The following is a 131,297-nucleotide window of genomic DNA, read 5'->3' on the forward strand; positions in this document are numbered from 1 at the left end:
TAAAGTTGCAATTTTTATGAGTCTTTTTCAATTAGCGAATTCTTCTGCTTTATGGTTTAAAGCTTAAAAGTCTATTTTGTACGTATTTATTGTACTCCGTTATTATATTTTTCCAAATTCCTCGTAAGAACCGTTAAAATTTTCAATTATGATTATATATATATATATATATATATAATCATAATTGAATATAGTAATCAATCACTTTTACGAATATCTAACTTTTATCTTAATTAAAGATGGAAGAAGGAGATAATTACAATAAATTTAAATAAAACTATGTGGTTCTAACTCCCCTATACCCATGGAATCCAATACTCACCCCTCCCCCTCCTCCTAAGATTCACATCCATTCTATTAATGAAGGATGTAATGAATTTTTATTATCATCACATAAATATAAAAAATATTTATTTTAAAAAATACAAATAAAACGTACCCCGCTCAAATATTTTAAATTTAATACATTGATGTTGGATTATATAACAACCAACATTTGCGGTGGATACTCCTTTTGTGTGCACATATGTAAACCCTAGTTTCGATAGCCACATTTGGACCCCTTCTTCTATTTTTGTTACCTTGATATTCTATTAGGAGATTTGCCATCAGTGAAGAGTTATTTCTTTTTTTTAAAAAAAATAAATAAATTGTACTGTGTCTTTTTTTCCTTTATAGGGAAAATTGTACGTCTTTGTTAATTCTCTATGATTTATCTTTTTAATTTTTGTTTTTTTAATTTTAAAAGCTACTTTATCCATTTTTTTTTTTCTTATAGCTGTTATACTATACTTTATAACATTTTTTTTATATATATAATTGATTGAATTATTATAAATTTATATAGTAGAGAAGAGAAATATTAAATAATGGAGTAATAATTTGGCCATCTCTTCATTTTTTTTTCCTGAATTATAATTATTTTTATTAAATTCAAATTATCTATTATTTTTTTAAAATTGAAATTATTTTTACTGATTAAAATTTATTTGTACTAATTTTGTATTATATTTATTATTATTCAAAGCTAAACGAGGAACGTTTAAAGGGACATATAACAAGTATGTAAGAGAGGGATTTATGAAAGGATGTTTTTATTAATAATGCATAAGAGATTTTTTTTTTTTTTTGACGGAAATGCTTAAGAGAGTTTACAATTGCTTGGATGATGCAAAAATAAGAGTAAGGGCCTGTTCATATTTACTGAACTGAACTGAACTGAATTGAGCTGAAATGAATATTTTATGTGAGAGGGAAATTAAGAGCTGAACTGAACTGAACTGATTGGAACTGAACTGAACTGAACTGAACTGATTGGAGCTGAACTGAACTGAACTGAACTGAAATTAAGGGCCTGTTCATATTTACTGAATTGAGCTGAACTGAACTGAATTGAACTGATTGGAGCTGAACTGAACTGAACTGATTGGAACTGAACTGAACTGAACTGAATTGAGCTGAAATGAATATTTTATGTGAGAGGGAAATTAAGAGCTGAACTGAACTGAACTGAACTGATTGGAACTGAACTGAACTGACTGATTGGAGCTGAACTGAACTGAAATTAAGTAAATGTGAACAGGCCCTAAGTAAATGTGAACAGACCCTAAGACTCCTTATTTTTAGAACTCCTTACAACCTTGAACATTCTTCTGTAGAATGTTCTAACTTTTTTCTAATGGAAGATTCTACATACACAAGTCCTGAAAGGTACTACACTCTTGTAAGTATATTCCTCTTATATACAAGTATAAGATTTTGTAAAGTTCTATATAATTCTCAATGACATTTTTAGGCCCATATTCAAAACGTGATTTCACTATGATGTTCATTAACCTAAAAAATAATAGATCCTCAAATTTGGGTCTATTTGGACCCAAAATTCCAAATGACCCATTACATTGAATAAATAATTGTATTGCAATTTAATCGCACATTGAATTACTGTGAGTATGTGATGGTGAAATCAATTGGAGAATTCTGGTATGATTTTTTTTTTTTTTTTTTTTACTCTTTGTTGTTTGTTTGTGCGTGTGTATGAGAATTAAAGTTGCAATCTTTATTAAGATGTTTTTTTTTCAATTAGCAATTCTTCTAATTTATGATTTAAAGCTTAAACATCTATTTTGTGTTGATTTGACCCCATAATTAGTTTTCTCCAAAATCCTCAAAAATGTGAAGATGAATAAGGTTGTATTGATTAATAGAATTACAAAGCTTAATATAGTACATGGGAAGGCTAAGAATGAATATACCTATGGTAGCTAATAAAGAATAATAATATTCCTAGAAGATAATATCAAGTGATACTCTTAATATTATCTTCTACAAAAAGCACCTTTAACTGTATGATCCGTATATGTTTTTTTTTAAGGAGAAACTTTAATCTATTATTCACAATTTTCTTTATCATAGTTGAATATACGACTCACTAGTCGCTTCTACGACTATCTAATTGGAAGAAGTAGATAAATAATACGGAGTAACTTTTTAAAAACTATTTTTTTTAAAAAGAAATTATTGAAATGGAGAGTTAATTTATCTTTTTAATACTACCTCCGTTTCTTATTATGTGCAACAAAGGAATATTTTATGTCTCACAAATAATACCCCTTTGTTGCACATATTAAGAAACGGAGGTAGTATAAGATTTAGAATTAGGGTTTATCCAATCGAGCTCAAACTGTGGATAGATAATTAAAACACAGGATAATTGTTTGCTATTCTGAATAATAAAATTAGTGAAAGGGAGGATTAATTCATCTAGCACTTTTGGTGCGGCAGGGTGCCCCATCAGTCACCCCTAAAAAGTAACCCCACTTAAGTAACCCCTCTAATAGCTCCACTTAAGTAACCTCCCAAGTAACCCCTCAAGTAACCCCATAACCCCTCATGTAACTCATCTAGTAACCCCTTAAGTACCCCCCGACTTAGTAACCCTTGATCGGATCTAGTAACACCTGACCCACCACCAAACTACCACCCACCCAGAACCACCACCAACCTAAACCTAATAACCCCTAACCGGACCTAGTAACCCCAGACCTAACCACCAATTCCATCGCTAAAGTAGCCACCAAACACCACACCACCAGCCACCAACGAAAGAACCACGAAACCACCATTACCCACCGACGAAACCACCACGAAACCCCTGTTCGACCTAGTAACCACCAAACCACCACTACCAGCTCACGAAATTACCACTACCCACCCACGAAACCACCACTCCCCACCGAAGCACTTCTATCCAGAAACAAAACCACCACCAAACCCACCCACGAACCTAGAGCTAGAACCCAAAACCACCACTACCAACCCACAAAACCACCAAAAATCACCACCAACGAACCACTGATATGATGTTTAGAGAGAAGACGAGGAACACAACGACGACGAAAACGAGGAGATCTGGGTTGGAGCTTCGAGGAGATCTGACGAAGACGACGTCGGCGTAAGTCGGTGCTGCCATTGATGGTTAGAGAGAAAGTTAGAAAGAGAAAATGGAGGAGAGGAGAGAGAGAAAATTTTTTAAAAAAATAAAAAATTAGGGCTGGCCGTACGGTGCGACCAGCCGCATATAAAACTTATCATACCCGAATTTGTCAAAAAAAAAAAAAAAAAAACCACAGGATTGAAGAAGTAGTTAATTGTTTGCTATTCTGAATGATTAGTGAAAGGTAGGATTAATTTATCTTATATTAAGTACTATATGATAAAACATGTTTTGTTTTAATAAACCTTTCCCAGTAATTACCTACACTAATAATCATAATTATCCTCAATAATGGTAACTACAAACAGTCTGTAAAAATAAAAACACTATGAATGTTATCTATTTTTTTTATTTTTTGCATATGAAAAATGTATCTTTAATGCTAAGTACATTAGCAATAATAGAATATTAATAATTATGATAAACCACTTTCATACGGATTTTAAAAATAGTAATTGAATTTAAATAAAATTGGAATTTTAAGAAAACATAAAACTATAAAACTCTATTGTAATTTAATATATATGCATGCATAACAAACTTTTCGTGGATAATTGCTACAAAAAACTAATTCAATTACCAAATTTCGAGATTTTCGCTTACACCAATTGATTTAGTCAAGCTGTTAAAGCCCAAAAAACTGTAAACTAATTCTTGACCTTGTTCAATCCAACAATTTTTGTTGTGATTCCTAATCTTAAAACCCCTAATTTATATACTGTAAATATGTTAAGCATAATATTATTTGTATATATGATGTTCCCAAGTTCAAAAAATGATAAGGGACACTCAAGTTCAGAAAATCAAGCGGATGAAGAGCAACAACGCAGCTATACCACAGACATTCCAATCGGTTTCAAGTTTAAGCCTACCGATGTCGAAATTATTTGTGAATACCTTGAGAAGAAAGCAACATTGAAGCCGGTTCCACCAAGTGAAATTCATGATATCAGTGCATCTGATTTTTACAATACTCATCCTAAAGATCTTGGTAAGGCCTTTTTTTTTTTTTTAAAAAAAAAAAAAAAATTTAATTTTAGTTAATCTTTTTCTTTTTAGTTGCATCACTTAAAAAATTGCATGATTCAACACTTATGGGAGACGAGAGATCTGAAAAAAAAGTATAATAGAAGAGATCGAGAGAGTTTATTATATAAAAAAGAAGTAATCATCAAAATTAAATTTTCCTTTTTTTTTTCAATAAAAAAATAAAAACTTTCCTATTTAATAAACGGAATATATATATATATATATATATATATATATTTTTTGTCAAATTATTTTAGAAGTAATCAGATTAAATCATATCAGTTTTTGTTTTTATATTAATTGTAAAATATCTTTATATTTGCATTTTAAAACTTTATGAATATTTCATTATATTTAAAAATTGCATATTAATACGAATATTATGACATTACTTTTTTAATTTGTTGATTAATGTATAAATAAGGTCATAATTTGATCAAAACAGATCATATGGACTGAATTTCTTTCATAAATGGATGTTGCAGTTTTAAGGTTACCTGATGATAGGAGTGAGTGGTACTTTTTCATTCTACAAAATTCAAACGAATTCAAAGAAAAGATCCAACAAGGGGTGGAAGGTGTAGGGTATTGGCAATTTAAATACAATGTTTTGATATATGATCGAGAGAGCAAACCAATTGGCAACAAGTTTGAATACAAGTTTTTGAGAACCAAACCTCAAGACAAACCAAAGGGAACAATTTGGAAGATTGATTTATATGAACTACTCCAACAAGTAAGTAATTCATATGTACTCGTAATATAACTTTATTGGTATGTAAAATTTCATATGTTAACTATTTTTTTTTTTTTTTTTTTATATTACAGAGTGTCGAGTGGATATTGGTGAAACTGATAAAAGGAACAAACTATGATGGGGTTTGAGATTGCTAGCTATTGAGCAATGCTAGCTATTTAAGTTTGTTTTTTCTGTTACTAAAATAATACGGAGTATCTCATAATTTTTAGTTGTAACAAAGGAATATTATTTGTGAGATATAAAATATTCCTTTGTTTCAACTGAAAATTAACAGAGGCAATATAAGTTATGTTTGATTAGATTATTTAATTTCATGGTTAAAAACCCTTATTATATTCAGAGTTGATTGATTGACTAACTCAATTTTTGAGTTAAATCTACCCATATATATTGGGTTTAATATAATGTCTCTCCTTGTGAGAGTTTAAATCTATATTTTACAATTCCATATGAATAATGTGAAAGATGTCAAGCGAAAACATTGGAGGATTGACTTATATAAACTACTTTAACAAGTAAATCTTATACTAGCTCCGTTAAATGTTATGTGCAACTTTGGGTATTATTTGTGAGATATAAAATATTTAAAGTTGCAAATAACATTTAACGGAGGTAGTAACTTTATTTTAACATAAAATATAATAATATAGGCAAGATTTGATGTATTTCTTTTTTTGTGGAGATTACAGAATGCTTGTGGATATCAGAGAGCAGTGAGAAGTTATAATATAGGATCTCACTGCACCAAAAAAAATAATATAGGATCTCAACTCTCAAGGGATATTGAACAATAGTAGAGGCTTCATCTTGTTCAATTTTAGCAAGAAAATATGTCGTCTAATGTTTGGTTTGACGCAAAAGCTAAGCTTGTAAAAAATAAAGTGAATATTTTGTGATCGAAGGGTCCTTCCGCTTCCCTTCAAATCCTATCAATTCCCATTCAAACTCGATCTTATTAACCCTTAATAAAAATTCTATTTTTTTTTTTTAAGTAATTATAAAATTTCTATTTTTTTTTTTTTTTTTTTGAAGAAATAAAATTTCTATTTCATTCAAAATTACTGTTATTTTGTTCCAAAAAAAAAAAAAAAAAAGCCTTGGTTTACGATTTATATTATTCACTTTTTACCTATATTGGTTAAGTCTACCACTATACTCCTAGTTTACGGGGGTTTATTTTGACTAATAAATTCTCTAATCCTCTATGATTCCTACTAATTTTCTAACAAGTTGAGTCTTTAAAATTAACGTGCATCAATTATTACTTATTAGGATATAATCGTTATGAAATAACATAAAAAGATTTTTGTAAATAAAATCTTTTTAGTCTTTATTTTAGTGAGTTTTTGATTTGATGCAAGTGTTTTCATGGAAAATAATTTTCCCATATTTCATTAACAGATATGGAGTACATTCAATTTAATTGTTTGCTTATTTGTTGTGGATTTATATTTTACAAATTCAATTTTACATAATTCACGATTCAATATTTTTTTAAAAATTATTATAAAAGTAATAACATGCTGCATCGCCTGCATGCAATGAGTAATCTGTATAAAACTAATCTTTAATGTTTTTTTAGGCGAAGATAAAAGCAAGCTATTAAGTACTATTAAAAATGATTAGATTTTTCTTTTGTTAATTATGATAGATATTATACAAAGATAATATTTTATCGTAGATTTAGGATATATTTTGTAGATATTTTGTATCCTTAACATGTTAGGTTTCTTAACAGGATTATGACTAGTCCTGTAAACATGATTACATATTGATCAATTGTACACACTTCACATTGAGAAATAAACTAGAGGTAATACTCGTATACGTTATTTGTTGTTGAGTAATCATATAATAATTAATATATAAAGTTAAACTTTTAGCCAGGTCACAAGACAACGACACTTGGTGTTGTAACTTTTCGCCAAGTCTCACGCCACGTAGGCAATAATTAGTTTGACACGTAGGATTTATTTTCATGAATTAAAAAATTAGTATTTTTTTTATTAGGATAAAAAAAAATAGGATAAATTTGGATAAAAAAAAAGAAGTTAGTTTAGAGTTTTATTTTCAATAAATTTTGGATAGATTTATAGGATAAATTTGTTGATTTAAAGTTTTATTTCGGATAAAATACCAATATTTCACAAGTAAAATAAGTTTAACCAAATCACGAGATAATGACGCTTAGCGTTTCAACTTTTCACCAAAGTCGTGCCACATAAACAATAATTAAATACTTTATAATATAAATTTATTTTTATATCATAATTTTTTTTGGGGCGAAGGAAGTAGTTCAAAACGTACAACATCTATTTATAGTATACTCTAATCGATTTAAATAAAATACTTCACAATCTAATATGATTTTATATTTTTATTATTGTATGTAAACTTGTCAATCGGGTCGAGACATGGGTTATTTTGGGTCAAGTCACTTCAGGGTACGGATCAAAAATTGTTATAAAACCATATCAATTCCTTGGTACATAGAAAAAAAGAAATTATGTTAAAATTCAAAAAACAATCCGAGCATCGCACGGGGCACTAAACTAGTATATTATAAAATTGAATTTGTAACAAGCTTAATTTGATCTTACAAAACAGGATTACAGGAAGATATATAGATGAAACTTAAAACCTAGCTCGTTTTCAAGAGATCTTGGCCACATAAACACTTTACCTTCTGAGCTAAGCGTAAATTCTAAAAGCATTACAAAATTTTTAGATGGTAACTTAGTAACCTGTAAACCGTCAAATGATGAGTGTTAATTGGAATAAGAGAAATATCCACAATAAGGTTGTTTAGGGACATTATTGGTCCTAGTAGTCCAAGAGCACCCCATAGGCAATGATGCCCACATGCCCAAAGAGGCAAAGACCCATTTGACGCCCGTTTGTGGTGTGGGAGACCATCCGTGACATCTAAATTGGTTTTCGTTGCCATATAGTGTAGATAACATACCATAATGTTAAGTCATTAACTCGTTATAATGATCATATTGAATTTTCAACATGTTTGTATTAGATCCGTCTTAATGTATACTTTTGAAATATCATTTTTTTTTTTTTTTGAAAACTTTTTACATGTTTAAAAATCAAGTGATTAATGGTTGAAGTCATATAATTTAATGTACTCCGTAGTATATAAAGAGTATAAGAAAATACTTTTATATAATATTGTGAGATCTTGCTTTTATTTGTCTTAGCTTGATGTATAATTATTTTATTATCAAATACCTGATAATAACGTATAATATCTTGAGAGGTTGTTATATACACTTGGGTGTACTGCACACCTATGAGTATTTGTTCTCATTTTGATGATTGTTTTTCATTTTATCATCAAATGAAAAGTAAAAACTAACCTTATGTTAGTTGGGTGTACAGTACACCTGGTTGTATATAACAAATTCTATAATATCTCCCCATTTTGTTTTTGTTCTGCACATGCATTTTGCTTGATCTTCATTCTTCAACACATCAATTTGTTTGATCAATTATAATTTTATTTAAGTAATATTGTACGTAAGTTATGAAATTAAATTGCATACTTTTTCAATACCAACATTGAAACGATTTTAACATGATCATATGTGATGATTAAGGGTCTGTTCACATTTATTGAGCTGAACTGAACTGAACTGATTGGAGCTGAACTAAACTGAGCTAAAATTAATATTTTATGAGAGAAGGAAATTAGGAGCTGAATTGAACTGAACTGATTGGAGCTGAATTAAACTGAACTGAACTAAACTGAATTGAAATTAAGCTGAAGTGAATAGGCCCTAAGTGGCACATTTGACTTTTGCACGTTCACATACACCACTTTAATCAATATTTATATTTTATAAGTAAATTAAACATATATATATATATATATATATATATATATATATATATATATATATATATATATATATATATATATATATATATATATATATAAGGAACAAATGTGCATTTTTTTTTTATATTGAATGTGCATAATTGTGTTTCAAACTGATAAAATTTTAAAATTTTCTGGAAAAACGAAAATTATGCACATTTGTTCAAAAATTATGGTCATCAAATTTGAGTTAAAGTTTTTTTTTTTGCACATTTAGTTCAAAAAATATGCACATTTAGTACAAAAATTAAGCACAAAAATATCCTTCTCATTCTTCTCATTTTAAGGAACTTCACATTTGACCCTAAATCTATATATATATATATATATATATATATATATATATATATATATATATATATATATATATATATATATATATATATATATATATATATATATATATATATATATATATAGATATAGAAATAGCGATATCATTAGTCAAGTCTCGTCTTGACAATTGTGCCGATCAAATAAGGCAGTAAGGCACTTAAAAAGAACGACAAAGGGAGCATATAGGTAATTTTAGACAATCAATTTTTATTTAGTTTGACCACATGAATAGTAAGTAATATAAAATGGAGAAAACTTGTATGGACCTAGTTCACAAAAATATTATTGAGGTTCATACGCGAGCAACACGATGACTTTTATTTTGCATAATAACATCTACTTTAAAATAGTGATCTCTTTGTTTATGAATACCAACAACCGTAGTATCTCTAATATTAGTGTTTCACAATAAATTAATGTGAAATAAGTTTATGTAAGAGTTTGTATATAAAATGAAATAAAATGAAATGAGAAAAACAAAGAAAAAAAAATATAATAAAACCCATCTTTACCAATAGTAAGGGTCTATTCACTTCAGCTTAATTTCAGTTCAGTTCAACTCCAATCAGTTCAGTTCAGTCCAGTTTAGTTCAGCTTCTAATTTCCTTCTCTCATAAACTATTCATTTCAGCTCTATTCAGTTTAGGCAGTTCAGCTCCAATCAATTCAGTTCAGTTCAGCTCAGTTCAATAAATATGAACAATATTCAGTTGAAATTGATTAATTGTGTACACATGCAAAAAGGCAAGGGACAAAAAAGAAAGAAAAATAAAATCCATCTTTACCAATGGAAATCAAGCAATATAGAATAACATCATATATTTATGGCAACAAATCCATGCATATCCCTTGTATCCAATTAATTTTCTACGGAGTATTACATTTCACACATTCTATTTTCTACCATAAATATATGCTCTATGAGTTTGACCATGATTTAATTTAATGCCAATTTAAAATTTTTGCACAATCAAATACTTATTTTAATATTATTGTGTTGCTATAAATATCACTCACTTCCTCATGTATAAAATACAAATTGATATTACAATCTCATTCAAAAGAAAATTGATATCAAAGAAAATGTCTTTTTCTCAAAATGCTTTCGGATTTCTTGCTATCATGGCCTTAGTTACCATGGTACATTGTCAAGATTGGACCGATGCTCATGCAACGTTCTATGGTGATGCTAAGGGTGGTGATACCGAGAGTGAGTTTTCTATAAATTAAAATATTACTTTGTACTACGTATATATTTGTTGTAAAATACATTTTATATATTTTCACCCTTTAATTTCTTACAAAAAATTTTATGCATATAAAATTGACCTAGTTTGACATACAAATCATTGAATCGAAAGCTAGCATGCATTTGATGTCACTTTGTAATAATGCTAATGAGGTTTCATTGAGATATTGTTTTAGTAATCTTGATTTTTCATTGGAAGAACAAGACAAGGGTGGAACCCCTAAATTATATTAGGGGACTAAAATTTTCATTTAAACTAAACAACCGGAACTATAATTTTTGTTTAACCTGGCTATTTTCAAAAAAATTAACATATACGAAATATAATTTAATTTTTTTGTAATAATTGGGGAATGTGAGGCTCCCATCCACATATACAAGGGAAGTTTTCCTTGATTTAAATATCCATCTGAGGTAATTATTAATTAGTAGTTCGGTTAAATTATGTCATAATCTTGTTTATGGTCGATAATTCGATATGACATAATTTGACAGATTTTTTTTTAAATTTGTACGTGCATAATCTCTTTTCCTAACATAATTTTTGGTTGTTGGTGCCATGCAGAGGGTGCTTGTGGTTATAGCACATTAACTCAAGGATATGGACTACAAACAACAGCTCTTAGCACATCACTTTATCTAGACGGTGCAACTTGCGGAGCATGTTATGAAATCAAATGTACCAACTCAAAATGGTGCAAAGACGGTGCTGGCACGATCAAGGTCACGGCCACCAACTTATGTCCGCCTTCTAGTGGTCCCGAGGCATGGTGCAATCCTCCGTTGCAACACTTTGACTTGACACAACCCATGTTTGTTACAATTGCTGAGTACAAAGCCGGTATTGTACCCGTACAATACAGGAGAGTACCTTGTACTAAGCAAGGAGGAGTCAAGTTTCTTATTAATGGAAACCCTAATTTTCTTTTGTACTAGTCTTTAATGTTGGAGGTGCCGGGGATGTTAAAGAATTAAGATCAAGGGTTCGAGTGATTGGGTTCAAATGTCGCGAAATTGGGGCATGAATTGGCAAATTGGTGGTTCGGGTTGGACCAACCAAGAGTTATCATTCCAAGTGACTACTATTGATGGAAAAACCCTAGAGTTTGAAGGTGTTGTGCCATCAAATTGGCAATTTAGTCAGACATTTGAGGGAAAGTCTAATTTTTAAGAGCTTTGTCATTGTAGTTGATGAATTTATTTTACAAGAGGTTATGTCCATTTAATTATAATTATCGTTTTCCTTGTGAAATGATACCTCAAAATTAAAAAAAATGAGTTCAATAACAATGTTCATTTGCCTGCTGCTTTTTTTCTTAATCACCATTAATTATTTTAGATGTTTAATTATTAATCGACGAGGTGGTTGTTACATTATAACCTAACTGAAGTTGATTTTTGGTAGATTAAACAATGTTGAAATTTAATCCAATGTCTAGAGTATCAACATCCCTTAAACTATTTTAACTATAAATCAGGTAATAATTGTGGTGTTATGGGTCGGTTTCACAGAAATGGGATTGATTTAATTAAGCTTGATCTCTTAGCTTTGGGGTATCGGTATTTTTTTTTTTTTTGAGGGATTGGGGTATCGGTATTTATGTACTCATATATTAATGCGTGTTATTATTTGTAACTTTATTTTATAAGATAAGAAAGAAAAGAAGATATTAGGAAATCTTTTTATCAAGAATAGAGAGAATAGTGTGTGTTGTTTTCGTATTAGCATATGCACAAGTATATATACAACTTAAGAAGATTAGGGCTCGTAACATAACAACGGCCCATAAGCTATACATTATATGGCCTAACACTTTCTCACGAGGGGAAAGTTAATTATTTGTGTTTTTCTCTAGTTTTCTATTTGTGTATCAAATGGAAAAAACGATATTAAAAGAAATTCCTTTTTTTTTTGACGAACAATACTAAAAGAATTTCCTTAAAAACAAAATAATGAGTAATCCATAATTAGAATTTTTCCTTCAAACATAACACTCTGATCCGTAGTCAATAGTAGCAGAAAATATGGATCGATCACAAATCAAGCACTATTATTGTAAAAAATCAAAGTCCATTAATTTCTTACTTTCCTTATTATTTTGATCCAGCTATCTTAATATTAGCAGAAAAAATGGGATCACAAACAATCAACACTTTATATATTACCTTTTTTACTTGTGATTTTATTTACTCTACTTAATAACTTTTTTGTCCTTTATCAAAAAAAAAAAAAAGAAAAAAAAAAGAAAAAGGAAAAAGAAAAAAGAGCTTGATAAGTGTTTTAAACTAATTACTTATTTTCCTAAAAAAAAAAATTACTTTTCATTTTTTTGAAATTTAATTCAAACCACAAGACAATTTTTTTAACATTTGATTATATGTGATATTACAATTCCACTAATAAATTTCTTTGCATTAACCTTTTGTTTTAAATTTAATTTTTAATTGTTGGTTAAAAAAAAAATGTCATATTTTTCTCAAAATGTATTTGGATTTCTTGCTATCATGGCCTTTGTTACAAAGGTAGATTGTCAAGGTTGGATTGATGCCCATGCAACGTTTTATGGCGATATGATGGGCGTGAAACTGACAGTGAGTTTTCTTGAAATTATTACTCCGTAAATTTTTGTTAAACAGTACTTTCTCCGATTCTTTATGTTCTAGCTAGTCAATTACTATTTACTATTGATTGATAAATAATTCAAACATACACCATATATTAGTATTGAATAATGTGAATATATGGATTGATGTAAAATAAAGTAATAAGAGAAATGATGTAAAAAGGTAGATGATTAGTGTAAGAAAAAGGTTGCTTAAGTAAGAGATTGAGTTTGTAGAAATGTCTAATTATTTTGGGGTTAGAGACTTAAAGGAGAAGATGGTAAAAGGCTAGGGTAAACTAAAGATGGAATAGATAAAGTGAGTAGAACAAAATAGAACAGATTTAAATAAAAAATGAGTACGTAGGATAAAAAAGAACAAATAAAGTATATTTTTCACTAGCAGTAATTATGACTTATGAGCACGTGCAAAGTAAGCGATTGCATAGAGCCCCTATATGAAGCCCACAATTTGATATGATATTTCGGTATATGAAGGTTTTTTTTTTTTTTTTTTTTTTTCACTACATATAAAGATATAATTTGTTGATGAATAATTTAATCTTCAATTTTATCATAAAATTAAGAATTTAGTAAAGTTAGACCAAAGCAACAAATTATAGAGGCTTTTGGCTATTTAGTCAGGAGCCTTTGATGAGAATCGATCCCAAAGTAACCACCTGAGCTATCTCTTATCACTATCTATACTGAGCATATATATGAATACATGTTTATACTTTATACGCGAATACGCGCATTTCTAATCTATATAACTTTTTTGTTGCATGGTGTCATGCAGAGGGTGCTTGTGGTTATAGTACGTTAACGCAAGGATATGGATTACAAACAACAGCTCTTAGCACAGCACTTTTTTCAAAGGGTGCAACTTGTGGATCATGTTATGAAATTAAATGTATAAACTCAAAATGGTGCAAACCTGGCCTAATCAAGGTCACGGCCACCAACTTGTGTCCACCTTCTTATGGTCCCGTGGCATGGTGTAATCCTCCATTGCACCACTTTGACTTAACGGAATCCATGTTTGTCACAATTGCCGAGTACAAAGCTGGTATAGTGCCCGTGCAATACAAGAGGATACCTTGTTCTAAGCAAGGGGGTGTCAAATTTCTTATTAATGGGAACCCTAATTTTCTTTTGGTATTAGTCTTCAATGTTGGAGGTGCCGGAGATGTTATAGAAATGAAGATCAAGGGTTCGGGCAATTGGGTGCAAATGGCGCGAAGTTGGGGTATGAATTGGCAAGTTGGTGGTTCGGGTTGGATCAACCAATCCTTGTCCTTCCAAGTGACTACTAGTGATGGAGAATCATTAGCGTTTGAAGGTGTTGTACCACCAAATTGGCAATTCGGCCAGTCATTTGAAGGAGAAGATAACTTTTAAGAGGCTAGAATTGGGGAGATTATTTTACAAAAGGATTTGATATATGTACTTTTATAATTATAAATATAATTTTCCATGCAAGATAATAGCTCAAGATTATATTCGCTTTGTCTCTAAAAGTTTGTCATGTCCGAATAGTGATTGTCTTGCAAATATATGAAAAATGAAATTTAAGAGAAGGAGGGAACGAGATATGAATAATATATTATTCAATAATGTTCATTAGCACCCCCTATTGTACCCTTCTTCATCCAATAATGTTCATTAGCACCCCCTATTGTACCCTTCTTCATCATTAGTTTTTCAGAGATACAATTTTTAAGGGTTATTAAAAAATTACTCTAAAAATTATCTATGTTTTGATCGAGTAGATAAGTCGCACGATAACCTTATGTAGCTAGGTAATGTGAAAAAACTTCACGGAGATTAAAATCTAGGAAATTCACGACGTAGCTTAGTGTCCAACTAGATTTTGCTTTTCTTATAGTTTAATAATTTTAAATAAATTTAGATAAGATAAAATAAGAGCTAATATGTTTAAATAACATAAGAGTTGATGAGTTCAAATAAAATAAGATAAAAACTAATTTTATTCTACCTCTTATTATCTATGATTTGATATTTTTTTTTAAAAAAAGAAAGGTAAATAATTATTAATAATATTAATCTAATCAAAATAAATTATGGAAATTGGATGAGAACCAAGACCTATTAGTAGTACGGAGAATGCGATTATATTAATTTGGGCAAAAGATTAGCGCTAGGCATAGTAACGATCTTCTTACACTGATACTGAAAATATAAATAACCCCGGAGGATATCAGGTTGATGTCTAACATGTGGATCGGTTGACGAAAACAATCAAACATTTGCAATTGGGAATAATTCAATACCTTTATATTGTTGTCCATTTTGATTCACTTCATTAATGTGACTAATGTACTATGATAGTGTATTAGTTATTATATCAAGTAAAAATAAGGATTTTAGTTTGGAGGAGAGTTGAATTGGGAACACATTTTTTTATTTAACAAATAAGTTTATCATTGAGTTTGTTCATGATTTGTTTATAAACATATCAGCTATGTTTTCACTTAATTATAAAAAGCAAAATAATTAATTTACCAAAGTGGCACATATATAATATGTTAAGACATGTATTAAAATGTAAATTTTCAATACTTTAGTAATGACCAATAAATAAAAATATCTGATCATGTTTGGGTTGGTGAGGGCACAGTGTAAGTAAATTAAAGGACACACAATATTTAACGTGGAAAAAATCCTCTTAAAAAACCCACAAACGACGAGCAGACTTGTTTATAAGTATGACTTTTTGTATATGTATATTGATTGAATGCCTATAACCTATATTTATAGTTGAAGATGGAGTTTGGAAAAAATAACTAGAAGATTTCAGAAATTCTTTCATCTTTCTTATAGCCATAATGTTCTAGAATTTTCACAAACCATACTTCTAGTTGCTTTCAATGTCAAAAATTCTCTAAAACGTTTAAGTAGATAATTTTAGAATAAATATGAGCAAGAAGTCAAGAACTAACATTGTTTGATTTTTCCAGAAGCTATAAGAATATGCACAAATTCTCCGCCTCCACCAAAACAATGGGCTTATATATATATAATTTGGACCACACTCAACAGTTCATAAACTAAAAAAATGTGACATATGTCAATTTCTTCTTATAAATATACATCCTGTGCTTTAGAATATGTTAATTAATGAAATATAGCGTTCTTTAGCACTTCTAAAAAAAAAAAAAAAAAAATTTCACACGAAATTGATGAAAGAAATAGATTTAATTATGTAGTATAAAAATAAATATAAAATCGTGCATTTGTATATATTTCATCTTAGTATTAAAAATTTGGCATCATTGAAACCATACTAACTAATGTGTATGAGAATATAACCAATGCAAGAATATAATTTGGATGGAGCATTCGAAAATTAAAGTAGAATGAAATTTTGTGTTATTTTAATTCTAATCCTATTATTAATGGTCAAAACTCAATATTAGCAGAAAAGATGGGATCACAATCAAACATGATTAATTTCTTTTAATATAAAAAATCCCAATAATTTAACTTTCGTTATATATGATACAATTATCTCAAATTCTCAATACTAGCAGAAAATAAGGGATCTTAAATATCAAACCTGATATTGTTCCTTTTTTTACCTTGTGATTTTATTTAATCTTAATTAATGTTTAAAAATTGAAGTCAAACCATATGACTATTTCTCTACTTTAAAATGCAAGATGATCATAAATATAGGCATTTTATAATTTAGTATTCTAACAGCAAAATAAGAGCACTTGTTAATTAGGTTTTTTCTTCACAACTATTGTAATAGCATAATTATTTTTACAATGGCTAATTCTCAATTATTAGCGGGTTATATTTATGTAGTAATATTAGGGCTAATTTTTGTTACAACTCAGGGATCAAATGATATCAATCATGGTGGACATGGCTGGGATTTCGCTCATGCAACGTTTTATGGTGATATTAATGGCGGCGATACCATGTGTAAGTTTTCTTGTTTGTGTACTACAATCCGACATTCATAAACACACGTGTTGGTTATGCAATTTGAATTAGTAACATATCAATTAATAAATTTGGATGGAAGGAGTATCGACTAATATTACAACTGTAAATCTCATTAGTTCATGAGGTTTGTTATAGATTTATGCTTGTTTAAAGTAATGAGTCTTTTAGAATCGGATTTGTGCAATGTAATTTTTATATATTGTCGAAATCAAATAATATGTATTTGTAAAAATGAATTCGGAAAAAAATAAATTGTAGTGACACTAAACGATGGGGGTGTATTTTCAATTTATAATTGATAATGTCTTAGTTGTTTTGTTATAAAAATTAATTAGAGGTTCTTGATTTTGAAATGTGCATCTTTTTAGTTGTGAATCGTGTGATGCGGAGTAATTTTTGAGAGGTACATTTCTACAATTTCTCCTATTTTTTTTCGCATGTCGTTCATATTTTTGTGCGAAATTCATTTGTTAAATTTCATCAGCAACATGTATACGTGGTATGATGTAAAATTTACACACAAAACAAATGGGTATTTTTTATTTTTTTTGGTGTTCTACCCGATTTACCCTTTAGTCTAATTCAGATTCGGACTCAATTTTAGGTGGTTAGGTTTCAGTACCCTCCCAATTGTTGTTGTGGGGGATTGAACACACAGTTCTCTCTAACAAGTGCAGCCTCAATCACCACTGCATCAACATCCAGCTTTTATTAATTGTGAATAATACACTAGCTAAACGTTACATTAGTCCTTTACATAAATGTTATAGCAAATGATAATGTGGTAACAATTAACCATATAATTAACTTTTCATGCATGAATTTATTATACACAGATGGTGCATGTGGGTACGGTGACCTATTCAAGCAAGGTTATGGTCTAGAAACAACAGCACTAAGTACAACACTCTTCAACGATGGAGCTGCTTGCGGAGCGTGTTTCGAAATAGCTTGCATAGACTCAAAATGGTGTAAGCAAGGGGTTCGTCCAATTCGAGTAACGGCCACTAACTTTTGCCCTCCATGCTACGAAGAAACACCGCAAGCGTGGTGCAATCCACCACGAAAACATTTCGATTTGTCGATGCCTATGTTCCTAAAGATTGCGGAGTACAAAGGCGGTATTGTTCCGGTTGTTTATAGAAGAGTGAAATGCCAAAAGAAAGGAGGTGTTAAGTTTGAGTTTAAAGGAAATTCATATTGGTTGATGGTTTTGGTTTACAATGCTGGTGGTGTAGGGGATGTTACTGGGGTGAATATCAAAGGATCAAAAACAAGTTGGACACAAATGAGTCGTAATTGGGGTCAAAATTGGCAAACTTGGACGAGGTTGGAGGGTCAAAGTCTCTCATTTCAAGTGTCTACTAGTAATGGTACGACGTTTCAATTCAACAACGTGGCACCGACTGATTGGCAAATAGGTCGTACATATGAGAGTAGAAAAAATATGCATTAGTTAACGGTTGTGTTTAGTTGGAGGATTAATGGCTAATAGATTGAAGCTTTTAGTTTAAATTTTAGTCATAGTTGTTTGTTATTGGAAGATTGATGGTTAATGGATTGAAACTTTTAGTTTAAAATTTTCAAGCAATGACATGTAATGTGTTTACAATTTTACTATTATAAAAGCTTTAACTAAATATTTTTGTTCATCAAAAAGCTATTCACCAAACATGTCCTTTCTAGCAAAAGAAAATTTATTTGCTACGTTTATAATAGTATTAACATTTAGGAAACGTTTCATGAACGCCAATTATATCGTTAATTGCTACGACGACCACCGCCTTACCATTAAACACTATCTATAAAACCTATACATTTGATAATTTCATTCTTCTACAATTACCTGAACATCATTAGTTGTGAATTGCATGTCCTATCTTTAAAATTAAGGGCATTAAAGGGTAAATCCCTATGTTGGTACTCTTTCCTTTATTTTTATCCTTTTCAACTATGTGGAACAACTTAAGGAGATAAAAATCTAACAAATTTGTTAAGCATAAGGCCAATTTAAGAGAAAGTAGGAAGATTACAATACCCTTAGACTAAAAGTAAGCAGATAAAAGAATGAATCGATTAAATCAATTCCAATTCCTCAAAAGTCAATCGGAGTTTGCCCCTAACATCAAAATAGACCACCAAAACACATTAGAGATGATACAAATTCTCAATAAAAACCAAATCAATTTGTAGACCAGATATTCTCAGTCAGATTATTGATTATGAATACAATCCGCCAGAAATTTTAAACCATTTTTTTCTCAACCACATTATCAAAATTTGAAATTACGATCGACGGTTCAAACACAGTTCAGTATACAATGTAGTATTTTGCTATTTTTCATAGATCATAGTCATATTTAGATTATTCACGATCAAGCTAACACAACCGATCAATTTGTAACATATTCACATAAAAAAAGCAAAAATTATTTACATACTAATAATAAGACTATTTAATAAAAATTAATCAATTAATTAATAAATAAAGGGAAATCAACAACATCTAAAAATTAGCAGGAAACAACAGGTTTGTTCATCCTGTTCCAACAATCAAATCTCGCTGAACTGCAGCTGAGTTCCAAGAAAAACCAATTACTTAGGGCTTGTTTGGCATCATTTTTGGTTTTCAGTTTCCTGTTTTTTTGAAAACTAAAAACCAAAAACAGGAAACAAGAAAAAGATGTTTCCACTTTTTTGTTGTCAGTTTTCAAAATTATCATGATTTTAATAAGTCTAAATATTTTTTGATCCATTATGTGACATATATAATGTACTTTTAAAAAACAAAAAACCAAAAAACAGAAAACCACAGCGATGCCAAACGGACCCTTAGCTGCAGCATCTTTCTGATAAATACAAAGAATAACTCATTTCCTTTCATTGTGAAGAAAATTGTTCACAGGCAGCAATTTCACTGACATTTCGCAAGAAATTGCTCTTGAAAAAACAAAATCAAGGAAAAGTGTGTTGCTGCCATCACTATAAGCTAATGCTTTTTACAAGTCTGGTCAGTGGAAGAAATGAACTCAATTACCTAAAGAATTAGTAAGGTCCTAACTACTGAGTTACCATATACAGTGATTGAGGTATATATCAGGATGGGTTATCTACATCAGCTTTGCAGAACTTCCATGAACCATCATCTTGCCGTCGCAGAAGATAGCTGATTTTATAGGTGCTGCAGCCATATCAAAACAAAAATGTCAATACATTTCAGCCACCTAGAATGAAAATAAATAAATAAATAATGTTCAATTCAAAAAGAAAATTGACATGCCCTTGCCTATTAATAAATTTTAGATTATTAACCATAGGGTATGTAGCTATGGATTATAAAATAGTTCAAAATTTAAGAGTATTTTAAGTTGGAGATTATTAGCTAGAGCGTGTATCTCAAATCTGGTTATATTCAATTCGGGTTGCATCCAAGCGCAAACTTCTTTTGGGAAGGATTTTATAAGCTGCTGCACCCCTTCCCAGAGTTTATTCTCCTCACCCAAAGCCAAATCGGGGAAGAGGGTCATCTTATATGCTTTATTTCCTCTCCTCTGAACTTCTACACTCTATTAATTTTCCCAGTCTCTACCATTTTCAGACACATAATATCAAATTTAAAGTGTCCTTTCTTCTTCAATTTTCAAACACTTAACAATGAATTTATGAAAGTGAGGATACAGTGTATGGAGTTTGAGAGTGAAGAGAAATTAACTGAAAGAACTAAATAAAAACCCTTGCAAAAAAGAAATTCAGCTAGAAAGCAATAATAGCAAATTAAAAGAGAGAAGTTTGACTTCAAAATGTCCTTAGATGACTAGCATTGTTTAAAAGCACCATATCAAAACTGAATTACTTTATATATAACTTATTGTTATAAAGTCATATATCAACTGGCAAAAAGAAGCTATGTTAGGAATCTTAGGATAACCCATCAGTTTCATGTGGCCTTTATCTGTAATATCATGTATAGAGATATTTGCGCAAACCATCTGAACATTCAAAATAAGCTTTAAAAAAAAAGGACCTAATCCTGAATGTCATCTCATTTCAAAATATACTTGCATAATACAAATTAGTCCTCACAAAAACAAGCACATAAAATATAGATATTCCAGAAATTTCCTACCACCAGCTCAATCCAACACCCTCTCTTATAGCTGTTTGTTTAGTTAACTATTCGATCTACTTTATCATAATAAGAACCATGCATGTATTACGAAATCAATTTTAAGTTACACCTCAAAGAGAATAATAGTTAATAAGAGCTGAGAAATAACACTAGTATATAATAAAATCATTGAACTCAAATCTAAAAGTAACTTTATCAACATATTGACATAATTGTAAGTTACACCTCAACAAGATTGAGAAGGGGAAGCCTAACAAATGGAAGCAGTGGCCGTTTAGTGTCCTTTTAAAAATGTCTACAATTTTTTTTATTGTTCAGTGCTTTCAGTTTTATGTGCATCTCCTCCATGTTGCCTTATTCGTTAAAGGAAAAGAGAAGTGGGAGGTAAGATAAGTAGCTTCAATGAATTTGCATCTGTGAAAGTTGTATCAAATGCCATAACAAGCCAAAACATGGAAGTAATACAAACTGATCAAGAAAGCGTGGCTAAAGCAAAGGATTTGACTCTCTGAGAAACAAACTTGGGAAAATGATGATTTAAATGCTGTCTTACCTATAATAATTTGGATTCCTTTGTTGATCTTCTTCAATAAGCTCTGCAGCTTCCTCCAACAGAACATCAATTTCTGCTGTTTCAGTGCCGGTGGCATCTGAGAATGTATCAGCTCGAAGGACTGATAATTGCAGCAAAACAAATCTCCAAAAACATGATTTGTCTTTGGCTGCATCTGCCAAAGCTTGCCACTGGGAAAAAAGCACACACAATTATCAAGCACATTACATATTACCAGAGGAGTTATAAGAGTCTCCATTATGAGACCCGTCATAACAATACAATTATATAACAACACTGAAAAGGAGCGGGAAAAGGCATTAGTATAAAAATAGCCTATATACTTCAAATTATAGTGGGTAGATAAACATGAGCAAATGCCAGGCAATAACACAATGAACACCATTCTGTAAATAATAATAAAGTTATAATCAATTTTGAATTGTGAATGTCAGGAGGAAAGAACAGAGCAAGACTGAATAAAAGAAATGTCTTCAAAATCTAGAATGGTTGATATAAAATATTCTGTTATAAGCACTGCACTACCATCAATTTTAAAAAAATACGGACCACAAGTTATACGAATAGCACGATCTAGGTACAACAAAAGCCCTTTGATTTCCATCTTCCTTTGGACTTGTTGAGGGTTGTAAACCAACTCAATGCCAACAGTTACTTTGCAAATGCATAAATACCAGCAGGTAGCTGGGATGACAATAAAGTCTGAAGCTCAAATTAAGCTAGTAAAAAAGGAGAATTATAGCTGAGTCCTACCTCAAGCAGCATAGAGTCATCAAGAACGTCAAAGAGCAAATGAACTTGATGATCAGGACCGAGGGCTTCAGCTTTGATTACTTGCCATTGTCTTACAAGAGCTTCAGCTTCTTTAAGAGTCATTACCCTGTCATATGAAGCAGGCACAGGAGATGATAAGCCAGCCAAGACAGACGATTTTTGCCTTTTTCCTGTGTCAGATTGATTTCTGACTCCCAGCTTCAAAGTTGATAAAAACTGCTGCATTGCTGCAGCAAAGTTGTTACGCATGCCATTATGCCTAGAGTGATCACCAACAGATGAGCATAAAGTTTTTCTATTTGCCAGTCTGGAGCCATACACACGCCCACTTTGCCTGCTTAACATCTTTGAAGTGGCAAAGACAACACAACCTAGAACTGCGACAAATGTTATACGCCCGAAAATTTTTCCTTGAGCCATCCAGCTAGTAGCAGCTTTATGATTGTAGCTACCAAGATCTCGCTTTAACTGTGGGGGTGGTGGTGGAGTGGCTGTTCCGGTCTGGGTGCTAGGTTTAGCTTCTTGTAATGGACTTCGCAGATTAGTAGGAGTCAACTGCTTTACAGCAGGCCCAAGATGTTGGGAGGAGACCAATGAAGCAAGACGCTCATCAGACACCATTCGATCAGACAAAACAGCAGGAGATATTGTCCTGTGGTTTACATTTGGCATAGAAGGTGACAAACCTCTACTTTGCTTGTTGCCAAAAGATTTCTTCTCCTGACCAAAATACCCAGCCTGTAGGAAAACTAAAAATGATATAGTCCATTATTTCATGAATTATAAACCATCAGAAATGTAATCATCGTACCAATGAAGGGGAACACTCTCGGGTATCTGAAAACAAGCACAGCACAACATCTTTCAGCCATTTTTCCTGGTCAATATAATACAACAGATGAGTAAAAAGTGTCAAAAGGAATACAATTACTGCCTGACTCAAAAATACAAGATATAGTGGCATAAGAAGGAAGAAAAAAGAATGATCAAAATCAACAAGTAATTTCAGTTTCACTAGGGAGCAGAAGGAAAGAAAAGACAACAAAATTAGTTAAACAGCATGACTACTGTTCCTGCCGATTAAATGCTAGAAGCTATATGCACCCTATGATCATAATTTCTCATGTTTGACAGGACTAATACAAACTTTATTACCCAATGGTTGTGTCCTCAAGGTGTACAAAGCAAAATCATGTCTTCAATCAGTCATCAAATTAAGGCTATCCACAACAGATAAGAAAATTCCAAAAACAATTGCTTACAGGAGACTAAAAACAAAACTATATCATTGTCATATGATGCAGCTTAGAAAAGTACCCAAAGGTTTTTCATAATGCATCATGCCAAACTGAACTCACCAACAGACAGGTCTAAATCATCATCAAAAAGGAACCATTAATGTCAAAGGTCTGTTTAATTTTACAGGTACTGCTGAAGGTCCCCAACAGCCTATATACATGACATAATGACAAAAGGTGAAAACATATACCATCACAACTCACAAAGGATCACTAATCCTAATGATTCCTGAGTCCTGCCAACCAACAAAAAATAGCAAAAGAGTACAGCAATTAATCTGTAGCAAGTCTAACAATCAACAGAAAACATATCAAAAAATAAAACATATAGATTTATATATAAGAGCTGACATACTACTGAATAGTCCGAGGCAGGAGCATCTTTGCCTTCCTTTCCCAAGAGTGAGTTTCTAGATCCTGAATTTCTACTGGATTCAACCTGTCGAAGCCTTTCAAGAGTGTCTGCCTCACTACCCTGCAAGAAACAATCTTGAGCATCTGACAATTGCTAAGGACACATTAATGAAGTAATAAGGAAAGGTTAAACCTGTCCAAGAAGGAACAGGCAAAATGCTTCTTCAAGTTTCAGGTCAACACCATCGGATGCCATCAGACACTCGCATATTGATCTTGCTTTGCTAATCTATGCAACGTGATGAGTCACAATAATTAGTGCCCAACTCATTCCAGAAAAGATAACAATTCCATTAAGTTCCTAAGAATAGATAGGTATTATAAAAACAACGGATCTCAGTAACATTGCTGAAAAGCAAAAGTCAGTTATTTTTTAAGAGTTTTTTTAATTCCAATAAATTAATTAATAAAAGGTATCCAAATATCATAACTTTTATCTAACTCAATTTTCTTAGTCCATAAATCAAACTATTTCTACCATCAAGGTTGTGAGAAAATTACGCAGTCTCTTTGTCTGCTAGAGAACCCAAAAGCTATATGAGCCATCAGTGCAGTGTAGAAACAGTCAAAATCAATCACCACCCTCTGATTTTGAGACCCAAGAGATTTCTTGTTCTTACGAGTCAATGCTAAATTGTCCCAGGGGATCAGATCAACAACTTCTGAAGCCGTGAGTTTACCAAGTGCATTACTCAAGAAGCAGGGCCAATCACTGACCCGGCATGAAGCTTCTACATCAAGACCTTGCCTTAGCAATTCCCGCAAAGCTGCCATTGCTCCACGCCTGCGTTCAGCATTGTCTGTAGTCTGAGGCATTGCCAACAATTCCAATGTGCAAGCAGGTGCAAGCCCTTCTAAAGAATCTTCTATCTATAGGCAAGGCCAACAAAGAAAATACAATTATAATATATAAATGAACTTCATTCAGCATGCCATTGAAATACATGTGGAGCATGCAACCTCTAAATTGAAGGCAATGGAATAGAAAACAAAATGACACTAAGAATGATAAAACGTCACACGGCACACAACATCTCATTATGGATTTATGTTTCATTCATGGTATTGTACTTATAAGCAGGAGAACAATTGTCAGCATGTACATATAATAGTTCTGATCTAATCTATGCCATACAGTAAAAGCAATAAACATGTTATTTCAGTGATAAGACATCTCAATTTTGTATGCATGTATACCTTCTCCTTGGCTGCTCAAAAACAATAATACCATCTAAATCATTAAAAGATAAAAAGCAGCAAACCAATATCAAAAATGAGAATAAACTGCAGATATTGTGAATCTTCACACATAATGAGCTTCACAGACTCTAACAGCATATAGAATGATATATTTGAAAATTAGAATATCATAAAAGAAAATACTACCTCCAAAAGAAGCTTCATTTTTCCCAAGGATGTCTTACTCCTCAAAAGACATTGGGCACGAGCAAGAGCTTCAAATCCTTGCGACACTTTATTCTTCTCCAAATGGATCTTGGCGATTGCACACTTCAAGAAAGCACCTATGATAAGAAAAGGACACATAACAAGGCTGCTAGAATATACTGCAGCGACTCCAGATATCTTTCCCACTTATCTTACCTCTGCAAGAGCCATAGAAAGAAGTACATCATGAGCATGTGGCTTGGCATCAGGGTACAGGAGAGCTGCTCGACCAATGTCTAAAACTAGCTTCTCTTCTCCAACCTAAGAAATAAAATAACAAAACATCAATGATAATTCAGGACAAATCTCTAGTAGATTAAGGTTCCAACAGCAGTCGTACAATGCACCCCGGCTAAGTTCAGAACAAAAAGATGCACATGCAAAAGGGTAGCTCAAAGCTTCTAGAAAGAGCAATTGACAAGGTATTTTTCCCTTCATATCTACTGAAAACAGAAATATAAACTAGCCTTTCTTGGGCGTTAAATGTAGCCTAGACAAAGCAGGTCAAAACAGCTGTGAGAATCCCACATCTGTCATCTTACATATGTCGCTCGAAAATAATGATTAAACATAACAATAACAAAATCCAGCACAGTCTAACATGAAGTCATAAACGATAATACCTCTTGAAGAAGGCAAAGAGCACCAGGTAACCAAGCCCACGGAATGCGCAGAGTAGATTTTGGTGGAATTTTCTCTTTAGTATCACCAGCATACTCCGGTTCAAAAAGGAGTTTATCTCTAACATCCATCAACAAATCCTGCAAACATAAACACCACAGCATTGATTTTGAAATGAAAAGACATTCTAACTAGCATTCATCCTAAGTAAGCCATTCAACAAGTTACATCTACCTGACGGGATACAACAGCCTCCATTGAATACCCTTCTTCGACCTCAGCATTTTTTAGGTCCATCACAGACTTCACAATCTGATCCTTCTCTGCCTTATCAGGAACACCAATAATCTGCATAATTTAATTGCAATGTAAGCTTGCTATCCCAGGTTTCAAGTGTAGGAGAGTTAACAAACTTTGAAAAAGAAACAAAGAGGTTGAACAGCCTCCTTTGGCTTCAAGCCTTCAAACATTTCTAAAGATAGCTACATTTAGAAAGGATATCCTCTAGGATACACACATAAAGCCACTACATAAAGTATCAGCTTGAGCAAGACAAAGATTTTGGATGAGAAACCCTCCTCCCAAATAAGCAGTATCCAAAAGTAGGTGCTATAAGGCACTCCATATATAGTAGATGACATTCTGCAGCTATATAATTTTTTAAAATACAACTGCACTGTGGTCAGAGCATAAACCAAAAAACTGCACTGTTTGTTAGTAAGACTTGAGACTTTAAGTGCAAATTCTACATCAAGACACAAAGAATTAGCTCAAATATGCCCATTTCACCTATTGCATTTTTTGGCCACTCAAAAATGTCAATCAAACTAAGACCGACTTGCATAAGAAAATGCATCTAAAAATCTAGATTGTCTTTCATCAGGTCTGTCAGATGTCTGCACCACTTTGAATATAACTCCCTCAGTCCCTCTGAATCAAAATATAGCTATTCTACACTAGCTAGTAAAATAAAACCCGTCACAATATAATATTATACGTCAACTGAGCGGTCTGAGCCTAATCTATTCAATATTAAATGGTATTTTACAACTCCAATGCAATTTTAACTTGTAGAACTCAGCTTCCTAATATATGTACAAGTTATATCAACCATTTCAGATCAAGGAAAGTAGTACACTCCACTAGTTCACTACATAGTTACAACCCATTTCAAAAAATCAGCAGCTCCACTATTTCCCAAACAGCTATAATCCAAGAATACACTCATTAACAAACATTCACCTCACCTGCCTCACCAAATCCTCCTACAATCCTGTGAACCTAGCGTCATTTTCCAGTAAAACAACCCACATTTTCACTCCCCATTCCCCACTGTTAATCTATGCACAAGCAAACATCAATCAGCAGCTCCACCATTAACCAAACAACTATAATCCGAGAATACACTCATTAACAAATATTCACCTTGCCTGCCTCACCAAAACATCTACAGTTCCGTGAACCTAGCGTAATTTTACAGTAAACCAACCCACATTGTCACTCCCCATTCCCCACTGTTACTCTCCGCACACGCAAACATCAATCAGCAGCTCCACCATTTCTCAAACAACTATAATCCAAGAATACACTCATTAACAGATTTTCACCTTGCCCACATCACCAAAATATCCTATAATTCTTCGTACCTTTCCAGTAAACCAACCCACATTGTCACTCCCCATTCCCCACTGTTACTCTATGCACAAGCAAACATCAATCAGCAGCTCCACTATTTCCCAAACAACTATAATCCGAGAATACACTCATTAACAAACTTTCACCTCACCTACTTCAGGAACCTAGCGTAAAATTCGATAAAACCACCCACATTGTCACTCCCACTGTTACTCCACGCTTAAGCAAACATCAATCGAAGAGTTAACAACCTACATTATCACCGGAAAAATCGCAATCATACAACACAAATCTACACGAAAGCTACAGCAATTCCTCAACAATCAACGACAATTAACCCACATTGCACTACACCAAATCAAAAAATTGCAGCAAAAATCCAAAAAACATATAAATTATTACTATAACCAAAAAACAAAAAAAAAAAAACAGCAATAAATGACTAATTTTTCAGTGAAATGAGGAGAGAAAACCTGGTAACAAGAAACGGGAATTTCAACACCGACATGATTAGAAGTATTATGGCCATTAACATGAGCATCCAAAACACGAAATGCAGTAGCACTAGCATTCACATTTACACTCCATCTTCTTCGTTCAACAGATCTATGATGATGATGACGACGATAAATTACAGCAGCACAACAAATCAAGGAAGAAAACGACGAGAATCTTCTAGAACAATGCGAAGCTTCTGGAAGAGAGAGAAAACCACCGCCGGCGACGGTGGTGGGGGTGCCGGAGCTCCGGCGACGGGAGCAAAGAGGGGAATTGAAGGAGCAACAGTGTGATGATGAAGCGATTTCTGGCAATAAAACGGGAATTGGTGCCATTGAATTTGTCGCATTTCAAACCCTAATTTTGATTTTTAGTGGAGTTTTAGGGAAGAAGTTGTTGCGTCATTTTGGGGATTTTTGAGGAGTGGAGTGATTAAGGGATTTTTGTGAGAGAAATTTGGGGGTTTTATTTTTATTTTTATTAACTTTAAACATGTGTAAATCGTGTATTTTTCACTCTTTAGCTAAAACTAATTTCTACTTTTTTAAAATTTTGTTTTTAAGCTTGAATTAGTGAATAGTCAGGGTTTTACCTCAGGTCACTATTGTTATAGATGTGCAATCGATAATTATTTTTAAAAAGGATTTTCAAAATTGAAATTGTTTATTGTCAACCGACATTGAGTTATTCTTTAACTTCTTTTTATTTATTTTTTTAATTGAACCTTGTTTGCACTTATATATTTCTTTTTACATGTTAAGAACATATTTGATCATTTGTTTAGATGCTTAGTCATCTTTGTTATAAGAGGTTGAATTCCTTATGCTTTTATACAGAGCAATATTGGTTGCTTGGGTAATGTGTCGTATTATACGAACATACGATTGGTTGTGGTGTCACGAAGTGTTGGGAAGGTGACGGGGCGCAATACAAAAGAAACTACGTGGCATATCGACATTTTAAGGAACGTCTTAGTATAGATATGAAAAAGGGTTTTATGAGACTATGATTAGATGAAGTTATCAACGAAATTTATCACTTGAAAACAAAAATGCATGGTTTCTTAGCAAAAGAAAGATGAAGGATTAATAAATTTGTAGACTTTTAATATGATTAGAAAAAGTTCAAAAAGTCCAAAATTTTTATGTTGGATTTTCATTGGGATTGCTTGTACTAAGCAGTAGCTAGTTATTAGCGTAGGAAAATTAGTCAATTTTTTTGTAAATGATGAGCAACTTCAAACAAAACAGAAAGAGAAAAAAAGAGATAAATGTTGAGTTATAGACATAGGTAGTCATTACAATGAAAACTTAGGGGTGTAGCGGCTCGGAGTAGGGCTGTCTTATGCAAATAAGGGGCTTTGTGCTATTTTTATTACAATGTTTAAGAGTTTAAGTTTACAATATTGCTAATAATGAAAAAAAAAAAATGATACAAATATTCAAGTTTTTTAATAGTGAATTTATGCATTAATGATATACCATGATATACTCTGTAAGTGATATACATGGAAGACGTAGATAATGTTATATTATTGTAATGAGAAAAATCATTTAGTTAATTAAAATAATTATAAAAAAAACAGATAAATTGTGTGCAAATAGCAAAAGATACATACATGATAATATTTTTTACATTTGTTTTTGAAAAAAAAAAGTGAGTATTACATTACACAAAACCAAAGTTAAAATAAAAAGAAAAGAAAACAAAAAATGTGAAGTGTTAACGTTAGCAAAAAAGTCGAAAATATATATTCCTGAAGGTTCGAACCTCACACCAAATCAAACATTGCCTATTAGTTCTACCACCAAGCCATCAAAGTAGTGTATGAAATAATGTGTACAATTCTAATTTTATACTGTGCATTCATTTGGGGCCCTTTAAATTTTATTGTATGGATGAGTTTACTGCAAGTCTTGAGCAAAGTTTCAATATGAGTTTTGTTCAAGATTCTTGTTATAAATTCATCAAAGACTCATGTGATGACTCTAATGAGTCTTGGATTGAGTTTGGAAATCATAACTCATGTTGAGACTTCACATGGAGAACAAATAGGGCCCGTTAGTTGGTTGGTTGTCAATCAAAACTTGCCATCTCACCAACCAAAAGCTTATAATAATTTTTTAAAAATAAATTAAAGATTTCTTACAAATAAAATAAATATATTTTGAAGAGAATAAGTAAATCAGGAGTGAATCTTGGAATAATGTGTGAATTTCGAAAAAGTGTTGTATGAATCTGAATAATAATAAAAAAGAAAGTATTTAAAACTTAATGAAAAGCTGATATGACATAGTCCAGAATCTGCGTCCGAGTCTAAGGATAAACTCACCCTAACTCTTAATGCACCTAAAATTCTGTTTCTAATATATAACCTAAAATTCTGTTTCTAATATATAGTTTGTGGTTGTGAGCTAAAAAAAAACGATCACAGTTTTGTTGATAATTTGGAGTAATGTATTAACGAATTAATTTTTTATTTTTTTTTAAAAAAATATGTAGTATTAGATTTAAATGAACAATTTCCCACGATATCAATATTATTATTTTAAAACAAGAAAACTTAAAGGAAATATAAGCTGTCCACAAGTCCCCCCTTAAAATCAGTTTTTTTTTTTTTTTTTTTTTTTTTTTTTTTTTTTTTTTATCCCTATCCTTTATTCAGTTTCAACCATATGACGCTTGACGTTAAAAAAAACCATATGACGCTTTATTCCCTTCCAATTTGTCTGTTCATTTACATCAATTCCTCCATTCAAGATGTTTTTTTTATCCTTTCCCAACGATACTCATCAGTGTTAATTTCGATCTTCAGTGTTGTTTTTTTCTTTTTCAATTTAACTTAATTTCTACATTCTATCTCTCTTCCATTCTTTCTACCCCAATTCTAATTTTTAGGTCTGCAATGTTTGTCTCTTCCGCAATTTTTGAATTTTAAAAGTAAATATTTGATATTTTGATATTTTTCTCCTTCAAAAATATTACAATATAATTACATGAGGATTTTATATTTCGGATAATTTCTAGTACTGCAATGATAGGAAATTCCAGTTGCATTGTTGCAAGTTAATTTGTGATGATTCTTTGAATAAACAGTATATCAAAGTAAGATTTCTTTTTTGGCTTGTCATTTGATTCTTATTTTTAATATATTTTACAAATTTGGTTGTTACGGTTCATCGTAGTATTGTTTTTTTTGGCAGATTCATCATACTATCTTGGAATGTATAAAAATTTAATTTTAAACTAGAGAATTACGTGCAAATATATTTTTTTACTCCGAGAATTCCTTTCTAATTCCAATTCACTATGCATTCACATTTAAAGTTTCGCTTAAGTATGATCAAAATTTGTTTTCCACGTTTAAAAGAATTACTGCGGACCAAATGACTAATAGTGAGGAAAGTTCAAAATCTTCAAATTGGGCTACAAATTCTCTTTTAATAAACATGTTTCTTTTATTTTATGTATATTGTAGAACAATGAATTAAAAAAAATAAAATAAAATTGTAGCCTCTATATGTATATATATTGTATTGCGTAGTACAAGATTTCTATATAAATTGTCGAACACCATTTATAAATTGTAACTATTATAGATGATAAATTGTTTAAATTTCACAGACTTTTAAGTGTATTGTACATTAAAAATGCTAACATAAAACTATTGTTATCATATTGACTATTATTATAAGATTCGATAGTAATGTTTATATATTAAAAAAAATATATATTAAACCATTATGCATAATATAATGTTGAGATCCTATATTAGTATTTTGTTGATGTTTATGTTTTAAAAATAAAAAAATGTGAGTGTTAGGCAAAATAGTAGTTAGGGTAGCTTTTAGTGGTGGAGGCAGCTTTTATGAAAAGTTACAAACATTAGCTTTCTGAAATTTGTGGTAGCTGTTGAAAATGTAATCTATAGTTTTAAAAATAAAATATTGATTTTTATATGTAACAACTAGTTAACCGCTACTTTACTGAACACTTATACCTAAATTATCTATTTTCACAGCTAACAGCTACCTATACAGCTAACAATAACCTATACACCTAACAGCTACCTTCACAGCTATATTTTGCCGAACACGCCCTAAATCATACATTTCCTCTCTCCTCACTATCCCACCTCCCTTAGTTTTTGTTTTCTTATACTATTAAAAATACAAAAGTGAATCCTTTATATAATAAACAAATGTTTTAAAGTTTTCTAAAATTACATGTCCACCCTAACGTTCCAAGTATTATGGGATGGAGGGAGTTTTTTTTTTTTCCTAGTGAATATTCGAGCGTTACTCGGACAAGGAACTAGTCTCTTTATAAATCATGTACTCGCATTAATGAATCATTTTTATTTTTACTTTTATTTTTTTTGGAAAAAAAAACACATATTTAACACATGCTCTAATTAGGGATCACCATTAACCCTCACCACTTAGGCCCCTTTCACTTCACTTTATTTTTGCCGAACTGAAATTATTTTTAATGAAACAAAATTATATTTGCTGAATTTAAATTAATTTAACTGAACTTAAATTATTTTTGCTCAACTGAAATTATTTTTACTGATTTTCTATTATAATTCTTTTTTAAGATAACTGGATTTTATTGAACTGAACTTATTTTTACTGATTTTCTATTACAATTCTTTTTTAAGATAACTGAATTTTACTGAATTGAAATTATTTAAACTAAAATTAATTTTACTGAAATGAACTTATTTTTACTGAACTGAACTTATTTATACTTAATATTATAAAAAGTGGAGTGAACCGGCACTCACAATTTTACACAACTTACCAAAACGCCTCGAAGATACAAAGAGTTCTTATACAGAACAACCAGTACAATATTCGCCGCCACCCTCCTGTCTCCCGCCGTTTCACTCATTGGAACAGCCGAACAGGTAATCCTTCTGATTTCTGATTAATTTTGGGTGAATTATGTTGTTACAATCAATTTTATTTTCTGGGTAAATCATGATTTTAGAGCATACTGAAACTTTTCTTGTGATGAATTTGAATTAGATTGACAATAAAAAGTTCATTATTTGAGAGTCGCTTTGCTCAAATAAGAGGTACTGTAATTATCAGTGTTCTTGTGTAATGGCGTAGAAAATTTGTAACCAATTTGATTACAACAGTAAAACGTCAATTGGCTATGAGTGTGCGGAATTTTTTGTTTATTTGATTGATTAATAGCTTTTTGTGGGTATTAATGTTTATTGGGTCGAATTTCTAGCCGAATTCAGTTGATGGGTGGGTTTTATTAGTGATTATGAACTATGTTTCTCCGGATTGGTACCCATGTCCAACACGAGTACGTGTCAAGTGGGTGTCTTGCCCATGTTAAACGGTCAAGGATTAGTGACACGGGTACTTGAGGTGAAATGAAGAGTCTGAGTAACGTATAATATGAGGATGTGGGAAGTTCTTTTTGTGGCTTTCTGTCATTATATAAGTCAGTATTATGGAGGTATGTTACTCTATATTAATCAGGTTTCTTCAAATTGGTAGCTAATATTGAGGATGGATAACATACTTTGTGTTTGACCCGATCACTTGACGCATCATCAAGTAAGTACCCACTTTGGCTTGGCTGTGGAAGAACATGACCCTGATCCAACTTGTTACTTATTAAAATGGTCTTTTTTTACTTGCCCTGACATTAACCCACCTCGACCTGCCTTATGACCAGCCTTAAGAAGAATCATGTTGTTCCGGGACTTGGGTTTAGCTCTTCTGCAATTCATTGTTTTGAGAACCCAAGGGGCTCTTCATCATACTTGAAGGACTCCAATCTTGTTCTTTTATGACTCTCAAAGGTGCCATTTAGCATTTGTAGCCCCTTACGTGGCTACATGCTTTAACTCCACTATAATTAAGCTGCAACTTTTAGAGTTCAGAAATTAACCTTCATACTTTTTCCTGAGGGAGAGTTTTTGTGAGATCTTCAAACTGTGTTCTTTGAAAAGCATTTTCCCAAAGTTTCTTCTCATAATTAGTGTAAAATTGCCGTGTCAGGCACTTAGACTTTAGTACCTCATTGGCTTGTCAGAATTACTTTATGTCGTCTGAAAGTGATTGTCTTCTTAGGGTTGGCAACTTGGCACAAATCTCTTAAACTGTCTCTAGGCAACAAATCGATCAATATTGAATACACATCTTCTATTTGTCTTATTAGTTTGGTTAGTTTGGATAAGAGTACAAGATAGTCATCATGGGACTGCAAAGCAAAACACCCTACTTAAAAAATACTACTCTTATCCATGAAGACGAATTGCCAATGTTGACAAACCATGGATGACTGTGTTTGACAGTTGTTTTCTAATTTGTGGTTAAGTCTTTGTAATTGTTATTCAGTGTTTTATTATTTCTTCTCTGCTTTTATGTGTGCTATCTTTTTGGTTTTAGAAAATGAAGCAAGAAGAAGTGACTTGTTGCCAGATTCAAGAATGGTATCCAAAATTTAAACCAGTCTCTATAAAGACCTTTATCCATGAACTCCCTGAATCCTTTATTCAGTATCTGGTTGGAGATTCTGGTCCTTTTCTGCTTCCCACGTCTGTGTCAAATGAAGACGCCTTGCCCAATAGGATTCATAAACCTGAAGATGAGGAGGACTACCAACTGTCGGAAGTATCTGAAGATGAGTCAGAGCCATCATCACCACCCCCTTCGTTCCCAGAGCTTGAATTGAAGATCAAAGATTCAATCGAATCCCTTGGTGGTGCTGTCTTTCCCAAATTAAATTGGAGTTCACCAAAAGATGCTGCTTGGATCAGCACCACTGGAACCCTCAAATGCACTTCATTTAGTGACATAGCTCTCTTACTCAAAGCATCTGATTCTGTAGTCCACGATTTGTGCCATCCATATGATTCATGCAGTGACAAGACTTTGTCAAGACCCCCTCAATTCTACCTTGCCTTACGCAAATGGTACCCCTCTTTGAGACCAGAGATGGAGTTCCGTTGCTTTGTCTGTGCTCAGCAACTTGTTGGAATTTCTCAACGTGAAGTCACTGCTTATTATCCTGCTGTACTGGAAAAGAAAGACGAGCTCAGAGATCTGATCCATGATTTCTTCCTTGACAATGTTGAAGGGAAATTCAAATCTGAAAATTACACTTTTGATGTTTATGTTACGAAAGACAGGAGGGTGAAGCTGATTGATTTTAATCCTTGGGGTGCATTTACCCTGCCGTTACTGTTTACTTGGGAGGAGTTAGAGCAAGGTGGAAGGGTAGAGGAAGAGGTTGATTTTAGAATAGTGGAAAGCCAGCATACAGTGCGCCCAGGTTTGAAGACTGCAGTCCCTTATGATTATATAGATATGAGCGCGGGAAGTGGTTGGGATCAATTTTTAAGGAATGCCGATGAGGAGTTGCGGTCTCCAGAAGCAGGTGCATAAACATTTGCCATCTGGTTAGCTGGAGCTTACTGATTATGATGTAATATCCTATTATACTTTATTGTATGCTTAGCTAACTAAGCCAAGTTCTTTCTTATTACAGTATTACTTTTGACTTAAAGTCAAGAGTATTGATGTTGTATGAGTTTTCATTTTATTTTTTTAGTGTTAGTTTTAGGGGTTATGTTGTAGTAACATACTCTTAATACAATCTTCTCACATTATCTTAATAATAATTAATTTAATTTCATTGATAATCATTTATTATCTAAACTCTAATGTTATATCATCCCAACGTTATTTTGCATTGATTTCTTGTATATATTATCTTAGGTGACCTTAAATAATATCATATATAGATCTAGTTGTGAATTACGGATTAGTTATCAATACAAATCTTATGATATAAAAATTAATATCCATTGCTCGTCATAAAAAATATCTTAATAACAAGCGCTTTGGGGCGTTAGAATAACTAATTAATGCGTGTGATATGTGCTTACATATGAGCCTCAGATAAGCAATTTTACACAAATTAACAAAGTTAACTTAAATGTGTGCGTGTATTTGCACATTAGGGCAGGTGAAACAACCTTAATTTAAAACAAGATATTCCATTAATGCCGCATCCTCACACCTGTTATGGACTGTGTCATCGAGTCTAAAATAATCAAGCTTACAAATAGGCCTCATATAAGCATTACAGTCTATGTTACTCGGACACGGGTACGGGTATCCGATATTGGTACGGATCCGAGTGTCCGATACGTCATTTTTAAAAATTTAGGACACGGGGACACCGGCTAAACTTTGGACTCGGGTACGGATACGGCAATAAAATTTTTTAAGGAAAAAAACCGGATAATTAGTGCAACAAAATTAAAATATTCATGAAAATTGATTACATAAACTGATAAACACATAACAAAAGAAGTCTTAGAATAAAAACTTAATATCCCAAACAATACGGACTACATAACAAAAGAGTGAAAGACCAAATGTACTGAACAATATATCAAAAGATGTTCTTCAATTCTTCACTTCATAGTTTTAAACTTCCAAAATTCCTTCAGCAGCTCAAGGATGACTAAAAAAAACACTTCTTCTCAAAGGTCATTAAATGATATAGCTTCAAATTCTGGTTCATTAAGGGAAAGGTCAGCAACTTCTAACAAGCTATCTCCATCAATATTATCTCCCCCTTTAAAACCATGCAAACAACAAAAGTTAAAATAAATAAAATGAGACGTTATTTACAAGTTGAACATGAAAATAATAAATAAATAAATGTTACCAACTTACCAATATCCCAATATTTGCTTGGTCCCTCTGTGTAATCCTTTTGCTTTCTAGAGAGCAATCGTAAGTTGTTGTGAATATAGACAAGAATTTCCAAGCGTAGAGTATTAAGCTTGTTTCTTTTGATACTTTGGATGCCCCCATATGTGCTCCAATTCCTCTCACAACAAGAAGAAGAAGCGGGTTGTGATAGCAGCTTGAACGCAAGGCTTTGCAACATTGGAGCACCTGAGCCATAATTGGACCACCATGACATGGGATCTTCATATGCCCTTGCTTCCATGACATGAGGTTCATTAAAGAACCCTAAACCCCCAGAAAAAGCTCCATATTCAAGAAAGACTTTCCGAGCATCATCGGCATTTGGGAAAAGCCTTTGTAAACACGCGTTTCTGTTTCTTGAAACCTCTTCATCTTCATTAGGAGGTACTCTTGGAGTGCTGCCTCCCCCTTGAATCCATTCTTGAGTGTAGTATTTAGGAACTAAAGAATGTGCCAAGCAATGTAAAGGGGTATTGCTTTTGTTCCACCTACTCTCAATGACTTTTTGAATAGCATCATAAAATGGAGACTGCCCTGTGAGAAAATCAGCATCTTCATGATCGAAAATAACTTTTTTCACTTGTTCGATCATCGTATCCCACATGTCATACACCAAATGTAAGACACATGAGTCTGTATCAGCAGCCCTCAAGAAGTTCATCATGGGTAGTGTAAATTCAAGAAAATAATCAAGTCTATCCCACCATCCATCACTCACCAACAAATCCTTAACCTCCCTCGCCTTAAGTTCAACATAACCCTTCCCATTGACCTTAAATTTCTTCTAGTCAGCATCCATCACAGTTTTTTCAAGAGCATCCTTTACCTTTCTTAGCCTAGTTGCCATCACTATCTTAGACCCAAACCTAGTTTCAGCAACCTTTAAGAGTCTTAAATCAGAATAACGTTCAAAAATTGTTTTGGACAAACTATGATTTTGAATAAAATAATTAATTTCATCAACTTGCTTCACTAAATCTGAAATCCATTGACACTCTTTGTAATGGTCAGCTTTCTCACTAGGCTCACATATAGATTTCAAAACCAAGTTTAAGCAATGAACAACACAAGGTGTCCAAAAAATTTTAGGATATTTTTTTTCAATCGCACGACCAGCGGCTTTATAATTGGCAGCATTATCAGTTACAATCTGAACAACATTAGATTCTCCTACATCTTCAATAATTTCAGAGAACAAACCTGCCAGATATTCAGCGTCTTTTGTAAGGATTTCGCTTGCATCAAAAGCTTTCAAAAACATAGGGCCAGCAGCTGAGGCAGCCATTATGTTTATCAAAGGCTTTGATGTTAGATCTTGCCAACCGTCTGAGCAAATTGAAACTCCTTTCTTCACCCAACTGTCTCGAATTGGTTGGAGTAATTTGTCAACATGAGCTTTCAATTGAAATAGTAAAGTTGTTCGGAGTCTTTCATAAGTAGGAGGAACAAACCCATGCAAGTTTCCATTGGCTAGCCTTTGACAAAATTTTCTGAAGTAAGGATTTCTTGCTAAGTTGAAAGAGAGCATACCCGTATAAAACATCATAGCACATTCTTTGTCAGCTTCTTCCCTTTCTAACACATTGAAGGATAACTCCAATGTACCTTTTCTTTTCTTTGAATGAGCTAAATCCGAACCTTCGGGAAGAGAGATGTAATCCTGCTTTTGTTTGGCGCTTAAATTACGAGACCTTTTCTTCTGTTCAGCTTCATCATTTTCCCTCTTAATCTCTCGATATATGTCGTCTGCGATTGTGCAAGGTGAAACACCCAGGTTGGGAATTTTAAGCAAATGCCCTTTCACTTTAGAATAAGAACCACTGACTTCTTTGTTGCAATACTTGCATCTCCACTTCCTGTTACCACCTCCACCAGCAGACAATTGCAAAACTTCGACATGACTCCACAACGGTGTATCGTCAAACCCTTGATTCTTAGTTGGTCGAGGCATGAATGCTGGATACAATTATAAATTATAAGACAAAATTAAATTAATTAAATAATACAAATAAATAAGAAAGTATAAAAATTGATAATATATTTAGAAGATAATCATATATGTAATTAAAGATTATCAAAAGAAAATTAATCAGGGGAATTTGATTCCTATGTACCTTATTATAATTGTAGATCTGATAATTTTTCTGGTAATTTCTCAATTTTGTGGAATGTTTCAGCATATCAAATTTGTGAAACATTTTATTTTGATGGGGTGTTTTATATAGAAGACTATGGAGTAAACTGTAAACCAGTAGGCAGTAGTTAATGAGGGAAGGGGAAGAGTCAAGGAGGAATAAGCATGAGTAGTCAGGGAAGAAGAAGGATTAGAAAGAATTTAAGACCAAAACCTTTTATTGTGCATTTGTGCATCACACGTGGGCTTTTCCCAAGGTTTTGGTCTTATCAAGATTTTTATTTTATTTTTAATTTTCAAAGTAAGGAAAAAAAAAACGTATCATCTATTTATCTATTAATCAAATTAATGTATTACCGATTAATCAAATTGATAATCAATAAATAATTTGATAATCAATCAATAAATTGATAAGTTATTGATCTTGTAACTTAGTAGTTAATCAATCGATAAATTGATAATACATTGATCTTGTAACTTCGTTCGACTTGATTCTAAATAGGTTAGCCAATAACTTAATATGAACAATTCCTTAGTTATTGATCAATCTAATCAATCAGTCGTAATACGATCGATCGATCAATAACTAAGGAATTATTCAATACTTAGTTATTGATCAATAAGTTAACCAATAACTCAAAATAAATAATATCTTTATTGTTGATTGTTGTTCTTATAGTCTTATAGATATTATTCACTACTTAGTTATTGATCAATCGATATATCGTGTTACATTGATTCGATTACTTCGTATTACATTGATTCTCAATAGGTTAGCTAATAACTCAATATAAACAATTTCTTTGTTGTTGATTGTTCTTATAGATATTATTCAATACTTAGTTTGATCAATCGATATATCATATTACATTGATTTGGTTATTTCGTTCGACTTGATTCTCAATAGGTTAGCTAATAACTCAATATAAACAATTTCTTTGTTGTTGATTGTTCTTATAGATTTTATTCAATACTTAGTTATTGATCAATCGATATTCGTATTGCATTGATTCGGTTATTTCGTTCGACTTGATTCTCAATAGGTTAGCTAATAACTCAATATACTACCTCCGTTTCGTATTAGTTGCAACTTTGGGGTATTATTTGTGAGATATATAATATTCCAAAGTTGCAACTAATACGAAACGGAGGTAGTAAACAATTTCTTTGTTGTTGATTGTTCTTCCAGATATTATTCAATACTTAGTTATTGATCAGTCGATATATCGTGTTACATTGATTCGGTTATTTCGTATTACATTGATCTTAATAGGTTAGCCAATAACTTAGTATGAACAATACCTTTTTTGTTTATTGTTGTTTTTATAGAGTTGTTTCAATACTTAGTTATTGATCAATTGATAAATCGAGAATTTGTTGATTCGGTAATTTTGTTTTATTTGATTCTAAATATATTAGCCAATACTTTAATATGAATAATTCCTTTGTTGTGTATTGTTGTTCACTTGTTGTTATAGAGTTATTTGATTTATTTCAATACTTAGTTATTAGTCCATCGATAATACATTTCCTTATAACTTAGCTCGCTATATTAATCTTTAATAGGTTAATTGATTTGGAAAATTAATTGATCAACTATAAATTTTCTTCTTGACTCTACTAAATATTACAATTACTTAATTGATCTAAAGAATAAAAACAAATATTTACAATTGATTTATAACTAATAAAATAAAATCATATAAAAAATAGCGAAGATAACCTTTCTTTTTATGTCAATTGAAGTATAATTTTATAAAATTTTTTATTTAAATAATGTATAAGAGAACTGTGATTTTGATTAATAAATTAGATGTGATTTTACCACCAGTAAAGTGTCTCTATGTCATTTGAGCTTTTTTTTTAGACTAATAAATTACAATTGATTTGTACAATGGAATGTTTTTAAATTTATACATTAAAGCGTGCAAAATATAAACAATATCCTTTTTTTTTGTTTTTTTTTTTTTTTTTTACAATAGACTACTACAGTAGTAATTGAAATTCTAATTAATATATGTTCAAAAATTGTTTAAAAATACCTGGTAAAAAACATTCAAGAATTTTGAAGGTTGTTTTTTTTAAAGATAAACTTTCTTACTTTTTGTTCGCTATTTTATACGTCATTTTTTTAAATCTGTACTCCATCTATTTTTTATATAGTGTACCATATATTTTTTTTGAGTAATATTTAATTATTTATTCAAGTTGTTATACTTCATTTGGATTTTTTTTAAACAAAATGTATACTCCAGACTCCAGTTATATATACTCCGTATTGAAGTTTTTTCACCATAATATATCAAATATTTTCTTGATAATCAGAAATCTTTTTTTTTTATTTTTTTTATTTGGCAAAGATAAAAAAATTTATTGAGTCTATTTTTAACTAATTAAGATAAATAATATAATATTTAATTTACACAATACGAAGTATAAAACCTTGAGATAACTTTCTTAAAAAAAAATACTTGGGATAGCTTGTTTGGGAAGCCAAACCATTATTATTAAAAAAACGAGTATCAGTGTACCACAAAACCTTTCTGTACCAATGTATTGGAAACCACAAAACCTTTTAAATGTACAGTACACTTCAATAAAAAATAAAAATAAATGTACATTTGTACAGTACAAAATTTTCTCCGCATCTCTTTCTTGGAAACCAGAAAATAAAACCCTAGATCTTCTTTAATGGCCGCATCTCTTCTCTGAGTTATCTTCTCCGCCTCTCTCCTCTTTCTCCGCCCTCTCTCTCCTCTTCTCAGTCTCACTCTATCTCCTTTCGTCTTCATCTCTTCTTTCTTCCGCCCTTTCTCAACTTTCACTCTCATCTCCTCTTTTCCCCACCAGCCCGCATCACCATCAACTAAGGTTTCGAGGTTTTTCGAACTCCATAAGGGCATCAACTAAGATTTTTCATTTCGAACACCATCAACTAAAGGGGTTTCATGTCAAATTCGGCCATGAAAACTCTAGATCTAGAGTTTTCATGGTCGAATTTGACCATTAAAACCCAAAACCGACGTTTTTTTGGTGTAATGTGAGGACGTGAGGTATGTTCTCTTTTTATTTCGTTTAATTTGGTTTAAGTTTTGTTTTTCAACTTTACTTTAATGGTGGTTTGTGATTGAAATTGTGGTGGTGGTAGGTAGTTATGGCCTTTTGGGTCGATCTGGGGATGAAGGGTGGTGAAATAAGGTGGGTTGTGGTAGGTGCGGAACTGCATATCTAGGTTAGAGGTGTGGTTTTGTTTGTTTGGTTTTTGATTGGTGTGGTTTGGTTCGGTATTTTTTGCTTCTTCATCTTCTTTTCTGCTCTAGCCGTACCCGAGAGCCAATCGGAGTATCCGGAACGGATTTCATACCCGAGTCCGTGTCGGGTCGTACCGACCCGGGTATGAGGCCAAAAATGGCGTGTCCGAGTAACATAGATTACAGTTGCAGGCTTGGTCCTATACACTACACCTTTCCAGAATCCAGATCATAAACCCAAAGAGGACTTCATGCAATCACGCTCCAAGAAGATGATAGATAGACTATGTAAGGATGCTGGGAAACAATGTTTCAACGAACAGCAGACACAGTTCTAACAAATGCCAATCTGAACCTAATACCAGCCCCAAATTGTGATTCCGTACACGATCGCTACCTGCAGATTTGATAAAAACCAATTTAGAATTTTAGACTAACAAGAACAACGTAGCTACAAAGGGTACACAAATGTTCACTTCCAACTATAATTCTCATTATCAAAAAGTATTCAGCAAATGATCATGCAACATTGAAACATAATAGAAATTTTTTTTTTTTTTTTTTTTTTTTTTGAAAGATATACAATTTCATATAGATATTCTATACATTTGTATAAGATGAAGTGATGAACATTGATCAACCAAGGGTGAAGTAAAATATGATTAAATCCACAGCCCAAATCAATCCGAACCCAATTAGGAGGTGTTTGGTTCGCAAAGTGATATGAGTTTGAAATAAGGAATAGGGTTAAGGTACAATTGGGTTGGAACTTGATGCTTAATACCATGTGTTTGGTTCAATTCTGGAATGAAATACCTCATATTCCCTCTTTTAATTTGATACCTAAGAGAATGGAATGAGCCAAGCCCACCTTCCCCCAAGGTTTCTAAACCCCATACCTCATGGGTTTGAGGTATAGATTTAAAATTCATACTTTTGACAACCAAACATATGGTATGGGTTTTAGTCATTTTAAACCCATACCTCATACCTATATTCTGTGAACCAAACGCCCCCTTAGTTATTTGGTTTGAATTATCTATTAAATCGAGTTTTTGGATCAGATCGAAGGTAACAAGTTTTTTCAAAAAACAAACAAACAAACAAAAAAAAAAAAAAAAAAAAAAAAAAAAAAAAAAAAAAAAAAGAACAAACCAATATTATATGAAATGTTGATGTTATATTTTTTGACTCCTATGTTAGTTATGTTACTTGTGAAGACTGATTTATCTCTTGCAGATCATTGTTTAAGTGTGAAGTAATACATTACTATATCAACATATTATTCATATGATTCTAGCATAACAGACTATCCAACTCCCATTTTTCAGGCTCGAAAGGATTTTAAGCAAACTTTCACTTGAACATGTTTCATTTTCATAAGAGACCATTGTTATCAGTTTTTGATTCACAAAGATAAGAGGGTTGAAGTTGGCTTACCTTAACTAGAAGACTTTTGAAGAATATTGATTACAGGGCAACCCTCAGTCTCTCCTCAAAAACTTCCCTGCAGTATTTGTAGTTGCTTGAAAGCTTCCAGATATCATATCCAGTTTTGACTTACTGCATCCATATAGGAGGAACTTTGACTTACATAAAGTCCTTGAATTACTCAATCCTCAAGTTCATTCATCATTCTTGATCAAGACAGCATGCTCAGAAGAAAGTGTGTAGATATCTGTGCATCAATATCAAGTACAAATCAGATGCGAACAGATGGTTATATGAAAGCAATTTGTAGCAGGTTCTGTGGTCCAGCACAGAAGAATATAGAAAAGCTCCTTTCATATCTTAGGAGATCAATAAACAGTATATCATCAATAGACTAGATGATTCTACTAACGAAATATGGTAAACATACTTTCAACTAAACTGAGACAAACTCATTCAATCAAGCAACTTAGAATGGTAAAAAAATAATTTAAAAATGGCCCTTCCCTTGTAAAAGAGAAACCATAAACAAGATACAGTCACTCAACCAGTATTATGATTGAACAAACAGCTAACAAAGAATCTGGTTTCTAAATTGTCACCGAAAAATATCATAAACTTTATTCAAACGATTTCAAGCATTAGGCATCAATCCACCATTCCAAAAAATTGGCAAAATTTCCAAATGAAAAATATCTGGGTAAAGGAAGTTATTTGTTCCAGCAACAAATACCAAAAAAGAAAAAGGATGAAAACATGGGCTACATGGCCACAAGGCTTGCCTGTATGATACACAATGGCATTTGGGGTTGAGTAATTGTAATTGAGAATCTGAGAGCTAAGGGCATCTATGGATTGTATTGTTTTCTGAAATACAATTTTGTCTTTCTGCCAGAGATCAGAAAATCTCAAGTATAGATCAACAAAACAAGCTCATATCTTTGATCAACGTGAGTTAGTTATTTTTTAAGGCCAACTTACTTGGGGAAGTCGGAAGAAAAGGTTCCATATATATTAATATTACTGAGCTACTGACTGATGTATACAAAAGGATAACTTTTCTCCAAGACAAAGAACTAGTTGCAAATCAATAATTGTATGTAGCAAAGCCATTTCTTAGCTGATTTCAGTTTCTCAATGACTGCAGTCAGTCTCATCTGCTTTACAGGTCATTCCTTCAAATCTATTGAATTCGTTGATACTGCTTCTAATTTTTCAGAGAATACCAACAAGCATATGCATATACTTTGAAGTAATCAATCCATCAGCTAGGTTTCAGCATAAGATGTGTTAATATAGACTAGTTGTTCCTAGATGCCATTATATGCTTATTTTTACACTGGTATAGAGGGAAGGTGAGCGAAGGGAAGGGAGGCAAGGATTAGGCTGAAAGCTTTCCTTCCAACTTTCCAACATTCGCAGGGTTTGCTTAGGGGGAAGGAAATTGTCTCCTTTGATTTCCCTTTACTATATACTACATAAAACTAACAGAAGATGGTTCCCCCATGCTTCCTACTGCTCCCAAACATGTAACCAAGAGTTTAGTAGTTTTGTTTGTTTTCCTTGTTATCAAAATGCAGAACATCAGGCCACACATACAATAGATGCTAAATAAATGGTCATGGAGAAAGAATTCATTGAGATGATATTCTTCTTGAGACTTGGGACTGCCACACATATAATAGATGCCAAAAAAATGGTCATGGAGAAAGAATTCATTGAGATGATGCATGGTGCTAGAAACTATGTACAACAATACAATGCACTTGGTACCTGGCAAATGTGGCATTCATACTCCTTCAGTGTGGAGTTTTTTAACCCTTGGTGGAACGTTCTCTGATTCTCTGAAGCATCTTCTCTAGAGTGGTTCAACCAAATCATCATAACATGCGCAAATGCTTTCACCAGTAGTCTCCACAAGAACAAACTCCATCTTTGAAATGATGAAATCGATTAGCATCTCGAATAATTATTTCCCGATTGGTGAATTTTGATATAAGCTTAATAGCAGAGTGACAGTTGACACATGCCCTGAGATTTTTTGTTATCCGAAGTGTGCTTCCTGATGGTGTTGAGATGAGACCATAAGCAACTGCTAACCTCTCACTATGATTACAAAGACTCTCCTGCATGTCCTCAGAACTTAAATCATGTAAATTAGATTCTGAATTAGGGGAAAATCCAGCCTCTTTCAACCTCCTCTCCAAATCAGCAAGCTTTTTCCAAATTTCCTCATATCTTGGATGTGAATTGTCTCCTACACGAAAAACTTGGAGCTTTCCATTGATTTCAATTAGACTAAATCCAAAATCCTTGCTCAACCCTCTCTCTTTCATAAGCTTGCGAATTTCATTAACCTGATCCCACATACGAGCTGCAGCATAAAGATTTGATAGCTGGACGTAGTGTCCAGCATCATATGGATCTATCGCAAAAACTTTAGCAGCTGCGCATTCTCCCATTTGTACATGGCGATAGATTTTGCATGCGCTCAGAAGGGCACCCCATACCGTTATCCCTGGTTTCATGGGCATTCTAACAATAAATTTGTAGGCTTCTGCCAAGTAGCCAGCACGACCAAGCAGATCAACAACACAAGCATAATGTTGGTGAAGAGGCTCTATGCCATAATCTTTCATGCTATGAAAAAAAGTCCATCCCTCTCTGACCAGCCCTGAGTTTTTACATGCCAGAAGAAGCCCAAGAAAAGTGACATCGTTAGGCATCACTTCAGCTTGCACCATTGCATCATAAAGATCAATAGCTTCTCGGCCCCGACCATGCAATCCATATCCCACTATCATGGCACTCCAAACAACAACGTCCTTATCACGAATCTTATTGAAAATTTGCCTAGCTACTTCCACACTTCCACATTTAGCAAACATATCAACAAGTGCTGTTTTGACATATACATTATTTAGGTAATCACTTCTACTGACATAATCATTCATCCATCTTGCCAGATCAATTGAACCAACTTGAGCACAGGCTAGAATAGCAGCCCTCAGAGTGATAGAATCTGGCTTCATATCCTTCTTCTTGGCCAATAGTTTGAATAGCTCTACAGCTTCCTCAGCATAACCATTTTTAGCATATCCAGAAATCATAGCATTCCACAATATCACATTTTGTTTATTTATCTGATCAAATAAATATCTTGCCACCGTTACTTCCCCACATTTTGCATACATAGCCGTTAGTGAAATTTGCAAATCTTCCTCTGATTCGAGACCCATTTTAAGGACACAACCATGTAGAGATTTTCCTTGTTCCAAATAATCAAGATCAGCACAAGCTCTCAGAACACTCACTAGAGTAATCCAATCAGGCTTCATTTTCATCATCTTCATATCACTGAAAAGTCTCAAAGCCTCCATGGAATTACCACTTTGTGCACATTTTGATATAATGGCGGTCCAAGAAACAACAATTGATCTACTACTACACAACAAGCCATCATAAGAAACAAGCTTCTTGGCATAATCAATTCTACCACACTCAGCATAAAGTGAAACCAGTCCACTTTGCACAAACATGTTAGAATCATGCCCAAGTCTACATATATGCCCATGGATAGCCCCACCCATCTGAAGAAGCTTTAATAAGCTGCATGCCTTGAGCACTTGTTCAAGAATATAGTAATCAGGACTCACCCCAGCCCGCTTCATCCCAGCATAAGTTTCAATTGACTCACGCAACATATTACTTTTACTATATCCACCAACAATTGCATTCCACAAAGATACATTTGGTTGAGGAAAGGCATCAAAAACCTGACGAGCATAACGAATTTCACCGATTCTTAAGCATGCATTCATAAATTCAGAGACCAAGAAGCTTTCTTTAGTCTGAAGTCCATAAATTATAAATTGGGCATGAACCTGCTTCAATTCAATCATATGAGTTGAGCTACTCAAAAGAGATTTAAAGAAGTTAGAAGCATCAGGGATATGAATTTGATGCTTAAGAAGGACAGCTTGGTCATTACAGTTTTCATCAACATAATCATTTACACTATACGAAGATGCAAAACAAGGCCTCACATTAAAAAATCTCAATTTTGAAGAAACGGAAATCAAAGAAAATAAAGCAGGAAAGTTCATGGACATAGCAGCTAATTTCTAAGGAAAACTGAAAGCCAAATATGAAGTATTATGAATTTATGATAGTCCTGAATCCTGATTCTGTGGGTTGTGCTTATTGTCCTGTAGATTCGCCGATTTTTGATGTAATAAGCCTTTCCTTGTAGCGAATGACCCAAGTGACAAATCCTCAATCAACCATTATCATAATGGAGTCTTCCCAAAAATCTGAATAAGTGACCAAACACCAAAAAATTGAACAAAAATAAGGTTAGAAATATTCTTGTAACGTAAGATCATAAACCAACTTCAGTTTTCATCATACTTCATCTAATCAAATACATAGAAATATTTTAAATGGAATACATTGATTTAGAGCATTATGAAAGGAAAATAATGGCAACAAATAACATACAGAAACTCAAAACAAAAATTATACTACGTATATCCTCAATTAGTCAAATTGGTATTCAATTCAAATGTTAAAAAACAAAATTCAAAAACGCTTATCAAATTTTCCAATGAGTTCACATAAAATCATTCAAATTATTCAAGAAGTATAAGTTTTGCAATAACTTTAATTTAGCAAGAAATCAAAATTAAAACCAATTAAGCAAATGGGATTATTATAATACATTAAAAAATAAAAAATTGAAGAAAACCAAAATGCAGTACATATATATAATCTTAATTTAACAAGTACCCATAATCAAAAACTGAGCAAACGCAAAGTTGAGCAAAAAAATGAAGAAGAAGAAACTGACATTGAGTGTTGCGAGCTGAGTGTATCTGTGCTGGTGCTGCAGTACTGCGCGCCTCCTCGGCTTGACAGGAGTTGCTAGTGTGTATTTGCAGCACCGGCGGGCATTGCGGTTGCTTCTGGTCGACGACTAAAAGAACTTATTTTGAAAAAACTTGGTTTATTTTTATCATTTGGGTTTCAGATCTAAGTTAAATTGGAGGAAGCTCCGGTTTATTTCCTCCGTAAACAAATGACATACTCCCTCTGTTTCTAATTATTTCTACTTTTCTTTTTAAGGTGTCTCAAAAGATAGCCCCATACTAATTTTGGCATGTTTTTCCACTTGCACTCTCTTTATCTCTCTCCTCATTGATATTTGTGTCAACCCATGTGCATCATTTTTTACCCAAAATCTTAATAAAGTGAATTTATGGTTTGGGGCAAACAATTGGGGACAGAGGGAGTATAAAGTAAGTGTCTGTTCACTTCAGCTTAATTTTAGTTCAATTTAACTTTAATCAGTTCAATGCAGTTCAGCTCTTAATTTCCTTCTCTTAGTTTAGTTCAGTTCACTTCAGCTCCAATCAGTTCAGTTCAGTTCAGTAAATGTGAACATGCCCTAACTGTAAATAAATCAACAATTTTATCCGTTAACTTGACATTTCGTTACCGTTCAAATAAAAAAAAAATTGACATTTTGTTAATAAATCAATAAGTGTGGGCTCATATATACTGCAAACAAAACTGGTGATTTATTGAGGAGATAAACTTGTATTTTCTCGTTAAAATATATTGTACCGTAAGCAAAAACTGTACTTATATTTGCTTATTTTGAAAATTATCGATTTATTTTTTAATTATGCGAATATTATATTTACACACTTATAAAGAGATCGGGAGTACATTTATACATGTGTAAAAATATTCTTAAATGATCAAAAGTTACATTTGATCGGGCCTAAGTTACTCCAGTTGTTCGATCAAAAGTTATTGATATATTTGATATGATTAAAACAGTTAAAATTTCATTATATAAAAATCAGGTTGATACAATTTTTTTTTTTTTTTTAATAGAGGTTAATACAAATTAGGTTGATAAAAATTAGGTTGATAGATCTCGTTTGATAAAGTTTTTTTGTTATTATTATTGATTAAGAATTTCTATTTTTTTTTTTTTTTTTTTTTTGACTGGAAGATGATTAAGAATTTCTTGTAATGTCTAAATTAGGGGTGAGCAAACCGGGTACCCGGTCAAAATTTTAGGACCCGGACTTGGAATTGGTTGGAACCGGGTCCTAAAATTCGGAACCGGAATTGGAATTGGTTAAACCGGGTCCTAAATTTTAGGAATTGGAACCACTGGGTACTGGTTCCGGTTCCGGGTACCCACTTATGTATTAATTGTTAAAATATAATACAAATTATAATTCTTATTTTAGTTAGTATCATTATTAGTATTTAATACTTATATTTATGTATGCATTAAGCTATTTGTATTCATGTTAGGTATTAATAATACTTTTTTTATTGTACAAATTAGATACATTTAACATATTTTTATTATTTAAAATTTATTTAATTTAGGATATATTGGGTAACCGGGTACCCAACCGGTTCCGGGTCCAAAAAGTTGAGAATTGGAATTGGAATTGGTTATAACCGGGTCCTTAATTTATTACCCGGAATTGAAACCACCGGGTCCAATCTCGGTTCCGGACCCGCCGGTTCCTAACCAGTTCCGGTTCCAATTCCGGGTACCCGGAATTTTTGCTCACCCCTAGTCTAAATGAGGTTAAAGTTTAGTCAAATCATATCATAAAAATGACTAAATCAAACAAATCTTAGCAAAGTTTGTTGTTGACTTGTTTTTTTTTTTTTTTTTTTTTGATGTATCAATTTTTTTTAGCAAGTAACAAGTTACAAGTACTGTATTAATTAGTGTCTCAACAATAGATACAAATAGTAATTTTTTCACAGTGATAGAAATTAGAAATTTGATCGATCAAATTGCATAGAAATTAAAAGGAGATCAGATTTAGTTCAAGGTTGAGAAAGTCAGTCAATTCCTGTTAAACTCGCTCATAATCAGATGCAAAACAAGGGGTTGTCACCTTCAGTTTATATAGCACAATGTCAAAAATGATTCAGATTGCCAGTACATAACGCAAATTTTATGAGGTGTGACACTTTGTAATAAGTTTAGGGTACTAATTGTAAGCAGGAAAATTGATGCACTATCAAGTTTTTGAAACTGGTGGTCGTGGGCCCATGTAGTTCGTCACCAATCCCATAATTGCAAACCTGGAATCCAAGACAAGAAAACACATTGGAGGATTTAGAATCAGAACAAACATGAAAACAGCGCAATTGCAATTGAAGAAAAGTGATGATGCATTAGCCAAGGGTAGCACCACATGATGAGGTTCCATAAAAGACATTTCAATTTAGCAGCATAGATTACTATACTCGAACTGAAATCAAACACGTTCAATTTTCCATTTCAATATGTGATCCAATTTATAACCTAGAGTTTTCCTACCATAATAACATCAATAAAATGTGAATAACTAAGTATAACACATGATGTGCAGATAGATACACATGAATAAGGATTACCCGTAGCATCTTAACTGAACCTACCAAGTACCAAGTACCAAATACCCATACCATCATGACTGAGCATAATAAATAACCATACCATCACAAATAAACATTATTCATGAAACCCCTGATGTAACAATGTTGGTTTCCAAATTACAACTTTTGCCATCGATAGAACTTTTAATCTAGCCGAAATTTTAAACATTACGAAACTGCATTATATGTATATAGGTGAGTTCCATGTCCTATATTATATTTGGCTTGTTAGCTTCTTCCAAACCACCATCCAGAAATTGCAATGCATACGTGAAAAATATTCTATCAAGTAGAGGCACCAAAAAGGTGCCATACCTGAAGCACAGACTGAGAGGCGAGAGCTAATACAGAAAAAGAAATCCCACGTCAAATATTGTTGCTACTGTGGGATCTGATTCCATTTTGAAGCAACTTTTCAAGTTTTGCTTTCATCACCTTTCTCTTTTCCAAACCATCATCAAGCATCTTCTTAAATATTCCACGGGATAGTCGAGAGAGTTACTTATTCACTCTAAAAGCTTACTGCCACCTACGGAGTACATTGCAATGAAACTTTGACATTTTGTTTTCCTTCCCTCAAAAGCATTTAGGCTCTAGAAACTTCAGATAAATTTAAAGAACATGTCCTTTACATTACCAACCTTTACCTTTTAGGTTCTTCTTTCCCTCTTTGACAGTAATCTTCGCTTTCTTATAATGCTACCAAATTCAATGTTATACACTAAAGTTATTGACATGATAGATTTCTTCTTGGTACCTAACAATACTATTGTCTAGAGTTTCAAAAACATCATAGCAAATCCCAGGAGGCTCTGAATTTCTAGCAATTTTGGTGATTACAATTGATTATCATCTTACTTTCCTATCCCGTTTGCAACATGGTCTGTCAAGTGTCAAGACCTTAACACCCCCTCCCTCCTCTCACATGCACACAGAAATCCAAAAAAAATTAGGTGCACCAACTAATTTTTTCCTCTCCTGCATTAATAACTTCTCAATTCCTAGCAACCAAAATTCCTCTTTAGTCCACTCTATCAGATTCTTGACAAGGATAAAAGATGGGTGATCCTCAGAATTTCACATTGTAAGCAGCTAGCCTGCATGATTTCACAATTCCATATATATTCAATTTGCAACTTAAACTGAGAAACGTATGCAAAGAATTTTATCAACTCTTAATGATATCTATGTATTGGTTACATTTGGTGGAGTTACATTTGCTTGTTTAAAAGGGTTTACTAAAGAATGATCAGACTCGTATGTCAAACCATCACAAACCCAGCAAAATTGGGAGCAGATACAAAGGAGATTACCCAAAATCCATAAACTCAAAGGCTTGAACCATTGCAGAAAAAGGCACATTTGGCTAAAGTGTGAGATGCACAGAATGATGGCCTTCAAGACTCTAGGTGAAAAGACATGGATGTGCCCTAAGGCAGAAGAGGGACGCCTTTACAGTATGAAAAAATGATATAGAAGTCATGGATCTCCAAATCTTTCTTGCACGGTACAATTAATAATGATTAATGGCACAATACTCTAGATCAACTTTCTTTAAATGAATGGCTATAGTTTCAAGTAAAGTTAATGAGCATCTCACTTTCACTTAGACATGTCTTTGCCTCACACCTTAGCATGCCTAGACTCAAAGACTGAAGACCCTGTCACCCTACTGCCTTAGGGAGTCTTAAACTTAAAGGCTTAAAGCATTGCAGAAACAGGCATGGCAGGCTAAGGCGTGAGATGCACAAGATGGTTGCCTTCACGACTCTAGGTGAAGAGACATGACTGTGCCCTAAGGCAGAAGAGGTGCGCCTTTACAGTATGACTAATTGATATAGAAGTCATGGATCTTTAAATCTTTTCTATAAAGTACAATAAATAATGACGCAATACTCTAGATCAACTTTCTTTAAATGAATGACTACAGTTTCAGTACAGTAACGAGCATCTCACTTTCACCTAGACACGTCTTTGCCTAGACTCCAAGACTGAAGATTCTATCACCTTACCGCCTTGGAGAGTCTAATGCCTTCAAGCATTGACATGATAAATCAACTATGCAAATAATTTTGCTTGACAGACCAGGTTATCTGGACTAACAAATGCTAATCTAAAACCTCCAAACATACATAAACATGTCCAGTTTCATTAAGTAACCATCCGTACTCCGCATTTGTTTCTATAGATGGATACCAACAGGCTTGAGATAGCAAGAACACTAACTCTTAGCAAGTTAGCATGTAACATTGCTACAAGAACGAAATAATAATACCACTACTATGGTAATCAATAAATTCCAGGTTTTCATGAATAAAGTTCAAATTGGATAGACCTAAATAAACCCATCTTCCAAAAGAAAAATCATTCACTCCCCCATGACAGATACATCCTGAGATAATTATACTGTAGATGAAATTTATATAATTCCCTATCAAAGTTAACCAGTCTAACCACATACGATGCAACCAATCAATTCGAGCACGAAAACGAGCAATAACCCGATTGCAAGAACATAGAAGGGGGTGCAGTGAAACACAAAGCTAAAGCGAATATAAAGGGTGAAGGGAAAACTCACATCATAGCCATGGAAATCTGCTTAAGATCATTCTCCATATTCTTCATATTCACTAATGACTGAGCACAAAAGATTATAGCGAGCCAAGATCCCAACTTATACTGCAACAATCACAACAATAAAAAGGCTAAATTAACAAGATTTCTTCTAAATAATACCAATCTCATTCAAAAATTATGATTACAATTTCTGGGAAAATGTAGACAAAAGATCCATTGAATTAACAGCTTAAAGATTGAAACTTTAATGCGAAAAACAAACAAATAAAAGGGGTTGACAATTTAAAATTGATGGAAAAAGGGGAGAAAAGAAATAGAATTACCCTGAACATGGCGCCGACGACGGCGCATAAGACGGCGATGAAGCCGGAGTAATCGACGGGAAGTTCAGGCGGAACATCTTGAGGAGCTCTGTTGAATGGCTTGGCAGCCGATGGTAGCCTTGGATCGCTGCCTGATGAAGACATTCTCTCTCCTCTCTTCTTCTTCTTCTCTTTCTGTTTCTGGGTTCTATGAAACTAGTTTTTGAGCCTCAACGTAGTGGATGGAAACTATGTCAATCTTAAGATTACGAGAGAAAATACCTATTAATATGCCATATTAATAGGTTTCGTTTATACGAGGGTTAAAGTGTCATTTCCGCCTACTTAGAAAGTGTAAAGTTGTCAAGATGCACAGTCCATCTAACAGACTAGCAACAAACTACCAACCGACATCTCCGTCAAGATGCACGAAATCCATCGTGAACTGTCCTCCCTAAGAGATTAGATGCTGCAATTCGCGATCTTCTTCTCCACAACTCACCATTAACAAGATCTCAACTCTCAAACAATGATTAACACCTACCATTTAGGGTTAATTATGCCCTTATTTAATGTAAAATTCTTAGGGTTTTTCGTTAAATTATGGCGGTAAAGCCGTCGGAGATGGTGTTCCTGGGGTTGAGCATGCCTTAGCAATTTAAGATCTCGCCATCGGCGAAGTTGGGAAAATGGTGTTGCTGGGTTGAGCATGGCTGAGCACTTAACACTGATGAAGGAGAAGAGGAAAAAGAAGACAACAGAATAAAAAAAAATTAAAAAAAAATAATTGATTTCACCTCTCGTATTTACAAAATTGCCATCATATTAACATAGCATGTTAATATGGCATATTAACTGGGCTCTCCTCTTAAGACTTAAGAGAACTCAATCGCATAGCTGATTGGATATTTAATGTAGGACATTTAGCACGTGATATCATGTTGTTTATACTTTTTTTTTTTTTTTTTACAAGGAAGGATGAATTTCATTAATAAGCAGTCATACGGTATCTACATCAAATATGAGTACATAAATCAATAAGATCTAAAATACGGAAACAAGATTCACATCCAATACAACTAAATAAAAGCATACTCGAGCGCAACTCCTGGAGGATGGATTCAAAGATGAAATTCCTCGTTAACATTGATGTCTGTGCATCTTTACGGGTGGAGATCTTCACAACTTGTGCTATAGCTATCTTGAACGGATAAATTGTACTATAAATTATACCTTCTTGAACCATCATCATCTTCCCTACTACTTTAACCCTATAAAAAGGAACAGTACCACAAAATTGCCATAAAGACATAACACAAAAAACCCTCAGAAGAGGATTGATTACCCTAAAAAGAGGACTTTTAACTCTCATAATGAGAGACTCAATTATTGACCAAACTACTACTAAAAACCTGCATAAACAATAAACTAACAAGGAGATTTGGGGCTTATCGTGGAATTTTTCATCCATGGCAGTGATAAGTCTATTTTATATATATATTTATTCCCCGTTCCACGGTCATATTTGTGCTTATTTTAGCTCTGCTTAGTTATTTTTATTACTAATATACGTTTTCTAGTGTTTTGTAGAGTTGGTATTATTTTGTAGGAATTTACAAATTTATGACGATTCCCGAGCTTATTGAACCACTACAAAGATATTGGAGTTTGATCGTATTTTATGACCAATTATTTTAAGCCCAAGACCGAACTAAAGAAATTTGGTTCGGTGATTAAGGGCTCGATATAGTAAAAGAGGTCCAAAGTTCCCATACGAAATACGGACCATACAAGTGAAGAAACTTGGTCTAATAAATTTTAAAAGACCAAGTCCAAGCATTGAAGCCCAGCTCGTAGATCCAGCTGACCGAACCCGATCGGGCGGCCCAATGCCCAATCGGATGAATGATATGCAAGCATGTTGTTAAGTCAGTTTAATGATTTTAAGGCCCATTATTGTTACATAAGCTATTTTGGGCGGATGTCTTCACTTTTCAGCGTTAGGCCATTACCAATTATTGGGCTTCCTAATATCTGATGACTTAGCTAGGTCGTTTGTCAGTAGTAAAGTTTGAGTGGGATTAGAAGTTTACTAGGAATAAAACTCCTTTTTCCTTATAAAAAGGAAGGAGTAGTTACGTAGAGGAGGAAGCAATTTCTTAGGTGATTATTAGCTTAGTTCTTTTATTAGTATTAGTATTAGTTTTAGTTTCTAATTAGTTTTTCTTTTCTCTTTCTCTCTCTAACTTTTCTCTCTCTCCCTTAATTAAACTCTTAGTATTATTTTCTCTCTTATTTATGTCTCTACAACTCTGGGTTTAATCTCAGTTATTTATTTTATTTTCTTCTATCATGTCGTGTTTAATTGCTTTGTTTAGTTTATATTTAATTATGCACGAGTAGTTTATTTCTAGGGTTCTTGGGGATCCATAAATAATATGAAGGGATGATTTATTATTATTGATTGTTAATGTTGTTAATTAATTTCCTATTGATTGATTTAATGCTCTGCAACTAGATTAGCGCTGGTTTAATTGTATGAGTTTAGCAATATTGATTCGAGATTCGAGAGATGAGAATTAATATTTAGGCTTAGTTTCAATAGGCGGACTAATTTATAAATGGTTAGGTCGAGATTCGAGAGATGAGATTTAATACCGGTAAATTAACTCTGTGATTGTAATACGTAGCGAAAGCCCTTTATGATCTGATTAATTGATACATTGATGATTGATTATTATGTTTTACCCTGGAATATTATTTATTGGTGAACCTATGCCCTAGGTCTTTTATTCATTGTTTTTCCTCCTACTTTTATTTCTCCCTACTCATGTTCCTTGTAGTATAGTCCCTTAATGATAAGTGTTTTATTTGTCCACTTATCATGGTATTTTTAGCACAATTTTGTTGTCATTTTCCCCTCTTTACCCCCCCTTTCCGACTCCTTTTTGTGTATGATTACAACTTTTGGCTTCCCCATTCCTTTTTATGTGTGTGTTCGTGTTTGTAGATGCAAGGAGAAATTGGTCATATAGCATGAACATGAAGAACTATATTGGAAGCAAAGCACAAGAGGAGAGGGCGTGCAACCCCTTAGGAGAGGGCGCTCCTACCCCAAGCGCCACAATCTGCCTCTCTTTATTCCCAGCTAGGAGAGGGCGTGCACCATAGTAGGAGCGGGCGCTCCTCCCTGATCTTCCACAAACTGCCTCAAATCGCTACAGGAGGAGAGGGCGCGCAAGAGACAGGAGAGGGCGCTCCAGCCTGAGGAGCCGGCGCTCCTCTATGTAGGAGCGTGCGCTCCTACATGCAGACCCGACTTTTTGGGCGGATTTTACAATGTTATTTCGGGGTGTATAAATACGACCCTTGGCTTCAGTTTTCTGCATCTTCTTCCTTGGAGAAGATCACCTTCTTCCCTTTAGTCTTCTTAGGCCCTTAACTCTCTAAACTCTTATTAATTAGCTTAGTTTCTCTCAAACTCTATCATTGAAGTAGATTAATTGAAGTTTGTATTCTTCCTTTCAACATTTTCTCAACCTTGAAGCTTCATTAGTAATCTCTTTCCTCTATCCCTTACTCTTTATTTTCTGTTTTTAATTCCTTGAATTGTAGATTTCTCTCTTAATCTTGGTTAATTGTTGTTGCATGTTCAATCTACTTTGTTCTTACTACTCTCTTCAATTTGTTAGATTAATTTTGAATTTAGATATTGTTGTTAGAATGTTCTTCACCATGTTTAGTGAGTAGTTTCTTAACTAGGGGTTGGGTGGAGACCCAACCAAGCCATGGGTTAATTGATGTTTGTGTTTGCATGTTCATTTTGGGTTGATGATTGATTGTTAAAGAATTGGTTAATTGCATGTGTAATTGGATGGCCACTTATTGCTCATGTATTCACTTCTATGCTTGCATTGAAAGATGAGGTCTAGATGTGAGCCATTTCTTGTATGATTATGCTAAATTCCTCTTGATTACGGTACCTCGTTTGGATGATGTAGTAGTCTTAGTTGCGGTAATTAGGAGAGAAATCCCAATTATTTGTGCCTTAGTACTATCTCGAATCGATCGAAAGACGAACCCGAGTTAGTAGTCTACTTCCCATCGTTAAGACTTGGTTGGCCTATCTTGCTAGTTGAGTTTGGTTTAAGAATGCTTAGTGTGGTGGCTTCGAAAGAAGACAATGTTGAGTGCCCTTTCTATCACCCAATTTGTGTACATGCTTGCCTATTGTTTTGATTCATTGGTTTGGTTGGTGTCGATTCCCATTTCCCCCTAGTGTTTGTCTCCATATAGTAGTTATTTAATCAAACCTCCCATTTGTGACCGAACTAGATTACAACCGTTTCATATTCTCGGTGTACTCATACCCATTCCCTGTGGATACGATCCTTTACTTGCCCTAGACTTGTCTTAGGTTAGTTTAGGTAGAAATAGTGTTTGGCTTGAGGGTGATTGTCCAACGACCGATTATTCCACTACCACTTAAACAACAACTCTTGGTTACTTTAATAATTTAGATTACAATAATTAATTAGGAATAGAAAGACTTGTTTCCCTATGGATTCGACCCTACTTCCCTATCTACATTAGTTAGAGGATTTAGGTAATTACTTTTGATTAGGTGATACGACTTTAGCCTGTCAGGCAGCCTCCAGGCTTTTTGTTTTTTTGGGGTTATTTTTTTGGGTAGGCGGCTAGGTTTAGAAGAGAGAGGCGTGGCAAACTTCAACAAAAATTTGATGTTTTTTTTTTTTTGACTTGGTAGCATGATGTTTATACCAAGGGTCTGTTCACATTTACTGAACTGAACTGAATTGAACTGAACTGATTGGAGCTGAACTGAACTGAATAGAACTGAAATGAATATTTTATGAGAGAAGGAAATTAGGAGCTAAACTGAACACAAGTGAACTGATTGAAGTTGAACTAAACTGAACTGAAATTAAGCTGAAGTGAATAGGTCCTAAGATTAGTAACTCTTGTATGTTCTAGATACTCTACCCTACTTGTCCACCTGTAAAGTGGTGAAAACATGCATTAAATGTCTCCGTCAAAACGAGAAGTCTACATCGATTACTATTATAACTAAATTGTTCTCAAATTCCAACGGTTCCTCTGGCTACAACAATCACCCTCGTTTTCACTCTACTGCTGACTTCAAAAACAAGAACAACTAGTGATGATAACACTAATAAAAAATAAATAAATAAAAACTTATCAAAAAATTAGAGGTATAGTGGTTGAAAGCTTGTCATAGTCATTTCTTCTGTATTGAACTCAGAGGACGATTTACGTAAAATTTTACAAATATTACTCCTATACCAACAAAACTAACACAATGAATACTTAAAAAGTTAAAGCTAAGCATGGGTTAATTTCCCACCAACAATCACACATTCACAATTATTCCTCCATATTTCACGAATGTTAAAGTTCGTTTTGTGTAGAACGGACTCACGTGAGTCTGGTCATACAAACATGAAAAAAAAATGAGGAAAAAAAATCTTAATGGTCAGAAATTAGATAATAATAGTCAGATATTAGATTATAATGGTCAGAAATTAGATTATAATGGTCAGATATTGAGGAAAAAAAATCTTAATAGTCAGAAATTAGATAATAATAGTCGGATATTAGATTATAATAGTCAGAAATTAGAATATAATGGTCTGATATTAAATTATAAATATTAGATTTTATATTATAATTGTCAGATATTAAAAAATGGAGTATCTGCCTCACCTTGCCGCCATTGATGCTCAGCCATTAATGAATGATGCTCAGCCGTTTTAGCTTATTCTGCTTCCACTTTGGTAGCTTTTTTTTTATTTTTTTTTTTTTTTTTTTTGACACAACCACAAAAACTTTAATTAATTATAAGGGCCACTTTGTCAGAAGTGACAAAAGGAAGAGAAACAGGGGGGCACTACTCCATCCAAATCGTAACCTCAGATAAGCCAAGAGAAAGCTTTGCAATGGAGTGAGCCACTTTATTACAAGTTCTAGGATGAAAAGTGAACTGCTAAACAACGCCCACATTTTTATCGAAATCGCCCACATTTTTATGTAAACTTCCAACATTACCCTTTTCTTCCTCTCTCTCCTAACACAACCACCACCGCCCGTCACCACCATTGCACCGTCGCCGCCACCACCAACATGACGGACAGTGATAGCGGCAGGTCGTGTACTCCGCCGGATCCACTTCGCGAGGTAATTTATTTTCGCTGGAACTCAAACCGCCCAAAAAAAAGGTCCACCGTGGTCAAATCAAGCAAACCGGGCGGTTAGACCGTGGTCAAACCGTGCAAACCGGGCGGTCCAACCGCCCGGTTTGCCCGGTTTGTTTTTTTATTAATATTGTTTTTATTATTATTATTTAATTGTTATTATTATTATTATTATTCCATTGTTATTATTATTATTATTATTATTATTATTATTATTATTGTTGTTGTTGTTGTTGTTGTTATTATTATTATTACTATTACTATGATTATGATTATGATTATTATTGTTGTTATGATTATGATTATTATTATTATTTTGATTATTATTTTAAAAATATTTTGTTGGGATGTTTAATAGGCATCACTTCCGGATTATGGTGGTGATGGCATCGACTACAGTTCATATTTTATAACGTCGATGATCTTCCTGACTTTTGAAGAAGCATTTGAATGGGCACAAAACATTTCCATACGTTACGGCTTTTTCCTTACAAAGTCTTCGTATAAGAAACAACGAGATGGTCGACCGGTCAAGTATCTTAAGTGCGATCGTGGCCATAGAAACACAGCCGAAGATAGAGATATGAAGAATGCTGTACGGAAAAACACGAAAAGAAAGGGTGTTAAGTGTCCATTTCGTATCAAGGTCACATATATGGTGGACGATCAAGGGTGGAATCATTCCTTAATCAGGTTTGCATGGCTTGCATAACCACCCAATGATGGTATATCGAGAGGGTCATCGGCAAGTGAGTGGTCTAAGTCCGGCTGCGAAGCAATTGGTTAGTCAAATGAGTTCAGCATGTGCTAAACCTAGTCACATAATGGCGGCAGTGAAAGATGCGTTTCCCACTGAGAACCCTAACATGAGACACATCTACAATTTCAGAAGTCGTGTTAGGGTTGATGCTAGTGAAGGGAGAGATGTCGTCAACCAGTTCCTTCACTTGGCCAATGAGCGCAAATACGTTAGTTGGGTAGCTGCTGACCCCGACACACATGTTGTCACCCACGCCTTTATGGCACATCCAGAGATGGCGAATATGTTACGAACATATCCACATGTCATAGGGATGGATTCCATTTACAAGACAAACAGATACAACATGCCGTTTTTCGAGATTGTTGGGATCACACCGACAAATCAAAACTTTTTGATCGCGTATGCTTTAATGAAGACAGAGTCCTATGAGAGTTACAAGTGGGTCTTGGAGAAATTAAAGTTGTATATAGGTTTTGAAGTGACTCCTAAGGTGATACTAACTGATCGAGAGTTGGGACTTATGAAGGCGGTAAAAGAGATATTCTCAAACACAGCTCACTTGCTATGTAGGTGGCACATCAACAAAGATGTGTTGGCCAAGGTATACCATTTGTGTAAGAAAGACATGGTGACTGCCGAGAAATTTAGGAATGGGAGGTGGTCAAAAATCATGAATGCGACAACTGAGGATGAATATGAATTTGAGTTGCAACAAATGAAGGATACTTGGGGAAGGTCAAAGCATACCATTGTGGATTATGTGGAAAAAACTTGGCTTGTGCACAAGAACAAGTTTATTCCGGCTTGGACAAATAAGGCGCTGCACTTTGGCAACGTGAACACGTGTAGGGTGGAGAGTGAACATTCTGTGCTTAAACAGTGGCTCGGAAGCTCCAAAGGGTCAATGGATTCTATCTTCAACCGTGTACACCGCGCCACTGAGGGTTTGCTTATTCAAATTCGTCATCATTTGGAGGACTCCAGACGACGAATTGGAGTGGAGTATAGGGGAATGCCCTTGCACAATCTCAGTGGCTATGTTTCCTTCCATGCTCTCAAAATTCTTAAGCAGGAGGTGAACAGGATGAGAGAGTTATCTGATGATGTGTACGAGCGTTGTGGTTGTGCGATGTTGATGACACACGGACTCCCATGCGCTTGTACTATACACACCTCGATTCAGGGTGGTACGGGGTTGTATTTGGATCAGGTCCATCCTTTTTGGAAAACCCTAGTCATTGGAGATGGTGTTGACATTCCTATCTTTGAGGATGAGTTGGAACAGGACACGACGCAGTTTAGATCCCTGGTTGATGAGGTACTACTTCGTGATGCCAGTTTTGTGCGAAGTGTGAACCAAGTGTTGTTTGCGGAGCTTTACCCTGAAGATGTAGATTATGAAGAGCCCGAGATAAATGAGACAACCAGGGGTCGATCACAAGGCCAACAGTGGTCCTCATCTACCAGGCGTGATCCAAGTGGCTTCGAGCATATTCCGGGCGGTCGTAGTCGTGGGTGTGGGCGAGGTCGCGGCCGAAGTAGGGGTCGTGCTACTTCTACATCTAGCTCCGGACGTGGTCGATCACAATCATCAGTAAACATGGAAACGCCTTCTGGTATATGCTTTATTATTATTATTATTGTTGTTGTTGTTGTTGTTGTTGTTGTTGTTGTTGTTGTTGTTGTTGTTGTTGTTGTTGTTACTTGCTATTATTATTATTATTATTATTATTATTATTATTATTATTATTATTATTGTTACTTGCTATTATTATTATTATTGTTGTTGTTGTTGTTGTTAATATGTTTTACATTTAATTAATTCTTTTGGGATTTAATTAGTGCGGACGTTGTCGGGTTTTTATAATGCTAAAATACTTTCCTGGTGATTATTACAGGTAGTCAGATGAACATCGATGATTTTTTATACGTCGATCAGTTTCCGAAATTCATGTTGCCGTTTTTGGAAGGTTGGCTTGACCCGATAGGTGACGAAAATTGCGGATTTCGATGTGTTGCAAATTTCTTTTTGGGTGACCAGGAGGAGTGGATGTTGGCCAGGACTATGGTTGAAAACGAGGTTGCCGCGCATCCTAACCTTTACTCTCAAATTTATGCTGATCAACTAGAGAACGAGGTTCGTCGTATCAGATGGACAGGTGGGAGATGCACAAGTGAACATTGGATGGTAGTGTTTCAGGACTTGTTTCCGATCGCTAACCTATTCAACACTGCCATTATGCTTTTCGGTGCTGGCGTAAATGGAATAGGTGTGTATCTATGCATCACTGTGCTACCATGGAGTGCCCCGTCCACTGCCACGGGCCCTTATAGGGAGTTTGCACTCCTCACAGTGGCAAACTATCACTATGTTCGATTGGACATGTCACCTAATTTTCCAGTCCCTCCTGTAGCAGGTTTTTGGTACAACGTGCGCGATTTTAGTGTGCAAGACTGGGATCAACGATATGTAGGTCGGATAGCAACATGGCATACTTTAGCTACAAATTAGTGATAGAACTTTGTAATGTTTAGTTGTAGAACTTTGCATAGTTGTAGAATTAAGCAATGTATTATGCAAATTTAAATTCAAATAATAAATTTAAAAATTTTTACAACATAACCTAAAACAATGAAGTTAGTTTCTAAATAAGAAAATGAAATCAACTACATCCTCATCATTGCGTCCTACGCTGCAAAAAGCTCCTGGGCCTCAACCACTGTTTGGGTAATCTCACCGCCGCTATCAGCAATGAATCGTCGTATAACATGCATGGAGCGACCCATCCACTGTAAAAAAATACAAAAAATAATCAGTATCAATATTAAGTTGCACAGTAATCTATGGAAAACAAGTAACAAATACTTACGTAATCAGTGTTCGTTCTCCCTAGAACTGGTGGGGGGGCAAGTACCGCGGTATCACTGATAAGCCGAGGATGGGAGTACGTGTAAAACCAGGCCAAGTAGTCAGGTGTGCATGTGGGCTGTCCATCCAATAGAGGTGGATGGAACGACAAGCCGAAACAGCAGCTCCCAGGACCAAACTTATCCCATAACGCCTGACCTCGAAAAGTAACGCTATACGACCGGACATTAGCAGGTCTGTACGCGCTGTCAGGCCTAAAACCGGGCCGCGGTATCCCCTGCACATGACCAAGTTACCGTAAAACCCTGTCTGGGTTATACGGCTCGACGATGTCCCGAAACTGTATACATCCCATGTACGTGGTTCTCGGGACGTCCTGTGCGGGGGTAAGTGTATAGGGCCGCCTGTTAACCTGCACACGCAATCATAAGAAGAATGTTACATTAGTTGTGAAGACGTTAAATAATAATATAATATACGCAAGCTAAGTTCACATACTACCTCAGCATCAGTCATCTGATCAAGTCGGATACGGAAAGATATAAGTCGCTGGTGATCCCTCGACTCTGAGCGTGGATCCCACATCAAGGCCCGTGCCTCACCTGGATGTACCACTAAAGCTCCCTGACAAGGCCGAAAACATGGGAAGTACTCGTATATCCACACCTGCAGAAGCGTGAGACAACCTCCGATAGCCTTACACTCAATACGGGAGGCGATACCCAACTGCCGATACAGGAAAGCAAGTGTAGCTGACCCCCAAGAATATCGGTGAAGATCGTCATAAGACTTCTTCACCTCTAAAATGCAGGAGGGAAGAAGGCGGTGACCACTCTTGTCAACGAACAAGGTGCTACCAAGTAGTGTGACAAAGAAACCCATGAACTCAACGTCTGGGACCCGATCCAACAACTTGCACCGTTCATAGATGCTAGTCACCGCTACAGCACCGTTCTCCCAAATAGCTTTCGGCTTCACCAAAAGCTCATCCCTACTCAGCCCCAACAACTCCTGAAAGTCAACTTGGAGAGTTGCACTGTCGCTAACCATGTCAACCAAGTCACCCTCAACGGGGATCCCCAGAATATAAGTGACGTCGTGTAGCATGATCGTCATCTCACCAAAGGGGAGATGAAAAGTGTTCGTATCCGGCTGCCACCGTTCAACGAACGCAGAGATCAGAGGCCAATCAATGTGGAAATGCATGATAGACGGCAAGTGCTGTAGTCCAGTGACATTAAGGCGTGCACGTAAATCCGCACTCAGCTCTGTCTCCCATTCCTGCAACGACCTACACCACTGAATCCTACTGTGGCACCTCAACGGATCACTATCATCCCCGACCCAAACACGAGAAGCAACGTGAGCTGCATAGCTAGGGATAAGACTGCCATCAGCTGGACCACCTGACATCGCCTCTTGAACAAGCCAAGACGTATCTGAGTCTCGAGAACCACGAGACCTACGAGTACGGCCGGTAGGGCTGTACACTGGTCCAAAACCGGACCGGACCTGGACCGGACCCGTTGGGACCGGGACCTGATTCTCTATTTTTCGAGGACCGGGGACCGGACATGAATCAACAAGTCCGGTTCCGGACTAGACCTGGAAAAACAGGTCCGGTCCGGTTTTGGACCTGATGGACCTTATTTTTTATTTTTTATTTATTTTTTTACATAATATGAACTTAAATCTGACATTATATAAAATAAAAGTGAAATTTGATGAATTACCTGCTAGTCTGCTACACTTCTACATATACAATATGAATTATGTATTCACAAAACCACAGATATACTAAAGCACAAATGAAATTCAGAAAAAAAAAATTAAATTAAAATCTAAAAAATTAAAGTTAAAAAGCTTCTCATATGAAATTGGAATCATTCGTTGATAAATCTAAAGCAATAGAATACAAAGAAACACAAAGCGTTGTGAATCATTCGTAGCTTCGCTCGAACCGAAGGTTGTCGAGCCGCAGCTTCTATCGGCGTCAACACGCACCATCGCAGGTCAGTGGCACAGCAATAGGGGGCAGCACATCAGCGGCATCGCAGACTTCACAGTAGGGGGCAGCAGGTCAAGGACGTGGTGGTAGGCGGTGGTTATGGTGGGAGATGAGAGAGAGGGGTAATATGAAATAGGGAGTATAGTTGGCTGCTATGAATTTGTTCGGCATTTAGGTTAGGTTAAACTTAATAAAAAGTCAGATTTAAAAAAAAAAAAAAAAAAAATTAAAGTCGAACAGGTTTTCAGGTCCGGACCTGAAAAATCCGGGTTTAACCCGGACCGGACCTGAAAACCGGATTCCCCATTTTTTGAGGACCGGGACCGGACCTGAATTTACCGGTCCGGGTCAGGTCCGGTCTAATCAGGTCCGGTTCAGGTCGGGTTTTAGGTCCAGGTCTATTTGTGTACACCCCTAACGGCCGGTGCTCAAAGTCGTAGTCGTAGAACCCACAAACCTCCCTCCTCTACCTTTCCTCACGAAAATCCCAGACGACGACTCCCCGTGCTCAAATCCTCCTCGCCCACTCTCGGAAGTCGTGGCATCCTCCGTGTCATCATGATCAGAATCATAATCATCCATGACCTGATCTAGCTCGTGCCGAGCATCCGAAGGCCAACCCAGGACATCATCCGCCGTGCGAGAAGCTGCCCTCTCCCTCCTAACAGAAGCATCAACACCACGAGATCGAGTATGTCAAGGACCCGATCCTTCGACACGTGTGAACTCGATATTTAGCCTTCTAATGGTTTGTGGCTATTATTTAATAAAAAAATGTAATACAAATAATTAATACTCAATTCTATAAATCTAATTACACTAATAATAAAAAATTACATTATTTTATTTTCCTAAACATAAATCTAATTTATAATCACTTAAAATAAACAATTACATTATTTTATTTTCCTAAACATAAATCTAATTAATATTCACTAATAATAAACAATTACATTATTTGATTTCCTAAACATAAACATAATTAATATTCACTTAAAATAAACAATTACATTATTTGATTTCCTAAACATAAATCTAATTAATATTCACTAATAATAAACAATTACATTATTTGATTTCCTAAACATATTTCTAATTAATATGCACTTAAAATAAACAAATATATAATTTTATTAATATGCAAAATAAATATATAATTAAATTAAATTTTTTTTTTAATTACGTAAACCACCCAAGTTAGACGGTTTCGCCCAGGCAATACAGTTTGACCGTGGACAAACCGCCCAGAAAATACGGTTTGACCGTGGTCAAACCGCCCAAACTATACGGTTGAACCATGGTCAAACCGTATATCCTGGGCGGTTTGACCGTGGTTAAACCGTATTGCCTGGGCGGTTTTACCACGGTTGAATCGCCCAGACAGGGCGGTTTGTGTACTTTTCCGGCGAAAAAAATATACCTGCTCCGCCTGGGCTGCGTCCTCCTCCCTCGCGCTTGCTGCGTTCCTCGACTGTGGCATTCTCGGTAGTTATGGGCGGTGGTGGTGGTGATATTGAAGTGGTGGACCTTGTGGTGGTGGTTGCAATGTGCGGTGGTGGTGGTGATTTAAGGTGGTGAATGTTGTTTTGCGGCGGTAGCGGCGGCAATGGTGGTGTTGGTTGGTGGTGGTGGTGATTTTAAGTTTTCTTGAGAGGTTTTAAGTGAGGAGAGAGAAAGAGGTGATGTTAGAGAGTGAAAGAGAGAAAGAGTTTAGGATTTTGAGTAGGGGTAAGAACGTAAATTCATTCCTAATTTGTGGGCGATTTTGATAAAAATGTGGGCGTTATTTAACAACTCCCGGATGAAAATTAAAGCAACAAAAGACAAAAGAGCTAGCAGCAAATAGAAAGCATCTTTTGCCATTCTGAATTTTTCCTTGAACTCCACTGCAGAGAGGTAAGTCTGCACAAACATAGCAAGTTTAATAAAAAGCCTGAACTTGGTACAACCACACTATTAGATGTTCAAATAAACTTGTATGGGGATGGGCAGGGGAGGGTTGCCGACACCGGGGAATGGGAGGGAGAAGGTCACCGGCCGCCGCACAGGGTTGAGCAGTGACAGTGGGTAGGGGATGGGAATATGCATTAGAAACCGGACTCACGTGAAACGGATTCACCCAAAACCTTCTCTTCACGAATACATAGGCATTTCATTCGGAGTATGCATAGTTTGGTTCAATATAGATATTTCACTGATATTTATGAGGGATTATTACTTTTAAATTAAATTAACACAATTTTAATAGTGTTTTGTGCTCTTTGTTAAAAGAGGAAGGAATAGAGTTGCACATAATTTGACACACTTTCAACCTTGGGATGTGGGTCAACGAAAGTGGTTTAATGTAATTCCGACTCGTATTCTTGATGTATCTCATTCCGATTTATCTAATTAGTCCCCTTTGTGAGTTTTTTTTTTTGAAAAAAGTTAAATTAACACATATATCCCTTGATAATCATTTCAAGTTCATCTAAACTAATTAGATTTAGCATATATTGAAGTTTCAACTTAGTTCCATAATTTAACTTGTACGGTTGTACCAAGTTTACATATCTCAAGGTTGGCTAAGCTTGACCCGCACCCTATCTCATACACTTATACTAGTAAATTATATGTTGTGCCGCATGGCTCAGAGCCTCGAACCCATGTACCCATTTTGTCACGTTGGGTCATGTTTTTGTGTTTTAGAGTTTTAGACCAAACTTCACTTTCTCCTCTTTAGAAGTGTACGCTGAATCCTCCATTGAAGCGGCTCTAAGCTTTCTCCCTTCATTGAAACAGCTTCAAAGGTAAGATTTTTTTTTTTCTGTTATTTATTAATCGAGTATCAATTTCACAATCTAGGGTTTATTTAATTGTAAGTATAGTCAATTTAGGGTTCTTGTAAGGTGGACTATAGAACTATGGGTTATAATTACTGAAGTTATAGAAGATTATCTATGTGCAATACGATGATATTATTAAGAAAAAGGTTGAAAAACCCAGAAAAACCCCTAAATTTGAATTTAGTTTTTGAGAAAATTTAGCGCCAATTTCCTAACATTAGGATTATCCTGGTTGTGCAAAATGTACTGTATTATTATATTTGTGGATTTGACAAGCAAACAAAATTCAATTGAAAATTAATAATCAGTTATAATGTAATGTGATTATGAATTAGGTTTTTGACTCCTTCTATGGGGTTTTCTTCTCTATGGGTGGGAGGATTATGATTTCAATAAGCAGTGTTTAAGCTCTTGCTGAGTTTTTCGAGCTCGAGGATAGTTATTGTTGCTTTTTTTTTTCTTCTTATTTTTTGGTGTCGTCGATGTTTGTCAAACCACTGATTACACTGTGTTACTGTGTAGTTGTCACTTGCCAGGAGCTCATGCTAGTGAACTATGAACTCATCATCGGAAATGGAATTCGTCTATACACTTGTCAGACTAGTACAAGTATGGAACAATATTTGAAAATCGGAGGGAGTACTTGATTTGTTCTCCGTTCCCTTAGTCCCATTCTTATACTGGAAAAACTCCTTAAAACCCTACAGGAAAAGTGGGAAGCAGAGCCAGAGTGATTGAGTTCCGATGGCAGATATAACATCACTTTCTCTCTCCTCCCCCTCCCCCTCCACCTCTGGCACAACCTCCTCCACCACCCCGACACATTCATATTCATGTCTCCAACCTCAAACACCAAAACCCCCTGAAATTTCTCCTTCAATGCTGAGATTATGGAGGCCACAAGCTCAGAGAAATCTCCGAAATCAGTGGTCCAAATTATCCTCCTGTAGAGATCAATGGCGCTCTTCTATTGCTTCAGGGCGATCCCATGCCACCTCTCTTGTTAACTCTTACCTCTCTATCAGGTATTATAATATAATCCCACTTTCTATCATTTTTCTTAAACATTTCTTTATAATTCCCTTATTTCGCTTGTAGTTGTATTTTCAATTCAATAGGATGGGGTCAAGTGCATCAAACAATGATTTATCAATTATTGATGGATCAACGCTGTCTATGTCAGCACGCAAAACTGATGGACATTTTTAAGTCAATACATTTGAGATATGACATTGAAATTTATCTGAACAGAAATCTTTAACCATGTTTAAGAATTAAGATGATTTGGGTTTTCATGCAGATATATGGATGTTATGGATTTGGGCGTCTTGGATGATATGCCCAATATACGGAAAAAGGCTTGTTTTAAATTGCTTAAGCAGCTGGTTAGTAGGATGAATCATTTTATTTTTGTTTTCATTGTGTTTAAGGTTAAGCTTTCAGCATAAGTTGAGTGAGGATATAGCAAGTATATACTCTGTATTATATATTATATTTGGTTAAACTGTTAAAGTGATGACAGTATGTATACAAGGGGACTTTTAACTTGTTTTTTTTTTGTCAATAATCATTTTCATGTAAAGGAAAATGTATGAACAATTCTTCACCCAAAATAGAGATTTTTTTTTTTTTTGGAAGTATCTCTGATTTGATATTATTTTAAAACTTATGTCAGGAGCTTCAACGCAACCAACTTTTATCATCCTACAAGGCTATGGTATGTTTTCAAGATCAAGGATGTATTCTCTTCACCTAAAAGAAGGTGTTCAATTTCTTTTTTTTTTTTTTTTTAAAAAAAAGGTGTTCAATTATGAGGTGGTTGTAATTGTGATTTAACTCAACTTTGAATGTACTTTTACATTGATACCCTAATATTTCTACATGGGGAGAGGACACGGATTTTAAGAAAAGGATAGAGATATGGAGGAATAAAGATAGGGGCCCATGTGATGAGAGAGATAAAGAGAGAAAACATGTGCAAATAGGGAAATGTTGTAATATTTGTGAAACTTCCTAAAATGTAATTGTTGCAATATTTGTGGAACGGAGGAAGTATAAAATAAACAAGAGTAAGCTTTATCTAGTGAGATTGTGTTAGGTCCGTATTAAACTATTAATGTGTATTCATATATCTAAATTTCATAACTTTTATTGATACAAATTAAAGGTATCTGGCAATAAGCAAATGGAAATAAACAAAAAATTGGTTTGGGCTTATGTGGTATGATTTTAATAAGAATAAGCAACAAGTTTTTGTAATAAGTTGAAGTGAGAAGATCTTGAATTGTCACCCTCTGAATTGGCTAGAGAGTATATGCATTAAGAGAAAATTAATATTGGTATGTCATGAAAAAGAATCACGAATATTGTTATGTCAATGGAAAAGAGCAATAATCAAACCCGAAGATGCCCCCCTCCCTGCCTAAAGTGTGCTTAAGGTGTAAGTTTGAAACTTTCCATAGGCTGTATCACTAAGATAGGCAGCTTGTTGCTGGAGTCGGGTGTTTTTCGTAATTGTTAATTGTTGTCAGATTATTGGTGGTAGCCTTCTGGGATTACTCATCTTCATTGGAAATGCTATCAAGAGTGATGTCTGTGACTTACTTTTTTAATTAGCGTTGGATGTCATATTTGTAGGTTGCACTTGTAATTGACATGGTGACTTTGAGCAGATCAATGAGATGCTTTTCAAAGACATCTACTGGCAGTGCCATTGTACAGTATTCTATGTTTTCAGAGAATAGCAATGATACTGGTGATGGTGGAGGAGCTCCAGTTGTCACTTTTTTGTCTGTCTCTGCATTTGGTATGTCGAAAATTGCTGGTTTTCCTATGCAAGATTTACAAATTGGAGGTTAACAACTCCATGTTTAAGTACTTTTTGCTAGAATACCTTACTGCTTGCTAACTGTTGTACGATGGAGTTTATTAAAAATATAATATCCTTGTGCAAAATCTTGACCTCTACGTAGCAATTCAAGTCATTGCACGTGTTATTGGAAAATGACAGAGCTCCATAGAAAGAGAGCAGGACTATCTTCAAATATATAACCGATGGAGTTCTTTTAGTAATGATGTCAGCTAGATATCATTGTTGATTTACAATTGTATTTGTTCATTATTGTGTGTAACTGGTAACAAAAGAGATTTAAAAGACAAAAAAGATTGTACTCAAGATACCTTGTTATGGAGAGGTTAGGGTGGTGGAGTAAGATGTGTTGCTCACTAGTCCTAGTTTAATTCACTGATTGAAGATCAACATGATGTATGGGAGAAGATTGTCCTAATGAATCAGCCTTTTCATCTAATCATCTTACAAATCTTAGATTACTGGCTTAAAGTTTGTTTTCTGGGAAAGGTGTGAGTTAACAACGCTTTATTTTATTTATTTATTTATTTAAAAGTTGTGAGTTTTATTTCCTAATCTTTTTCCTGTAGTTGGTAATGTTAGGCATATAGGAAATGTTGTAGAGGTGTTTTGTACAACGATTATCACTGATATTATATCAGATAAAATCTACCTCTGCTCTTATACTTGTTCTTATTTTGTCATTGCAAAACAAATAGCAAGCTTAGAAGTTTGAACTTGAATCCTTCAAGGATTGCTCAGTGTAGGCATTAATGTTGATGGTGTAGTCAATTAATCATTAATGCTGACAATGCTGTTTTCTTCTTCTGATTATCCTCTTCCATAGAACATATTTTTTTGCAATGTATTCCCTACTTTAGGCCTCAGATTTTATGCTTTACTTATAAACATTTGATAGAACTCCACATCCTTATATCTAAAAGTCATTGTCTCTATTGTTATGAGTAAACTAAGCATATACTATATGTCTATTTATTCCATAATTAAGTGGGGGATTGCATCTTAGCAAATATTAGAGCTGTTACATTCAGTGTTCATTATATAATCATCTTTTGTAAGAGTGGCTAAAGAGGTCTTAGGGGAACTAAGGGGAAGAGCTTCGATACAGAGAGATACTTCGTGGTGGAATGAAGAGGTGAAAGCAGTAATTACGAAAAAAAGGGAATGTTATCAAGCCTTGGGAAAATGTAGGAGTGACGAAACCTTTGCAGCGTATAAGGAGGCTAAGAGTAAGGCAAAGGCAGCTCAGCAGTTGTTCCCTAAGCAAAAGAAAAGGCTTATCAGGAGGTTTATGAAAAGCTTGACTCCAAGGAGGGAGAAAAGATCATTTATAAGATGGCAAAGAGAAGACAAGAGGCAAGGAAGGATATTGATATTGATATGGTGAAGTGTGTCAAAAATAAGAACCAAATGGTCCTAGTACAGAGGAGGACATCAAGGACAGGTAGAAGGGGTACTTCGATGAATTGTTTAATGGAAGTAATGGAGTTGTGACAGGAGATACCTTCGTGAGTAATGAAGAAATCTACATGGAGTATGTGCGGAGGATTAGAAGTGTAGAGGTGGAGATTGCACTGAAAAAGATGAAGCCTAAGAAGGTGGTTGGCCTTGATGGTGTACCGATAGAGTTGTGTTGATGTTTGGGTAAGATTGGTATTGATTGGTTAACAGACCTTTTCAACAAGATATGGAGGGCTACAAGGATCCCGCAAGATTGGAGGAAGAGCACCTTGGTCCTGGTCTATAAAAACAAAGGAGACGCTCAAGATTGTTTTAACTATCGAGGGATTAAGCTTATGAGCCACACTATGAAGTTATGGGAAAGAGTGATTGAACATAGGTTGAGGGCATGCCCAAGCATTTCGGATAACCAATTTGGTTTTATGCTAGGAAATCTACTATGGAAGCAATCCATTTGATAAGACAAATGATGGAGATTTATAGGGTAAAGAAGAAGGATCTTCATATGGTCTTTATTGATTTAGAGAAGGCATATGAAAAGGTGCCAAGAGAGGTACTTTGGTGGGTAATGTTGAAGAAAGGTATCCTATGAAAGTATGTGGACCTGGTTAAGGATATGTATTGGGATGTGTCAACAAATGTGAGGACATGTGGAGGGTTGACAAAAGATTTCTCTATTATAATTGGATTGCATCAAGGGTCTACATTAAGCCCTTTTCTCTTTGCAACGGTTCTAGATGAAGTAACTAGACTTATTCAAGATGAGATTCCATGGTGTATGTTGTTCGCGGATGATATCGTTTTGGTTGATGAAACTAAGGATGGGGTTAATGCCAAGTTGGAACAATGGGGGCAAAGGTTGGAATCTAGAGGGTCTAAGCTAAGTCAGTGTAAGATTGAATATTTGGTTTGTCGGTTTGGTACTAAGAGGGGGACAAGCAATGAAGTGGTGAGTTTGGATGGAAAGAATTTAACCATGAGTGAATGTTTTAAGTATCTTGGGTTGATCACCCAAAAGAATGGTGATGTTGATCAAGACGTGGCCCACATGATTAAGTCGGGTGGCTTAAATGGAGAACGGCCACGGGATTATTATGTGACCGAAGCATTCCCTTACAGTTGAAGGGAAAATTCTACATGACTGTCATAAGTCCAGTGTTGTTCTATGATACAGAATGTTGGGCTTCTAGGAAGGAGCTCATTAAAAAGATGAAGTTTACGGAAATGTGCATGTTAAGGTGGATGTGTGGGAACATCTAAGAGATAGAATCAGAAATGAGGTTGTTCGCAAGAAAGTAGGTGTGGGAAACATTGTAGATAAACTAAGGAAAAATCGTTTGCGTTGGTTTGGGCATGTAAGACGGAGACCCGAGGGTGCACTGTTTGAAGAGTGGAAGAGTAGGACCATGGAGGGGTTAAACGAGGGAGAGGGAGTCCGAAAATGACTTGGTTGGAAGGAGTTAGGAAGGATATGTAGTATATGGATTTGCATGAGGATGAAGCATTGGATCGTAAAGGATGGAGGAGGAAAATTTATGTCGATGACTACACAGAATAATCAAATTTGGGTCATGTTAGCCGACCCACTTATGGGATTAAGGCTTTGATTGATTGATTGATTGGATGCATAAAGTCAACCAATTTAGTATTCATCCATGCTCTGTTGAAGGTTAGTTTCTTGATACGGTATCAAATATCAGTGAGCTAGCTGAATGATCTTGGTTGAGAACTTGAGTGTTCAGATCTTTGAAACCTTCTTTTCAAGAAAAATATTACTTCCGCCATGGGACAGTGGACAGACTGAAGATTAATTTTTGTAACATAACAGACAGACTGAACTCATCTCTACACAATTTAGTACCTACTCGGTGGATTGTAGGAATGGTGTGGTGGTTAGACATCTACCTTCCTGCTTCGGGGCACTGGGTTTAAATTATATCTCCCCTATACCCTGCACAGCTTGATGGCGTCAGAGGGTGGGGGGGCGATCTACTCCCTATATTAGGGGGGAAAAGGTAAAGAAAAAACTGATCTTTGCTTATTTATAATCACCATTATGATTGCACTAAATCATGTAGAGGGGGCAATTTGGACAAAATGCAACGAGGACATTTTTTATGCGTAGTACTTAATCTCATGCTGAGCCTTTCAAGGTGAAGGAGGTGTTTTCTGCCTTATTATGAAGAAAGCTTATGCATGTAATGAATAAGTTGGTCCTCAATAGCTCCCCGAATGGTGCAGCTTTTAATAGTCTGTAGAGTAGGAATTAACTTGTTTCGGCTTTTGTTCTTCCTTCATAACGCCATGATCTGAGTTGTATACTAAGACTTTGTGAATTTGTTGTGAATGTTTGTACAATTGCACAAAATATAGATTTCCAAAACTTTGGCTCCCAACTTGACTCTGCAGAACGTCTCACTACCACACTCACTGGCTCACTGCAGATAGTACATCACATTGACACTCCTTGTATGTGAACAGGACCAATTTAGATACTAGTATGAATGTGTCAGATTTCATGTATCCTGCTTTTCTTGATTTAATCTTTTAATGTGGAATGATATGTTTAAACTCTTCATATATGATGCTTAAAAATTGTGCTATCTTTTCTTAATCTTGTCATAGCTGATAAGTTTTAGCACTTGTGTTTTAGAGATGTTGGCCGAGGAGCTTGTCGAAATGTTCAAACAGGAGCTTGTTTTGAAGGTAATTGAGTTAATATAGGATTCTCATTACCTCTTCATTTTCTGTGTTCAAAATTTATTACTTTTTTTATTTTTTACTTGTGTGAACAGCGTCTGCTTATAGTTGAGCTGCTCTCCAAGAGTTGTCCAGAATTAGAGCAATTCAATCAGTTGTCCTGGAAAGATGAACTTTATCATGGTGAAACTAGTGAATTGAACATGTGCAACTTGTACTCTAAAGATACTGCTGAGCCATTTCTTCCCAAAATAAGTGGGTGGCAATCGAAAACTTTGAATGTGGAGTCTGAGAAAAATCCAAGCCACGATGTTTTGCAGGTATGGTGGAACCAAAATGACGTGTAAGCGTATGCTTAGGATGACTGCAATCATGATTTATTTATTTTGTAAATCATAGGTATCCTGTCAAGTTCAAAGTCTTTTTACCTGTCCTGATTCTGAAGAAAATAACTCTAATCTATGTGGTATTAGGCATGTATTATTATAAGCTGAAGTCTTAGCAGTTCTCTTATGCCTTTTTCTTGTAGCTTTCTTACTGAACGTAGTGGACAATTAAATTAGTATAATTTGTTTCTCAGTGCCATAATAGGTCAGGTTTTAAGGTTATTCCATACTCCAAGGGCATGCATTGGTTATAGAGCACTGAAAGTGTGCCACCATGCTGGCACCTCTCCTCTCCTCTACCCCTCGACAGCCTGAACCCTCATTATAACCATTACCCACTGAACTATGTAGACCTCCTGGTAAATTAGAAGTACAAAAAACATTGTATAGCCCAATTAGCAGACTTTTAGATTATTCATATATTTTAAGGTGACTAGTTTCTTAAGAAAGAAAGGATACACTAACTTGTGTCCATCACTCTACTTGATTGTTGCCACATCATCCAAAGTATGTACTCTTAATTGTACCTTATAATTCCTCAATTTCACTATAATTGCACACTTTCCAATGTTTCAAAAATATCCCAACACTTTTCTTTTTGGTAATTTTCAAGTTAATTTATTACTTTATTCATGCTTTGCCTATTATTTCTCCCTCCTCTTCACAATATCTTCCTTGTAATATATGTTTTGTACTTCTAACTTCTGTATAATCACACGGGTTGCTTTGCCTCTCACCTCTTTGCCTAAGTATATGTGCTTTATTCAAGTTTTGCAAATTTAGTGAAGTGGGGGAAGTACTTAGTTACTTTGCTATTATAATTTTAAAAAACATGGCTGTCTCTTAATGGCTAATGCACCAGATTCTAAGCCACAACTGCTATATGTTACATGGTATGTGATTCTACTCATGACAATTATATATATTTGTGTAGGTGTCATATGGCTCTATTTTAATTTCACCATGTGTTCACATGCTATTGTGAACACTGATCTAAAGGGAAGAACTTAGTATAGAATGGAGTGCTATAAATTCGATTTCTAATGTTTATCTTTCTGTGACAGGTCTATCTCACAACATGGCTTGCAGAGGTCAATATAGATACATCCAGGTAAAAGTAGATATGAAAGAACGTAAAGAAAACCAAAAGTTTATAACCAGTCACTCTTGCTATTATTAACATATGTATGCAGAGGGGGTGGGTTGTACTTTTTCATAGGATCAAACAGGGCGATGTTGAATTTCTCCATATTAATTTTATTGGAAATGTCATTAATCTCTCCATCCCATAATTTTACTATGCACATTAAATTGGCATTAAGATATAAGAAAAATGTTCAGAGTATGAAAATTTTGAAAGTGGATAGAGAGAGAAAAGTGGTAAGAGCAAGCATTTAAATTGAGAAAGATTTTTTTTATGAATATCCCAAAAAGTTTATAGGAAGTTGATCATGGGACGAAAGCAGCACTTCACATTGGTGATTAAGGCTAGTAAAAAAATAAATAGATCCTGAGAATCTGAGCTGAAAGAACAATGGTTAAAAGTTGGCAGATCTTATTCAGTTCCCTGGCCCCTGCGCTTACCCCTCTACTCTTCTAGAGGAGCCAATCACCTGCCCTCCCTTTTCTAAAACACCTACATGCTTTTATAGCTATCACATTGATCAGTTTTATAGGTTCATTCAGGTTCTTGCGTAACTTGACAGGATCATAAGATGAGCTTTACCCACTCTCACAAACCACAAGAGAGCAATAAGTGTTTGTAATTTATACGAAATTAGAAGTGAAACCTGCAAAAACCAATTTTACATGTATGCTCCATTGTCATCTCACAATGATTAGTAGTGGAGTTGAAGTTAGTAAAAGATTTGTCATATTATTTCTTGCCACACTAGCTTAGAAAAGTCCTAGCACTTTGTTTGGGGAGCGAGATAGAAGGGAAAGGAAAGAGGCAGAAGGAGTGGGGAAGGTGGAGCTCCATTTCTCCTTCAAATCTAGTCTCCAGTTTTGTCGGGATGGTATTTCCTTTTCCCCCTCTCTGATAAATTTGTGATCTCCTAGTTAGGCATTGGATTTTAGGGAGAATCTGGAATAAATATTAGCTTCTTTATCTAATACCATTTTCCAAGGATTTTGACATCCTACTCTCATAAAATTATTTTATTTTTCCTGCAGCTTGTAGAAATTATCTAAGCATACTGATGTGTTTCATGACTTTCATCAGGGTGGAAGAAATATTTTTAATTGTTGGGGAGGAACTACGAACGAGCTTTTCATGAGCCTTTCAGATGCTGGCATTTACAGGAAAGAGATTATGATTAAGTGTATAGGTCATAGGGTCATATATAAAGATTAAGAAAGCTTAGGCCAAATATTTGTGTTGCCTTGATGTAATTCTTTTGTTCTAGCGTGTTATATTATTATTCTCCTTGTTTACGTATGTCAGCTAATTTATTTTAGTTAAATAATCACCGTTGTTTATTGCCTATTAGCGTGTTGAAAATACAATGTTCTCAGATCTCTATTCTTTCGTGCCCCTTTTCAGCATTTTATCTAGGCAGTTATGTGGAGGATGGAGATGTACAACAGTTTCAAGCTTCTCTTTTGGTTTTAGGCTGAACCAAAAACCTCTGCCAAAGTTATTACGGAGTAGTTAGCATTGGCATCTACTCTGTAATTTCGATTCTTTATGTCCTTCCATTTTCTTTTTACCTTTTTTTTTTTAAAAAAAAACTTTGTTAATGAGTTTGCCTACACCTCTTTCTCTGTCTCTTTCCTTCTCCCTCGTTCTAAAATTTTGGCCTATTGATCTTTCTTTCTTTCCTTTTTTTTTTTTTTTTTTTTTGACACATACGAAGTGTTGTTCTTTCCTCGAACAATTACTTTCAATACCCAATATTTTCGTTTTACTCTTAACATTCATATTATTGTTTCGATTTTTGAATATTTCAAGCCTATAATTTTTTAAATGAGGAGAAAACATGTGATTTTACACGGGTTAAAAAAGCTTGACAACATTTGGATTTAAGAAGAGATAAGAAAAAAAATATTTAATAATAATAGAAAACCTAATGCTTAGATTTTTGCTGGAATTTACAATGCTATAAATCATTTATGTCATCAAACGTACCCACCTCCTAAGGTGTTGTTCATTGCTCCACTTAAAGGCTATGTTGTTGAATGCAACCACGTATATGTGTTATTCTATCTAATTTTGCCAATAAAAATAGGAGTATTAGTTAGGATAGGTATTTTTTTTTTCAACATTTTCAAATAGTATTCTTGCATCTATAGATCTACTTATATCCAATTAAAATTAGATTACAATTTAATAACATGTTTAAACCAAAATTTTAAACTTTTTTGAAAAATTTGCCAAGAACAATCTCATTTTTAACCACCTTTAACAATTAACTTTGATTATTCTAAAATAATTCCAACTTATATAAAAATCTCCTTAAACTTAAAATTGTGATTATTACAAAATAATAAAAGTTGTTAAGTTGAGATTATTATGAGATGATAGATTAAAAGTTGGAATTACTCGTGTCAAAATTTTCAAATCTTTACCCAATCTCTGTGTCCCTTCTTCCGTTGCTTATTTATGACAAGGATAACCCATCAATTCCCTCTCTATCAACCCGTACAACTTACTCCCTCCGTCCCCTTTTGATAGTCACTTATGCCATTTTTGGTGACTCAAAATGTTAGTCACATTTGCTTTTTTCAAGTATCATTAATATTATTTTTTTACCAAAATTCTCTCCCATTTGTAAAAATATTTGTGCAAATTTAACTTTTCCATGTAAATTTTAGTTTCCCATGTACTTTAATTACTTTCTCTCTCTACTTTTTTGTATACCCAATGTAAATTTACTTTTGGGAAATTCTCTTTGGTAACACTGTAGTTTTTATTTTTCTCAATGGTAAATTGTAAAAATTCTTAATATCCTTGGTAAACTTTAATTAGTTATAATTTTTCAATGGTGAACTTAATGAAATAATTTATTTAATTTTAACCATGGTTAGCATATTTTTTAAATAAAAAAACTTGAAATTCCTAAAATATTCCCACTTATTACACTTAAATAATTAAATTCCTAAGATACCCTCAATCACCAAGATCATCATCTTCATCCTCCCCTCTTTCTTCCTCCTCACATTACTCAATCACCACCTTCACTCGTCGGCAGCCAGCCACCTCTCTCCCGCCCCCATCCACGCTGGCGACGGCGCCCAGCCCCTCCCTCACCGTGAGCCGGCCTCCCCCACCCCTGTCGCACCTCTCCTTCACCTTAAACCACCACTGTACCCCGCCTCCCCAAACAACCTCTCAAATCCTTAATCAATCTCTCCTCCAACCTCAAACGAAATCCACTGAATTTGGCTTGAAATCTCCCCAATTTGACCCTCCAAAAGCCTTTCATGCCGAAAACCCTAATTTGAATTCGATTGAAGCTTAAGGGCGACTAACCAAAAGCTTAACAACCTCGAATTTCTGTAACAATGGCGAACGACTAACCAGACTTCGAGAATTTGTAGGTTTTCGATTAATGGTAGGGAATCGCCGATGGGGGAGAGAAATTGGGCGCAAATTAAAACTTCATTTCCTTGGTTTAGGGTTGTGGTGGAGGAAGGGGAGGAGGGCGTCGTGGTGGGGGAAAAAGGGAGTGGGGAAATCGGGGGTGGGTCTTGGTGTTGGGCTAGGATTGGCTGACCAAGGGAGTCAAATCATCGGCAGGGTAAGGTGGGCCGACAACGTCGATAGTGAAGGGGAGGAGAACAGGGTGGCTGGGCTGGTGGTGGAGGATTTTTTTTTTAAAAATATTATTTAATTACTATAAACTAACCATGGTTAGCTATTTTAATTAAAATAGCTATTCTCTTTGGTAACCAAAAATTCAAGTTTACCAAAGATAATAATTTTTTTTTCAATTTACCATAGAGAAATATAAGAAATTGGGTGTTACCAAAGAGAATTTCCCTTTACTTTTTCAATGTACTTTTGCTACTTCTTATTTATATTTATTAATTTCCGTGATTTTCTACCAAAAGTGACTAAACCATGAATTCAAAAATGCAAAAAACAAACAAGTATTTGTTACTATCTTCTCTTTCGTCACTGGTCCAAATATGCACAATCAACAATTATTGCTCCTTTTGGAAAAAAAATCTCAAATAGGTTATTAGTATTTTAACTTCTTATGACTAAAGTAAATGAGCCATTAGGCGAGACAACAGAGAGGGAGGACATGGCAAGGTTGAGATCATATTTACCCTGCCATCGACGCGAAGATTGTCTACAACCGGATGAATCTGGTTTAGGTTTTTGAATCATTTGAGAAAAATTAAAATTTCTAAAAATGAACAAGTATTACCTCCGGTTCTTATTACTCGCAACAAAAGAATATTTTATACCTCACAAATAATATCCCTTTGTTGCGAGTACTAAGAACCGGAGGTAGTATTTTGTTAAGGAGATTCAAGGGGAAGGTGATAGCCGTAGATAGATAAATCTAAGATCAAACATCCAATATCTGAGATAAATAGTCACAATAAGAAGTCCATAATCAATCCTAATCTAAAATCCTTCTCAAGAAAATGATAAAGAGACGCATCTCACGTTTTGTCAAAAAAAAAGATATGAACTTAACGATGAAAGAAATAAGATAAAACACGTTTAGCTCAAAATAGATGAATATGTAAAAAGGGTAGAACAAAAGAAACCAAAGGAAGTACAACTTAAGAAAGGCTTAGTTATAAAGCACATCCATAATATTCCATGTATCTTTGCAAAACTGGGTACTCTGATAAAGAAATGTAAAAGAGTGACGATAACTCGATAAGTAGTAGTCATACATCAGAAGGATTCACAACCCCTTTCAACGTCACTCATTTGAGAAGCGATAAATGTACTGAGTGACCATATTCTTTCCGTACAACAATTTATACTCTCAAATTCATTGTCGCGTTTTCCTTGCCCCAAATTAATTGCAACATTATTGTTTCTCCGTACTCAAAGTAAACCAATAATCCTACACTTGATCTTAACCAAAAGGTCGATTCGCCACAAGTCCACAACTAACATGAGATGAAAGGAGTCCATTTTCTAGTAGGAAAGTGGTTTTACATTTGGCAGGACCCTCTAAAAAACAATAAGACAGGACACTGTTTTGTAGCTTGAATGTCAAACATCCTCGAACATAAGTTCTAAAAACTCATGGAAGCAGAATATAAAATATGAAAAATTTACTACGGAGTACTTTTTTGTTTTTGGTTGCAGTAGTAAAAGAGGGTAACTTACTCACATAATCAGAGTTGAAAATCTCATGAAAATGAGCATTAATCATTCATCTTCAAGTTCTTTACATATGGCAACATACATGTCAGAAATCTTCATCAGCCATTTCTACAGACCTAACACTTCCCCAACACCGCCTAATTCCACCCCAGCGCCATTTTACCCCAACTGCGGCTTAATTTATACAACCAACAAAATCTTAGCATCCGCAAATCTAATCCATCATACATAACTGAAAAAAAAAATTAATAAAGGAAAAAAAAAGGGGGGGGGGGGGGGGGGGGGGGGGGGGGGGGAAATAAAAAAAATAAAAGGCCAAATGAAGATTAATATCGAAGCCACCATGAACTGACCGAGAAATTTACTCCAAAGGCATTAGAACAAGCATATATATAAATTTGCTAACCTTAGGCTATCTACTTTTAAAACACTTTCTAACAACCAGGGTGGGTTTTTTCCTCCCTGTATGCCCAAAAAACACAGATGGGGGCAACTTTAGCTTTTACCACTTCACAGGAGATTTACAGTGACTAATTTTTTTTTTCCAAGAATAACATAATTGCCTTAGATTGAAGAGATAAAACAGCCTCTGTTCTGTAAATAAGGAATTCTTACTGTCCATGTCCTCCGCCCTCATCAGTGTGTGATTCTAATTTGGGTGCACAGTGCCATAACGCCATATGTGAGGAAATAGAACTTTTAAGTGAAATTTAGGGATGGTGGAGACAATAGACCCAATTCGGGAGGAAAATCAATAAATTAATGATGATCAAAGTGAAAGACATTGTACCCTCTCAGGGACATTCCTAGGCATGGGATGAGCAGAAACATATCTCTGCGGACATGGTTTCTGAACCGTCGCACTTGCATCAGAGGACAATGAGGTCTCAGCCCCGTCAACTTGACCTCGGCCGTGGAACCTAGCAAAACGATTAATGACCGAAAATCTCTCTAGATCCTGACAATCCAGTCTGAAGTCCAGAATTGATGCACGCTTGTCCAATCTGTGAGGCAATTGCAAACAACACCAATCATGAGCAATAAGGCATGAAACAATACACCTATAAGCCTACTATAAGTGGGCTGTGAGGATGTCAAGACGCATGCAGCACTTCACTGGAATTGGCGCAAACCCCTTAGCCCTCACCCCTCACATCATCATTAAAATCATGAAAAGAAAAAAGCAATGGCAGTTAAAAGCCCACAAAGAACCCATGATCCAGCTTTAAAACAACTAAAACTAGCCTGATAAATTGGTTCCGGAGTATAATTGATACACATATTTTACCAACCCAATAATTTATGAGCCAAAACAAATCTGTTCAGATTCGACCAATGTGATCAAGTGAATTTATTTAGTACTTCCTCAATTTTTTTATACTTGCAACACATCTTGGCACGCTATTTAAGGAAGTGATTAGACTAAGTAAACAAACGAATTAAGCTAAAAAATTTAAACCATAGCAACTGAACTATCACTTTCTTCTTATTGGTAGTATAATTTTGTGAATTAATTTGTCCATTTACCTAACTTAATATTTCATTAAAGTGCATGTCAAAGTAAAGTGTTGCAAGTAAATAGAAACCGAGGAATTATATGAGATATTTCAGAAAGCAAATTACAAAGTATATGATTTATACTAAACAAACCTAGAAAATTTCACATTATAGCCATTTTAATTGACAAACCTAGAAAATTTCGCTGTATAGCCACTACAATGGCCACACGCACGCACAAGAGAGAGAGAGAGAGAGAGAGAGAGAGAGAGAGAGAGAGAGAGAGAGAGAGAGAGAGAGACTTAAGAGCATATTTGGTAAGTGTAATTTTATGGTTGGAAACGGGATCAATTAAACCATTACTGTTTGGGTAACAATTACCCTATTTGTTATCTCTTTAAAACCTGAGGTAAGAATTACCCTCACCCTCCTCGAACAAGAAAAAAGGGAGATATGATTCCTTTCCATTTTTTAACCAAACAAATAAAAAGGTCGAGTTCATTAATTCCTTTTTCCCCTTCTATTTGTTTCCTTTCCCTTCCATTTCCAATCTTCGTACCAAATCCAAATATCCCCTTAGTTAACCATTTGGCTAACTCAAAACCAATTACTTTAAGCTGCAATCATGCACTATGTAGCCCAAATTCAAATAACCCAATCTACACTTAGACTTAAACCTAAAGCAGCTGCTTTAATATCTAACCAACCTGTTTGACAAGTCTACATAGAAAATGCTAATAACATATACGTCCATGGAATAAAATTACAGCATTTCTATTTAACAAAAACCAACAACACAGATCTAAGCAAAACTACTTCCTCCCTATGTAGTACACAATTCTATGACACATAAAGAAGATATTTCATCTTTTATTTCGTAATTCTATGCATCGTCATTTCAAAAGGAAAAAAATAATAATAATAAATAATAATATGGACACTTGTTTAAAAACTGCAGACAAAAACAAGCTGGATAACATAGAAAAGCTGATGGAAGACCAAGCAAGCTCCAGAATAATCAACAGATTAAAAAGGCCATGGGCCCATGGCAGACAGATTACAACAAAAGTATTAGGTACCACCCCAAAAATATTTCATCAGCGTAGCAAATTGACTTTCAGAACGGAATCACAATTTTGTTGGGCAAAAAGGAACTAATTGAGCCAAATGACCATTCTATTAAGAAGCTTCTCTGATTCTATGTCACAAAGAGTAGCCGAGGCCAGCTTAGTTGCCATAAGGACCTTTTGATATAGTAATCAAATTCTTTACCGAGGCCCAAAAAAAATAAAAAGAGAGAGAGAGAGAAGCAGGCTATTCAAAAGATCCAAAAAATATGCACCATAACCTCAGAAGTGAAAACGAACAAAAAAAGCCAAAAATGTTACCTTGATAAATCATTTTCCAGCTCCTTTGCCCTAGTAGCAAAATCTTCTACAACTTTTGTAAAGTACTGATCTCGAATTCTCTCTTTGGGCTTCACCTTCCCAGATCGGCTATAAGCACACCACGATAACAAAAGTCAAATATTAGTAGAATAACATTTTTTTTTAATCTAAAACCAGCTCAAGAGCCTGGTAAAATAGTAAGAACAAAAAAATGGGGGGAAAAAACTGAATTCATGAGCAGGGCTTACGGATTTTCAATTTCAACTGACGAATTACTATCCGCACCACAAGATAGGCTGCATGCGTCACCTACTACAGATCTTGCAAGAGAATACACAATGACTTCATAATTAGAACTTGCATCAAGTGAGAGAACTGCTGCTGAAGGGGGTCTAAACACTTGTTGCATAAACTGTGTGGTTAACACTAGCCTTCTTTTTGGCCTAATCATCGGCAGTAAATCTTCACAGTTATCAGTTTCATCTTCAATCTGCACAAGAACAAGGATGTCACTTTCCTTCATGATGATAAGGAATACAAGAATCCTGTGGATCATATCACAGTAACATGCACACCTTTTCGATTAAACGGTTTGATGATTGAGCCCAATCTACTTCTGCCGAACTGCATATAAGAAGATTCAGAAAATGTCAGAGTACATTACATATATATATACATAATATATAGGGGAAGGCTCTCGTGAAAACTCATCCTGTATGTGAGAACACTCTTTATGTTCTTAAGTTTTAAACATCTGTTCTAAATATTCAATCAGGTGTTCTAAATTTTCACTCACAGATTCTAAATCGTAAATGAGTAAAATTAGATGTTCAAAATTATTACTCTCGTGTCCTAAATCTTAAACTAGTTGCTCTAAATTTTAACTTTTATGTTCTAAATTTTAAATCATGTGTTCTAAATTTTTACTCACATATTCTAACCTTAACCTCTCATGTTATACTTTTACTAATATGTTCAATCAATCAATCAAAGCCTTAATCCCATAAGTGTGGTCGGCTATATGAACCAAAAGTGATAATTCCGTATAGTCCTCCACAAAAATATTACTAATATGTTTTAAATCTTAAATTAGATGTTCTAAATTTTGTTTTACTCACATGTTTTAATTCTTAATTCAGATGCACTAAAATTTTACTCATAAATAATATATTAAATTTTGAATCTTGTGTTCTTAATTTTAAATCATATGTTCTACATTTTTTACTTACATGTTCTAAATTTTACATCAGTTCTCATGAAAGTATAGTGTTCTCACATAAGGACCTATTCTCACCAAATCCCTCCCACACACACACACTCTTCGGAGTATAATTATTTAATTAAAAAAAAATAAATAAATAAATAAAAAAGTGAAGGGCTAAAGAACTTTCCATAGCCAAAGAAGCAAAGAGCCCAATAAACCAGACCCCAAGGTAAAAAAAAAAAAAAAAATTGTTAAGATCTTGCATCTAGGCAAAGTGAAACTTTTTTACGCAGCAACCTAAACTAGAAAGAAAGACATGTTCCTATTCCTAATATGCAAATCTATGAGTTAGCAACAGCACTCACCTCAAATTCTGAAGCCTCTTTAGATTCTGTCCTATTTCTTTGTTCCATGAAAGAAGATCAGATGTCACAGTCTTCCGCTTCTTGGTCCTCACAGACACCAAATTTGGAGTAGAGACATGGGGAACCAATGCATTAAGAGAAGAGACATGCTCATTAGGAGTATAAGCATTTGCAGTTTGGCAAGTATTAGCAATCTGATCACTTTCAGTGACAGCATTATCCAACTGGACTGAATAATGTACAACCAAATTGTTTGGAGACTTCCCACTGATGAACTGCTGTTCCACATTCTTCATGATTGGAACTCTAGGCACATTATGCACTGGTAACAAATGCCCATTTTTAAAGGTTCCATACTGCTCAAACCAGGATGGGGCCATCTGTGGACTTATTCCAGTATGCTCACTTCTACAAGCAACATTTCCAGTTGCAAATTTTTGAGGATCACTACGACCAAACGAGAGCATATCCTGGGAATTAACAGTTCCATGTGGCAACTGAAAAGAAGTATTCCTATTGCCTGGCTGAGGCGAAAAGTTATACATCTTGGCATCTACGCCAGAAACTGAGGTCTGGCTCATTGACGGGTCACTAACCATAATATTCATATTACCAGTGCCAGGCTCTCCTGCCTGTCGGCCCTGTCTTATCTGTTGAGGATCAAGACCACTATCCTGTCCCCTCAATCTCTTTGATTCCCGATGGCTAGGGTCTGTACTCATGCTCTTCATAGCTTGCATTTGATGCAGCAAGGAATAGCTGTTCTGTGCAATATTATTTGGTTTAACTAAATGATTAAATGCTTCAAGATCTTTTTGGCTGACAGCAGAATTTGATGGAGAAGCATCCGATTGATGCCTTGCAGAAGGTTCTTCTTCCTGAGATTGGCCAACTGCCTTCATAACAGGTCGTCTTTCTGCTGCTTGGAGCTCCTCCCCACCTACAGTATTTTGAGAATTTAATGCATCAGCTCTTATCGGACCTTCTTGCTCATCCTTCTGTTGGGGAAAAGAGGTTTCCAAAGCACCAGATGATTGAAAAGACTTGGTTAACTCAGGAGCATTACAAGCTTGAGCCCCCAATAACTGCTGCTGTGAATTCCATTGATTAGATCCTGGCGGTAAAAGATTATCCTTCCTAGACATCCCAGCCATAGCAGCACGAAAGGCGGCTGGCATTTGATGCACCAATGCTCTCATGCCAGATTGATTCATCTCTCTCCCGGACACCAAACTGTTGTGTGAATTACTAACGGGATGATTGGTCATAGCGTGAAGTTGAGAATCGTTTAACTGTTTATCATGGTAAGCATGCCTATTAAAAGACATGGTAGGAGATTGATCACTTAAAAATTTTCCGCCAGGAGCAGCCAAGTGCTGACTCTGAAGTGGATTTTTTGCATGAGGACCAGTTGATAAAGAAGCAGAAGGATTCCCTATCAAGTTAGGCACCGAAACAGCATCTGAATTTCCAAAACTAGCAATTTCATTCTCAGATTCCATTTGAGTATGCTGTTGTGAAGATGATAAGCATTGAGCAGAAGAAGCAGAAGGCAACCATGCATGTGTTTTCTCTCCTTTTTCAGAAGCTACATGACCTGAACTGGGAGAATCAACAGTTCTTGAAGAGGTTTGAGCAGCAGCATTAATATTTGAAGGTGTGATTCCTTGAGATGGAGGAGCTAATTGCAAACTAAAACCATGAGATGTGGAGAACTGACTTTGACTAGGCCCAGCAGGTCCACCAGAAGGTCCACCAGAGGATGCATCAGAAAACTTATTATAATCAGTAGAACTGAGATGGGAGGTAACATTTTGCTCCTTGGATTGATCAACCTTATGAAGAAGCTCAAGCATGTTCTGACTGCAACAAGGCATCAAGATTATAAAAATAGAATGCAAATAAGAAAGAGTAACAAAAACCAGTGCGTAAATGACTTGGGGATTAAAAAAAATCCAGCATGCTTACTAACATTCACCACAAGGTCCACAGCAAAATAAATCATAGGCAATTGCCTTCCAGTAACTTAGTAGGAAATAATACATGAAAAAAATACTATAAGTTCCATGACTGGCAGAACAAGAAAAGCAGTCCATAAACAGTGCCATTAGGCCCATTACTGTCTTTCACTGCAATCACAGATGTAGATATCCCTTCACTTGTAGAGCATTATGAATAAAGCAAATTAAGTGAAACAGAACAAATTTCTGATAACTGATAGCAATATCATAATGTAAATGAAGCATACAAGAATTACGGCAACAATTATTGTGTCAGCAAGAATTAATAGAAGCAACCCAAAGTAACTTGTAAAACAAACAAAATTAATAAAAACTAGAAAACAACAAATTCTCATAAACTTGCTCAGGTAGACAAGCACAATAGAATGTCAGAAAATATACCAGAAATCAAAATATACATACACTTCACAATAATTTTAAGATCCAGGGAGGCGTGCTCACTTTCCAAATCAATGTAAAAAAAATCAGGAAGAAGCAAATTCAAAGTCCCTGATTCCCAAATTCTCAGGATATGAGAGGAAGAAAAATCCAAAAAAAGCATTACCTTGGTACCATATGTTGGTTTGGTGAAGAAATTTCACCAGATCTGGCAAAGGGTGCAGACATATTAGGTAAGTAGCCAGGGTGAAGAGCACCAGACGAAACTCCACGTGATACGTTAACAGTTCCATGAAAATTAGGTACCCTACCCTGCAGTGGAAGAAAATTAACTGGCTCGTACACTATACACATATTTATACAGATGGAGGAATTTACGTGCGCAGGCATTAAAAGGGATGGGTTAAATAATTCTGCTGAACAAGAAACCAATAACTAACCTCCATGTCTGTAAAGTTAGTGCTCAATGGACCATGAAACCTTGGGTTTGCTTCTTGACCTTTGGTTCCTGATGAAAGATGCTGCTGAGGCATGGGCTGTGAATGTAAAATTTGTTTTGCTGCAAAAGAAGAATCTGAATCCATATCCACATCACCCATGGGATGATACTGAAATTTCCTAGATACAGGCATTCTTTTGCCAGCCTGACCAGATGACTTTTCTTTGCCTCCAGGCAAACTACGTCGTTCAGAAGCATCTGACCACATATTCTCTCTCGAACCACCAACTGGCGCGTTATGGAGAAAATTGCTGCGGTGGATATCATTAGAAGTCTCTCTTTTATCACTATTTTCTGTCTCATGCATCTCAGCAGCTCCATCATCAGCACTATTATCTGAAGATTCCAATATAGGGGGTCCCTGGTTCAAATTATGCTGGTCCCTACTTGAAACCTCCAATCCAGACTTTCCAGTAGGATTGACTGATTTCCATAAATCAAGATGATGGTTATTAGGAAGCCTTTGGTTGGATTCAAGGTTGACCTTCATAGTGTTCTGACCAGGAGCAACAGCATCATCTTTAGAACTGACAAGTGAATTCCCCGTTTTATCATTAGAATATGAGACAAAATCAGGCCTCATAGCAGCACCCTGACCTGTATCCATGCATAATTGCATGTTACGATGTTCACTAAGCAAGTTACCCTGGTTTGTAGCGGTTATACCACCATTTATAGGTACAGATCCAATGACATCCGAATGACTTTGTCTACTGGATTGTTGGCCATTGTTGTCATGCAAAAACGTATTTTGCTGATGGCTCCAGAAGCCAGTATCTGACCTGGAGCAGTCTCTTGAAGAATTAGAATTTTCAACCACCTGTTTCTCCTCAGCATGTGGCTTCTGCTGGTTGCTGTCCAACCACCTCCTTCCTTCCTGAGAAATTTGACTTTCTGTCTGTAAATAATCTCTTTTCTGATTTAGAAATGGCTGCTGTTGCCCAGAATTGTTAACATAATTACGACTTGTGTTTAAATTATGGGTGCTCACATCACTGCTGCTAAGTCGAGGACCCAGTTGTGATTTCTCATCACCACGAAAAACTGTAGGGTGTTGGTTGCCAGACTGTGACCTGGGATTTTGAGAGCCTAGGCCACTCCACTCTTCCTGCGTCCCAACGTCAGTACTGGAGGTTTCTGCCACGGCAGACTGCATAAGAGCACTCCAGGTACCACTTTGCATTGAAGGAAGACCGCTGAGGAGATCTGGGGCATCTCCACTACCTGTAACTGATGGCCCACCAAATGCTTCCCAGATATTAACATCACTCCCAAACAAAATCTTTTCTTCAGTCGGATCTAATGCAACAGCAGAATGTGTAGACGCACCCTGTGAAGAAGAAGCCTGAGTTACAGATTTTTCAAACAATTCTGAACCACCAGGAAAACCTTGTCCACCACCTTCTGACATGGGCACATTCCTCTGCTGTACCTGAGTAGCACCTCCCATATTAGCCACATTCCCTAATCGTTGACTAGAGCCCGGCTCAAAAGAGCTTTTTCCTTCAGAACCATATCTGAATACTGAAGGTCCATCCTTCACACCCACCTGCTCTGCAAGTGAACCATATTGATTGCCAGAAAAAGAACTATTTGGAGCTGGAACCTTAGGTGGTCCAGGTTTATCTATGTTGCTGTGAGAGAATGCATTACCACTTCGCGAACTAGAAACCGGAACCCCATAGAAAGACTGTGAATTATGTTGAGGAATTAAGCCCATTAATTGCATTGCTTGGCCTTGCTCTGGGGTAATCATAAATCCGTTAGAATATCCTTGCACAGATGAAGACAATCCACGCTGCTGCCAATTTGCGTTGCCAGCCATGACTTGAGATGACCATGGATAATTAGACGTATCACGCATGGCATTACCATTAATAGCTGGTTGATGCTGTCCTGTGGTCTGATTTGGGAAGGAGGAAATATGGCCCGATCCACTTCTTTGTAGTGCTTCTAGTTGTTGAAGCTGTTGCTGCCTCTGCATTTCTTGCATTTGTTTTATCATAATTTGCTGCTGCAACTGAGCATCATTATGTCCAGGCTGTTGCCGAGACAAGGACTGTAGCATTCCTGGTTGCTGACCGTTCATTTGCTGTTGACCACCTAGAAAATTAAAATTCATTGGTGATTCTGAGCCTCCAAAGCCAGCTGAATTTGAATGCTGTGAACCACTCCTCTGCTGTGAATCGGGAACAGACGGACTCCTTGACGTTAAATTATGTCGATCAGGTTCTGTATCCGCTCCCATAAAGTTTGCCTCATTCTGCCTTGTATGGCCAACTTGAGAAGCATGCATAAATCCATTCAAATTAAGCTGCTGAAGCTGAGATGGAGTTTTGACAAATTCAGGTCTCAAACTTGACCGCGTAAAGTTCAACCCATGTGAACTCAGTGAGAACTGATTCCCTTGCCCCCTCTCAATGTCTACGCAATATGAAAACAAAAAGTTTATGAACACCTAGGAAAGGAGAAAGGTGTCCTTACAAAGAAGAAAACTAAAAGACCACACGAAATCAAGCCTCCAAGAAAGGTAGGAAAAGAGTAGCAAAAATATTAGTCACCTGATTGTTGTGCACTGTAATTCTCAGAACCAGAATTCACAGGCCCGCCAGTCTGTCTCTCATTAGCACCCCAAACATTATTGTTATTATTATTATACACTGGCCAGTTATCCGCAACAAGTTGTGTATGATGTTGATCCTGTGACAAGTTACCTTGATCAAAGAAATTGTGGACCCTATCACCAACTTCGTTTCCAGGCATAGATTATTCTAACGGCAAATCTTCAGAAGCTTACATGCATATCAAAACAGGGCTACCTATTACAGAAACAAAAACTGCTCAATATAGAGATTACAACAATTTCAAAAGTAACTGAATGTTCCATGTCAGTAATACACAAAATCACATGTGCACTACACACATCTTTCGTGGTACATTGAGGTATATATCTATGCAATTGTCATATCATCAATACCACTTGAAATCTCATTTCAAATCCATCACTGGAGTACATGAACAGAACCATGATGCAATTATATGAAATACAGAAAAGGCCACCAAGAGTATGATGTGTGCTTGCACAAGTACTTAACTCACACATACACAAACACCTGGGGAGAGAGTGACTGGTAAGATAAAGGCCTCACCACCTCAAGAAGAAACTTCAATACTGAAATATTCAAGTTTATATATGTATATTCCAATCTTCCTAGAAAGTTATTAAACAATAGGAGTTCCATATTTGAAATAATAGGGTAGAAAGTTTCTTAGACAAAACAATACACAAGATGCCTACTCCTCAAGCAGAACAATACTTCAGAAAGTTGGCATATTCTCCAGAAATTTTACCCCACCCAAAAAATCCTTCTCACACATTCATAAAGCCAATTAAAGCCGAAAAATACAATTTCCAGATTTCCGTCATTGTATCTAGCTCGTGAGACAACCTTATCACTTTTGCTCTTCAAGTCATTATTTATCATATACCCAGCTAAAATGAACCAAAGACTATAATGCTAATTGCACTACCTCAAAGAGAATTATCACCAAGAGGATAGAAATAACTATGACAAGCCAAAAAAAAAAAAGTCTAGGTGAATAAGCAAACCCAGGACCTAAATCCTTTAAAAGTTATTAGATTAAAATCTTCAAAAGGGTAGCAGGGCACTAAGAATATAACCCTGTATACTAGAAGAATCAACTTGCTCCATGCAAAAACAAATTCTAACACCTATTCAGGAAAGGAAAGATACCTATTCTGCCAGGATTACATAATACTCCAGCAAATAGTTACCATACATCAACTCCCTAAGATCATTTACAGGTCCTTTGTTTTGTGGATATCAATAAACGGAAAGGTGGTCTACAACCCTGTTTCCCTTTGTCGCTGTTAGGTGGGTGGTTTTTACCATTGAATTTCCCTATTAAATTCTTGGAGTTCCCATTTCCCCTCTGTTTTGTTTCCCCTCCCCAACTTGGAACTTGCCCGTTACCTCTTTACCCTCTACCCATCCTCTCTACTTCTCATCTTCCATTCTCACTCCATAGTCCAAACCCATTCATCCCTGAAACTCTGGTAGACCCGGCAAATCTCCACGATATCTCTCATCAGCCCCAATAATTTTTCATTTTTTCCCCCTCTATAATTGACTTTCGCTCTCTTATTTGTTCCTTCATTTCTCATTCTTCTTCAACTAAAATCGTGGAATAACACTACTTCGTTGTTTTCCAAAGGTGCAACTTCAACAACTATCTAATCTCCAACAATTAAAGCTATCTCTTTCATTAATTTTCCTCTGAATTTGTCTGATTTTTTTTATACGAGTGTTTAACTTACATGTGTTGCTAATGTAAGGGTCAAGCTAGTATTTCTATGAAGTTTTTATCATTTTTATTTTGATTTTAGATGAGAGTTGTTAGAAATTTGATTCCTAATTTTAAAAGGTATTGGTGCGTAACAATATCATTGTTTGAATTAGGTTGGAATTATAAAATAAATAAAAAGGAAAAAGACTTTATCTGGGATTAATTTAGCTACGTTAAACAAAAAAACAGAAAACAGAATCAAGGGGGACATCACTATATTCCTTTTATGGCATGAACCAATCAGATTGGGAAATTTTGGGTTATTCCTTTCTTTTCTCCTAGACTCCCTTGCTCAATTCCTTTCCCTTTCCCATATGCGAACAAACCAACCCGATGAACATGGAAACGCTGTACTCTCTCAATTCAGAAATAAATTCCCCATTATTCCTCAAACAATTCTTTTAAGGTTGTGTATCTACCAACACTCTTCAATCCGACGAACCATTAATCATTGACTGCAAGATAATAGACAAACAAAATGTGTTCGAAAACTATTTATAGAGGGGACCCAATTCAAGAATCCTTTGCCAGAACTTGTCTACCAAAGATGCAAGTTCTAAAATTTAATCTCAAGGATTCCCAACCATATTCTCCCCCTTTACATAAACATTTATTTTCTTCCCAACTGCAAAAAAACGCTTAAACATTCTAACAATGCAAGAAAGGTAACACAAAGAAGGCAATCAACTCCCATTTCAACATTTTAATAAAGACTATGGATATTTCGCAAGTATTTGTCCCCAAAAGCAAAAGTAGCTCAATGGCAATGTGACTACAACAAACAAAAAAACTTGATAAAAAATCCGTATATATGCATTATTATATAACTAACCACCTTTTCAACAATGCTTTCAGTTTTTTATCTTATACTGTAAATCAGAAGCTTAACTTCTTTTCACAATTAAGAAAATTCATCAGGTGTTGTGTTGAGTCCTACAAGTCACATTATAATTAATCGGTTATAATTATATAACTACCCTAAAACTATAGAAATGTGGGTTAATTCTCCCACTTTGACCAAGCATAAGACTGATTCCATTAAGAGGTAGCTAAAACTAAAAATTCTAGATTTTAGAGGTAGTAATTGGAATAATTATTTTAAAAGGCATCATTTAGATATAGAGTTAAATTATTGTTATAAAAAGCTACCAATATCAGCATTTAGTGTTATTGTCTAATTTTACCAAAATTACCTATCACAAATCGAGAAATAACAAGTATTTTACTTATAAGCTTTCAACAAGTTAGCACCTTCTCAAACGGATTCAAATTACTTAAAAAACACTGATCTTTGTTCAGTAAAATAAGCATCAATTAAAATTCACTGGCTAGTACAAAATCCAACAGTATAATGTTGAAATCATTCCCATCTTCCACTCATATGCTGGGAATATCTACAAAACCTCAATCACTGAAAAGGCAAGCAATTAGATTAGCATGCTCGACTTAAATACTAACCAGTTTAATACCATCTTTAGAAAAAACCAAGCAAAAATGACAAGCCAATGAACGGGGGAAAAAAATGGATGAAAAAAACCCAATCTATTCTAAGATTACTAAAACCCACTTCGACATACCACAATTATAGAAAAGACAAGTAATTTAAGTAAGAAGATCTAGTTCGAAGATAAATTAATTGATGCTACAAAACTTTAACACTGAGAATGAGTCACTTGCTCACGTGCAGCAAAGCAAACCCCAACTTATACTGCTTCGGTTATACTATCCAATAAAAACTTTTAGCCTACATAACCAATACATGCCACAAGATACTAGTAACATAGAAGTTCTTCCATTTAACTGAGATTAAAAGAGAGGGCATGCTCTAAGTAAGTGCCTTAGTGGAGAACTGGCGACTGACACGTAAATCTAAACAATCCCCTAACATCTAAACAAACCCCAAGTAAAGCACAATAATTATTCCCACAAATGCTCTCAGCTTCTACCCTCCCTTAATCATTTACACCTTCACGAAACTAAAGAGATCAAACTGTACGTCTAGGCCCAGTGGTTAAGACTAAGGGCTTGTGTACGATAGGTCACAGGTTCAAATCACCATTTGTATTGCCCTTGTGGCTCATTCGGATCAAAAACAAATATTTGTAATTAACCAGTACCAAGCAGACTAAACCCTGACTTTGTGTCGCTTCCATGTCAGTCCCGGAGCTAGGGCAGGAGGGGCCCCCGCCCTAGACCAAGGAAGAAAAGGTCCATTTTCATGGTTTCATCCTGACATTAAAGAGTTACATAAACCAAACCCTGCAACACATTAGCAACCAAAATTGACTCAATTATCAAACTAGACTCGAAAAACTACGCTAAATTCTTCGAGTATCTATAACCAGTAGTTCAATTATCCAACTTCGAAGAACCCTAAATTGAGTATACACTGACAATTAAATACACGATTAACACTAGATTGTCAAAATTAAAATTAGACGATTAAATAAAAACAAACATCTAACCTTAGAGACTGCTTCAATGGAGGAGAGAAAGCTCAGAAGCCGCTTCAATGGAGAATTTCGAGTACGCTTCAATGGAGGAGAGAGAGAGAGAGGAAGGAGTACAGCGAGAAAGCGCAAAGCGTGAATAGATCTAAAGGGGAAAAAAGAAAATAAGATCAGGAATATAAACGAGACGCCTATAATATACTTTCAAAAAAAAAAAAAAAAAACTATAAGACGTCTTTAACATCAATTGCAGAGGTGTCAAAAACCGACTCGATCTAGAAATTTACTTACATTGAGTTTGATTCGGATTGGTTTGGCAATATGAGAAATTTTATATGCGAATCCAATCATATATTACGGTCTTGGAGTTTAGATATTGTCTCATAATCTATCTTAAAGTAGTTAGACACTTAGATGATTACATTTAATTTGGTTAACTTATAAATATGAACGGTTACCTATGCAAAACTTACTTGAATTAATTTATAGACCTAAAAAGTCAAAACTACCAGATTTTACCGAATTGTAATTACCTGAGCTATTATTGATCAACCTGAAACTAATAAATTGAAACCAACTTTTATTTAATTCAACACAGCTTGACCCTACATGTTTTTAAGCTGACCTTGTTTTGTTTTCGACTTGCATTCAAACTCGTGTATTTGTATGTTAAAAGGTATTGTTATGTTGGCTTTATTTTCATTTATTCCAAAAAAAAGAGGTCAATCCAAATATATTCAAATAAGATAAGTCCGAGAACAATAAGTTTTGATAAAGGTTAATAAGAGATAACCTGATTTCTAATTACAAGTAAAATAAGTTTAATTAAGATCAGATAATTTATAACAAGTGAAAATCAGGTGTGATTCCTGAGTTTTATTTTCCTTTAATTAATCTAAATTCTTAACATGCCTCAACTAAGCAAAATTCTTATAAATTTTTTATTCAACATAACTTGTTAATTTTAAATATTAGTGAATACTTTTTGTTACTATCCTGAACTAATTTTGTGATTATGACCTTAATTATTAAAAAAAAAAATGATTGTTTGACATATGTTAATTTCTGTAAAGTTAAAGTGTGAGTATTAATGTTACTTAAAATACAAAAGGGGTTAAATTCTCAAATTACCATTGAACCTCTCAAATAGGCTAAATAAGTATTTAATCATTTGAAGCTTTACGTGATTTTCAAATCTAACAGTTTAAACCAGGCTTTTGGCTATTTTACATGCATTGTAGAAGGGGAGACCCTTCACATCCACTATATAAGAGAGGTCATTCGGTTTTTAAGCAATGACAACCTTTCTCCTACTAGTCATAGTAATATTGATTTGTTTTCGTATGTTTGTTGTTGTTAAGTGCAAATAAGGATAGTCACCGAGGCACACAAAAGTGAAAATTAAAGGATGTGCTTAGATCTTGTTCCGTTTTGTACTTTGCTAAGAAAAAAAAAACTTAAACTTGACTTAAAGTTATTTGATCATTGTTAATAAACTAAGTTTTGTATTTTTAATTGATGTTCTCATTTTCAAACACCAGCAGACTTTTCCTAATAAACCTTAACAACTATAAATCACGAAAATTATTAAATAAAAATTTTATTCATTTAATGCATAATTGATTGTTTTGGTGGTGGTAGTGGCACAAGAAAGGGTGGTGGCGAGAATACCATGTGAGTAATGGAGAGTGTGGTAGAGGAGCAAATACAATAGATGGAAAATAGTTTAAGGGAAAATTCTATCTTAATAATCCAACCTTTAGTCTGTTGTCTAAGAATGAACCAACTTTTCGATTATTTTGTTAAATCCAACATTTGGGGGTAATTCACTCACAAAGTGATATGTCTATTTTATATAGTGTTTTACCCCCGTCCCTTGGTCATAATTAGAGGTGTTTTTGGCTTTTTAGAGCCACTTTTATTACTAATTTGTGTTTTCTAGTGTTTTCGTAGTTTTAGTTGAGTTTTGTAGGGAATTGCACATTTGGAGCATTTTCCGGGGATTTTATGGAGCAACTACGAATATTGGAGGAGCATGACCACTTTTCGTAGCCAAGGGCCGGTTAGAGTCATCGAATCGGTGATTAAGGGCTCGACATATGAGATATCGAGGCGTTGGACAGAGGATTAAAGCCCCAAGGAGGATATTTGGTTTAGGCCAAGTTATGAGCCCAAGCAAGAAGTCCAAGTCGCCCAAAGAGTCATGGCCTGGTTAGCCACCTCGCCCGGAGGTGTGCCCGACCGGGCAGGGTGGAAGAACAAGAATAGCAGCATCCCTTGCCCGAGCTCGCGCCCGACCGGGAGCGAGAGAAGCGCCCATGAAAAAAAAGGCGGGCCCGATCGGGCAGTGCCTCACCCGATCGGGCACGTGTTTCTGGAAGAGTTTAAGCGTCGGATTTACTTCGTTTAAGCTTAGGATTTGTTAGCTTAGTATAAATACGCTTTTGTTAAGCGAGTTTAGTACTCCCTCTCTTGTTTCTCTCTCGACACTCTTGGTTTATTCAATTTCATACTTCCTTCTTTTGGTACTATCTCTTCTCTCTTTTATTACTTATTTTCTTTGCTTTAATCTTAATCATGTCTTCTTTAATTGCTTTGATTAGTTTAGATTTTAATATGCGTGAGTAGTTTAATTCTAGGGTTTTGGGGGATCCATAATTAATATGAAGGGATAATTTGTTATTATTGATTGTTGATATTGCATGATGATTTCTCATTGAATTGTTTTAACGCTTTACAATTAGATTATGAATCGAGCAGATGTGATTTGATTGTAAAAGTATAGCAATATTGAATTGATGAATCGAGCAGATGTTAATTTGATATTAAAGGCTATTTTCAATAGGAACTTAGATCTAATAAATTGCAAGAGCCTGGTAGATCTATGTTGATTAATAAATTGCGAGAGCCTGTTAATCATGTTATCTGTGCAATGTTAATTGTTGATTGTTATGTTTTATCCCGAAATGTTAATTATTAGTGAACCTATGACCCTAGGCCTTTTATTATTGATTTCTCCCTATTCTTAATCTCCCTAGTATAATTCTTTTCACAACAATATTTTGGTTACTTAATAATTTAGATTATATTAATAATTTAGGAATAGAAAGACTTGTTTCCCTGTGGATTCGACCCTACTTTCCTATCTACATTAGTTAGAGGACTTAGGTTTTACTTTTGATTAGGTGATACGACTTTATCTTGTCACAAAGTCACAATGATCCCTTACCTATAGCCCTATAGGTAACTGGTTTGATGTTAAGTGTGTCACATGTCGCAATCTATTTGGTCTAAATTTTTTTTTTATTTATATTTTTTTTGTATGTTAAAAAAAACTCTTTCTCCCTCATTAGATCCTCTCCCGAACTCTTTTCTCTCCTTTTCCCCTTTCATGGTTGTTAGGCTGTGAGCCAACCACCAATTCATGGCTCGCCAATCCTCCTAATTCACTCCCTTTAATCCACCCTCTTACCATCATGAGCCACCACCAACCCGGTCGTGCAATCCTTGGCATTTCGATCCTTCATCACCCACCATTCGACTAAGTCAAAGGCGGTTACTTCGCGGCGGCCGAACTCCAATCATCACTTCCACCTCCTCCCCCCATGCCATCAACCCCTTATCTTCCCTCTCTCACTTCAATTTTTTATCTTCCTCTACTCTCTTTCCCTCCACTACCCTTTTCTCTTTCCTTCTTCTCATGGTCTCTCTAGGGTGGGAGGTTAACAAGAGTAAAGGTGGGTGTGGTAAATGGTGGGTGCAATGCATTTGAAGCGATGTGGGGTGGTGAGTTGAAGGAAAGGTGTTATGACTTATGGTGGTGATAGGTTGGAGGGGTTAGGGGAGTTTGCAGTAATGGTGATGCAATATGAGGTAATTAGTGGGTGGATTAGGTTTTGGTGATCGATGGGAGAGATGAATAACAGGATATATAAAGTTGTGTCAGGCCACCTAATCAATAGTTTATCCTAAAACTATTAACTAAAATAGATAGGAAAATAGGGTTGAATCCATAGGGAAATAATGTTCTTCTAAATCTAATTAATCAAATAAACTAAACTATTTAAAGAACGAGAGAGATTGTTATGTTGTTAAACTAAAACAATAATTTTTATGAAACAAAATCTAAAACTATAATTAAGGGTTCGTTTGGCATCACTGTGGTTTTCTGTTTTTCGGTTTTAAAAAAAAAAAAACTATATGATATATATCACATGATGAATCAAAAATTATTTAAACATATTAAAATCATGTTAATTTTGAAAACTGACGATAGAAAAGTGGAAACACCTTTTTCTTGTTCTTGTTTTTGGTTTTTAGTTTTCAAAAAAACAAGAAACTAAAAATAAAAAAACGATGCTAAACAAGCCCTAAACTAAGAGAATAATAAATAATAAAAAGTATTGGGTATAAGTTCACCAATAATTAATAATTCGGGATAAAGTACAATAATTAACAATCAGTATTGTAATCAATTAGATTAGTAGACTCTCAAATTTATTAATCATAGAATTAGAACTAATAGGCTCTCGCATGTATTAGATCTAATAGCACTTATTAAAACTGGCCTTTAATATCAAAATTACATCTGCTCAATTTAGAAACTCAATATTGATATATTATGGCAATCAAATTACATCTACTCGATTCATAACCTAGTTGCATAAAAACAATCCAATAGGAAATTAATATGTAATTTTAACAACCAATAGTAATAAATTATCCCTTCATATATATTAATCATGGATCCCCAAACCCTCAAATTAAGGAAACTACACACGCATCATATATCTATAAACCTGTACTAAGGACTTGTTCACATTTACTAAACTGAACTGAACTGAATTGATTGGAGCTGAACTGAACTGAATAAAGCTGAAATGAATATTTTATGAGAGAAGAAAATTAGGAGCTGAAATGAATTGAACTGATTGGAGGTGAACTGAACTGAACTGAAATTAAGCTGAAGTGAACAGGCCCTAAAAGCGAATAATCAATAGCACTTGTCATTAACTTGTGAAAAAAATTCTTCCCTTTTTATTTTCCTTTTTTCTTTTCTTCTTCTCCTATCTTTTATTTATGGAAATTAAGGAAAACAATTGAAAAGGTAGAATATGTTAAGTTAATGACAATATAAATAAGTCAACCATATCATTCACAAACAAGAAAGAATGTGAAAAATCTATACAAAATATTAAAAAAATTTAAAATAAAGCCTGACAAAAATCGTGTTGTATTAATTATTTTGCATATTAAATATACTACCTAAATATAACTTTAATAATTTATCCTTACATATAAAATAACAATCTTATATATCTATGTATGCATTTTGTTTGAATAATTATTACTATAATATAGTTTAAATTATTTCAATACATATTAGAAAAATGATGATTTTTTTGGGGAAACAACTATTGTTCATCATTTTTTTAGTGGCAAAAAAATAATATCACCAATTGATAAATTTTTAAAGATGGATTCCATCAAGATCGAATAGATTGTTTAAGACATAGGTGAAACTTAGCCGAATACAGGATGATTAAAAACCAAAGAGAATGAAGTAGTAAATAATGATAAAAGAAGGAAACATGTAACTGCTCTTATAAAGTCCAAATGTCGTGTTTGACCTTATTTGTTTTACTTTTATTTTTTCAATTTTATTTATTACATATAATTAATTTAAAATTGTATTTTTGGGGTTGATTTTTGTGCCATGCACGGGACCTAAACTAGTATCAGTATAAAAGCGTGGATATAAGTGGGAATTATTGGAGTAAAAAAGACAACAAAGATTTTAAGTAACTGTAAATTTTTCTTAAAAAATCTATTAAAAGGAAATATTTTAAACGTAACAAAGGGAAAAACTAAGGCCAAAGACCAATAAAAAAATAAACATAAGCAAATATGTACTTTAATCCACAATCTCTCCATACTGGTTTATGTGTTAGTGGTAAATCTATAAACTGCATCAATTGAGAAATGGATGAAGTACTATGGAGTAGATAACTTCATAACACATGAACATAATGCTAACACATTTTCAAAGGCTCTTACGCGTAATTTGAAACAACGCATTAATCTGATCTAGTAGTGATTAATTTGTAAAGGCTCTTATGCATATTGTTATTAACTTAATATGTTCCATCTTTTCAATTGTTTTCCTTAATTTCCAAAAATAAAAGATAGGAGAAGAAGAAAAGAAAAAGGAGATTTTATTATAAAATAAGGGGAAAAGGAGAAGATTGGAGAGAGATATGGAGATGGTAATTGTGTTGTCTATATCCATCCATTTCATGACCATCTATATATATACAAGATGTGAACATTGTAACTTATATGGACAATGAAGAGTCCATTCATGAGAGGGTTAATGACAAAGGAGGGTTACAAGGATGCTATTAAAACCATACTTAAGGTAGTCATAAAAGAGATAATTATAAGCTTAATGACCATCCATAATAACATATTTTATAACACTCCCCCTTGGATGGTCATTATCTAAAAATAGAATAATGCGCATATATGCTGCCTCATTAAAAACCTTTCCAGGAAAAACCCTGTGGGAAAAAACCATGGATAAGGGAAAAAGAGTGCAGCGCGCAATTACTCCCCCTCATTATTATATCACTGAAGATCTTTGAGACGACGCAATCCAATACGATAAACTAACTTTTTAAATGTTGCTGTCGGAAGAGCCTTAGTGAATAAGTCTGCTAAATTCTCACTTGAACGAATCTGCAATACTTTTATGTCTCCATTCTTCTGAAGATCATGAGTGAAGAAAAATTTGGGTAAGATGTGCTTTGTTCTGCCGCCTTTGATGTATCCTTCCTTAAGTTGAGCAATACAAGCTGCATTATCCTCATATAAAGTTGTCGGTGCCTCCTTCCCAGATGATAAACCACAAACTTCTTTTATGTGTTGAATTACCGACCTTAACCATACACATTCACGACTAGCCTCGTGAATTGCTAAAATCTCAGAATGATTGGAAGAAGTAGCTGCAATAGTTTGTTTCATAGAACGCCAAGAAATGGCAGTACCACCATATGTGAACACATATCCAGTTTGTGATCGACCATTATGAGGATCAGATAAATAACCTGCATCTGCAAAACCAATCAAATTTTCTTTGGACAACTTTGGGAAAAATAAACCCATATCCTTCGTACCTTGAAGATAACGAAGTAAATGTTTAATTCCATTCCAATGCCTCCGGGTTGAACATGAACTAAACCTTGCTAATAAATTAACCGAAAATGATATGTCGGGTCGTGTATGACTTGCAAGGTACATTAGTGCTCCAATTGCACTAAGATATGGTACTTCAGGACCAAGAATTTTTTCATTATTTTCCCGAGGTCGGAATGGATCTTTCTCTACTTCAAGTGATCTTACAACCATAAGGCTGCTCAATGGATGTGTTGTATCCATAGAAAATCTTTTAAGAACCTTTTCTATGTATGTTGATTGATGCACAAGGATTTCATTCTCTAGGTGCTCTATTTGTAACCCCAAGCAGAATTTTGTCTTTCCAAGATCTTTCATTTCGAACTCTTTCTTTAAATAATTGACAGTCACTGAAATCTCTTCAGGAGTTCCAATGATATTCAAATCATCAACATACACCGCAATTATAACAAATCCTGATCCAAATTTCTTTATAAAAATACATGGGCTGATAGGATCATTCTTATAACCTTCTTTTAACAAATACTCACTTAGTCGGTTATACCACATACGCCCAGATTGTTTCAATCCATAAAGAGATTTGTTCAATTTAATACAAAAATGTTCTCGAGAACTAGATTTTGCTGCTTCTGGCAGTTTGAATCCTTCTGGGAGCATCATGTAAATGTCATTATCCAGTGGGCCATATAAATAAGCTGTGACTACATCCATCAAACGTAAGTCAAGTCCTTCTCTTATTGCCAGACTAATCAGAAATCTAAAAGTAGTTGCATCCACCACAGGAGAATATGTCTCCTCATAATCAATACCAGGTCTTTGTGAGAATCCCTGTGCAACTAATCGTGCCTTATATCTTACAACTTCACCCTTTTCATTTCTCTTTCGCACAAAGACCCATTTATATCCCACTGGCTTTACACCTTCAGGTGTACGGACTACAGGTCCGAATACTTCTCTTTTTTCAAGAGATTTTAATTCTGCTTCAATTGCTTCTTTCCATTTTGGCCAATCATTTCTTTGTCTACATTCTTCAATGGATTTTGGTTCATGATCCTCATTATTATCCATGACATCTAATGCTACATTGCATGCAAAAACATCATCGACGTCGATTTGATTTCGGTTCCATGTAATTCCTGACATGATATAATTTGTTGAAATTTCTTTATTATCAGGTACCTGAATTTCTTCCTGTATCATGTCTAAATTCTCTTCTGGAGATCCTTCGGAAATTGTTTCTTCAATTTGACCATCATCAATCAATGCTCCTTTTCTTTTCCGAGGATTCTTATCTTTGGAACCTATTGGTCTTCCACGCTTCTGACGTGGTTTAGACTCATTAGAAAATTTATTTTGTCCTTCTGGGACATCTATTTTAAATGGAGCATTTACAGCTGGAATATGTGACTTGGTCACTCTTTTTGGGTCAGCAAACGAGTCTGGCAATTGATTCGCTAAACTTTGTAAATGAATTATCTTTTGAACTTCCAGTTCACATTGTTTAGTTCGAGGATCAAGATGGGATAATGATAATTCATTCCATTTAATTTCCTTTTCCAGCTCTCTTTTTTCTCCCCCTAATGTTGGGAAAAGTGACTCGTTAAAATGACAATCTGCAAAACGAGCCGTAAATAAATCCCCTGTTGTAGGCTCAAGATATTTAATTATTGACGGGGATTCAAACCCAACATATATTCCCAACCTCCTTTGAGGACCCATCTTAGAGCGTTGTGGTGGAGCTATTGGAACATAAACCGCACATCCAAAAATTCTTAGATGGGAAATATTTGGTTCCTGACCATAAACCAATTGTAATGGGGAGAACTTATGATAACTTGTTGGCCTAATGCGAATTAGTGCTGCTGCATGTAATATTGCATGTCCCCAAGCAGAAATTGGGAGATTGGATTTCATAAGCAATGGTCTAGCAATTAACTGAAGACGTTTAATTAATGACTCAGTCAGACCATTTTGTGTATGAACATGTGCTACAGGATGTTCAACATTTATCCCAATGGACATGCAATAATCATTGAAAGCTTGAGATGTAAATTCACCAGCATTATCAAGCCGAATAGTCTTAATAGGAGTATCTGGAAAATGTGCCCGTAACTTAATCAATTGGGCAAGTAATCTCGCAAACGCCAGGTTACAAGTTGATAACAAGGACACATGTGACCATCTAGTTGATGCATCAATTAAAACCATAAAATATCTAAATGGTCCACATGGGGGATGTATGGGCCCACAAATATCTCCTTGTATACGTTCCAGAAAACTAATTGATTCAAAATTAATTTTAGCTGGTGATGGGCGAATTATTAACTTGCCTACTGAGCAAGCAGCACATGAAAAATTATTATGAAGAATCTGCTGGCTCTTCAAAGAATGTCCACATGAATTCGTAATTATTTTTCGCATCATTATTGAACCGGGATGGCCTAACCGGTCATGCCAAACAACAAAATTATCAGTAAACTTCTGGTTTACTATAGCATGAGTTTCAATAGTAATGATTTTTGTGTAGTACAAACCACTAGAGAATGTAGGGAGTTTCTCCAAAACATGTTTTGTGCCTTGAGTTATTTTTGTGATTTGAAGGAATTCGCTATTTTCTTCATTGATTGTTTCAATATGATAGCCATTGTTGCGAATATCCTTAAAACTTAATAAATTTCTTTGAGACAATGGGGAGTATAAAGCATCAATTATTTTAATTTCAGTCCCCCAAGGCAATTTTATAGTGGCTCTTCCGGAGCCCTCAATGATATTTGTACTACCCGATATGGTACTCACATTAATCCTTTTCATCATCAAATGAGAGAAATATTTTTTATTTCTAAGTATTGTATGAGTAGTTGCACTGTCAGCAAGACATAATTCTTCACCATTCATAGCAAACTGAACTTGAGTAATATCCATGTTCTTCATGAAATAAAATATATGTCAAAATATTAAGCATAAAAATAAAGATGATAAAATAAATAATTCAATAAAAACACCCAAATATTTCATAAATTCATAAAACATATAAAGTCCTTATTACAACCATAGAAAATAACATAAGTAAATAACTAAATAAAGTCTAATACTTAAAGTTGACATAAAATAATGTAAATTTAATTATTCCCTTCCGGGGCATTGAAGAAATCAACAACTTCTAAATGAGTTGTACTGCCAAAATAAAAATTATTCCCTTCCGGGGAAGTAAGGAAATTAGCAACATCGAAATGATTTGCATTGCCAAAATCAAAATCACCTTCACCATCTTCAAGAACAAGGTTTGCCTCAACTTTCTTTCCTTTCTTCAATGATTCTTGATAAAGTTCAATAAGATGCTTTGGAGTTCTACAAACCCGAGACCAATGGCCTTTTCCTCCACAACGGTAACATATATTGGTCTCATTTTTCTCTTTATCATCCCTACGTTCCCACTTCTGGTGGGAATGATAATTTGTGTAATGACCTCCACGACCTCTACCATATCCACTAAAACCACGCCCACGACCGCGACCACGCCATTGGCCACGACCGCAACCACGACCTCTACCTCGACCACTACTACTGGAATGTCTCTGTTTTTAGTTTATTTCCCGTTATGGGTTGTCACATTCGCTTCAGGGAATGGAGTAGAGCCAGTAGGACGTGATTCATGATTTTTCATTAACAGCTCGTTATTTTGCTCAGCCACAAGAAGACAAGATATTAATTCAGAATATTTTTTAAAACCTTTTTCTCTATATTGTGTCTGCAGGACAATATTATTAGCATGGAAAGTGGAGTATGTCTTTTCAAGCATTTCTGCATCAGTAATATTTTCTCCACATAATTTCAATTGAGAAGTTATTTTAAACATAGCTGAGTTATATTCACAAACAGATTTAAAATCTTGTAATCTCAAATTCAACCATTCATAACGAGCTCTAGGGAGTATTACTGTTTTTTGGTGGTCATACCTTTCCTTTAGATTACTCCAAAGGATTTGTGGATCTTTCACAGTTAAATATTCATTTTTGAGCCCTTCATGGAGGTGATGGCGAAGGAAAATCATGGCTTTAGCCTTATCTTGAGTTGTTGCCTTATTAGCCTCCTTAATAGTTTCACCAAGGCCTTTAGCATCTAAGTGTATTTCAGCATCTAACACCCATGATAAATAATTCTTTCCGGTAATATCAAGGGCCACAAATTCAATCTTGGCAAGATTCGACATATTTCACTATATAAAATAATATTAAAAATTAGAGATAATAAAATACATCAAAGTCAATGTATCTAAATATAAAATCATAATTATAATTGGTGCCAAAATAATCAATATGCATTGTCTTAAAAAAAAACAAAGAAAATAATATACTATCAATCAAATAGATTAGTGTTTAATGTTTCAAATAAACTTACTAATAAATTACTACTAAACAAGATAGATAAGGAAAGTACTTAGATCACATTCTGACATACTAAAAAGATGAAGTAGCAAAATAATAAGAAAATAAAATATGCACATTAAAAGTAATAAATTAACTCTAATCACTTGACAATAAGCAAACAAGTAACAAACAAATATGATGTAATTCGGCTAACAAAAATAAGATGTGAAAGACCAATACTTAAGTATATAAACGAATAAACTTACTAAAAAATGATAAAGAGATAAGCTGGATTTTTTTTTTTTTTAAGGAGGTAATTCGGCACTATCGACCACAGTAACAAACAAAACTGATAAAATTTTAATCAATGCAAAGTGGAGGTAATTACCCTCACTTCAATTGGACGAAGTGAAAAATTTTACAACTCGGTTAATCGAGGTTGGTGCAACAAGCCAACTAGCAATAATGTTTCCTTCGATTCCCGATAACTAAAGCAATGGTGCTGATAACGTATTATAAAATAAGGGGAAAAGGAGAAGATTGGAGAGAGATATGGAGATGGTAATTGTGTTGTCTATATTCATCCATTTCATGACCATCTATATATATACAAGATGTGAACATTGTAACTTATATGGACAATGAAGAGTCCATTCATGAGAGGGTTAATGTGGACTAATGACAAAGGAGGGTTACAAGGATGCTATTAAAACCATACTTAAGGTAGTCATAAAAGAGATAATTATAAGCTTAATGACCATCCATAATAACATATTTTATAACAGATTTTTTTTTTTACAAGGTAATGACAAGTGTCGTTGATTATTCGCTTTTATTATAAGTTTATACATTATTCAAGAAATATGATCTTACCCCTTTTGTTAGCCGAAATATTATTATTTCAATTCACCTACTATATTCTCTCTCCTGAAATTCCATTATTTCTTATTTTCAACTTCAATTCCTTTTTCTCTTGTTACCATCTTCAACTTTCTTTCTCCCCAGGCTCGTCTCTTAGGCGGTTTTTTCTGACCCACAGAACAGGGCCCCCAAAATTTTGGGGCCCTAAAGATAAAAAAAATTTGCTGAGTACCCCCCCCCCCAAAAAAAAATAAATAAATAAAATAAAAATTTTCATTTCCTTCTTAATAGCTTCTGGTTATACTGCTCACCATTACCAACACAATAATTCAACAAACTCTTCAGTTTTCCATGGTTTTAAATGATTCTATCCCAAAGCTACAATTAATTCTTTTAATTATCACTCTCATCTTCTCGTGAATAATTTCCTTGACTTGATTCTTCCCCCTTTTTTTTCTACCAAGCAACTATGAGAATAAAAAAAACCATCCAATATCATGTCTATTAAACTATTTATTTCTTTGTCTCAAACAATCGACCGAAAATAATGGTGTTTATCAATCATTTTTAATTTTTTTTAATAGTATTAGAATTAAGCTCTCCATTCTTTTAATTTCTCCCACTATATATTTGTTTTATTCCATTGCAAAAGGGGAAAATTTGGGTAATGGAAGCAAATGAATTCTTTAATTTTGTCATTGACAACTTTGCTTTGTCAATTAAAATCCAATTTGTATCTATTTTGTTTTTGATGCTCTAATTTTGATATTATTTTTTGTTGTTTTTTCAATTCTTGTAATTATCATTGTATTTAAGATAACTATATGAGTATGAAATTTATTATAATAGGGGCTTAACTTTTGCTCTTAGCACAGGGCCTATAAATTTCCCAAGACGGCCCTGTTTCTCCCTATCTTTCTATATTCATCATTAAGAAATTTTCTCGAAATATTTTACCTCAAGTTCCAAGTGTCACCTCACTAAATCTTGTCATCTTTTAGATCCCACATTAGTTTTATGATATAAACATCCCTTGTTCATCGATAAACCTTAAAACAATGATTGGCTCCTCGTCAAATTGTAAAATCAAAGGTTAATCACCTTGATCTTGAGATGTTTTTTCACCAAATGTTCTCCTCTAAGATACCCACATCATTTTTAACTTTTTCATTCATTTAAAATCCTTAAATCAACCATTGTTCTTTTGTTCAATTTTGTGAAAATTAAGGGGTTTCTTAACGCTAATTTTATGCAATTCTTCATCAAACCCTATCCTTTATATTAATGAGTACGATTAGACGATCTAGATTTTTATAGGATTGGAGCACACAAATTGTAATTTGCTTGAATGTGTTGGCATGATGACGTGACTGTAGCGAATATTTCAAGCATCACACACTTGAGCCCCACTGTGACCATACACTTAAGCATGGTGGCTCCAAAGGGAAGGAAGCTAAAGTAAAAGAGTCGCCAACAAGTTTTAGGAACTTGTAAACCGTTCACAGGGTGAAGGTTACACTCCTTCACGATCCATGAGATTGCTAACTCCATAATGGTCTGGAACCATGACTGGTTATTCGGGAATAAAGGTACAAATCCAATCTAAAAGAGATTGAACCTGACCTAAAAATAGGCCTTTACTTTATTTTTGTCATATTCATGTGCGCTTTCTGACTAACATACAATCAATATATTAATTCTAAACCTGTTTAATCTATGTTGGTTGAATATTAATGCACAAACAAAACTATTATTGGCGATCACTTGAATTATAATCACATTAGCCTAAATAAAATTATTAATTATCTTATTAAGCGTGATTGCAAATACAAATTCCCTTTAGTCCTGCAAGAGAGGGCATGATCAAGCAATAACAATGATAATATCAAGCAACATAACAATAACTATCATCATCATAATCTCAATCTCAATAAAGCAATAATAATATTAGCAAGATCCTAGGCATGATACTAACAAGATTAATAACAAATCCTAGCATGTCATTAAACAATAAAAATCAAAGCTTTAACCCTAACATGATAGAAGAAATAGGAAGCAACCTTAACATGATACTAGAAAGCAATAAAAGCATCCTAACATGATACTAGGAATTAATATAATCTAAGCATGCTTTCTAAAGATATGTAATAGTAAAACAACTTATTTGTTGCCTCGTATCTCTTTCTAATAACAAAATACACACGTTAGTAACTTCAAGAAAAATATTAAATCAAACAATTAATTAAAATAATTGAAATAGGGATTTGGGACCAAACCCTCATAAATTATCAACCTTTCAAGTCTAGGGCGAAGGCAACTTCGAGCTTGGTTAGGTGTGTCTACAACTCGTGAATGCGGTATTTTTATTTAAAAAGGGCTAGGCTTAGAAAGAGGGGGAAAGAATAAGCTTCTAGCTTGAGAGAGAAGAGAAAAGATGATTGTTGATGATTGTTGGTTATTGTGAATGATCTAAACACGGGGAAATACGACCCTATTTGCAGATAAAATAGTCCCGAAACGATAGAAAAGAGTTAGAATTCGAATCGGAATAAAACAGCTCTTGTCACGAACGACATGACCTAGCGCGAAACGAGAAGAATCACGCATGGCGACAGAGTCTGTCGCAGTGCGACAAGACACTAGTAGAAAATACTAAATGGCAAGCGGTTCAAACCCCTAATGGGAACGACAGTACCTAGCGCGAAACGACAAGAATCACGCATGGCGACAGAGTCTGTCGCAGTGCGACAAGCTAGGCTGTCGTTTGGCGCTGGTTAAAAGATAAAACGCGCTTTTGTACGGAATCCTTTTCCTAATACAATTAAGTAATTAGACTCCGCGTTTATCAGTTATAAAAACATATTTATCATAATAAAACACTTATTTTATTCCAAATCAAAATTCTATTTTTTTTTTCTAAAAAGATAATTATTAATCCCAATTCCATTAGAATTTAAAAGAACCTTCTAGATCATCTTAGAAGATTAAAATCAATCCTAATAACTTTATAAATAATAACTAATGGGCCCTCCACTAGATCATTGGGCCATAAAACCATTTCAAGCCCAACTTACATAACTTCCTTATTATTCATTGGAATTGGGCTTATAATATATCATTGGTAAGCTCTTTTCGAGCCCAATCCAACTACACTATTACTGGACCCTCGTCATGGACCAAACTAAATTGGACTGGCTATTTTCATAAATAGAGTATATTTTTAAAAATCAAAAGAAGAGTTATTTTACTAAAACAACCACATCACAAGACTTTTCACACTTTCACCTTGCTCGAATAATCAAATGACATGAAAGGTACTCATCACTGTATTTGGTTTATGGGGAGACACAATTAGGTGTCTACAGTGACAAAAACTCTTTGCCTTCCTAATTTCTGGCTCGTCAATTTTGAAATGCACATGCTTAATATATGCATTGTAGTTTGAATGATAACTTTATACATGTGGGTGTCAATTTGTTTTCTTATCACCCATGAAGTCGAGTATGACTGAAAATTAATACGAGTAATAGTAATTTTTCAACAAATCTCCTTCTGGCCTAGTTTTGTTTTTTGTTTTTTTTTTTTAATTTTTGAAATGTAATGGGCAATTTGTGTGAAAATTTTAAGGTACAGGCGGCTGCACAATGCTTGGTACAGACAAAAAATGCAAAATGAACATGTAGCTGTTTTGTAAAGAACATACAATTGTTTTGTAAAGAACATCCAGTTTTATTTTATTTATTTATTTATTTATTTTTTTATATCTAAAGAACATCTGTAATATTAAAAAAAAATATCTATATATCATGAATTGAACATTTTTTATGTATACCCACCATAATTTGAAGAGACAAAATTCAAAGAATATTTCGCAATAAGCAATGAACATTATGTCACAAATAAAAGTACATTACAAAGACAATAAAAGAATATGGACATATGTTCTTTCACTCTTTATTGGTGTAAATATGTTCTTTTCACTCTAGGTGTATGTCGTTCATTACATTTTAATAGTATGTTTTTTTCACTCTGGGTATATGTTCATTACATTTTACTAGTATGTTCTTTTCATCATATATAACTATAAGTCCATTGATTTTCTAGATCATGTTCTTTCCTACAAAACGGTTGTACGATACAGCGTGCCGGTGCCTGCAGGGACAATCGATTGCAATTTGTGTACTAAACAAAGTCTTTTTGATTGCTTGCGCTTTGTCGTACATGGGTTATACTTACTTAGGGCTTGTTCTGATTTACTGAACTGAGCGCTGAACTGAATTGTTTATGAGAGAAGGAAATTAGGAATTGAACTGAACTTAACTGAATTGATTGGAGATGAACTGAACCGAACTGAAATTAAGCTGAAGAGAACAGACCTTAGTCGTGTTTGTTAATTCTTAGTTGATTATTATTATTATTACTATTATTATTATTATTATTATTATTATTATTATTATTATTATTATTATTATTATTATTATTATTATTATTATTATTATTATTATTATTATTATTATTACTACTACTACTACTTGTGTTTTTTTGGTGTAGTTTAGTTAAATGATCGTTTCCCATTGTGCAACCATTACTCTTGGAAATAAGTGTAAACTACAGTTTGAACACTAATCATGCCACAAGTATTTCAGATTTTTACTAAACAAAAAAAACACTAATCATGCCATAAGTATTTCAGATTTCAGATTTTTAGGTTTTGGACTGTATTTATCAAACTAGTCCAGGGCAACCTCTTAGAATAAGCTTGGTAAGATTTGACCCCCGGTCTCACACCTGAAAGTTGGTCTTCTTCTTCTTCTTCAATTCACGAGAATGAGTTGAAGGAGGGGAGAGAAAGATAACGGAAGATTAAGAAAGGTGAAGAAATTTGAAGATAGAGGAGGAGAAAGAAATTCATTGGGGGAGATGTAGATGATGAGTTGAAAGAGGGCGCCCCGGTTAATATGTCATATTAAGGTTTTTTCGTTAATATGATGGCACTTTCAAAATTATTCAAGCATCTTTCAATATTTTAATGTTTTCATGGTTTTTAGCTGACATGGCACATAACTGTGGAGGTTAGAGCATGGTTAACGGGCAATTTGAATCCTGTTTTGTCTTGAATTTGGGAATCTCTATATCTGGCGCACCCCATTGTTGATGAATCTGGAATCAAAAGCTCCATATGAGCTTTCATCTTCTCAAGGTTTCATCCTCTATTAAAGATGCTCAACCTTTTGTCCTCCATTGAATATGCTTAACCATATCCACTGTCACCATATTTTCGGAAATTAACGAAAACCATAAGATTAAAGGTGAAACAAAGGGTGGTTAACCTTAAAGGGTAGGGATTTGTCCTCATCTTTGATATCTCCATTGTAGCTGACCATTGAAGATTTCTACATTACTCACTCACCGCAACGACCTCTTCAAACCTTCATAATTAGTATTGCAATCGATTGTGGGTACTGCAATTGAATGTGGGTACAGCAATTCGGGTCGACTATACCTCCATGATAATTACGAACGATATTCAAATCATCGATTATGCAATTCGCCTTTCAATCAGCAATCAATACCAACTTGAAAGGAAAACCAGAAAATCAATTTTGCAATTTTATTTGGACGGATGATTGCAATTTTGAAGAAGGGAGACATGGAAACAAACGGTGTTAATTTCAACAGAATACCTAGAAACGAACGAGGTTTTTTTTCAACCGAGTGTTAACCTTGTACAAGTTGACGCCGGTAATGAGGAGTTATTGGCTTCTTTTAACTGGACGTCCTTACCCTTACTAAAGCAGTTGAATTGTCTGTAACACCCCAATAATTCTCTCTTTAAACCTGTGAGGACCCTGAACAATATTCAAGAGAATTACTGGCGTGCTACCGCCACGTGTTCAAACGTTAAGGCTTTATCGAAAAATAGCAGCGGAAAAACTAACTTTGTTATAAATAAGTTTCAAAACCAATAACCAAAACTAAATTAAATCTTACAACTTGGAACCATTAAGGCCCTTATTCAAAACCCAATTTCGTTAAAATAGTATAAAATGAAATTGAGTTTAATGAATTCAAAAGTAAGTAGCAAAATAAGTAGTGAAAAGTAACCAACATTCCACTCAAAATCCTACAACCTTGATGCGAATGCTGAATGTGTAAGAACCTGTGGTTAATCTGCTCCCCAATATTACAAGTGTAAAAATTGGATCGTCACAGGGTCATTGACAGGCGAAGGCCGTGACCAAAGAAAGACACACACAAAAGCACGCAATCAGCAAAGCTGAGTACATACAAGCTGCGAAATAAAATAAGAAATCCCTAACATGCTACTAATAATCAAACATCATGCATCATTAAATTATAGACTCAACACACGACTCATCTATCAATTTTATTAAGACTTCACTAGTTGGTAGTAGCTAACTCATTTATTTATTCATTGGATTAAGCAATAGACAAGGTTGTCCAACCCATGCTCCATTTGGAACATCAATAAAAGAAAAACCCCATGCCTCCTTTCGAAAATATCAATAAACATCCAATGACCACGGGCGCGACTCCGTGACCGTAGTTAGTATGAGATCTCATCTAACTCCTAGTTTTGAAAAGTATTTGAAATAAGAGACTCGTAGATCAGACGGCCTCGAGAAAAGTGCACGGCTAATACCCCGTGTACCCCAACCCCTGATTGTCATTACTCCAGATGTGCACAAATCTAGAGTTTTATTGCTCATCCATCTTGCACTTTACGTGATTTACAAGTTTAGAATTAGTGATGACTCATATGCAAAACAATATAATCAATCAAATATCACATCATTCCAAGCAATCCAAAGTTCCAATTCAATTCTTGATTTATTAGTGGCAAACAATATTTAGTATTGAATCCTTTAACTACCTCGGTGTATAAACACCTTAAGTGCATAGGGCACTTCAAATCCCGAACCTCATCTTAAAAAACTTTAATGAACTTCCTCTACTCAAATCATAATTAATTCATGAAAGAGTATTAAAAATTAACCTCATGGAACCATTATTAAAATTAATTCCACTTATAGACAACCAAGAATCCATAACCTTTAATTAATCATAACATATCCAATTGATAAGACAATCACTTATACATCACCCACAACCATAGTCATATACTTATATCTCAAACATGCCTCATACACAATATACGGAAATCACAATGTATAACCAAACAATTATTCCCAGTCTTCTCTATACATGATACTAATAAGTTCTTGATGCATCCCTAAACATGAATCTAAAGGCAAGGTTTCGTAACTCGTACGTACCTTGAATAAACAAATTGGTATGCCACTTTACTATTAGAAATCACCTTCAATAAACTCCTCTCCTAAACCAAACAATTAATATTACTAACCCAAGTTATTTCCAACAATATAATATGATGAAAAACCTCTTAAAACTTCAATAAAAACATATATTTATGCTTAATTAACTTTAAACATAATTAATTTTATTAATCAAACTCAAGGATAAAATTTTAAGCATAAAAAACTTCGTTAAAAATCAAAAACTGCCCGAAAATCATATTTAGAGGCTGAATTTGGCCACGAGAGGGTGATGCTCACTACCAAAGGTAGTGAGTCTTTCTTAAAACGTTGTTTCCATATGGAAAACACTACTTTTTTTTTTTAATCAAAATCAGATGAGTTTAGAACCTGATCGGGATTAATATTAACGAACGAAAATCTAAAAATTAAAACACGAATTTACATGTTCAAAATAATCTGAAATTAAGTTAAACTAATCATTAGTTATAATCACCAAAATTTCAAAACATCATTATTATAAAAGCCTTAAATCAATTGTTCATAAAAACCCTAAAATCATGATTTTCAATAATTAAAAACCCTAGGTTATAAAATTTACAAAATTTGAAAATTTTGACATTTATAAAATCTGAAATTATAAAGTTTAATCATCAAAATACAATTTGATACCAATTAAATTAATTTCAAACAATAAAATCAAAACCCATAAATCAATAATTATAATTACACAAATTAATAAAATAAAGGAGAAAATAAGACTAACCTTTTTGTGTGGGAAATTTTTGGGGATTCATGGGGTATTTATAGGAGAGAATTGTAGGGTAGAATTAGGCCTGATGAAAATAATGGGCCAATTAAATAAACAAATGGGTTAGGCTTTGTTTTTATGATCATGGATTGTAGGATATAGGTTCATAAAATAATTTTTGCTAAAATTATTATTATTATTTTTTTGATCCAAATTAATAATTTGAAACTTTTAAAATTAAATTACGGAAAAATACTAATAAATATTATAAATAAAATAATATTTTATTTATAAAATATTTTAAAATACGGGGGATTACATTGTCAATTCCACCCCCATATAAACGGTCCTTGTTAATACGGAATAAGGATTTTCTCTAGTTGAAAATTTTGATGATTTTTGAAAAATTATGAGATTAATAACATTGGATTAGTTTTTAATTAGTTTTGTTTTAAGTATGTAATTAAGGTTATAAATATTTAAGTAAAAGCATTGTAGTCAATTTGTCGGAAAAAAGTTACTAAAAATGAAAAAAAAAACATTTATTGTACATAATTGAGAGCACCTAAGTATAATACTAGTATTTGTTGCAGGTAATAGTGGACGGAGGGAATATTCGACCAATTTTTTCATAAGATTTTCATTTCGGGACCTACGGAAGTACGGAGTATACTTAAATACACTGTAGACTCAAACTCGAAGTATACTCCGTAAGTCCGTAGGATCGTAGAAGTAAAGTAAGAACCTCCGACTTCGTTATAGGCAGAAACCAAAGTAGGAGAGAGAAATAGAAAGCGAGTGTTTCTGCAAATTCGAAGCAAATCGAACAAAATTCGAAGGGACTAAATTCTGAAAGATGAAGGATGAAGGAGAAAAACGGCAACAGATGATGCAAAATCTCTTCGGAGTTAATTCTGATGATGAAGAAGAAGAGGAGGAAATTGATTCCGAGCATGAATCCAATCAACACCGCCCCAGTTATGTTTCAGTAAGTTTTAATTTATTTGTTGGATTCAATTTGATTGTGTGTTCGTTGTATTTATGATTTTTGGATTTGATTTTAGGTTTAGGGTTTGATTTATGTTTGTTAATTGTAAGTTTGATTTGGTTGGGGCATTGTTTGAGACTTGATTGAGGTGATATAAACCCAAACATCGACACGAACACGACCCGTTTAACCTGCTATTGGAATAGTAATGTGATGATTTAGGTTCTTTTTGGGTGAAAATAATGTGGGAATCCAATTTTCCTTTAATTAGGGCAATGCTAGTAACCTGTTTATCTTTTTTTTGAAAAGAGAAATCGTATGGTACTAAGGGCTTGTTATCTTCAGCTTTCCGTTATTTCCTTCTCTCATAAAATATTCATTTTAGCTCCTTCTCTCATAAAATATTCATTTTAGCTCAGCTCCAATCAGTTCATCATAACAGGCCCTAATATACACAAACATGGACACAAATACGACCCGTCTACTCAAAAGGGCAGTTATTGAAATAATGAGATGTATCAATTTAGGATCTTTTTGGTTGAAATAATGTGGGAATCAATCTTCCTTTGAGTTAGGGTGATAATAGTAAGCTGAATTATTTTGAAAAGGGTAATCATAAAGAGAAGATATCAGTATACTAATAAAAATGTATATGTGGGAAGTTGGGAACAACAGAGCTAACCTCTTATGTGCTTTCACTAGCTCATTGAATTGTGGTAGGTACCCATTAATGTTGTGTATATGGCTTTATATCACGGAGTTCATCTTCGATTTGTACCAGAGTTTATCTTCTCTTTGTAGTAGATTTTATATCCTGATAGGGCTGTCAAACTGGTCGTGTCGTGTCCGGTTTGTGTTCGTGTCGATATTAAACGGGTTGAAAAATCCTTAATCCAAACCTAACCTGTTTATTAAATAGGTTGAAAACCCTTGACCCAAACCTAACCCGCTTATTAAACGGGTTATTCGTGTAACCTTTTACCCACATAGTATGTATTATGTGATAAACTAATTAATATTCAATTAAAAAAAAAAGTAGACATCATTAGTTCATTAAAGATACTACAAGTGTTTTAAATTAGTAATTTTAACAGTATATACCCAAGGGTTTAAAGTTAGTAGTTTTAAAGTTAGTAGTTTTAACTATACAACCATACATAAGAATTGTTTCAAATTAACCGCCAAATTAGATTTAATTTACAAAAGATGAAAATTATAATTTTTTTGCCAAATTAACTGCCAAAAAATTACCAAAATGTATAAATGGTGTCAAACTAATTTACGAAATTACAAGTTTTGAATAAAAAAATTTCAGTTTTTTTTACTACTTAATTAATAGATTAAGCGTGTCGGGTTCGGGTTGATGGGTTGTCGTTCAACCCATTTATATAATCGGGTTATGCGTGTCGGTTTCGGGTTGAAAATTTCAACCCAAATCTAACCCGTTTACTTTCGTGTTGTGTTCGTATCGACCCAATTACATAAACGGGTTGAGAATTCTTGACCCAAACCCACTTATTTCGTGTCGGGTTATCGTGTCGTGTCAGCTTTTAACAGCCCTATATCCTGATCCCCTCCGGAGTTCATTTATGCTTTCGGTATACTATGCTTTTTACTTATCATTGGCATGTGAATTGAGATTGACAGTAAGTAGTACTGGATAAAGAAGCCTTTTTACTCATTTCATTTTCAGTGTTTGTAGTATTTATTTTTGCTACCAAAGCATTGTAGAATTGTGCTTAGTGCTTATGGAAAATCTTGTACTGTTATGGATAGGATGAAAATGATGGAGGTGCTGAACAAGAGGTTGAAGCTGAAGCTTTTGTAGAGGGGCAAGGTGAGGCAGAAGGCGAGAGTGAAGGTGAGTATCGTGAGGAAGAACCAGAAGTTGGAGAAAGTGAAGGTGAGAGAGAACAAAGTTCTCAAGAAGTAGAAGTAGGTGAGCAACATGAAGAAAGTGAGGCAAGAGAATCTGATAGTGATGAGAAAGAGGATTATGCCCAAAAAGTAGTAACTAGTAGAAGAAGGGATGTAGTTGACAGTGGATCAGAAAGGTCTGAAGAACAAGAACCCCATTACATTGACCCCGATGATGAAGAAGTTGGTCAGACTAGAAGCCACGGGTAATTCAAATACTTCAATTTTAATAAATATTTTTTGTGTTTGTCAAATTACATTGTTTACCATCTTCCAGATGTTTCTTGAACTGTTGTTTTTGCTGAATATCTTTTATTTTGGATAGCATTGTGGATAGATAAAGAGTTCTGAAGAAAACCTCTTCTGATCATGTTATTTCCTTGCTCCACTCTCTTTGTTATGTCATGTGATTCATGCTAGTTTTCCTTATTTAAAGTTGCCATCTTATTTCGTTTTCTACATAAGCAGCTAACTCCTTATATCAGAAGCAATTTGATTTGAGGCATGGTATCCTCATGCTGTGGTTTCAAACACAATAATACTTGCATGGAATCATGGATAGATAACCTGCTAGCATATGTGGTAAATTGGATTCATGTTTAGGTCTAACCTATTACAGGCTATAAACTATGGTTTAATATAGGGGCAACTGGTCTAATCGTGGTATGATTTTACACTCAAAATATTTACATGAGTATTAGTATTATTATTATTAAGCTTCTCAACTCATGCTATAGGATTAATTCATATCTTTTAGTAGAGAGATGAAGCTGGCAGATTTGGCCTTGTTTTGTGTGTGTGTGTGTGTGTGTGTGTGTTTTTTACACTAGTTAGCTTTCTAAGAGGTACAAAGCATATATTGTCTGTTTAATTGCCTTTACTCATGTCAATAGGCTAATTTTTGATGACATTCATTATTGTTTGCTGCCCAAGATAGTCATTAAGTTCCCTGTATAGTAGCTTATGACAAATTATATTCTCTTGTCTGGATAACATAAGATTATACCTATGTTATTTTCAATCATCATCAAGTCTGTTACGGTTTGAGAATCTTGAGATCATATGTTTCAATATGTGTCCCACCTCTTTATGAACTGGGCACACTACCAACTTTATATAAGTTATCTAATATGATTAGTGGATGTGAATGATATGGCACACTTGTAAACAATGGGACATATGATATGACGTACAATGGAATAGAGGACCTCTATTGGGAAAAACTAATTTAATTAAAAGCTAGAGGTTATAGTAATTTTCAGCCTTAATACTGGTAAGCTGTTGATATATGATTGTTTGCGTGATTAATACAATAGACGTATTGGGTAAATAGGTTGTCTACTTAACTTACAATGGCATCAACTTATTCCTTTTCTTTTCAGGGAGCCAATACTGCTTAACCGTGCTAAGCTTAAAAAAATGCCTAAGGACTAGGACTATATATCATACTATCACATCATACTGTATTGAATACACCTGTTAAAAGAAAAACAGAAGTTATATTGCTCCCTTCACTTATTGAATCAGTACTACATTAAGCAATCAACTTTGCATATAGCAGCTCGACCAAAGCTTTATTTGATTATGTGACTAGTTTAAGATTTATTTAAATTTTACTTTTAAGGTGGACATATAGCATTTGAGAAGAAAACCCCAAAGTGTCAGAGAGAGGTAAACAAGGGAAAGAGAGAAAATTGCTTCATTGTTTGTGAAATTTCAAGACCTGGAAATAACTTTTCTTAGATTGATATTCTATTTATATTCTCAACATTCAAATCATGAAGTGTAAATAAGTGGTACAAGAGAGTAAGAAACGCTTCGTGATTGACCTTAGTCAGAGAAGGAGAGGGTAGACTATGATATAGTGTAACAAAAGATTGGAGTTCAAGTGAAGGCCTGAAGGGAGGGTTGCCTTTCCAATGGCGAGGATTTTAAAAGGTAGCTTACTAATTTACTAAAGGATTAAAGGGGGATGCTTGTCAGGGCAAATATGGATGGGAAATGAGACACATTCATCCTAACCATATGTTGCTAATCATGATGTTTAAGAAATGATATTTTAAAGATCCACATAATGGGATTACTGGGTTAGTGGTGTTTGTTCTGGTTGAAACATAAAATACTTTTTGAAACACTATCCTGCATTCAGTTATGAAGTAGCTTTCATATTTACTGAACAAAATATTTAACAGGGAATCTCCTGAAGAGGAGAGAGATATGACTCATGTTGCTCAATCAACTGCTGAAATTCGTGATGTATTTGGAGATTCTGATGAAGAAGAGCCAGCAGATTATGGTGTTCAGCATGATATGGAGCAAGTAAGGGTTTAGCTGTATTATCTTTATTTGTTTGGTTTTATTAACTGCTGCTGCGTCAGCATGTGCTCACATGAACACCTAGAGGTAAAACATCTTCTCTTCATTTAATAGAGATCCCCTGTTGAAGAAGAAGAAAGCTATGAGAAGAATTTAAGGCCAGATGATTTAGTGCGTGACGAGGATGCTCAATATGGGTCAGAAGAAGAAATTGAAGCTAAGCTTAAGGAGAAACCTGTTGGCCCCCCAATGGAGTTAGAAATTCCTTTGCGTCCACCTCCTGCAGACCCTGAGAAGGTAATATCCTCTCCTCTCATTCCATACGCAAGTTTTTTATGTCCAAGTGCACAAGGCCTGAAAAGTTTTGTATTATCCTCTTCTCTAACTGGTTTGTTGTTAATCATTTGTGGTAACTGCTGCATAGTAATTGGCTTTTTTTGGCAACATGATCAGAGTTTGGTATATCATGGTCTTTGATTGTTGATTTTTTTTCTTGCATTGTTTGATAATTTATCATTGTGATGGGATCATTTTTGTGAATCATAGTTGTTATTCCTTTAGATTCCCAAATATTTATGATTAATTGGATAAATCATCCTTACTAAGGGTTTGTTCGTCTTGTAATATTTCATCTTATTTTATTTTATTTCAGAAAAAATAAGTTTAGATTAGCTTGGATAAACTAACATAAAATAAGTTAAAATAAAATAAAATAAGTTCAGATGAAATAAAATGTAATTAAAAATAAAATAAAAAAGTTCAGATAAAATAAAATATGATTAAAAAAAAAAGTTTAGACAAATTAAGTTCAGAAAATTCAAATATTATAATTCAGTCAAAATAAATAAATTTCAGATGAAATAATTTAAAATAATTTCAGATAGGACAAAATAAAATTATTTCAGACAAAATTAGATGAACCAAACAGAGCCTAATTTTCCAGCTTGTGTATTATGGCAGTTTTGTCTGCTGTTAATAGTTATTTTGTACCTGATGCGTTGTAGCTTGAAATTTTTCACAGATGAACATGATTAGGGTTTCGAATATTATGGGCATTGATCCAAAACCATTTGATCCCAAGACATTTGTGGAAGAGGATGTCTTTGTGACAGACGAATCTGGTGCCAAAAAGCGAATTCGTTTGGAGAACAACATTGTGCGCTGGAGAACTGTGAAAAAGCCTGATGGAACGATAGCTGTAAGTGAAACTTCTCTATTCTATACCACATGGATACCTTCATATCATACTTTGCCAATAAATTAATAATCCATGTGTTAAGTTACCTTCATCCTATAAGCTCCATTGAGTCATGGACAGTAACCGTGGATGATGGAAAGTCTACAAGGCATTTGATTTAGTCCATTTTGTGATCCAGAATTTTGGATACATTACTAAATATTGAAAATTGTCCAATAGTTATTTTTTTATGCTGTCCTGTTTGCCTATCTGAAACCCTATAATGGTGCTATATATTGTTTATACAGTAATATTATAATAAGTATTTAGAAATCTTCTATTTTTTTTTGTTATAAATGGGACTGTGTGCTATATTACTACATTGGAGACTGATTCTTTCTGTCAGAACTTGTAGATAACGATATGTTGTATGTATAATTATATTATTTGTTATGAGTTTCAGAACCAGCTAGTAAAGAATGGTCAGCTGTGTCTTTGTGTAGTGCCTTAGCTCCTTTTCAAAATCACTAAATTGTTATGATATTGATCCAGAATCTCCTATTTCTTCTGTGCATTTTGATTCAATGTCTTTATTCTCGAAGGGCAAGATTGTTGGAGGTTTACTTTCCTGGTTTATACTTTATACCTCCAGACTTGTAGAGTTCTGGGTGTATCCTTTGGCCTTGTCAAATTATCACGTTTTAAAAATTTGTTAATGTATTAATTTATTGCTGAGTTGCAGCTCTGATACAATGTAAATGTTTTAAAATGAAACAAGGAAGAAAAATTCTGCGGTCTGGAAAGATAAATTCCTGTTACAGAGCTAATTCACATATTTATATTGGGGGTGAATGCCTGAATGGGTCAGTTTTTCAATAAACAAAGAAGAACTTAAGCTGTTAGAGGACGTTGGGATGTAGCTTTTAATAGTATAATAAGTATATGAGTATATCACTTAATGTTATTTCTTCCATTATTAGATTTTTTTTTTTCCAACATCTTGGTTGGATTGCCCTCTTGGTTGAACTATGTCTTCTACTCCCTTTGTCAAACAAAATTGTCTGGTTCCTTTTTTCTGGTATCCCAATATAATTTACACTATCCTTTTATGGGTAGTCTTTGTTTATCCGCTTCAGCTTGCCTTCACTTTCCCCTACTTTTCTGTATATGCTTAACAGTTTTTCTTATTTATCCCTCTCTTATTGCCCAAAAGCGCCAATGCAAGATTTTATGGGATGGAGGGAGTTTTAAATTATGCTATGTTTCTAGCTTATCTAACATTCATTTGTCTTTCTCAGTATGAGAGCAATGCACGCTATGTGAGGTGGTCAGATGGCAGTCTACAATTGCTGATCGGAAATGAGGTTCTTGACATATCTGTGCAGGATGCTCAGCATGATAATGCATACCTTTTCCTTAGACATGGCAAGGTGATTTTTGTTCCTCCTTTTCTTCCTTCTCCCATCTCTAGCTTGAAATTATTCTAAATTACATAGTTGGTCACATATTGAACTCTTGGCCTCTCTATCTCTTCATAATTTGGTATATTGAGATGCTGTCAATGCATATCCTTCTGGACTCTGGAGTGCAACCCAACTGATCATTTCTGTTGGTCTATGGTTATTTATTAAATAAGTTAGAGGATATTTTAACCAGAGGTTTGAACAGTGACCCGTTCTGTGCATGACTGGTTGAACATATATTGAGACTCATTAATTGTGGAAAGGAATCAAAGGATTTAGATAAATATTAAAAAAAGTTCTTACATTTCTACACAATTAATCTTTACTTAGGCAGAATCAATTGATCTGTTCCAGTGTACACGGCTCTTATCTTTTACGTTACACCTTGTGTTATCCTTTAGTTTGCATTTACTTTTGAGTCTTTTACACACCTCAAGGAGCAGGACTATATAGGGTGGGAATTTGCCCAATTAATCTGTCCATGTTTGCTTAATTATTCATATTAAGGGTTTGAGAGAAACCCTAATCTACCTAATGAAGGCAATGTCCATCACCACAAGAAGTATATAAATTGTTCAATCTGAATACTAGCTGATCCAGTTGGTTGTCTCCATTCTTCCGTGAGCATAATTTTGTATCCTAGCAGTTTCTCTCTGCTCTGGTGCTCCCTCATGTGTCTGTTGTTCTTTTTCTCCCCGTTTTCTCTCTCCTCATTCTATTGAGGCTGACGTCTGTCGTTTTCTTCTTTCTATTTAATTATTGTGTGTGTGTGTGTGTGTGTGTGTGTGTACGAGGCAGTAACCTAACTGTAGCTTTCCAGCTACTAGGGGCTTGCCCGCATATCAATTTTTAACCTGCAGCCAGGGGTGTGTGAACTGTGAAGAGGTGTTGCTTTCCTTTTTGAATTTGATAGGATGATTTTAATTTTTGGACAATCAGTTAGCGGATTTAATTTCTTGCTTTTCAACTTGTATTTCTGTGACCACTTGGTTTCTTACTATTTTCTGGTGGCCAAAATCTATGGATATCTTGAGGCAGTAAATGGTTTGAATAAAAATAAATGTGTACACCAACTCTTGAAACTGTTTAATCCATTGAATGACCTTTCCTTTTACTGTAAGCTTCAACTGCAAAATAACAACTATTATTGATTTTCCCCCCTACCTGATAGCTTCCTCTTAGAGTATGTGAGATGCGACTATGTGTATATTTGCCTTGGGGAAATTGGGGCCAAGATTTTGTGGCTACTGACAGTCTTGCTTAATATGACGACTTAGATATTTTGACACCTCAAGTGTATGGATTTTCTTATAGATTTCTAGCCCACTTAAAACATTTTCAGTAACTCTGCAACAAGAACAGTAACAATCACCTGGTATACAGCCTATTTATAGGCAGTGCAAAGTCAATTTTTGACTCTCTATACTTTCTAAACTTCCACAGCAGGCTCATGTCTATTGCTCATTAACTAACTACGGAGTAATAGCTTTAATGTTCCTTCTACACCAGGTTTTTTTTAAAGTCTAAACTAATGTTCTTTTTGGGAAATTCTTTATCTTCCTCAATTTGGTAGCAAACTCTTCTAATTCTTCTAAGTGTTGTTGACTTATATGCATGCTCTGGAATCTTGTGGCCTGTTCTTAATTGTTGGGCTGCTGCATACCAATTTAACCTCTATCACAAGTCTATATCTATCATTGCTGGGTTTATTTTCACTTGATAATTGTGTTTTGGATATATTTGTGTCAGGGAATACTCCAATCACAAGGCAAGCTTCTTAAAAAGATGAGATTTATGCCATCATCTCTGACATCAAATTCTCATCGCTTGTTGACGGCACTTGTGGACTCAAGGCATAAAAAGGTCTACAAGGTTAAGAACTGTATAACTGATGTTGATCCTGAGAGGGAGAAGGAGCAAAAAGAAAAGGTAACTGGTATTATTGAAAAGTTTTTGCTTATAAACCATTTGGTTGTGCAGATGTTAAAGATGTGTCTTTGCAGGCTGAAAGTCAGACGATCAAAGCCAATTCAATTCTGAACAAGAAGCGAGAGAGAGTGAATCGGAAGTACGCAAAATCATCAGATAGAGGTCGACAACTTTCTCCTGGATTTTTAGAGGATGCACTGGAAGAGGTTCTTTCTCAATTGCCTCTGTCTATAATGTTCCAGCATATTATGTTAATTAATACAAAGTATATAATAACTTTGAGGTCATCTTGTTTCAGATACTTGTAAGCCAAACTAGGAGCTAGTTACCTCTTTGCTTAATTACTGTAGTTTGAAATAAGGGAATTGCTGCTTTTGAGTTGACTATGTAGTTTGCAAGAATAACAAACACTGTTGATGTTGGTATCTTGACAGGATGACGAAGCAAATTATTATGATCCTCGTCGCGATAGGCATCGTTTTGAGGATGAGCTAGAGGCAGAAGCTAGAGCTGAGAAGCGCATTATTAATGCCAAGAAGGTAGACTTGATTTAATGGTTCTCATTTTAAAATTGTATTTAAATATAAATATATAACCTCGTACTGAGTGATCTCTTCTTGATGGTATTGTTTTTGTTTTAAGGCTCAAGGGCATAAAGACATTCCCCGAAAATTATCAAATGCTCTAAAAACTTCTCGACGCCCAGTGGATTTCTCTGACAGTGAAAGAGACGAGTCCGAATATGAAACTGATGGTGGGGAAGAGGAAAGATCTCCTGAACGTAGAATGGAGGATTCAGAGCCAGAATGGCAAGATTCAGAGGATGAGGAGCCAGGGGAGGCTGTTGGTGGAGCTTCAGAAGAGGAGGCTGAGGTGTGTAATTGGCCTACTTTTTTTTTTTTTCTCAGCTGAAATGATTTTAAAGATGATTTGGAAAATGTGATTTAGGAAGTTTGTATTATGAAGTAACATTGAACTGTGCATATAAGACGGAGTATAATTTATGATGCTTTAGGCTGTAATGCTTAGACAGCAAGTCAATATAGGACTAGTTAAAACATTTTCATGCATATACTTGATAATAATCATATTTCAGATTGTTGCACTGCAAAATCTTTTTTCATCCATTTATGGTGTTTATACATGCATGAGGTTTTCAGTTTCATCCTAATTTCCTTTATGCATTTGTTTCTATATTAGGAGCCAAAGCAGGTGGCCAAGGAAGCTAGAGGTAGCCTTAAACGTAAGGAGATAGATTCGGATGAGGAGTCTCCTCGTAAGAAGCCTACAACACATCGCCGGATGGCAGTTGTTTATGAGAGTGATGAGGATTGAAGCCTTCATTGATCAAAATTCAATAGTGAGTATCATCCTTCTATTTTAGCAAGCTCATTTAGTTTTTGTGAACTGAATTTGACATTGCTGAGTAGTCTGTTTGTTTTTTATGACATCAATATCTTATTCTTGATACACTTTAGAGGACTGAGGTAATGACACTTGAAGAATTAACATTTACCCAATAACATTCATGTGTGCAAAACATTTCTTGAAAAGTTTTGTTCTTTATTCTGTCTTATCTATTTAACCCTGATTCCTGAGAACCTTGTTATTTCAGCCTTGGTATGTTGTGATTACTGTGATTTGTTTTCCAGTTCATGTCACTTAAACTTTCTCTCTCGCCTGCTGAGTTGAGATGCTCTAGATTTTAATTTTTGGTACACAATTTATCTGATTGTAGTTTTCCTATACACATCATTTTTAACTTGCAGTTTAACAAATTTTCAGTTCAGATTGCATAGAAATTTATGTCCTGGGGACGATGATGCATGGTGCTTATCTTGATTCCTGTGGACTATGCAGTTTCAGCCCTTATGTAACTCAATATGTGGAGGGAGTTTCAGAAGGGGGTTCCGAAAGGAAGAAAGAGAATAATTATGGTTCGAATATGTGTGTTATCTCTCTTAATTAGTGGGCATAATAAATACAAATTTTGGCTTCCTGTTGATAAAGGGTATATAGATTATTTGTGTAAAATTGTGCTGCAAGTGATAGCTAATTAACACAACTTCCTTCAATTAATTTAGACTTGTTAGGATTTTTTTACATAAAGGAAGATATCATGATGTAATCCTTTTCCTTAATATGAAAAAAACGAAATTTGTTACCATCTTTCACATCATTTTACATTTTTTTTTATTTTTTTTTTATTTTTATTTTATTTTATTTTATTTTATTTTTTTTGTCGAAAACTGCAAGGAGAAACTTTATTATTCAGCCAGAAGGCTTAAATCATCCATTACATACTTAACGATTTCATTTGGAACTTCTTCCATCCATACTCTAAGATCATCAAAACTAGAGCTTAATTTTGCTAGATTGTGAGCTACAGCATTTCCACTTCTCTTGACAAAAGAAAATAAGCAAGTATGACAATTGTCAGTCAACTGTATGATATCATTCACAACTAAACCAAAAGCAGTTAGGAGGAGCACACGCCTTTGACAGATGACTGAACAACTTGATGCAGTCCGTTTCTAAGCATACTCGGTTGAAGCCAGACTCCAAGGCAATTGAAAGAGCATGTCTCGTCGCTAAAGCCTCGGCCACATCAGCATCAAAGCTACCCAATTGACGTTGGCAGGTCGACACCAACACATCACCTACAACATCCCGCAAAACACAACCGAAACCCACGAAATTTGAGCCAAAAACTGCAGCATCAGAGTTAATCTTGATCAGACCATGTTCAGGGGGTATCCACCTTGTCTCATAAGGCTTGAGCGTGGGATTTGAGGGGGTGATTTCATGAGCAACGGCAAACTCACCCACAATTTCGGAGGTGTTTACAGTTACTTTTGTTCCATTTTGTCAATTTTGTTTTTTGAAAGAAGTCCTAAAAGACACTAAATTTAATTAACTAAAGTCATGCGGCATCTACAATTGACAATTAACAATAATGAAAACGAATTTAACAAAATCAAGCATGAATTAATCGGGGAAGGGCTAAGAATCCAAATACATAAGGCACATTCTCGATTCGTTGTCTCATACAACTTTTTAAATGGATCCGTCGTCGCTTCGTAATTTTGTGAGAAAGTAAATTCTTGTGCTGATTCCGTAACCCAAATCCGAGTCATAATCATTTGTAGCCCCGTACAACCGGAGACCAAATTAAACACCAATAAACCTTGTCTTTCGAAGGAGTCCGAAAAACTTTGTCTTTCGAAAGAGATCGAAAAAACCTTGTCTTTTGAAGGAGATAAACTCTTTCTTTTGAGGGAGACTTTATTGTAACCTAAGAAACAAAAAGGTTAAAAGAAATAAAGATTAGGGCTTTCACCGGCGAAATCCGATGGAAGTCCTTTCAAAATTGATAATGGAGGCTAGAGGTTCCATTTTTTCAATTTTTGGTAGTGGTGTACTGACTTTTTTTTTTTTTTAAAAAAAAAAAAAAAAACCAACATTTTAGGGCGTGTCGTAGAATTTATCATCTAGGAATATAAAATTATGTCATATTGTCATCTGAAGTTAATAAGACTCAATTGGAATTTATTGTACATAGTAAAATTTGATTAAAGCTAATTTAGAGAGTTAATTTTGTTGGACCAAATTGAAATACTTCTATATTGGAGCTTATTTAACTTGTTAAAATTTGTTGGACTTTAACCTTGTTTGTTTTAAGTGAAGATAACACACTTGTTTTGTAAACAAGCTAAGAAACACACTCAATGTAAAACATGAAAAAACCGTTGATCAATAGGTGAAAGATATTAGGAATCCAAATATTTAAATGCCATGTGTAGC

The 131,297-nt window shown here is 34.5% G+C and overlaps 10 protein-coding genes and 3 pseudogenes across 14 annotated transcripts; 8 read left to right on the forward strand and 5 right to left on the reverse strand.

Annotated features, from left to right (window-relative positions):
• Positions 1–4,249: 4,249 nt before the first annotated feature.
• On the forward strand, positions 4,250–5,410 carry LOC145566235 (NAC transcription factor 47-like). The gene is made up of 3 exons (XM_081625715.1): positions 4,250–4,487; positions 5,011–5,261; positions 5,354–5,410. The coding sequence occupies exons 1-3, from the start codon at positions 4,250–4,252 to the stop codon at positions 5,408–5,410; spliced, it is 546 nt and encodes a 181-aa protein (XP_081481841.1).
• A 5,183-nt stretch (positions 5,411–10,593) lies between these two features.
• Positions 10,594–11,930, forward strand: LOC145568492 (putative expansin-A26; annotated as a pseudogene).
• A 1,292-nt stretch (positions 11,931–13,222) lies between these two features.
• LOC145568493 (expansin-A23-like) lies at positions 13,223–14,763 on the forward strand. Its single transcript, XM_081627916.1, has 2 exons — positions 13,223–13,355; positions 14,162–14,763. Exons 1-2 carry the CDS (start codon positions 13,223–13,225, stop codon positions 14,761–14,763), a joined length of 735 nt encoding a protein of 244 aa, XP_081484042.1.
• A 2,393-nt stretch (positions 14,764–17,156) lies between these two features.
• On the forward strand, positions 17,157–18,796 carry LOC145566237 (expansin-A25 pseudogene; annotated as a pseudogene).
• A 1,401-nt stretch (positions 18,797–20,197) lies between these two features.
• LOC145568494 (plastid division protein CDP1, chloroplastic-like) lies at positions 20,198–29,115 on the reverse strand. Its single transcript, XM_081627917.1, has 12 exons — positions 28,705–29,115; positions 26,831–26,944; positions 26,599–26,736; positions 26,132–26,236; positions 25,916–26,038; positions 25,031–25,399; positions 24,663–24,758; positions 24,471–24,590; positions 23,629–23,694; positions 22,797–23,555; positions 22,023–22,213; positions 20,198–20,521 (listed from the first exon to the last, which is right to left on the reverse strand). Exons 1-12 carry the CDS (start codon positions 29,062–29,064, stop codon positions 20,437–20,439), a joined length of 2,526 nt encoding a protein of 841 aa, XP_081484043.1. The 5' UTR covers positions 29,065–29,115; the 3' UTR covers positions 20,198–20,436.
• A 4,406-nt stretch (positions 29,116–33,521) lies between these two features.
• Positions 33,522–36,404, forward strand: LOC145568495 (uncharacterized). Its single transcript, XM_081627918.1, has 2 exons — positions 33,522–33,641; positions 35,149–36,404. Exon 2 carries the CDS (start codon positions 35,152–35,154, stop codon positions 36,145–36,147), a length of 996 nt encoding a protein of 331 aa, XP_081484044.1. The 5' UTR covers positions 33,522–33,641; positions 35,149–35,151; the 3' UTR covers positions 36,148–36,404.
• Positions 36,405–37,253: 849 nt separating this feature from the next.
• On the reverse strand, positions 37,254–42,525 carry LOC145566238 (uncharacterized). The gene is made up of 4 exons (XM_081625716.1): positions 42,255–42,525; positions 38,315–39,444; positions 37,450–38,272; positions 37,254–37,348 (listed from the first exon to the last, which is right to left on the reverse strand). Exons 1-4 carry the CDS (start codon positions 42,523–42,525, stop codon positions 37,254–37,256), a joined length of 2,319 nt encoding a protein of 772 aa, XP_081481842.1.
• LOC145568496 (pentatricopeptide repeat-containing protein At3g12770 pseudogene) lies at positions 42,151–49,298 on the reverse strand (annotated as a pseudogene). The gene is made up of 4 exons (XR_014095834.1): positions 49,154–49,298; positions 46,078–48,617; positions 44,314–44,551; positions 42,151–43,270 (listed from the first exon to the last, which is right to left on the reverse strand). The product of XR_014095834.1 is annotated as a pentatricopeptide repeat-containing protein At3g12770 pseudogene (transcript).
• A 1,923-nt stretch (positions 49,299–51,221) lies between these two features.
• On the reverse strand, positions 51,222–54,888 carry LOC145568497 (protein Asterix-like). Its single transcript, XM_081627919.1, has 3 exons — positions 54,669–54,888; positions 54,347–54,447; positions 51,222–51,432 (listed from the first exon to the last, which is right to left on the reverse strand). The coding sequence occupies exons 1-3, from the start codon at positions 54,810–54,812 to the stop codon at positions 51,369–51,371; spliced, it is 309 nt and encodes a 102-aa protein (XP_081484045.1). The 5' UTR covers positions 54,813–54,888; the 3' UTR covers positions 51,222–51,368.
• Positions 54,889–61,602: 6,714 nt separating this feature from the next.
• LOC145566239 (uncharacterized) lies at positions 61,603–64,155 on the forward strand. The gene is made up of 2 exons (XM_081625717.1): positions 61,603–63,259; positions 63,542–64,155. Exons 1-2 carry the CDS (start codon positions 61,603–61,605, stop codon positions 64,153–64,155), a joined length of 2,271 nt encoding a protein of 756 aa, XP_081481843.1.
• A 5,016-nt stretch (positions 64,156–69,171) lies between these two features.
• On the forward strand, positions 69,172–79,197 carry LOC145568499 (uncharacterized). The gene is made up of 9 exons (XM_081627920.1): positions 69,172–69,309; positions 69,868–70,370; positions 70,646–70,730; positions 71,021–71,062; positions 71,983–72,151; positions 76,329–76,381; positions 76,471–76,695; positions 77,826–77,872; positions 78,986–79,197. Exons 2-9 carry the CDS (start codon positions 70,090–70,092, stop codon positions 79,038–79,040), a joined length of 957 nt encoding a protein of 318 aa, XP_081484046.1. The 5' UTR covers positions 69,172–69,309; positions 69,868–70,089; the 3' UTR covers positions 79,041–79,197.
• Positions 79,198–83,349: 4,152 nt separating this feature from the next.
• Positions 83,350–97,377, reverse strand: LOC145567344 (uncharacterized). 2 transcript variants are annotated; one of them, XM_081626608.1, is made up of 9 exons: positions 97,248–97,377; positions 92,976–93,233; positions 90,356–92,838; positions 90,082–90,227; positions 87,517–89,379; positions 86,523–86,571; positions 86,196–86,437; positions 85,948–86,055; positions 83,350–84,066 (listed from the first exon to the last, which is right to left on the reverse strand). In XM_081626608.1, exons 2-9 carry the CDS (start codon positions 93,175–93,177, stop codon positions 83,832–83,834), a joined length of 5,328 nt encoding a protein of 1,775 aa, XP_081482734.1. In that variant the 5' UTR covers positions 93,178–93,233; positions 97,248–97,377; the 3' UTR covers positions 83,350–83,831. The 2 variants fall into 2 exon arrangements, with proteins under 2 accessions (XP_081482734.1, XP_081482735.1); XM_081626609.1 differs by lacking the exon at positions 97,248–97,377 and having other exon boundaries at positions 92,976–93,027; positions 93,129–93,233.
• Positions 97,378–118,423: 21,046 nt separating this feature from the next.
• LOC145568500 (protein LEO1 homolog) lies at positions 118,424–129,712 on the forward strand. Of its 3 annotated transcripts, none has more exons than XM_081627922.1 (12): positions 118,424–118,691; positions 120,468–120,814; positions 122,801–122,927; positions 123,039–123,221; positions 123,946–124,122; positions 125,400–125,531; positions 127,314–127,493; positions 127,568–127,699; positions 127,928–128,032; positions 128,136–128,366; positions 128,694–128,853; positions 129,284–129,712. In XM_081627922.1, the coding sequence occupies exons 1-11, from the start codon at positions 118,560–118,562 to the stop codon at positions 128,826–128,828; spliced, it is 1,881 nt and encodes a 626-aa protein (XP_081484048.1). In that variant the 5' UTR covers positions 118,424–118,559; the 3' UTR covers positions 128,829–128,853; positions 129,284–129,712. The 3 variants fall into 3 exon arrangements, with proteins under 3 accessions (XP_081484048.1, XP_081484049.1, XP_081484047.1); XM_081627923.1 differs by having other exon boundaries at positions 129,354–129,711; XM_081627921.1 differs by having other exon boundaries at positions 129,279–129,709.
• Positions 129,713–131,297: the final 1,585 nt, after the last annotated feature.

Source organism: Chenopodium album, chromosome 11 (genome assembly GCF_948465745.1).
Source record: "Chenopodium album chromosome 11, dcCheAlbu1.1, whole genome shotgun sequence".
In the NCBI taxonomy this organism is placed as follows: domain Eukaryota; kingdom Viridiplantae; phylum Streptophyta; class Magnoliopsida; order Caryophyllales; family Amaranthaceae; genus Chenopodium; species Chenopodium album.

Excerpts from the sequence above, each read along its gene's own strand:
- LOC145566235 (XM_081625715.1), top strand. The coding sequence starts at position 4,250 with ATGATGTTCCCAAGTTCAAAAAATGATAAGGGACACTCAAGTTCAGAA. Across the intron at positions 4,488-5,010 it reads TACTCATCCTAAAGATCTTG|TTTTAAGGTTACCTGATGAT; the intron begins GTAAGGCCTTTT and ends TGGATGTTGCAG. Across the intron at positions 5,262-5,353 it reads TATATGAACTACTCCAACAA|AGTGTCGAGTGGATATTGGT; the intron begins GTAAGTAATTCA and ends TTTATATTACAG.
- LOC145568493 (XM_081627916.1), top strand. The coding sequence starts at position 13,223 with ATGTCATATTTTTCTCAAAATGTATTTGGATTTCTTGCTATCATGGCC. Across the intron at positions 13,356-14,161 it reads GGGCGTGAAACTGACAGTGA|AGGGTGCTTGTGGTTATAGT; the intron begins GTTTTCTTGAAA and ends GGTGTCATGCAG.
- LOC145568494 (XM_081627917.1), bottom strand. The coding sequence starts at position 29,064 with ATGGCACCAATTCCCGTTTTATTGCCAGAAATCGCTTCATCATCACAC. Across the intron at positions 26,237-26,598 it reads CTCTTTGCCTTCTTCAAGAG|GTTGGAGAAGAGAAGCTAGT; the intron begins GTATTATCGTTT and ends TTTATTTCTTAG. Across the intron at positions 22,214-22,796 it reads ATGACTCTATGCTGCTTGAG|TGGCAAGCTTTGGCAGATGC; the intron begins GTAGGACTCAGC and ends CTTTTTTCCCAG.
- LOC145568495 (XM_081627918.1), top strand. The coding sequence starts at position 35,152 with ATGAAGCAAGAAGAAGTGACTTGTTGCCAGATTCAAGAATGGTATCCA.
- LOC145566238 (XM_081625716.1), bottom strand. The coding sequence starts at position 42,525 with ATGCCCTTATGGAGTTCGAAAAACCTCGAAACCTTAGTTGATGGTGAT. Across the intron at positions 39,445-42,254 it reads AGAGATGCGGAGAAAATTTT|CATTCATGCCTCGACCAACT; the intron begins GTACTGTACAAA and ends AATTGTATCCAG. Across the intron at positions 38,273-38,314 it reads TGGCAACTAGGCTAAGAAAG|AAGAAATTTAAGGTCAATGG; the intron begins GTAAAGGATGCT and ends GATGCTGACTAG.
- LOC145568497 (XM_081627919.1), bottom strand. The coding sequence starts at position 54,812 with ATGTCTTCATCAGGCAGCGATCCAAGGCTACCATCGGCTGCCAAGCCA. Across the intron at positions 54,448-54,668 it reads TCGTCGGCGCCATGTTCAGG|TATAAGTTGGGATCTTGGCT; the intron begins GTAATTCTATTT and ends TGATTGTTGCAG. Across the intron at positions 51,433-54,346 it reads CAGATTTCCATGGCTATGAT|GTTTGCAATTATGGGATTGG; the intron begins GTGAGTTTTCCC and ends CTTGGATTCCAG.
- LOC145566239 (XM_081625717.1), top strand. The coding sequence starts at position 61,603 with ATGGTATATCGAGAGGGTCATCGGCAAGTGAGTGGTCTAAGTCCGGCT. Across the intron at positions 63,260-63,541 it reads AAACATGGAAACGCCTTCTG|GTAGTCAGATGAACATCGAT; the intron begins GTATATGCTTTA and ends TGATTATTACAG.
- LOC145568499 (XM_081627920.1), top strand. The coding sequence starts at position 70,090 with ATGGCAGATATAACATCACTTTCTCTCTCCTCCCCCTCCCCCTCCACC. Across the intron at positions 76,696-77,825 it reads CAAGCCACGATGTTTTGCAG|GTCTATCTCACAACATGGCT; the intron begins GTATGGTGGAAC and ends TTTCTGTGACAG. Across the intron at positions 77,873-78,985 it reads GTCAATATAGATACATCCAG|GGTGGAAGAAATATTTTTAA; the intron begins GTAAAAGTAGAT and ends GACTTTCATCAG.
- LOC145567344 (XM_081626608.1), bottom strand. The coding sequence starts at position 93,177 with ATGCCTGGAAACGAAGTTGGTGATAGGGTCCACAATTTCTTTGATCAA. Across the intron at positions 89,380-90,081 it reads AACCAACATATGGTACCAAG|TCAGAACATGCTTGAGCTTC; the intron begins GTAATGCTTTTT and ends GCCTTGTTGCAG. Across the intron at positions 86,438-86,522 it reads CAAACCGTTTAATCGAAAAG|ATTGAAGATGAAACTGATAA; the intron begins GTGTGCATGTTA and ends GTTCTTGTGCAG.
- LOC145568500 (XM_081627922.1), top strand. The coding sequence starts at position 118,560 with ATGAAGGATGAAGGAGAAAAACGGCAACAGATGATGCAAAATCTCTTC. Across the intron at positions 123,222-123,945 it reads CTCCTGCAGACCCTGAGAAG|ATGAACATGATTAGGGTTTC; the intron begins GTAATATCCTCT and ends AATTTTTCACAG. Across the intron at positions 128,367-128,693 it reads CTTCAGAAGAGGAGGCTGAG|GAGCCAAAGCAGGTGGCCAA; the intron begins GTGTGTAATTGG and ends TTTCTATATTAG.